The sequence below is a fragment of the Daucus carota genome, chromosome 2 (genome assembly GCF_001625215.2).
Source record: "Daucus carota subsp. sativus chromosome 2, DH1 v3.0, whole genome shotgun sequence".
Classification (NCBI taxonomy): domain Eukaryota; kingdom Viridiplantae; phylum Streptophyta; class Magnoliopsida; order Apiales; family Apiaceae; genus Daucus; species Daucus carota.
Window position 1 is genome coordinate 46,581,640 of NC_030382.2, and position 143,079 is coordinate 46,724,718.

The following is a 143,079-nucleotide window of genomic DNA, read 5'->3' on the forward strand; positions in this document are numbered from 1 at the left end:
ACTCATTTCATTACATTTCATTTTTTTTTCCTCCAACCAAATACAATATAAGTGCGAAATATTTAGAATTTTAATACTATTAAAAATAAAAAAAGTAGGCAGATGATTGTGTTCAATGATTTAAAAAAGAAGCAGATGTCCAAAGTAATGGGTCTAGAAGTTCTAGTCCACTTATTTTCCAACTTGTTGAGCGTACCTTAAAACGAAGATAAAAAAATGAAAACCACATACTCGCCATTCACAGTGGAACAATCGTTACAAGAAGAAGAGGACACGTAACAAATTAATTCAACCATTCTGTATAACAGTCTAACACTGAAATGCGTGTTTATTCTAATACTAACTAATTTAGCACCACAAATTGAAATTAGTAATTCGTAACACTGCCACCGCGATGATTTTTAGTATAATAATCGATGATTTGCACTCGAACATGATCCAAGCTCTTAACATTTTGGAGTTACAATTACCAGTGATTGCCATTATGACTCCGATCAGGGCTCACATGTGCATGGCATGGAACTCTAATTCCGACTGATTTATTGTGGAACGAAGAATAAGCATTCGGCATCAGAGTCTGATGTGTGCATCGTCTAGAACTCACTGGTGGAAACCTGGAGGTGCCAACATGCATATTTGAAGGAGATCTAGGCGAGGTGGAGTCGGTGGTCGAAGGAGAAGGAGATGTAGGTTTATGAAGCGATAAGAATGCTCTGATCTTCATAGACGAAGACTCGGCGTGATCATATTCTTCCATTAGGTTAGAAAGATCTTCATCGCAGGTCACGGAAACTAATGCATCCAAGTCTTCCATTGGCAATTGACACCTTAAACTCACGGATGTTCCGCACATTTCTCCCATCTTCACTAGTAAATCTGCATCCATATCATGTATATTTAGCTAGCTATATACTCAAAAAACCATTACAAATTTACGAGTTAGCCTAATAAATAAAAACTGCAATCCAAATTATTTTTAAATTCGAAACATATATACTTTTGATTCCCTTTAAAAAAATGATTATCGTGTTTTTAGGATAAAAATTTTTAGACATCAAGTAAAGTCGTAAAACACGTAACGAGAAAACATCTACTTCGAATGGAGTGAGGCGGGGTACTGACCTGAGAAAGAGATGGAATGATCGACGGAGAGGACGCGAGTATGACCGCCGTTGTAACGGAGGACGCCGTCAGGATAACGGGGGAGGATTTTGCCGCCGTAGCTACATAGGAATTTAACTGACGGAGTGGCCATCTGTGCTTTCTAATATGTATGACTGAAGATGTACAGAGAGAGTTAAGAAGCTTTTGAAGTAGGAGATGGTGATATGTTGCGTGGCTTGACTCTACAACTCTTTTCGGCCTAACATTATTCTATTATTTATAGATTTTTCTTCTGCACTTTTTGATTTTTTCTTTAAACTTTTTTAAGAATCAAAAATATCTTGGGGAACGTACATTTACTGAAAACCTTTTTTCCAATGAATTTGGTGAGTCATTTCATATTAAACATTTAATTATGAGTTATTTAATCAAAAATTGGTGAGATGCAATTTATATGGCATGTTTTCTCAGTAGTTATTATAAAAAACATGCTAATTCTACAACCAAATTTAAAGAATTTTACGTAATTTTTTTTTTTTGTCATAACTTAATCTAAATTTTTTAATTGTATTGAATAACAAATAAACATTTAAATATTTAAATTATACTAATTTCTTGATTCGTCCAGAAGTGCATTCACACGAATCGACTAGAACAGAAAAGTGAGTTTTGGGCTGGGCCCCGAGTGGGTTCTGGGTGGCGGAGGGTAGATACTACAAAACGAGGCTACGTTACTTAGCCTGGTGGAGATTCCCATTCGTGTAGGCCCAACATATAGATTTTTATGTAGTCGACCTTATATGTTTCTACGACCACTCGACCATGCTCATGCTATTGCTATTGTATCTGGCGTCAAAATTTATTTGTGATACCCAAAATCATTTATCATGTACAAAATTTATTAAAATTGAAATTAAAATCGGAAAAATAAAAATAGAACAATTTTAATTTTAGTTCAGTTCTGTTTGTATATAATAAAATTGAATCGAATAGATATTTAATAATAATTGAATATATGTTTTACATAAACAGTTGATGGAAGGAGGGAATATTCAATAAAAAATGGAATTCTAACCTTAAACTGTTAAACATTATATAATTTAAAAAAATACTAACAAAGCAGAAAGAGCTTAAACACCGACTGGATAGTATGGACAGTGAAAGATTGCTAAAATAATTGACTACTACTACTACTCCGATTCCGATGCCGGGCCTCAATTATCATGTAATGGAAGGGTGACGAAAAATCAACATTTGTGGGCCCTTAAAACCTCTATTCAGCAAGAGGCCCCAAGGAAATGGCCCGAACGTGGTAGTCTTCTCTCTCTCTTTTTTCTAGTGTAAAAGATAATTTCAATTTATATGAAATACACAACTAAATGAAAATGACCACATTTTCGTATCAATGAAGAACAAGGGTAACGATGAGATCCTATTAATTGATATTGTGCTTATTTGTGTCACTGTAAACCAAAACTTACATGGACTTGAGCCCAATTCAAATCATGGGCAATTGCTTGAAACTAGGTTCTGATATCCATTAACTCTGCCTGTTAATTATATCAAACGTTTTATTTAGCGGGGGAAAAAAACAAAAAAAAACAGTGCAGATGTTTTCACATGATAGCCATGCAATCAATTGTTGTTTCAGCTTTTTGATTTGTTCAATCGTTTTTATTTACTTTTAACACACAAGTTCAATTTTAATCACATATTTTTATAGATAAAGAAAAATCAACTATGTGTTTAAAACACTTAGAAATGTGTGGAAAAAGTTTCGTCAAACAAAAAACACATGTATATTAAACCAAAACTTAAATCTAAACCAAAGAAAAGATTGTTTTACATAATTTTTAAATTTAAGAAAGCAACTGAAATATTAAAAACAATGCCAGCACAGCGGGTAAACATACTAGTTTCAGTATGGAGGGTTGCATTTCAAAAAGCGTCACACATATCCGGTACCAAGCAATCTATCAAGCATATTCTAGTATAGAGGATCATAATACCAAGCACCACCAGGATCCACAGACTGCACCTCATACTGGCTCATGTTGCCCTTTTCAATCATCTTTTCCGACGAGCAGGTGACCTGGATCTTGATCTCTTTCTTCTGCAATAAGAAGAGTACAACAGTTACTAGCCCAAAATTTTCCAAAAGTCTAGAAATATACCCTCAGATGGTGTCACCGGCCCCGATTATTAGAGTCATGGATGTGTCAAAAACATCAAAGCAAGCTAATCTAACAAGACACACTGAAAAATACCTGGCTGTCTCAAGAGAAGAGTAGGGAGAATGCCTGTGCTGAGAATGCTTGCTATGTGGAGACCGCGAAACTTGTCTAGAAACGAAAACATCGCATGCTAAACCAGTAAGTTAAAGATATTTGAAAGGCCTCTGCCCAGCCTTTTGTAGTCAGAATTATAAGAATCAGCCTGTCTTAGACTCTGAGTAAACTACTCTGCTTTTGATCAGATAATATCACATCTATATTGTTAAATTTAAATACCACAATTCAAGAAAATTCCAAGCCGTTCCTGTTATATCTCCATTCTCCCCTAACAAACCACATAACTAATGCCTGAGTTATAAGCAAAATCAGAAAATCTTCTTCAATTCAAAGAAGATAAAGAACCAGTTGCGTTAAAAGTTGATAGGAAAGCCATCCATATATGTGCTCAACAGTACACATTGAATTCATAAGAAGCATGTGTATGGGCCTATGGATCCACATGGCTTGGCCACTTGAAAAAAAATGCAAGCATAAATAATTATTAGTAGCAACTTGATCAACACAAAGTGCTTAATCTTTATAATCTTTATTTACTAGCATCCCTTACTTTTAACAGAATTACAGTGATAATAATGCCAAAAAATGTTATCTCTGACAAGGACATGTATGTTTTAGTTCATCTGCTTGCTAATGTGATGATGTGACATGTATCAGTCACGGGCCTACAATTATCTAGTCCACATGACAGAAGAAGTGTTGGGACACTAATATGCTCTTACAGAGTACAGTAGACAACAAACTAAAAAACAATGGAAAAAACTATGCGTAAAACTGAGTTTTCTATGCATTTGAGTATTACTTATAACTTAATTAACACATGAACAAGCAAGAAAGTAGCCTCATCTAGAGCTGCTCAATCCAATACAAATAATCACGAAAACAGAATGAATGAGGTGAGAAAAAATTGATTAGTATCCATAATATTGGTGATCCATCAATAGGCATCTGCCTGGCACCTGAATCTGATCAGAACATACTGGTAACTGATTTAACATTACAGATGCAAGTCTACTAGTAGAACCAACCTTTTGCAGTGAGGGCTAGTTGACTTCAAGACAAATGGTAGGACATTAATTAGGACTAAGTAAACCACCAAAAATATATTAGAAAAGTCAGATTCCAACTCTTTATATTTAATATGAAATTTCAGCTCAAAAGTGGTTCAGGAAACCAAAGACAAATCACATCAGCAAAGTATATAGAAGCTACTTTATCTTGGCTTTCCCGCTGGAACTCATAACAATATAGGCCTTCAGGCCTTGATCATACTTCCCAATTACATAATGGCCCTGTTTGGAAGTTAGAGGTTTGGGGCAAAATTAGAGGTTTGAGGTGATTTAGAGGTTTGACCACTAAAATAAGCTAATATGAGCGTTTGGTAGGTAGCGGATTGAAATAGAGGTTTGGATCCAAAAAGCTAATTTTGAAAAAGCTACTTTGAGGAGCTTTTTGGATTAGTGGTTTGGGTTTGTGTCACAAAAAACTAATCAATTAGCTATTTACCAAACAGTTTTACGAGAAACAGCTAATTCAATCCGCTAGTCAAAACATCTAATCTAATCAGCTAGTCAAAATATCTGATTCAATCCGCTAACAGCTAACCGCTAATTCCCAAACAGGGCCAATATATTCATTTAGTATGTTTTAGTTGTAGTAATTACATATGTGATAGCAGACAAATTCTAACACTCTAGCAGACTGTATAATTAATAAAATTATCTCTTTAAAAACTAAAATCCTTTAATCGTATAGTTAACAAATTCAAACTCGAATATTGACATTAGTTGCTTTCTTATTGTTTAGTCAGTGGGACTGAAATGTTTTGGAAAATAGCCCTTCTCTTAAACGAAGACTGAAAGCTAATTATGAAAGGCTGTGTAGAAGGTTGTACCTTCGTCGAGATCTGACAGGCGATGGGGAAGATTTTTGTTTTCTTGAATGCGACTTCCTGTAGCACAAAATTATATATTAGAAGATACGTGACGTATAACAGGTGAGATGCAGTGGAATATATAGCACGACAAACCTTCTAGAGTCCGGTTTAGACTCGTCATCACTAGAATCCTTGGTATGACTATCCATTGCATGATTCTTTCTATCTCTATCCCTACTACCAACTGAAGAAGAACGACGTCTCTTGTGTCTGCTTGAGTTCTTATCTCTTGATCTTTCTCCCTTCTCATCTTTGGTTCCATCTTTCATCCTTTCATAACCTTCTTTAGTTCTTCTGTCTTTTTCTGTCTCCTTTGTTTCCTTCTTATCACGATGACTGGATCTTCTCTTGCTGTCGGTATCCACCGACTTTTCTGCATACTTACGATCATGAACCTTCAATTTATCTTTAAAACCATCGCGATCATCTATTCTTTCCTTCTTTACCTTCCTCTCCTCCTGCCTCCTATCACTGTCATATCCCCCTACATACCCTCTATCATCCCTAATCTCCTTAACAATATCCTTCCCAAAAGACCTCCCTTTCCTACCATATTTGTCATTTTTAACTGGTTTGTTTTTGGCTTCCTCAACCTTAGTATCATCTGATGTTCCCTTGGCACCAACACTCTCAACTAACGGCTCTGTTTTCCTTTCAGCCTTCTCAATATTATCCTTTAACATGGAAATGTCAGTTTTATAAACAACCTCTGCACCATTTTTTAGGTCATGACTATCAGCAGAAATGTTTGTCTTCGAAGAATTTTTGGATCCCACAGAGACATGCATAGATTCTTTGCCTGACCCATGATTGCTAGGTTCATCATCAGGCTTGAAGTTATCTGAGTTCCCATTAGGGTACACTCTGCCAGAATGACTTTTAAAGACAGAGTTGTTTTCCTGGGTGTCCTTAGTGTTTGCTACTGAGAGGTCATTCCCATCCCCAGATACATTGTCTGAACGAATTTTGATGGCTGAAGGCCGATGTATGGTGTCTCTCCTAGAATTTGGCACATGGATATTCTCTACGTCATCATCCTCATCATCTTCAGATGCATAACTACCAAGTCCTAGCAAATCTCCAGGAACACTCGACGTTGACTTTCTAGTATCATCCAAATCATTTTCACTGGGCTTTGCTGTAATTAGAACCTTTGTAGAAGCCTTTGAAATTGGAACTTCTGGGGCAGATGTTGATGCATTGTAGTTGACTAATTGCACAGCAGCGACAAACAATTGTAGAGAGGTAAATGGGTTAAAGTTATCTATTTTATTCAGATCTTATGGAAAGAACTTGGCTAGAACTATAATATTTGTTTAACATAAAGAACTACCTTTCCGTGGAATTGAACTACCTTCTTCACTGAGAACCTTAGTTGCAATTTCATCAAAAAGTTCATCAGTTACCTGAAATAAATCATCTTGAAAAACACACTCAACAAGATAAGAATTGACAGATGGACACTTGCCCTATTTGATCAGATTTACAACCTTTAACAGAACTTCAGTCAGAACACGTTTTATTTCATGATTTATTGCTGAAGTCCTAGCAATTTCTGCATCATCCTGCAATAATTCACGAACACATCTAATCAAAGAAAGTTAATTGGGAAACAAATGAAAGAAAAGAAGAGGAACAAGTGGTAGTACTACCAAATTGATAGAGTAAATTAACAATCGCGTAAAAACTAATTTTAACAGCGTAGAAGTTAGACCCTTGAATGAAAGAAGAAACCTAAGGTTGGCTAATTCTGTTAGAGTCAGTCACACTGCCATATATTCGCATTAATATTTTAGAAATATAAAGTTGAACACATCTGTGCATACATATTGTGTTTTGGTCAGCATATAAGCCTTATCCAATCGATTTCTCTCTGATTAACTGAGCCAAAAACGATTTTTTTGTTAAATTCACGTGGCTAAGTCAACAAAAGTCTATCCCTGGGTGAATTAAGCTCATGTTAATCTCAGACTTTACGGCTTCAATACAGATCTAAAAGAGGTTGACAATAAGTTCTATAAACGGAACAAATTCAAAAATTAGATGGAAAAGAGACCTCTTCATCATCATCATCATCATCTTCTGCTGACCTAGACGAATCGATAGTTTTGCTCTCTGAATTTCCTTTCAAAAATGATTTATTGATCACTTCCTCTTGCACTGATTTAGCGTCCACGGAAAACTCTGGAGCAGAAGTTGGAATTACAGCTTTATTTTTTATTAGTTCTTCTCTTAGCCAGTTAGGTACCGAGGGCTGAAATATCACAAAACAGTTAATATTGGATACCACAAGTAGCGAGGGTGCTGAAGAACATACAGTTACCTTTTTGGGACGATCAGAAACACCGGAAGCCCCAAAGCGATTACCAGGAAAAGCTGCTGAACCAGAAAAGGGAACACTGACTGAGGGGCCCACTGGCTGGAGGTTTTGTCCAGTAATTCTTCCAAACAGTGGTCCAGAGTGTCCTGGAACAGGTGAAGATATAGCCAAAGAAGGATCCAACTACAATATGTTTAACAAAAATCATATTTAGTATAGTCAAAAATGATCTAAGGCTGCAGAAAAAAGCGATAAATGATAACCAAACCTGTGGGCCTGGTGCGTGCAGCGGAGGATAAGCTACACCAGGGGCAGCAGTGGCTTTCAAAGAATGGATAGATCCCATAGCTGGACTGTCTGTGCCTCCTACGTATACCCCAGAATTTTGAGAACAAGCGGATTGCACAAGATCACGGTCACGAATAAACCCGGGGGCAAAATCTAACGGTTGATCACTAGGATCACTTGCGCGATCATCTGACTGGTGGCTGAATGCATAATGAGTCTGCCCCATAGAAATTGTTCTGTGAACTGCAGTAGGTTGAGCTTGCTGCTGCGCATTTGAGTTGAAGGACCAAGGTGACTGGTTGGATTGCTTATTCTGCTCTGCAAACTCTTCTTTACCTGCCATGCCACATAGTAAAAGTCAAACATCTAAACATCAGAAGGGCTAAAGATTCTGGCGTAGAGTTCCTATCCTAAGTCAATGTGCACAAAGACCGACTTCCTGTACAATTGACAACTAGAGCTAAATGAGCAAATTTCGATTGTTCGAGACCTGTTAATCTAATTTGTGTTACAAAGATAGCAATTTTTGTTATATATCTCGACAATATACTGCCCTAGAGGACACCCCATTTAGTGAAAGCCAATGGATTTAACTGGAAAAACAGCAGCTTTTTTCTTTTGACTTTCTTGACTTGAAAGAAACCATATACCTCCTCTCCTATGTTTTCTTTGCTTATTCCTCTCTCAGAAACCCTATTGACATCATTCACTCTTGTACACCACCCTCATAAGTCATTTTGGAGAGTTAATATTATCCTTAATCAATCCTCAATTCCTCGTAGTGGTGTTTGTTTTCTCCTAATAAACTATGCATACTTTTTAATGCTTGCTTAAGAGTTGAGAGCATGACAATACTATTGTTCTATCAGGAAAGCTATAGATAATCAATCTGCAGCAGAATCACCAAATAGAGAATCACCTGTTCTTCAGTATTTTTGCAATCCAGACTATTCTATTAAGAAATCTTAAAATGATTGACAATAAATCTGAACTAAGCCTGCTTAGGAAAGCAATAAAGTTAGGAAAATTTTAATATAACTCATTACTGAAGCCATTGGAGAAAAAAACATTAGTGGCAATTACATATTCTATTCATGCATTCCTCGTGCAAAAGCTTTGCACTCTAAATCAGTATGCCAATAAAATCATTACCTGCGACAGAAGAATAACTAGAAGGTACCTCCTGCTGGTGAACTGATGAATTTGAAGGAGAACTTTCTTGATAAAGAAAAGCAGCAGTTGATTCACCAACTAAGCTTCCATTTCTACCATTGAAAGGCATATGGCCGTCTAGAACATATCCGGAGCTGAAGGACGCCTCTGATGACTGGTAAGGCGGTGCAGTAGAAGGTTGATTTTGCTGACAGCTTGAAGCAGGAACTGGAAAATGCTGTCCATCTGAATTCTGTGGTTTAGCCATTGAATACTGATTTTCTTCTAAACTGCCAACCGGTATATATTGAGCCTCGGGAAATTGATTATTTGAAGAGGACTGGGCAGCTGCCCATTCTCTTGCCTTGGCAGCCCAATCTTCGCCATTATTGTGTACTAGAGTTTCAGCATCATTTGCAGATATAGAAGAATTGTTATATACTAGAATATAGAAAGAACAGGCTTATAAAAACTTCTGGATATGCTCTTCGACAGAACAATAGGCATCACGAATGGTCAGGCATGGCAGATTGCAAGAGCAGTTACAAGTTACAACTCAAAACCCTTCATTGTTTAAAGTGTTATACTTATATACCAAAACAAGAGGTGTAAAGCATCCTCATATTGTAACCTCCCCACTAACAGGTTCAGCTATTGAAGTATTCTGGGGCTTGCCAATTCACTTCTCATGCTTAGCTAGAAAGACTGCTATTCTCCATACTGCCTCGTCGCCTACGTTACCCCGACTCTTCATATTGCCTCGAGTACCCGTGCCGGACACTAGACACTCCGTCATGGGTATGGACACTCCGACACTTATTTTAGGCAAAAAACATGTAAAATTTTCAAAATATTGCCGAGTCCGACACTTGGACACATATCTACTTGGACACTTTCAACTGAGTCCGGGTACCATAGCTCGCCACTTTTGAGCATTACAATTACTTTTTCAAACACACAAATTTGTGCAATAAAATATATAGCAAGAGAAGGGATGGTACAACAATATACTAAACATATAATCATAACTCAGAAGTAAAATGGTAATATTAGGCTATCAACTCTGTTCTGAAAGTCGGTGATTAATCGTGATTAATCACCGATTAATCTCTGTTCCGTAGCTCACCGAACTAATTAAATCTCCGATTAATCATTAGTCTGTGACTTCACCGATTAAGTCCGATTTCCGCTTTTTACAACACTGGCTATCAACAACATCATGGGGATGGAGCAGTGTTGATACAATTGACTAGTTGATAACTACGACTTAGAAATTATATAAAGGTGATTTTTAAAATCATACCAAGGACTGAAAATCAGATACAAAATTTATAGCAAAAGGCATTGCCATAGGAGGGTGTGTCTATCTGTGTATGTGTGTATTTAAAATGACGAGAACATAGCAAGTTAGCAACACGCAATAAGACGGAATCAAACAACTTGATCTTGCTAACGCTGAAGATAACATATGACATAGGGGAAAACAGCAACAGCAAGTAGGCCTAAAATATATCCCAACAGAAAAAGAAAAGCACATATCTACTTCAAACAAGTAAGATAGGGAATTAAAGGGGGGAAAATTGTACGATGGCGTGATTTGAAGAATGAGGCAATCTATAAAGCATATATATATACAGACCTGGGTATTGCACACCTTGATTTTGATTCCAACCTGTGTTATGCCATTCCTGAAAGCAAACACATAAATAGTCCATTATGTTCCCCGAAGAAGAGGATATCCACGACTACTAAGACATTACGGCACAGTCCAAACAAAAAAAAACCTCCTCCTAACACCTAATGAAAGCTTTGAAATCATATACAACTTGACGAAGTTTTACGTATTACTACACAATAAGCAAGTTCCGAAACAGAGTACAATTCAAGCCTAATGTATAAGTTTTCCCAGTAAATTAGAAAGACACAATTACGAAAATGCAAAATCAATTGTAAGAAACGTAGTAATAATAGTGACCTGATTGAGACGAGGGGGAGGGTAATAGTGGTGTTGCGCAGGATAAGGTGGCGGAGGGTGAGAGGGCGGGGGTGGGGCCCACTGTTGATTTGGCGACGGAGAGTGGGAGAGGTATTGGAATTGGCCGGAATACCATGATTGTTGTTCCGGCGGGGGCGGTGGTGGCGGTGGTCTCATGCAGCCTTGCTGGTATTCCATCTTCTACCAAGTGTGTGTGACTGTGTGTATTAATATTATAGGGTTTTGTTACTTTGTAGAAGGGTAGTAATTTAGATGGATTTTACAAATAAAACTCACAAAAGATCACAGGTTAGCAGGGAAGAGTGTTAATGGCAAGTAGGGGTGAGCATTCGGTTCGGGTATCCATATACCGAATAGATATATCCGAAATATTTTGGTTCGGATATCGAACCGATAAAATATAATTCGGTATATGGAATGTTTTTAGATAATTTCGGAATTTCGGTTTTTTAAAACGGACTTTTGGATTTATCCGAATTAATCAAAAAATCCAAAATTTTGTAAAAAATATCTTTTATACTATTCTCATCTACTAATTTATATAGTTATGTTGTAACTTATCCTTTAGGTTTTTTTAAAACATAATAAACAATTTCAAATTTCAAACATTATCTATATGTATGTTTATCATTTGGTTGTCTCTAATAAGCTATGATTTATCAATTTATTTCTCTAAGATAAATTATGATTTGCATTTTGTTTTATTTAAATAAATGGTGCCTTATGTTCCTGTAGTTTGAATAGCTAATATGGTCTAGAAAGAATATTATAATTTTATTTTAAGAATTTCATTTTCTTTTTAATTTTGTTATACACATGCAGTTTGTGTTATATGCACAATTAAGGTTGTGTTATATGATACTTTTTGTTGTTTGGTTTTTTGGAAAGTTCGGAATCCGATCCGGATTAATATTAATGGTTCGGTTTCCATCCGAAATTAATTCGGTTCGGTATTTGGAAATGAAATTTCACATTTTTGGAAATTTGAATATCCAAAATAATTCCGGTTCGGTAACCAAATTTCCGAATACTCACCCTAATGGCAAGGGGGCTGCATTAATTTGAAGATTTATATAATTTTCTTGAATGTTTTTTACTTTACTCAAAAATAAATATAAATATGCTTTCAACGTTTAACAATGAAAAGGATTTTAAAATTTTTGAAATTTTTCTTTAAAATTGTTTTTTAGAAATTTCTTTAACCTGCGTGATTTCAAGTTTCAACGACATTTTTTTTTGTCAGGAAGTTTCAACGACTTTGATGTCACATGATTGTCCCCTAGTTTACTACTCCCTTCGTCCCATTTTATGTGAGTAGATGTAGTTGAAAAATGAGTAAAATCATGAGACTTATCAATATTTAATAATAGATTTGAGATAGTGGAGAAAAGTAGTGGGTGTAATAGTGTTTATTTAATAAAAACAGAATATAAAATATAGGGGTAGGAGATGTAATAGTGAAAAGTAGTGTTCAAAAATCGTAAGTATTATAGATTTATTTTTTTTGGGACGTCTCAAAAAAATGAGGTCACATAAAATGGGACAGAGGAAGTAATAGTTTGACACATAATTTTTGTATTTAAAATATAAGTATATAGAATATTTAATAGAAATCCAAAATTGTAAAATGAACCGAGGAATTAGCCTCAGGACCACACTATTTCACTCTAAGCCCAAAATCATTGACGAATGACAATGGACAGCCCACTAAAGCCCATAATCTCAAATACCCACAACACCATCTCTATATCAAACCCCCCAAACCCTAATTTTCATTTCTCACACTTGCACACTAGCCTAGCCGCCGCGTATCTCACATCAAGCGCATTCATCTTCACCATGACAACTCGCTTGAAGAAGAATCGCAAGAAGAGAGGCCACGTCAGCGCCGGCCACGGGCGTATCGGAAAGCACCGCAAGCATCCCGGAGGTCGCGGAAACGCCGGAGGAATGCACCACCACCGCATCCTATTCGACAAGTACCATCCGGGGTATTTTGGTAAAGTGGGTATGAGGTATTTTCACAAGCTCCGTAATAAGTTCTATTGTCCTATTGTTAATGTTGATAAGTTGTGGTCTATGGTTCCTCAAGAAGTGAAAGATAAGGCAGTTAATTCCCAAAATGCCCCTGTGTTAGATGTTACGCAACACGGGTATTTTAAGGTTCTTGGTAAGGGGAGTATGACTGGGCCGATGCCGATTGTTGTCAAAGCCAAGCTGATTTCGAAGACTGCGGAGAAGAAGATTAAGGAGGCTGGTGGGGCCGTGCTTCTTACTGCTTAGGTTTTTGATTATGTTTTTTTGTTTAAGAATGTTGAGTACTTTTGATATGGATGTTATTGAACCTGCTTTGATTGTCGGTTTTATAAAGTAATGGAGCTTTTATGTTATGTTGTTGTTTTGCTTCGTTTCATTTTTGGTTGGCTTGCATGACTAGTGAATGTGTGTGTTATTTTGAATGTCTATTGAAGCGGTATTTGCTTGCCATGGGTAGTGTAATTTTCCCCAATTGAGATAAGATTATATAATTATTTCAGATAAGATTATATAATTATTTCCTATTATGCCATATTGTGTGTAATGAAAGAGGATGATGTTTGCAGTAAGTTATTTAGTTTTATCTAGGCATTGTATCTTGCAAGTAACTTGTGGTTGTGCTGGGAAAAGGGAGAGAGAAGGGGAATACATGTTCATCGTGTGTTGTGTGCAATGTTATGGTTATCATGCTGTGTGTGCGTGAGGTTTTAAATGACTTAAGAGTTAACCAAGGGAAAGACACAATTATCATGTTTAGAATCCTAGAATAACACAAGTGACCAGGATAGATATACTTAAATCTTCCCGCCAAATTACCCCACTCCCTGGTGGGGAATTGGGGATAAATCATAAAATTGGCTGCTCTAGTGTGTGCCCGTCCATCGGAACATGCTAAGCGGTAAATACTAAGCATTTAGCTCATTTTGATTGGTGTAGTTTTTGTATATGTTTACTAGAAAAACCGATCAAAAAATTCCTGATCTATGTGCCAGTGACTTGGTCTTGCCACTTTGTTGGCTGCTGGAATTGTTCACCGGGTATGTCTTGTTTACACCTTAGAGGCTAGTGGACCTCTCAGTAGGATTCGAACTGTAATCCCTTTGCTTTATGGATTGCTTTTCCATCCCCCTCCTGTCATGCTAAATGCCTGCAGAGAGCAGTTGACACCAGGGGTAATGCTTGTGTATGCTCTAAACATAGCTATGAACAATGTGCTGTAAATATATCCATTTACTGAGCTAAACCATCCAAATTCAAAACCATGAATACTTTTTTTTGTTGAATAAAAATAGGCATGTTTTTGTAATTCAGTCCTGTTTGAATGCATGTTCACACACCCTGCAAATGTTAAAATGTTGCACTTCTTAGTAGTCATCTAGACCCAAGCAATGACCATAAGCGATACCAATACATGCTTGAGAGGCACAGACAAGCACATATGATTCGAGGAAGCAGATTAAGGACGAGTTGATTAAATGACTGATGAGGCAAGTCACTAGCAATGGCTTTAATCTGTTTCTAGTTTCTATGTTGACACATCTTCGTTTTGCAAAACAGAGATCAAGGTTCGCTATTGAAACCAATAAAGATATTCAACTCGAAACGGAAACTGATATAGGATGTTAATACACTGACCATCAATATCCCTGTATCGGAGTTGTTGCGCACACAACACTTAGTACGCAGGGGTGGATCTAGACACAAAATCTTAGAGGGGCACTAAGCAAATTTTCGGAAAACACCTATATATTTTCAAATGGGGGGGCATTTCTATAATTTTGTAAAATTTAGAATGGTGAAAAAATGTAAAAAAACACCTATATATTTTCAAATTGGGGGGGGGGGGGCACTTCTATAATTTTGTAAAATTTAGAATGGTGAAAAAATGTAAAAAAAAAATTTTAGAGGGAGCACGTGTCCCCCATGCCTCTTCCTAGATCCGCCCCTATTAGTACGATATTTCTGTGTCTCCTCCGCACTTCCTTTCTCTACCCTCGACAATACCTTACGTTGAAGGTATTCTAGACTCTAGAGCAACAAACTACACGTGAATTTTCGTTTAGCATCCTCTGGATTTAGATTTCAACAAGCTTCCACTCAAACTCAAAGCACAGCTGAGAGTTAATACTTATCAGTAGTCATTTTGCACTCCATGCTGAAGAACGGAAACGGTTGTAAGCTTTGAGTTTTGAAAATTTTTGACACTCAGTTCTGTGATCGTGTTTCTACAGTAGCATACAAAAAGTAGGTATTTTTCAAATATTTGGTTGCTCGCGTGCCATTCTTGCATTCGACAAGATTTGAACGTCCAACCTCTTATGAGGGAATATGCTGCCAAACCAAGTGGTTATTGGTCAAAACATTTTATTTTTTTAAAAAAAATTTGTTTAGGATATTTTAACAATCTACTCAGAAGAAGCAGAATATCTATAATGCCAGTGATTCATAGAATCATAGTATAGATGGATAAAACAATGCTCACTTATTCTTCCACCTTTGAGATGCATACATGCATGTGTTCATTGCTATGTGCATATAATTGAAGGGTGTCGTTGAAAATGAGCCACACAGACACAGGCTTCATCTATAAATAAAACACGAATCATTTGTCTCATTGCCTGACATAAACGAAGGAGACAGTAAAAGTGATAAAACTAGTATATAATGCTAGTACTATATAGTAGTATGTCAAGCACAAATGAAATGAAGCTCTGAAATGGCATGTGATGTCCCCTTCAATAATTGGCCTCAAATTCAGGACGACCCTGTAAAAGTTTATTCCGTTGTACCAACCTCTCACACATCACTCTTACTACAACAAGCCAAATTTCTAAACAAGACTCTGAGTAGAGTAGCTACTTGCTGTGGCTTTGATCCCCATGCACCTCTTTTTTTATTGCTAGGCAATCCTTTCAGTAGATTTGGTGCAATTAGCATCTCATTGTTTATTTGCTTTTCAAACTGTGCAGAATGAACATTCTCACATGCCAGGAGCATATGCAGTGTATGCCTAGAACCTTCATAGTTGAGCTCAGAGTTCTTTAAAATTATATAAAAAAAATTGTTAGTAATTATCGCGATGAATGTTTGTTTTTTCGTATTTGAGGGGGCTAAGGCCGCTTCCAGACGGAGTCTGTCCGATCCCTACATGTTGCGCGATAAATTCGGGTCGAGTCATGAGTAGGTCCAGCTGGTTTAGAGCGCCAGTGTAGTGGATGGTGCTGGTGATAGAGATGACAATTTTAGAATAAAGCTGCCTTCTTCCTTTAAAGGGAAAAAATCTAACAATCATGCCTTTATTTGTTGAAAAATGGTTTAGATTAAGGCTACAGAGGCTTCCCTTGTTGATATATAATGGCTTAATCATGGCTTGCATTCTTCTTTTCTATCCGTGCAGCAAATGGGCAATTTGATAATCTAACTGGGGCCAACACAATAATAATTATCTGCACTCTTGTTCGTAGTGTTAGGCTATTAGCTGTGGATTTGACTCATTTTATTCCTCGTCCCTCACTACTTAGCTACTCATCACCATCTGCACCTTTATTCCAGAGAAGCCTTTTACGTACCCAGAATTGCAGATAAGATTGTTCCCACTTTAGCGCCTATTACTAGCTATAATCAATCGTGTTACTATTTCAGAATTCTTGTTTGCAGTACAGTTTTATGATATGTTGCATTGCTTTAATGGAAACAAGAAATAAATTAAGCTGGCTGAGATCAAGCCCTCCTCTCAGGACTCGTCCTAAAGACTATGTTACTCGGACTCGGCCAGAAGTGTCTGGATACGTGATAGTTGAAAAGTGTATATGTTTTTGACTGAAAATAAGTGTCCGCGTCCAAGTATAAAGTGTCGGCACGGGTACGTCAAGACAAAATAAAGAGTTCGAGTAACATAACCTGAAGAAGGCGCTCTCGAGCTTGTCCTGAAAGGACTCGTCCTCCATGGATGTGAGAAACTGAGATCCATGCATGTTCTAGCAAAACTAAGTGCACTCACACAGAGAAGTAAAAAGGGGAGGCTTAAACAAAAAGGATATCATTTATTCAGTTGATTGACAAACACTGCTGATCTACATATAAAACTCAGTACTGAAATACACAAGACTTAACTAAAAGGATGCATTTTACAAACTAAGAAGACAGGGTACAAATCATACAATTCTAATGTTGTCAGAAATCTAAAATCACCAGACAAAGTAGTGGCACCTCTAGATCAGATAATTCCCAAGCAACAAATAATGTCAAGCTCAATCAGGCCTTTTCAGCACGACGAATAAATACTGATTCTAAGTCCGGTGGAGTAGCAAAATACTCTCTGACACCGCCATAATAACATATAGGTTTAGCCTTTCGCTTCCTTGGAGCAGGCGGACACCGAAATATACTGGAGGTTCTTGATTCCTCGTATGTTGGTGTTGTGTTTCTCGAATTTTCGTCATCTTCCTCAGTCTGCTGCTTGGTAAATATGGGTTTCAACGAAGCACGTAACGTGATTCCGGCTAACAGAATTCGTTTCTTGGCTTCGGACTCAACGATCATGCCTTCAGTCTTCTTGGAAAAACCCATTTATATAAATGTGAGGATAAATGTAAGTCTGATACAAGTAGGTAGCTAGGTAGAATGAGAGAATTTAGTAATGAACATTGTATAAGTAGTGAAATTATGGGGGGTTTAGAAGTAAAGAAGTGGAAGAGAATCTAAAGGAAATTGAAAACTTTGAAGAGAAAGTGAAGGGTGGGGGAAAAGGAAGTTCTTTAATTATAGGGAACGTTTGTCCTTTTTATCTTTTCTTTAAGAAGCTTTGGAGGTGAGTGGAAATGAGTAAAAAAGAAGGCTTTGAGGTTTGAGCTCAACAAGAAACACTGTTATAAATAGATTAGATTCATGTATATGATTGTTTTTCTGAGGCGTTCAAACAATCTTTGATTTATTTGAAAAATCTCCGATTAACTTTTTTTATTGATGTGTTGATTACATTCTGATTTGACTAAATATTTCCAATTTATTAAAAAAAATTCTAATAAATTCTCGATAAATTCTGAATTGGTAGATCAACCAATTAATTCTGAATCAGTAGATTAGACGATTAATTTTGATTTCCGATTTCTATGACCATAGTCTTCGACACAAAAATAAGTTAATCTCATCTCTATAAATCTTATGCAAACTTGAAATGAGAATATATTATATATGTATCCAATGTAACGAGAACATCATACAAAATATAAAAATTTCGAAAATGGAAAGGGAGAGGGAAAGTGAGAAAGAAGGCGAGGAGTACGTGAGGCAAACAAAGGGTAGAAGAGGAGGGATGAAATTGGGCTTGAAAGTTGGAAGACAGCAGGTAAAGGAATTTTTGGATTTGACTTTATTTTTGGCGCTCCTTATTCCTCTGCTTTTAGCCGGGAATAGAATATATTCTTATTCTTTTATTATGTACATTTGATAAAAAAAATATTAGCCTGTAGGTCATTTTCTGACTTTACATCATCAAATATATTTATGTTTTGTCCCGTCACTTGTAACAAATTTCTTATCCAAGTTAATACTTTATGCATCCTAAATTAGGTGAAAAAAAGATCTAGGGAGTATATTTTTAGAGATTTTAATAAGTTTAATGTTGTTTCGCTAAACATATACAAATATCTCTTGATTTTGGGAAATGGTTAATTGAATAAATTTGAATATTCATGTACTCGTTCACTAATATCATCCTCCAAATTTAGATGATCGAGTACCTGACTTTGTTCTCTCAGGCTCTGCTGAATTTCAGATTATCCTCCTCTTGAAGCTGAATTTCAGATTGTCCTCCTATTGAAGCTCCGTCAGCATCTTATTTGGATTAACTAAGCAGATATCTGTTTAAAATTAGTATACCTCAGACCTCAGTACAAAAACATATTATACGAGGGTTACTCCAACAATCACCATATCAAAATACTCCCTCTGTCCCCGTGTTTACGTTCACTGTTTGCATGCATTTTGAGGCTCCTATAAAGTATATTTATAGATTTTTTTTTTTGAATAAAAGTTTAAGTATCAAATTTTTATTCAGAGAAAAAAAATTAAAAAAATATATTATGAAACTATACTTTAAATGAGTGTGGAAAAACGTGCCGAAAAGTAACGTAAAAAAATGAGGGGGACAGAGGAAGTAATACTTTATTCTGGTTAAACATTGTGTTTCCATGAAAACAGGTGTTTAAATCCATAGGCAGGACATATTTCATTAGAACAAGAATTTTTTTGATTACCCAGGGAAGTACCACAATTTACAAATTCCATCTACATATAGCAAAAGAAGTCTGCGGAATAAGAAAGCATCCATATTCAGATGGACCTATGTAGGAATGTCTGATGCTTTAAGGAAATGTTTATACCCCCAGCGCCCAGCGGGGAGGGGGAGGGGCGTAAATGGAAGTAAAATAGACAGGTTTGTTGGTATAGCTAAGAACTTCCAACAGCTGAAGAGATCTTTACATAGAGAAATATTCAAAGCACTACTGCTTACATCCTTGAATAGCCTCTGTTGTCTTCGTATTGCTCCATGAACTCGTCATTAAATTTCTTAAAACTGGACATGATTGCAGGCATGTCCTCTTCAGCAGGCAAGATGGTTGTCCTCAAATGGAACACCCTGTAATTTGCCGTAACACATATAGCATTAGGGACTGCCAAAATATATTTATACTTACAACTGCACGCCAACAGATTTAAGTATTACTGGGGTACTTAAACATTAATTCATTTTTAAAGAAAATGTAATGAATATTAAAACGCAATTAAGAGAGTGGAGCAGTTTCTTGAGCATATTAGTTCATGAAGTCTAGATATTGTTTTGGGAGGGAGAGGTTTTTCCTTTAAAAAGATGTTTAAATATGCCAGGACTTTGTTTACCCGTCCTTTTGTCCAAACCCTGAACCTGGGACTGTGGAGATGCCTGTGGCCTCTAACAGCCTGAGGCAGTAGAAAACATCAGGAACTTTTCCAGCTTTTTTTGCAGCCTCAATTGCTTTTGGAGGTAAACGTACTTGTGGGAAGGAATACATGGCACCTAAAACATTTCCACCAAAAATGATTTACTCCTTTGCTCTTTGCTAAAACGAGTAAGCTTATTATACGGAAAAAAAAAAAGCATAGAACATACCTTCAGTAAAATTGCAAACCACATTTCTGCAGCTGTTGAATCCATCTGTCATTATTTGTGCTCTCTTCCTCAGTGACCCAAGGATACCTTTGCTGCATCATACACAAAAGAAACAGTTGTTGAGAATGCAACAAAGACTGATTTCTGGACATCAGAGTCCATTACCATATATCAATATAGATGACACATGCGAAATACAAAACATGAGAAATCTGAAACAATGCAATCATAAACTTGCAAATGTCAAAGACTATTAGTATTTTTTTATTGTTCTCCACCAGTGTAAATTAAGAATAGGCTCTTTTGACACCCCTTTATTGACATGTAAAGAAGCAGTTGACATCAGACACATACCTCTCTCTAGCAAACCTATCGTATGAGATGTCTCCAGGTTTGGGAGGATTGACCATCACACCCATCTGTAGATAGCAGAATCTTTTATTGTAATAATCTTGATTTGCTAAACAATAATAACTCGGGATTAACTTACGAATATCTGTCCAGGGACATTTGGACTTAGCGAAATCGATGCGACCTTGTATATTTCATCAACAGTCTGCAATTAAAGTATTACATCCGTGAAAAATTGTAGCATGACAATGTAGTTATTTACAACCATCAATGATATGGGTATTAAGAAAAGTAAAAAATTATATAATGATTATGGAGAGGAAAAGGATTGTGCATATACAAATAAAAAAACTGCAGGAATTTATCAGACAAATCAAGCAATGCACCTGTGGAGGAATGTTAGTCATCTCAAGGTAGCCTCCTCGCTGTCCACATTCTCCCCAATAGCCTTTGGACACTGTATGAAAGGAGACAAGCTGGACCTCTTTACTTATTGGTGGGCCCATGTCCATCAAAACCTTCAGAATTACATTAAAGAGGATAAGAATTTGCTGATATGACAGACCATATAAGGTTGTTTATCTAACACAATCAGAATAGCACCTTTCTTGCACTAATAAAGGGACGTTCATCTTGGTAAACATTTTGCTGATAAACTTCATCTCCAAGCAGGACCAGTTTCTCTTGGTTGCAGAACTTCAGTATTTCTTTCAAATTGGCTACACTAAGGCACTGTCCAGTAGGATTTCCGGGATTTATAATCACCATAGCTCGTACCTTATTACGTTTAATAAATAGAAGACGTTAAGGAGATGAAGATACATCTGCTAAAATTTTCACACTAAATGCAATATGATTAATCATATTAGGTAAACCAAAACCATGTAATCAGCCCAACGAAAGTAAGCCAATTCGGATCACATACCCCAAACCAGGCATACAAAATTAAATCAACGGCACGGTCATATATTTTCATTTTCATATTAGGGCCTGACTATATGTCAATACAAGCTCCCCCCGTCTTTGTCACCCGAAGCAATTCGGAAGTTAGGAGTGCTTACTGTTATTCCTCTAGCACGAGATTCTGCAACTGACTCGCGAAGGTTTTGTATATCAAGACCCCAGTTAGCTGTCTCCTCCAAGTAGTATGGAACAAGAGAACCACCAAATAAAGTAATGGCAGCTGAATAAAGAGGATATTGTGGAACAGGAACTAATATCTGAAGATAAAAAAAAGTAGATTAACAAGGCGGCATGAAGAACTTAAAAAAAAAATCTATGAGATTAAAAAGAAATCTATGAGCATGATAGACCAGCACGAGCAAGAAAATTCATCAAGCGGGAACAAGAGAAAATAAGAATGGGTCGCTATTCCATGAAACTTTCATGATGAAAGCACTGTTTACAATTTCTTTATTGAAAAAAAAATAATCCTGAGACAGGGAAATTTGTGTATGCGGTCCTTGCAAAGAATTATTACCCCGTCCCCTTGACCTCGGATTATCGTTTGCAAGATCTGCATCACTCCTTTGCTAGCACCATCAGTGAGATATATAAGCTCTGGATCACTGTCATTTATGCATATAAAGGAGAAAACTAAATTATATAACAATTACTGTTAACAGGCATAGTTATTCAAATGGTACAGAGAGATTGTGACCTTGGATATCCATCACGCTTCTCGATGAACTCTGCCACTTCTTTTCTTATTCCAGGAAGACCCCGTGAGTCGCTGTACGCACCTATATACATGTACAGATTTAAGCTTTTTAAAGTTCAAGTGCTGGTTCATTGTTTAGTATAACACAAGAGAATACGGATATAACACTAGTACTTGTACTCGGCACAGAAGCAAGCCCGAATGTCAATTTCAAACATAATTAGAGTCTGACCATGCAGACCAGTAATACATCAGCCATTAAAGAGATTCATGAATCAGATTCTAATTTGTAGAGTATGAACTAATTACAGCATTAAGAAAAAAAGTATATAGTTGAATGAGAATACCTAGACCACCCGAGGTGAGTCCTAGATAATATTTGGCTCTTGCAATGGCATCGGCAGGAAATATAAGTCCTACATTAGGATCATCGAGTAGAAATGGTGCTTGACAAAGAGCAACAACCTGCAATTAGAATTTATTAGCTCATTATAGTATACAGTAAAATCTGAAGTAAATATTACAACTTGACTTGCAAACTATTTTGTACATATAATGAAATCAACACAGTCAAACCTGGCGGGGAAAAGTTAGAGGCTTCTGTCCTAAAGCATGTGGATTCCCCACATTCGTGAAGATAATCTGCAGAATCAGTATTGGGGTTGTAAGAATTATGTTTCATGTGAGATATGGATGCTGCAAGTAAAATGCAGCCACATCCAACCAATGAAGAACCTATTAACCATTACATAACCTGCCATACATCCTTATTAGACAAATTTAATATATTATCTTGGGGTAGATTAGAATCATCAATCGGAAATATGTAAAACTGAAAAGTCAACTACTTGTCAGATTTCACATTTGAAATGTCATGAAGCAACTCATATGTTTATAAATAACAACTGGAATTTTCCAACTCATACAAGTGCTTCTTACTACATGTGATGAGTGAGCACATAAGTGCAGAAGAATAACAGTGTACAAATGGAAATAATTTCAAATTTGCTTGCAATTGAAGGAAGTTTCACATAGCTAATGCCTTAATTCTTGTATATTGTAAAAAACTCCTATCTGTTGTTAGAAGGGTGCAAACTATAACTGAGGATAAGCCAGCCTATAGGGGCAACCATTGCGGCACATACATGATACATGAGAGATAATGTAAGTTGAGCAGAAATTCAGCACTTCTGAAATTAGGCACAAGCACAACAATAATAGGCACAAGCACTATATATCATCTGTAATTTTGGTGGTCTAACATAAATAGCCTCACACATGCCAGTTGCATTTGTCTTAAAAAAAACATACCTTCTTTCCTTCCTTCTGAAGCTCTGACGCTCGAAGATACAGCTCACCTCTAACAGCATACTGAGCCTTCTTCACATTTTCATTAATGGACTCATAATCCAGAGCTGCCATGATGGAATATATAGATTCCTATGAAGCCAACCTGAGAGGACGAAGTAAATCAGCACATACTGCCTGCACTAAATTCATTTCTTGACAGACGCACAAATTGATCCACAGCTCTATCAGTATACACTCAATTGCCATAACTAAAATCCAAATTGCCTATACAAAATATTAAAAATAGTTTAGAAAGTTGATAGGCTGATTCATAGTTAATTAAACTAATTATGTAACAGTTTGAACAATAACAGCCTTCTTCCATAAAAGTAACAAAGCATCAGTCTTGTAATTGTGGTTCCCTCCTTTTCCAGAATACTTACCGAGCATTCTTCACCGCAAACAGGACCACGCAGTAACACATACAAGACAAAACAGGAATCACGTGGTTCAGTCTAGCAACACCAGAATATTGCTAATTTCAATCGTAGGGTTTAGGAAATATAGTATCACGGGAGCTTAATCTTGCTTCAATGCTAGTCGTGTTACTTAGACTTAGAAACTGTTAATTTTCATTCATCATCCGTCATGACTGTTAGGTGACAGTTTAGTCACTTTAGCATAGTTTGTTAATTCTCCTTGTACAAATAGGAGCTTGTAATTCAGTTAGTATTCTGTGAAAATTAATACAAAAATTCTGTTTTATCTCTCTATATTCTCTTTCTCATCTCTCAAATAATTCTATCCCTTCTTCCTCATTTAGCCTCCCCGTTTATATTCTTCCATTGACAACACATTGCAGAGATCTTATGTCCTCCAACATATAGATATAGGAAGAAGCAAGGCCTCAAGTGGGAAATATAATTTAAATCACGTGATGTCGAGGGTTCGAGCCATATTTAATTATAAAAAAAACCAATTATAGTACACAAGCAAGCAGCAAAGCAATAGAACAACAGAACATAGACCTAAACCATTTCTATTACAAATTAAATCCAATGATATACATTCTTAAACAAAATAAGGCTGTGCTTGGCGCCATATCCAAGCTTTAACTTGGTACTAAACCCTAAGCTACAAGCCTCTCGTTGGAAGCATTGTGCACTGACACTCTGACAGTTTTAAGAGGACTAATGCAACAGTCCCTAATAATCAACATTTAACACAGTGCTCAAAATCAATAATCAAACAAACATTAATAGTAAATTACTCCCTTCGTCCCATTTTATGTGACCCTTATTCCTTTTTGGGACGTCCCAAAAAGAATGAACCTACAATACTTACTATTTTTGAACACTACTTTTCACTATTACACCCACTGCTTTCTTTCACTATCTCTTTTCTATAATAATATAAACACTATTACACCCACTATCTTCCTCCACTATCTCAAATCTATTATTAAATATTGGTAGATCCCACCACTTTACCCACTTTTCAACTAAACTTACTACATTTTTCTTAATCTCCGTGAAAGTCAAACCAGCTCACTCTTTTTGGGACGGAGGAGTAGTAGATAAGCACGATCATATAAAAAAGGGTATATAAGGACCCATGAAACAGACCTTAATTATCGTATCTCCTACACGAAAACTCAATCAGATTGTGTTAATAAAATAAAAACCGCAGCTTTACAAAGTGGGTTGTTGTTAAAACATAAAAGATGATATAATATTGAGAATTTAAGTAATCATCGTTACCTTATGATGGTTAGGTACAGTGATGGAGCAAAGATTATGTCGGCAAGATTTTGTGTCAGTAACACGGATGAAATGTGTAAGTAATAGTCTGTGGGTGTGACTGTGGCATATCAAAACAGACGACTTTGGTAGAGAGCTTATGTGTCGATGTGGGAAGTGGTTTTCGAGTCCAAAGGGTGACACCACAGCCACTGAAGATGTGGTAATGTTTGAACGGATGCCGCCTCTGTCAGAAATTTGACTTAATTACCAAAAAAAACTAAATAACTATCATGTTTTTATATTTGTTGCAAGATAATACAAGTAACTTTAAAAAACTTTGTTTTAAAAATCCAATCTCACTAGTTCATAACCATGGTTAAGTTAAAATTAAGATGAGTGTCATATATATTATCAAGTTATTAATTAGTTTTATTAATATTTTTACTATCTCATTAAGGGTTAAAATTCTAATTCACAATCTACACAAACACAGAGCGTACTAAAATTTATGTTCGAAAGCCACGATGTTAGTGTGATTTTTTGTCACTGATGTTAGATTCGGATTTGATTATTAACACTACATTATTCTTTTTAGCATTATTAAAATACTGTGGTAGTTTGCAATATTTTGGTGATCTGATAACGAGAGTTTGACATGCATTGTAATACTTCTAAAAAAATTAGTTTCATAAATTATTCTATTATTTTTTCTAAATAAAAATTTATCACTTGAATTTTTATACACAAAAAGAAAATGTAAATATAGCTGACTTTTTATGTATGTATAATAAATTATGTAAAATTTTAAAATTAAATTAAAAAAAATTGATGTGTTGTGCTGTATGCGGCATTCATGTTAGCTATGAAATAACCATGGTTAGAGATTCATTAAAATTGGGTTATGTCAAATTGATTTTGTATACTTAATTGCATTATTCATTAACAAAAACAGTTTTGTGGTTAAAATGAAAAAATCACATAAGTTTAATAGTTTTTTTGGTAATTAAGTCTTGAAATTTTACACTCCTATGTCCCTTTTTACTTCTCACATTTGATTTTGTACCGCTTAAAGAAATTTGTTAATATTTTATCAATTGATAAAACAAAAAAACATGCCATTTGAAAAGAATTTTTAATCTATTTTAAGATGTAATTTTCAGTTTTTTAAAATAATGAAAAGATGACTTGGAATCTTTGGTCAAAAATTAGTCAGTTTGATCAATAAAAATAGAAATATGACAACTAAAAAGGGACGGAGTATTTTAGAGATCGTCTCAAATTTTGTTCCAAAATTTTATGTCTATCGTCTATATTATTATTATTATTTTAATTAGAATTAATTGAATATTATCAATTAAGATTTGAAAAAAAATAATTGGGAAGTCAGGTTATTATTGTCGGCTGCATTCATAAATTTCATATCTTTTTTGTTTTTAATCATTTCCTCCCCATTTTCTAAATTTTTTTATTTGAAAATATCTCAATTCTCAAAAAGACCGGTTATTATTGTGTGCTATATTCATAAGTTTTTATTTATTTATTTTTGCTTTTAATCATTTTCTTCCATTCTCTAGATTTTCTATTTTAAAATATCTTAACGGTTAAGAAAGCGGGTTATTTTTGTTTGTTGCATTCATTATTTTTATATTATTATTTTCTTAATGTTTAATCATTTCCTTCGATTCTCAAAATAAAATTATCCTAAAATATCTCAACTCTCAAAGAGACCATTTTTATTGTCTGATGTATTTATAAATTTTTATATTACTATTTTCTTTTGTTTTAATCATTTCTTTTCCTCTAAAATTTTTATTTTAAAACATCTCTACTTTCAAAGAGACTAGCTATTATTATCTGCTGCATTCATAAATTCTTCTATTATTATTTTCTTCAACTTTTAATTGATATTATCTGCTACATTCAAAAAAAAATATTTTTATTTTTATTTTATTGTTAATCATTTCCTTCTGGCTCAAAAATTTGGATTAACTTTTTTGTTTGTATCGACCATCGAGCGTGTGAACAAGTTCATTTTCGGCGCTGACCAGTCCAAGTCCAGGATTCACACATACAAGTTAAAATTAGTTTTCTATTCACACTTAACGCTTATCTAGAATTAACTTTTGTTCATGAATTCTCGATTGCCCACGTTATATACACAATATATCCCCGTATCTGTGGATGGAAAATATATTAGAGCTGTTGCTGTTCTGATGATGAAGCCTAATTATATTTATTCAAAGTCTTGCAAAAGCGTCAAACTTCTACTTCTTTAAATACCTGTATTGTATTAGACTAATCAAAAACTAAACAACACGCCAAGGAAGCTTGCTGCTGGTGAACTTGAGCAAGAGAATGGCCTCTTTTAATAAGCTCAATATTATAGCACTTCTCCTAATCTTCTTATTATCAGCTTGTCGTGCTCCATGCAGTTCTGCTTCCTCACTTCATCAACGTACCTTTTTTTTCCCTTAATTATGTCTTTTGCAATGTATACAACACACAGAATAAGCACACACTAAAGCTCGTTACGGGGTGTCTCTATTTTGATTACGCTATTTAGATATACTTTCTATGAACACCTAAAAATTTTGAGAATTTGGGAGGATCGGTCATCTGATAATATGTTTAACAGGTGAGAAGCACAATCCGAGGTGGTTTTCGAATTGCAGACATGGATACAGAAAGATGGGTCATATGAACTGTGAAAATGCAGGTGGTATAACAAACACGGGAAGGGTTGCTTGGTCTGAAAGTCTCAGAAAGGCATTACCACCACCGCCAGCGCCTACCCAGAGAATGGCATCACCTTATGGAGGCGGTCCACCGCCCACAAGAAGATGAATCCAGTGACCAACTATGTTCTTACACATAAGTATACATCAAGATATGCCAACACAACCCAAAAGTACATGGACATAGATATAAATTTTATCATTTTTGTACCATATGACTTTTGGGTTTGTATCATCATGTATCGAATAAAAAAGAAAGCAGATGTCTCAAGTTTTCATTTCGGTCGCAAGGTTCCTAGAGAGTTATTTCTATCACATTCGATAGTGAGAACCTGACAAGACCAGGCATCCATGGCCTGTCATGTTTTGGTAAGGGTAATCAAACCTAACTAAATACATCATTATGCATAACTTCGAAGTAGGGTCTGAAAAGATATATAAGCTTTAAACAATATGGCATGTTCTTGAGAAGGGTTAAAACACACTGAGGTAAGAGTTTCAAAGTTGGTGCTGTAGTATCTGTATATTATTTTCTATTCAGCCGGTAAATGCAGTTTTACAAATCATATGTATATTATTCCACCTATTCAGCCTGTAAAAGCAGTATTACACAACAAAACTGTTTTCTAGGTGACTTTGTATAAAAATAAAAGAACTTCATCTTTGATAGTCGTCCAACTGGAAAAATCCAAAAAGTTAAGCTAACCTTTTTCCCTTCATCTGACTTTGTGAGACATCTTAATGTAATTCAGTAGCCTATCAAGGGCCTTGCCACTGTCAATAGCCTCTCTAGCTCTATCAAGTGCTGCCGATATATCTTCTGCTCCCTTACATCCAAGCAAGTGATCTACGATTCCAGCGTTTAGGATGATTCGATCATATGCTGGACCTTTTTCACCGCGAAGAGCTGCTAAGCCTAATTCTATATTTCTTGAGACCTGAAAATGTAGTACAAGAAAGAGGCATAATTAGTAAGAAAGAACAGATAGACTGTTAACTTCTAAAACCTTATGGCCGAGGACTGGGGAGAATGCTTACAGTATGGGACACATTTGGAAAGAAACACATGGCCTTAAATATAATGGTTTCAAGTATTTAACTCAATACTGCTTCAGAACTAGGAAGCTTAACAGCTCTATGCACAAAGTTCATATCTAGAGGCCCAGGTTTGTGTCATATTAATCCAAAATTAAAACCATAATATGATAACAAAGCAGATGTACATAAACGCCATCTGTAGTTAATAGAATCATACTTCTAATGTTTCTAACTAACTAAAGATGCGAACATAAAAACCTACCAACATTACAAAAACAATTATCACAGTAGATCTAGAAAAAATATTACCGATTTATCTGTCCTTGGAGTTTCGGTGGGATCAAAGCCATACTCCTCTGCGTTCACCACAAACTTAAAATTTTCAAGCGACACACCTGCATCATATCAAATAGCTTCAATTTTTAAACTTATAGGGGCTTGCCTAATGCCTAGTCAAGTGATGCTTCATGTGGAATTGAGACCTGAAGCTAGATTACAGATCTAAATCACTTCAGCTACCACATAGAGAAAAAATAAAATTAAAGACTGAAAATTTTTTGCACCGTCAACTTCATAAGGCATTGGCATGTCCACTGAGCGAAATCCGGCACAGTAATTAACTGGTAGTCCTTTTGATGCATTCATTGAGCGGGCTTTTGTTGTCATTGAGAGTGCACCTTCCTCACCCTAGATATATAGATACAATATAATTGATAACCTCTTCTTATTCTTCAAAGAAACAAAACATAAATACTAATAACTAATGGTTTTTCTTTCTTTAACTTTTTTAGTAATGCCTTTTAGGTTTGTAAGCAGAGATAATAACAAAAATGAGTTCCATACAGCTCAAAAACAACACAGAAAGAAACAACTCAGTCCACATATAACCATTTGTATACCTTTACCACCAAACCAGAATGAACGCCTCTTCGTTTCATAAGCATCAAAAGGGGTTCTTCATAACCTTCATGATAGAACCCAGCAACAATCGATTCCTTTCCCCGAGCCTAGATAAAAAGAAGGCGCAGACATATATTCAGAAGGAAGTCATTTAGAAAAGGTATAAGTGTCAGAATATTGCACCTGGGTGATTGAGAAATTCGAAACCCAGAATGTTGCAACCTACTACTAATCAGTGTTATACACATGAACATTATCACATATTTAGATGTAAGGAAATGCACAGATGTTAGTACATACTGTCGAGGTATCCCTTTTTGATATGCTCTATGCATTGTAACTAAAAAAATGGCAGATGCTAAATTTATGTAAATGTGAGGTGTCTCAGATTTAAACTTAATAACCATATTAGCCTGTGAGATTCCTATAATGAATAATAATAAGCTTACCCTCACAATCTGTTGAACCTTCTCAGTTGTTGCTAGTGGTGGACGTTTCTTTATATGTTCCCGGAGCCCAATAACTGAATATCTATTAATTTATAAAGACAGGTTCCAACTCAGTCCACTACAGACCTATATGTGAGTATATGATAACAGAGTCTAAGATAAAAGTCAAGAGAGAAGATATGAGTTGATTTCATACAGTGATGGACAAGCTTCTCGCTGACTCACATAAGCAAAACCGACCCCCTTATCCTGTACAAATGTATCACCAAATTAAATGGTCTGAGCAATCAAATGATGACACGTCAAGAAGACATAAAAAACACAATCACCTCAAGAAGCCTCTTAGCCTGCAAAGGAGATAAATTCGTGTCTGCTCCCATGAACTTCAGCATTTGTTCTTCAGTTATGCCACCCTGCAAACAAGAATTATTTAGGTGCGCACAGATCGAATTGGCACACATTCCGAAGATTTTATCATCCTTAACAGTTTTCATCCTCTTTTTGAATTCAAATTATATTCTTATATTCCAAAGCTTCTAAGTGCAGAAAATGCAACTTGATACACTTAATGGTGCCAAAGAACAATAAAGCACTGTGATGCATATGTTACTTAGCAGATAGAGAAACGGCATAACCGTGAAACATATTTATTAAGCTACTGCCTTTTACTCAGTAAATAACTTTGGGGATGCTCAAATATCTAGCACTATACTCCAAGTGCAGCAGCAGCCACCAAAAGGAACCACTACACAAATATAATACCTTTGGTGGCATCCAATCCACACCATGAAGCAAAGATGCTTCATCATAACAGGATCTAACAGCAGCAACAAAAAGTGTGCTCCTGAAGAAACGGGTATTTCCATCATATGGTTCACCGTAATGAGTCAATGACTTAACATCTGCAATTGGCACTGGACCTGATGGTTGGCACATAAACAGATTCAGGACAACAATAAAAAATAGCCAAAAATGACTTCAAAATTAGTTAGCCAATGAAGCATTACCAAGTTCATTATCGAACGCAAGGCAGTATGCTTTCAGCTCACGATCAGTCTCCCTGTTCATACGTTGACCTATCAAGAAGGCTGAAAGTAGAGACTCTGTAACAATTGCTGATTTGTTCTCACTGTTCAGTGGAAGAACATCACGCAGAACACCTTGAACTTCCTCATACCCAAGATGCCCCCCAGCTAAAACTTCCCTAAGAGCGCCAACCAATCTCATGTCAGATGTACCATTACCTACATATTGTGGACCAATTGAGTTACCAGTTCCCATTATCGAGCCTTCGGGATCAGCAACAAATATTATATCAGGAGATAAGACTCGAACCAAGTGTGGCCAGTACGCATTTATTGCACGCCTTTCCCCTTCACTCCACTGTGTTGGTTCCGGAAAAGCATTAGCACGGATTGTCATTGCCGCAAAAAAGGCACCTAGTTGCGCTTTTGACACTTTCTCATCATCCTTTAGTTCTCCTTTGGCTGACAATCAACAGAAACCTATGTAAACAGATACCTTCCTTCAGAGGCTATAGCCATATTATATCTCACTATACAGCATCATAACATATCCAGGCTCGACTGTTAATTGTTAAGTAAATTATGCAAATTATGTATCACACTATACAGGTTTATAATTGATCTTCCTATAATTCTCTGTTGGACTCTGAATATCATATCAGTGCCAGGAGCATACTCATAACTCAATTAATCCCAATATGACTCATATATAAAGTTATAAGGTTAAATTATATAATTGTTGATAAATGTGAGCAACAATGAATTCAAAAGTATACAATTACGAACAAGACCTAAAACGCAAAACTGCCATCCAACTGACAAGACAATGGGAAAACAAATTCAACAAAACGCCAGCAAGCCTTATAAGAACTAGCCAGATATCGAACATGTATCATAGCATCCAAGTCAAAATGATCAAAGCATACATATATCCATACATGAATTCAACGCAGCCAAGCACACAAAAGGACAGAAAGAAACTTAAAAATATAACTACCACAGCATAAACTGAAGACAGTAGGCTTAATACCTGATCTTAGAATGGTATCAAAAACCTTGAAAGCCTGTTCTTCATTAAGAGGTTTGGTCTGAGTGGGGCCAGTACAGACCCTGGTCTGAGCTTCCAACACAGTCTGATTGGGCTTAGAATAATGACAACTCCGGTAAGAAGACGAGACAGTTGGGTTTCGAATATCAGGTTCTTTAAACCTCGATTCCTTCACTTCTTTAGAATCTAACACAGCTTTTACACTCACTCGACCCCTTCTGGGGCAAATCACAGCTTGGACATCTCTAACCGGGAATTGAGCTAACCTTTGAGAACATGTGTGATTAATGTTGGTGTGTGTATAGTTGGTGGGTGTGGAGAGAGATGATGAAGTGGGTTTGAACAGAGCTTTCATGGCGGTCGTAATCTTGAGTTGTCCCTTGGAATCAAGAAATGGCGAGACTGACTACAATTCCCTCATTTGGAGTGTGGGCTGGTACTCGCGGTTAGTGTTCGGATTTTGGTAGTGTATTTGGGCCTGATCTGGGTTGGGGCCCGCTTCCCGACACGAGCATATATAGCGGGGGATTCATCGGATACATTCTCCTTTCTTTTCCTTTCTTTTTACATTACTCTGACACGTATTTTAAGACACATATAAAGCATAATTTTAAAATTTTTTTATAAAAATTTAGATAGTAAATATTTATTCACAAAAAAAAAATTCAAAATAATTTATCAAATTATATTTTATGAGAGCATTAGAATGTATGTCGCGAGCCCCCGCTCCCTAATATAAACAATTGAGAGCTACGAAGGAAGTGTATATCTACGTTTTCCGAATGAGCACCGTCGGGATTATAACGTTTTTATTAATATATTTAGAAGTTTTTAGTTGTTGGACTAGGGCTCATGCGGTGTTTAAAACATTTCGTTCAAAGGTTAAAAATCACTAGACATGTTAAAAAATGTTATAATCTCGATAACTGGACATTCATCTTACGCTCAAAATTGTGCAGGTTTTATAAAACAACGGGAACCCATATAATTATTTGAGAGATATAGGATGACCAAATTATTAATATAGTTATATAAAATTATTTGTTATGTATTTGTTATGATATGATTTATTATATGTAACATAGTCATAACATGCTAATTTAAATTATGCATACAAATAAAATGCAATACATATATTAAAGGTTTATGAAATGACTCATTTCATTTATATGTTTGTATGTATAACAAATTTATTTTAAGATATCGAAGAAAATTAATAACAAACAAGAAAAACGCGATAATTTCTGTATCTTGTCCTGAAATTGAATAAGTTATGTGCAGAAAAAGTTGGATACAAAACTCAAAAAAATGACGCAAATTTAATTATTTTGAGTGTTGAGGGACAACTTTAAGGTTTATAAGCAATGGAATGCAACAATGTCACATGATATTATCCTCTTTTTCAAAAAACAAATATTATTCATGATATTTAAAAATATTTATTATTATATTTTCTAATTGTAAAATTTATGAAATACAACGTTAAGAAGCTAATAGTATCTTCAAACATATAGTACCCAAACATGTAGTACCATTGAATGAAAATTATTAATATATTAAATAGAAATGTAAACATCGTATATAGATAAGTTTTCGATATTGCGGGATTTGAATGTCACTCACTATATTGAAGTGAAATATTCGAGGAATTGATTTAGGCAACACATCACCCGCTAATGACGATTATAATGATTTACATTAAACTTGAATGCTTTTATATTTGACTTTAACAAGAGAGTGATGACAATAAATCACTTTTTCGATCAATGACCAACTCAGTCTTCAGGTTGTAGTGAGTTACCCGAATCCTGTTATTTTAATATGATAATTGATAATATGACATTTGCTGCATATTTGTAGTCTTTTAACAAATATAATCATAAGGACTTGACTAAAATTATATATAAGCGGAATGTATGGTTGGAGCGTGAGATTTTGATAAGATTATCAATATTTTTTATTTTTACAACTCATTATTTAGGTAATAGTATTACTGGGTTGGAGTAGAGCATGCATTCAAATTTATAATATAATATAATTATGACAAAAAAACAATTTAAATATATAATTCTTTAATATTTTTTATAAGTTATAAAGAAAAATATAAATTATCATCTTTGGGAATAAAAATTATTAGAGCATCTCCAACGGCGTTGGCTATAATCGTTGGCTAAATTGGACCTGTAAGACTTTATGTAAAATTTGCTGAACTTGTAACACATTTTGCTTCAATGGTATTGGCTATCTTGGTTGGCTATAATTTAAAAGTAGTATGTTATTAATATTTCAAATTGTTAAAATAGAATATATCAGTTCAATATGGTAATAAATGATGTGCAATCTTGCTACAGATTTTCTTACAGACCTGTAGAGATTCGACAAATTTAGCCATCCATAGGAGGTTGGCTAAAATTATAGACAACAGGTGGGCGTGGTTGGAGTGTACTTTTTTGACGATGTTGGCTATAATTTTTAATTATGGTATGCCAATTCACATTTTAGCTAAAGGTACTCTATGGTTGGAGATGCTCTTAGCGTGGGCGCATTCAAGCAAATGTTGATTAAAATACAGAAGAAGTGACCTGCTTCTGAGTTTGAATTGCACATCTGCCGCAGCCAACCCTTGATTTTCTATTTGCAGGTTGCTGAAGGCAGTCTATAATAAGAATTGAGAAATACAATTAGCTCATATCAAAGCGATTCCAATGAATTGAATTATAACACAGGGAATGCAAGGCCCCTGGAATCTCTCGATTTTGATTCTACGTCGCTGTTGAATAAACATATCAATCAGATCAGCAGATCTAATCGAATTACAACGACTCTGATCTGATCGCGCTAATTTGAAACCCTAGGAAGAATATTTGTTATATTATACTATGGCTGGCGCGGCCTCGGCGCTGTTTTTTCTCGATATCAAAGGCCGTGTTCTGGTCTGGCGCGACTACCGAGGCGATGTAACCGCTGCTCAAGCTGAGAAATGCTTCACCAAACTCATCGATAAAGAGGTTTATTTCCAGAAATATCTTCAGTGTCTTTCATTTTCTGCTTTCGGTATCATTCGATTTCGCAATTTTAGTTACTGCTGTATCGGCAGTATATTTACTTGTTTGATCTACCTGCTTATCAGCAAACGAAGCCACATATTTATGTTGTGTATCTCTAAGTTCCTACTTTCTGTATCATTTAATCTGCAATTTTGGGGAATTTTTGCTACTTCGCTGATATGTTTGCTTGTTCGTAAATGTAGCGCGAACAACAGAATTGTACGATTTATAAGTTGCTTGATTTGGTTAAGATCAGTTTATGCTGTGGCAGCTATTTAGTCAATTGGTGTTGTTATGAATTGGTTTTGTCTTGATCCATTTGTGTTGCGAGTGCATATGGATTGAAATGAACTGTGAATAATTGGTTGTGTTGTTTTGATTTACTGTAGGGAGATGCAGATACGCAGAATCCGGTTGTGTATGATAATGGCGTCACATATATGTTTATACAACACAATAATTTGTATTTAATGACCGCATCCAGGCAGAATTGTAATGCTGCCAGTCTCCTCTTATTTCTGCATCGCGTAGTTGACGTAAGTTTCAGCGACTATGCAGATTTATATATTTTTGCATGTCCATTCAGTATTATCATTGTAGATAATTAGTCCAGTTTTAAATTTATTTTTGGTGACAGGTCTTTAAGCATTACTTCGAGGAGCTAGAAGAGGAATCACTTAGAGATAATTTTGTAGTAGTGGTATGCTAAACTTCTATTCCGTGTAAAGTACCACTTTTGTGACCTTAACAGAAAGTAAAATGATGCGCGAATGTTATTGTGCTGATCCAAATTTTGCTATACACAGTATGAGTTACTTGATGAAATGATGGATTTTGGTTATCCCCAATATACTGAAGCAAAGATTCTTAGTGAGTTTATCAAAACCGATGCTTATAAAATGGAAGTTTCGCAGAGGCCTCCCATGGCTGTGACAAACGCAGTGTCTTGGCGAAGTGAAGGAATTCGTTACAAGAAAAATGAAGTAGGGAATTTTAAATTTATATACTTTTATATCGACTATTGGAAGCTATTCAAGAGAGCAGATCATAAATATTCTTTTTATGCCCAGGTGTTTTTAGATGTTGTTGAGAGTGTTAATATACTCGTGAACAGCAATGGGCAGATAATTAGGTCTGAAGTAATTGGTGCATTAAAGATGCGGACGTATTTGAGGTAGATTCTTCGCCAATTTCAAATATTTTTGCGACATACTATCCTACTGAGTTTTGTTATATCACTTATAATCTTTAGTTAAAGTGAATGTTAATTGTGCCCAGCGAATGGTTTTGATAATTTTATAACTAAAAATGAAGACACTGTTGGTGAGAATATAACTCATGATCTAAAACATTCATCCTTTTTTCCCTTCTAAATACCGCAAACATGAATTGTGATTATTTATATCGTACCGGAATATATGCATGTTTGGTTGTCAACTTGTCACTAGAAAGGTCTGTTAGCAGAAGAGTTTAGCCTGTGTCTTTCTTTACATGTTATGAAACTGATATGTTATTTCGAAGATGATTGGCATCAAATCATTTTCACTCTGCTACGAAATGATTTTTTGGTTGTAGGGGCAAATTGGTTCCCAAATATTATGTTCCTATGTTTTTGCTTTTTTAATATATGTACCGTCTAGAACATAAATGATCCGCCTGTCTGTTGTAGTGGTATGCCTGAGTGCAAACTTGGGCTAAATGATAGAGTTTTGCTGGAAGCACAAGGACGGGCAACTAAGGGAAAGGCCATTGACTTGGACGACATCAAATTCCATCAGTATGTTATCTACCTTCTACATTACATTTAGTACTATGTTTTTGAAGGGCATTTTTACTAATATTGTGTGTACTATGAATTTTCCTTTCTTCTGTCAATAATCATCTTTTTCATTATATATTTTTGTGTATTTCATTTTCCTGTTATCTGGCTGAATTCACTGTTATAATAGGTGTGTGCGTCTTACTCGATTTGAAAACGACCGGACAATATCCTTCATACCTCCTGATGGAACTTTTGATCTCATGACATACAGACTCAGCACCCAGGTAACTTTTGCACATAGTGTTCTTTTCATTGTCTTTTCCAATTTATCTTTACATAGAAGCATGTTTGCCATGACGAGTGTTATTATTTGATTTTAGGTAAAGCCTCTCATATGGGTGGAAGCTCAAGTGGAAAGGCATTCTAGGAGTCGTATGGAAATCATGGTCAAAGCGAGGAGCCAGTTCAAAGAACGAAGGTTTAGTCACTAGTCTGGCATATATCTATATCTTAAAGTTCTATTTTAAGGCCTACTGTATGAGCTAGTTTGTTATTCCAGCACTGCAACAAATGTCGAAATCGAGTTGCCTGTTCCCTCTGATGCCATAAATCCAAATCTGCGGACATCAATGGGATCTGCTTCGTATGCACCTGAAAATGATGCAGTGCTTTGGAAAATCAAATCATTTCCGGGTGGAAAGGTAAATTTGTACTCCAATGTTCTTTTGTAATAATGTAAATACATTACCTGGCGGCTGGCGCTATTGATATTAAAGTCTATATTTTCATAATATTTATTTCTTGTGCGAAAAATATTGATTGGTTTTGTTCTGTCTACAATAATGTGTAGGAGTATATGTTGAGAGCGGAGTTTAATCTTCCCAGTATTACAGATGAAGAAGCAGCTCCTGATAGAAAGGCTCCAATACGAGTGAAATTTGAGATACCATATTTTACTGTTTCAGGAATACAGGTGCGCCCTTATGCATATGTACTTTAATTTATGGATCTAGAAACACTTTCATGTCGTGGATGGTGGTTCTTCTCTGTGAATCGCAACAGAACGTTGTTTGTTTTCTGTACTAATTTTGGGTATATATATATATATATATATATTTCAAGAATCAGTCAAATAGAGACATCATCCTTCTACTACTGTGTGTATGTTATTGTCAAGGTCTTGTTATGCAAAATATTATATATATGGCCTGCTTGCTGTCAAAACATATTGACAAAGGGATATTTTCCTTCAAACCAATAATGTCATTTCCTCGAGATAAGGTAGATATCCACATTTTTAATCCTCTACTAGACTACTACTACATTTAAAAAGCTGATGATTATCTGAGTCTAATATGTTTAATCTAAAAATTGCAACTAATTTATCTTTATAAATGAATATACACGATAAACAATCAACAGCATAACTCTGTATCCCGCATTGGCTGGTCATAAAAAAGTAACTACACTTGTACATACAAGCTTCGAAATGGAAAATGCTTAGATTTGGTAGCATAAATAAGTGATGCCTCAATGTTTCTATTATTCCATTGCTTTAGAGTCGCATAAGGTGTGGTGCTGTTCTTCTCTACTTAATTGCGACGTTGCATGGATTTAGATGGTCTCTGATCATTGCATATGCTTCACATGATCGTGGTATTGGGTATTCTGTACTTTTGTTAGTTTCTTAGACAATACACATAATGTAATCAGCAAGAACTATTTTATTACTGCTTTGGAGTTTAGGGTAGAAGTGTTTTTGTTAATGTTTACATAGCATGTCCACCTTATAGCAGTTTTCTATTGAGAGTATTCGAAAGATTGCCCAAGATTGTCTATATAAGTTGGTACTTCTTTCTTATGCACTTTACTGCTTTAGTATCTGATCATTTGGGGCGTGGGGAACAATGTTATTTATGTATTTAAGGCTTCTGAGTTGCGTATTATTCTTTATAGCATGTTCAATAATGAAAGGTATCATTGATAGTCTGTTGACACCTCTTTCGTGGTTTTTCTGTGTTGTACATGCTTAACCATAATGTGGAATATCTTATGTTTGATGATTATAAATTAGTTATCGGGGTTTTGTAGGTCCGATATCTGAAGATCATTGAGAAGAGTGGGTATCAGGCTCTACCTTGGGTGAGATACATAACTATGGCCGGTGAATATGAATTAAGACTCATGTAAAAGCCACTTGTCCAGCATTGTTTCAAGTCCTGCAGTATGACCGCGGTATCGCTAGTGTTCAGCACAGGCTTTTAATCATCAGGAAGCGAGAGGAGTTACTTGTCATAACCAGAATTGGTGATTTTTCAGTAAAAAGTTTACTCACGGGCAGCACATGTTATGTGTATTGTTGTCTTTAATAGACTACAGGTTTTACTTTCTTGTATAATCAATCAAAATTTGATCTTGCACATTCTTTATAAAAGAAATCCATTTTTGTTGTTTCTTGTCTACTTACTGTTTAGAACATTTTGTCCAAGGGCAAAGGTCATGTATTTTGAATCAAATGTCTCTGGCTTGGCTTGTAATTCGTGTTTTGGAACAAGTCGACTACATACCTGTATTTGGATGATGGATCGATAGTTATATGATATAGTATTGAACTGGTTTAAGGAATCGGCAATCCAATGCGTAGCTACACTTGAACGGAAAGATGCATTAAAAGATAAATGTTTAAGATGCAAGAAAATAATAGTTGCTTATTTATTTGGAATAAAAATAATTATTAGTCTTTTTTGATGGGTGACTTTCGACTTGAATATAACAATTACCATATACAGTTCAGCGTTAGCGTTAGTATTTGTCACTTTGGATATTGGAATATGTAGGACATTTTGCTTCCAACGACAACAGGAATGTTCTAACCGTGTGCTTGTGCTTGATGTTATGTTATCCAAAATAAAGAAAGCAAAGTTCCAACTGTCCACTAACTCGTACAGGATACGAAATCCATATATATCATCACATCAAGCAAACCAGGCTACAAACTCACTTGCACATCCTAAGAATTACAACAAGAGGATTCTAACATTCAATACTGAAGGTCTAAAATCAAATGAAATTTGAACAAATTCTAACGTTCTAATATATTGTAGCACAAGGCAGAAGAAACCCACTCCATGAAATTTAGATACAATCTCTGTTTACTAAGCTACAGCCTAAGATCTGGTGCCCCAAAATAAAACAGTTTCACAGGGGCTGCCAAGAAATAATCAACTAAAGAAAATGAACATATCTACATTAGAGTTGGAAGGGCCTAACAAAATGAACATGTTTCCACCAAATGTAGGTAAGTTTCCTCCCCTTCTCTTTTCTGTCGGGGTACTAATGCTGTGCATGGTTTGGTAATGTCGGAGTTCTTCTAAATGCATGTTTTCTGCAACGTTCAAAGATGCTATCATATATAACATCAAACTGAACTCCTGCTCTCTCTCGATTCACAATAAACAGAATGTGATCACCTTCAACTATCTTGTAGTACCTGCAAAAAAACTTCGTCACTAAAACATCTACAAAATGTGAATCTTCATAAAGATGCGTCTCACTTAAATACAAGCAAACATAACTTATATGGAAAAGCATGAATTTGACTTGCAAATGGCCTCTCCTTTTTCTAATAGAATATTCACTCTACATATTGCACATATCAAAATTTTTGCGACATTCTACCTTGTCGATATGATTCATTCAGTAAAATTGTAGAAGTACCATTAGAAAACTCAAAAGATAATGATCACTTTATAGTTCCAGCTAAGTTGCCTAACATCTTATACACCAAAAATCTCAGATTCATGGAGAAAACAACCAGTGCCTCCAAGATTCATGGAGAAAACAACTGTAGAAGTTTGAACTGCTCAGACATCTGTCCATATTTACAGATGATCGTTTGAGGGTGAATGATAAGTTGCTGCTATCAGATTTCATAATGCAGCACTTATATTTTTCAACAAATGGTTGGTCATGAATATACATGATATATTTAAAAACGAATATTTATAGAGACCAATAATTGGAAAAGATTGTCCGAGCCAAAGCTGAAATGCTTAGAACTATTTAAAACCCAAGGAAGAACATCCTGATTGAATATCTAACACAAATTATTAACACATGTATTACCTCACATTGAAATTGCAATATAAAACAGATTGAAAGTAGTGGAACAAACCAGATGCCTGGCTGTAAGGGCTGGCACTCAGAATCATTTATAACAAGGCTACTTGGGTGTTCAACAGGATAACGTGGGTGTGTCATCGATATAGTGTTGAGTGCTCCATCATTTTCCCACCAATCTTCATCCCTAACAATGTAATTGTAATTTAGCACAAAGCATGACAAAAGGATGTTGTTCAAATATGTTCTGAATGTGTATCCAGCAGTTATGCGGAACTGGGAGATGTCAAAGGGATCTAAAAGATAATTTAAATATATAATTTTCAAATCCCTTCAATTTTACTCCTTTATTAAAAGATGAGTCTATAGACAGATGAAATTACTAGTACTTAATTCTACAAGATTCAAATATTGCTCACCTGTACCCTTTAAATGGCGGAGATACGTCAGGAGGATGCCGCCACTGACTCATCTGCAGCACTCTGATGAAAAGCAAAGGGTGAATTCCAAGTATGCCAGATGGAATTGTTACACCCATAACTTTCGTAGTACGCTTGGTAGCATAGCTGAAGTAGTAAGTATCAGGAAATGTAGATAAATGTATATTCATTCTCAAAGATCCCTGGAGTGTCAAATCGGGAAGAATCCAATCTCCAGAAGCAAAGGGACCAGAATTCCCTAGGAGGCAATCAACAAGACCTCGGATACCAATTTTCTTCCATGAAATGTTGTAGTGATCAAACCCAAAATTATAGTACGACTTTAACCATGGAATGTCAATCCAATCATAAATTATTACTCCTACTCGACACCCCTGTAGCAAAGATAGAGGTTTCAAGGACCTCCCATCTTCCGGTCTGTAAGAAGTTCCATAAATAAGAGACATTATTTAATTGGTGATCACAAGAAATAAACACATTGCAATACTCAAAAGATATGCATGCACCTATGAAGCAAATACAGATAAATTGCAAATTTGAGCACAGATTGAACTGTAGTTCAAGGTTTTAATTGAAGTAAATGAACATTTGACATTAGAAATTATAAAATCCATGCAGTATCACATTGATATAAAATCCCGGTCTTGAACATGATATTCTAACTCACAATCTGTACATTCACATGCAAATTAATGGAAATAATGCTTTGCTTAATTAAATACAACTTACTGCATTCCATCTAGGTAACTTCTTGTAGTTCCATTAAAAGCACCGGATAATGATGTTATGCTTAATACCCAGTTCTCAGAAGTGCTCTCATGCCCCTTGAATGCCTGAAATTAAGCAAGTTTGATTTTATTATACAACGGAATTAATTACTTGTTAACAAATGATATGATATCATAGAAATTGGATTACCTTGTCGGCAAGCATCTGCTGTAGAACACGAACAACCTGCGCCCCAGCTGAGTGCCCAACAAAATGAATTGGGTGATCTTCATCCCACTCAGGATAGTGCCCTGCATTCCAGTTGCATCGTCCCAAATCCAAGTAAATAATCAATCCCTTTAATAAAAATTTAGCTCCCCTGTATCCAAAATACCAAGTAAACAGCTAAAAAGTTAACCTTTTCCATAAACTCGACCAAACTGCGAGTGTCCACAAGCTTTGCTATGCTCCTCCCCATAATCAACTTGTCCGCCTTTCAAATAATAGAACAATTCACGTGCCCTGAAACCTCAATCCCCTTTCATAATTTCAAAGACCAAACAAAACAAACATGTACACTACAAAACTTGTATAAACTGAACCACAAATATATACACAGACTCACCTATCATATATACTTGTTAATGAACCAAGATCTGGCACCAAAACTCTCTCATCCTTCTTCTCTGCCCCAGCAAAATATGATAACCCACCCAATTTCTGTAATGTAAAAAAACATGACAAACATCAAAAATTAAAAAAACCCAGAAATTAACTTTCGAAAAGGTATACATTTCACAACATTTCCAGGAAAAATATATAAAAAAATCAGAAAAATCTCCACATACTCCTTTACCAAATCCAAAGATTCCATGAACCAACACAATGGGAGGCAAATCAACAGCAGAGGTCAAAATCTTGGAATCATCAATTGTAACTTCTCTAACATTAGAATAAGGTTTATAAATCCATTCATTCAAGGCCTGAGAAAAATCACCGGCCAAAGCTGTGCTAATTATATAAAATCCATATAACATATGCACCAAAGAACTCACAAACACCTCTGACAATTGCAGTGCTGCTATAGACAATCTAATCATATCTACAAGCCCCAAGAAACCAAAAATCTGGGGTCTTTGTATGTATCAATGTATGTATATATCACACAACAGAGCCTTCTTCTGTTTGTTGTATTTCCTGAAGAAGGATGTTCTGAAGCTTAGAAAGAATCTTGAAAAAGCAAGAAATAATCAAAACCCTTATGAAATCCCACGTTTTAGAGGAGATGAGATGATGCAAAAGAGACCCTTTTGCTCAAAATTTGATCTTTTGTTTTGGGGAAATTGTTTCCCACCAATTTCTCGTGGCTCACCTCACAAGTGACACAAAACCATCGGAAATGAACACATTATTTTATGGGATGATGGTTTGTATATAAGACTAACAAGACACACAACAAACCTGGATTAAAAATTACTAGTAATAACTTTGTTGTAGCTGGAGAAACAACCTTACAAAAGAATTAATAATTAATAATAATAATAATAATTCGTCAAAAAAATAAAAAAAATAATAATAATAAAAAATTCTGGAGAAACCCGCTCCACAAAGTTTAAATTGTGCAAGGCTCCACATAGTTCGGACTACTATACTCTCAAAAAAAAAAGTATTGCAATTTTATATTTTAATTTTGATAAGAAGTAATTTTTTTAAAGTGTTTACACATCTTATCTCAAGTGTTTACACGTTTAATATTGCACTGAGATAATAAATGTGGGAACAGTAGAAATTATAGCCTTCTCGAAATAATATTATATTTTCAAAAAAAAGTTAATATTTTTTCTAAAATTGACCTTTGCACAATTTTATGATTATCATATTATAAATTTGAAATTTCAATCATTAAAGTCAAAAAACAAATAAAATTCGGCCATTGGTTTATAATTTGTTTCATAAATATGCAAAGCCAAAATGGTGTTGGTAATTTGTAGAGAGTACATGTACAACTGTCGTGTGTGCTGGATAAGAGTCGTAGGTCTTCCATTTCTTATCCGGTTCAACGCTATGTGGTCCCACATTTATCCGCTTTGTTCTTTGCTGCGACGTATCCCCGAGTCCCCCTCTCATCTGTGACTGCACGGTAACTTATTTGTCGTCCAATTTAATTTTTTTTTTGTTGTATAATTATTTTCTTTATTTTAATAAGAAAGTAAAATAAATTTGATAAAATCTACGTATATTATTGTAAATATTAGAAATTATAATCTTATACTTAGTTGTGATAACATCCAAAAATAATGTATAAATAATATTTTTACATTTTAAACTTATATTCAAAAATATATGTAGCCAACTTAAATGATCGATTTGAAATCATTTTAAGTTTGATGACTAACTTATATATCGAACCCACTCATGATTCACTTAATTATTAATAAAAAAAATTACTCCCTTTGTCCCACCCATTTCCTTACACTTTTCTTTTTGGGTGTCCCACCTAGTTCTTTACATTTCAAAACTTACCAAAAATAGTCAATGGGTCCCACCATTTCTCCACTTTTCTTCCTTTTCACACTACTTTTACCCCACTATCTTTTTTTTTATACATTAAAAATCAATAGGTCCCACCACTTCACCCACTTTTCTTTCTCTTTTTCATTACTTTATACATATTTCTTAACTTCCGTGCCCAATCCATTCGATAAGAAATAGGAGGAACGGAGGGAGTAAGAAGTCAGGAAAAAGGCACGGGAGCTAAATTGTGAAGGGGAGTGAACATGATTTCCCTTTTTCTTGTCACAAATTGAACATGATTGATTTATGTTGAAGCTGTTCATTTTTATCAAATGTAAATTTGAAAATTTTCCCATAGATAAAAAACAGAGAGACGGTGGCAGTTAGCAGCTGCTAAGTTGGATCCACCCATGTTTCTCTGGCACCTCCCACGCCGACCTCTAAATGATTGTTAATGCCTCCCAATGATTCCCTCTCAATGATTCATGAGCATTTATGGTCTACTCGAGTTTTAGCCGGTCTCGATTTTTTCCTTTTTTCCTTCGGTCAAAAATTTTGTAAATATATATATATTTTTGATGCCAGCTATATAAACAATTTTATTTTCATGGAAGTAAGAAGACTGTTCCTGCATTTCACATCTAAGATATCAAAACAAATCATAGCTAAATATATATATAGAATGTCAATTTTAATTTATAACCGTCTAAATAACATTGTTGAAACTTCGTAACTGATAAATATTAATTTTAATATATAATTGTCCAAAGAATATTTTCGAAACAAATCATCACTTTAATTCTCTGTAATTTAGACAATTATACATATATAAAATTTTTTAAAAAATTTTAAACCGAAAAAAAAAATGTACACATGAATCAAAAAGATGAAATGGGCTGCTAAAAAAACTCAAATTGGGCCTATAGACGAGAAGCCCCGTATCTGTTAGTTACCCAGAAACCAAATATTAAAAAATAATATTTTAAAAAAATTTAAACCGAAAAAAAAATGTACACATGAATCAAAAAGATGAAATGGGCTGCTCAAAAAATTCAAATTGGGCCTATAGACGAGAAGCCCAGTATCTGTTAGACCAGGAAGAATCAATCTAGGGTTGTTCTGATTCCACCATTTTCACAAATCTGTGCAGGGGTTTTAGAAAAACAGGGCAAAATGGCGTCGTTTATGCATAAATTTGGGAGATCAAAGAGTGTAGTAAAGAGATCAAAGAAACATCTAGAAGAAGCCCTTTACAAACGTTTGTTTAAGGATGGCAGCTCTGAGATTAGTGTCCGACAGCAGCTCAATCTGTTTCTCAAGAGTAAGAAAAAGGTTTATAAGTGGGAGGTTGATGATACGCTCAAGATCCTTCGTTCTCGTAATCGATTTTATCCTGCTCTCAAGGTCTCTCTAATCACTTGCTACTCTTTTAATTCTGTTTTTGTATGTGTGTGTAAGATTATGTGTGTTAGTGATTTTAAAGATTGGTTCTTTTTTCATTTCTTGAGATTCTTGTTTCGTTTTTTTTGTTAAAGCAAATGTACGTGGTTAGACATTTGAATTTAATTGTTCGGCTAGCTGGGTTTAGATAAAGTTGCGATTTTGAACATCTTATGCAGCTAGGAGCCAGTCAAGGGTATCTGGGATTTTTGTTTTCTTTTTAATGTGTCGGAGTAGCTCCGACGTAGCTACATTTGTGCCACAGAGCTCCCACTTCGGTGATACTTCAAAAAATAATATGATCACGTAAAAACATCAATTCACTTTTTTGCTGCTTATTTTTTTTATTGCTACAGTTCATCTCTGCTAATTTTGCTATGAAGGAATTCATTCTTGTAGTTGTTTGTCGTTGCAGGTTGTGGAATTTTAGTGTTTTTTTATAGGGGATCCTGTTAGTTTTGAGGATTTTAGTGCATGTAATGATGTTCATTTGGGTTTCTTAGTACTCCTTACACCTGCTAGCATATAATTTAGTTGCTTGTTTTCAGGCTAATGAGTATTTACACCTAATCATTTTCTGTTAGGAGGTTAAATGTAATACATGTAGCTTCTTGCTGTAATCAGCATTTATTTGCATTAAGTATTATTTAATTTCTTAGTGTTTGCATTATAACGTCCTTGTCTAGTACTAGAGTGAAGTTGGAGATATAATCTTGTTAATTAGTGGTATGTTACTTATGTTTTCACAATTCACGTCTTTATCTCTGCAGTTTTATGTTATATCTGATATCTTGCTGTATGCTAATCTGGTATTGATTCCATTGCATGCTTCACATTAAAATTTGTTTATCTGCAGCTTTCAGAATCCATGGCTGAAAGGGGTATAAATAAGACTGTCAGTGATCAAGCCATACATTTGGATCTTGTTGCTAAAGCCAAAGGAATCTCTGCTGCAGAAGCGTATTTTGTTGGTCTTCCCGAAACATCCAAGAACCATCTTACTTATGGTGCTCTTCTGAATTGCTACTGCAAGGAATCAATGACTGAAAAAGCAGAAGCTTTGATGGATAAAATGAAAGAACTTAATTTAGGCTTAACTGCAATGCCTTATAACAGCCTGATGACACTGTATACTAAAACCGGCCAACCAGAGAGGATCCCAGCTATTATCCAGGAAATGAAGTCTGGTGACATCGTGCCGGATTCTTACACTTATAATGTTTGGATGAGAGCACTTGCTGCTGTCAATGACATTTCCGGAGTCGAGAGAGTTATCAATGATATGAAGAGGGATGGCCGAGTTGTTGCAGATTGGACTACTTACAGCAATTTAGCATCAATTTATGTCGATGCAGGCCAGAATGTAAAGGCCGAGAATGCCCTTAAGGAATTAGAGAAGAGAAATGCCTGCAAAGATCTGCCAGCTTTTCAGTTTCTTATAACATTGTACGGTCGAACTGGGAATTTACTTGAAGTTTATCGTGTATGGCGTTCTTTGAGACTTGCTTTTCCGAAAACAGCCAACATTAGCTATCTGAATATGATCCAGGTGCTAGTTAAGTTAAAAGATCTTCAAGGTGCGGAAAAATGTTTCAGTGACTGGCAATCTAATTGCTCAACATATGATATTAGGATAGCCAATGCCCTCATAGGTGCTTATCTGAATGAAGGCCTGTTGAATAAGGCCATAGAGCTCAAGGCACAGTCCAAAAAGAAAGGAGCTAAACCTAATGCTAAAACGTGGGAGATTTTTCTTAATTACTATTTGAAAGAAGAGGATTTTAAATCAGCAGTTGACTGTGTTGAAAAAGCAATTTCAACTGGCAGGGGGGATGGAAGTAAATGGATCCCACAGACAGAGATAACACAGCGCCTCTTGGGGCATTTTGAGCAGAATAAAGATGTTGAGAGTGCAGAAAGGTTTGTGGAGAGTTTAAAGAAGTCTGTGGATGAGGTAGGAGCTGATGTATTTGAATCATTGATAAGAACATATGTAGCTGCTGGGAGAACAAATCCCATAATGCGTCGCCGCATAAAGATGGACAATGTAGACTTGAGTGTCGAAGGTATAAAGTTGCTGGATGCAGTTTGTTCCGAGTGAGTCTATTTAATAAAATTTTATTCTGGAGAGGGTAATGCAGATAAATTTTATTTTCCTACAGTAGACCGTCTTGTCTTGAGGTTTCCCCTTTCCTTATAAATTGTTATTGGGAGGGCAATGTTGAAGCTGAATGAACATCTCCATTTGAAGATTCAAAGTTAACAAAATGTCAAAAACTAATGTCAATAAGTTGACCTCTTATAGCAACTGCAAATAACCACTTTGCAGTTGTTTTGGCTTTGCTTGGCTTACTTTTACTTGATTGGTATTGTTTCTGCTTCTGTAACACACTTAAATACAGTGTCAAAGAATTACAGAAGTTTGGCCTGAGTTCATTGATATTGTAGTCTGAACTCTGAACTATTTAGCAAATAACAATGTTAGTGTAATGTATCATGGCTGAAGCAAGAGTTGGATTATCTGGATTCTAACCAGACTTGTTAGCATGAAGCACCATATTTCTCATTTTGGTCCTATATATGTTCTACTGACTAGTTTTAATGTTTCACAATATCAATAGTCTCTTTATACAACAGGCCCACTGAACTGTTTTAGCATGTATGTTTTTCTCCTTCTATTTGAGTAGTGTGATGACTTGACAATTCTGTGGTGCATAAAAAGGAGAAGCAACGAACATTCAGTTTTAGGTTTCAAACTTAGTGAGGTTGTTTCAATAGAAGAGAGTAAAATCAATGTATGAGGAGGGAAATAAACAAGGTATTAGGCAGCTGATAGAGGACTAGTATTCTTCCATGTCTTCTACTCATATTCATCCTCTTCCTCACCCATTCATTATATGATGCTGACTAATCGACAGACGTGTGTGATAATTTGTTTTATGAGATAGCCTAGTGTTAAGAGCTTATTCTCTTTCATTTCATTTCAGGTCTTCAGTTTGGTTTAGTTAAGAGCAGTTACCAACTTATAAGCTTATTTTTAATTATTCAGAAAAAATAAATTTATGACCTGCGGATTCTGATGCGTGGTACCACTCCTGAAGTAACTCTCACTCAGCAACCATCCTTTTGTTGGTGTAGTCATTAAACCGAGCACCAGTCTGCAGGGATGCATGCCTGCATCACACAACAACCAGCTGGCTGGGAAAGCTTCCCAAGTCAAACCAAAACTAATAAATTCTCACGATTGCAAATTGCAATCTGGACTCGGTAATATTTGGCCAACAAATTCGTATATAATTTAATTGTTTATATGTAACTAGTCACAAAGTCACGGCTCATATATCAAGCTGCCCTTTACCATATTTCTGTCTACATCACACATACTCATGCACTTTGGTTGGCATTATATTAAAAAAACCACGTACTCTAATACAAATACATAACGTAGGAAGAAAGATCTAAAAGGGGTTAATAGGCAAAAAGATCACTGAACTCATAGCCAACTTGCAATTTGGTCACTGAACTCAAAAAGTTTGCAAATGGATCACAAAACTAGATTTAACTTGCAGTCAACTCACTGAACTAATAAAAGTTTGCATTTAGGTCACAACGCCGTTAAATATGAGTTGACTTTAACGGAATCCGTTAAAAAAATAAAAAAAAAATCGGTTTTTTAAAAAATTATTAAAACTTAAAAAAATCTGAAAATTTTGAAAAAACTTTAAAAAATATGAAAAAATGTAAAAACTTAAAAAAAAACCAAAAATTTTGAAAAAATTTAAAAAATCTCGAAACTCAAAAAATATACCTAATATTTGAAATTTAAAAAATTTCAGAATTTTTTCTAAATTTCCATTTTTTTTGAAGTTTTAAAATTTCAAAAAATTTAGAATTTTTTGAAGTTCTTAGATTTTTTCCATATTTTTATAAACTTACATATTTTTTTAAAATTTTCAGATTTTTTTTAAGTTTTCAAAATTTTTCAAAAAAAATGAAATTTCATATTTGTTTTTAAAGTTTTTTTTTATTATTTTTTATATTTTTTAACGGATTCCGTTAAAGTCAACTCATACTTAACGGCGCTATGACCTAAATGCAACTTTTTATTAGTTCAGTGAGTTGACTGCAAATTAAATCTAGTTCTGTGATCCATTTGCAAACTTTTTGAGTTCAGTAACCCAATTGCAAGTTGGCCATGAGTTCAGTGATATTTTTGCCTATTAACCCGATCTAAAAGCCATAGCTTCTTTTGTTTATAGGGTCTGGGCGATTCAAATGTGAGATATCTCGATAAATAATCCTTTTTGTCGTGACAGGTAAAAACAAGTCATTTTTGTAGGTAACCCAAGATTTCATATTGTATTATCTTCAAGTAGAAGCTACGCTACGCTCCTACCAATCTCGCATCTTCTTATTCTTTCTATATTTATCTTCTCGATATGCTTCTGCGAATCTACCAACTTAATTTTCTGCATTCTTAACTATTATGTTTAAGAACAAACAAAGTTGATTAGAGAGGATGTTTAAGAACAGAAACAAAGTGACAAGGGATTGGTTAAAGAGGTTGTTCCAAAGAACAAACAAAATTTTCATCACATACTCATATTATGTTTATAAAAAAATAATCACCAGGAAAATATTTGAATTCATTAATATCAACATTATTCTGATTCATATCACAAAAATGGAAATTTCATCACCGTTACATTAAAATCGATGAAATGTGACTCATGTCAATTAAATTTAAGAATCATGAAATATACATTTCTTGTTGATTTCACAATATTTTACTCTTCAAACTTTTTGCATTTTTTGTTGTTTATTTAAATTTGTTAACGAAGGAAAATGAAAACAGACCAACCATTGCATCTTTGTATATATAAGTTGTTGGCGTAGATATTGGAGAAATTTTAAATAATGTTTATCAAAAGAGTTCTCACTTTACACAGACATGAATACCATTAATTTTAACATTGATGCTCGTTTACTTAGATAGAATTATTATGATTCTTTTCGTGGCATAGTTAGAAGTTCAGATAAAAAATATATTTTTCATAAATTTTTTTTATTTCGGATTTAAAAGAGCATTTTCAATAATGTAAAAATTAGAAGAAAATAAATAGAGAAAACAGAGGATATAGACAGTGATACGTGTGAAAAATACATTTTCATATATTTTATTTAGATTTAGAGTGCCTTTGGTATCCTTCGCTCTTTAATAAATTTTCTTATATTCAAAAATATTTAAATATCTTGAATATTAATATTAGCCGCAAAAATAAATTAAAGCAATGACACTCAAACGCATCAAACCGGAGTAGCTCACAAACCGGATAGTATATTCACTAGTATTTCACATTTCAAAATGTACATAATAATATCGATGAGTTCGTATAATTAACAGATTACATGTTAGATCGAAATGAATAACTCAGCCTCTAGGAACAAACAAGCTCCCCTTGAAAAGACAGATACCAAAATTATAAGAACCATTCCAAGACCACCCCTTAATCAGGGACATCTCGAATTTCTTCCAGGCCCTCCGTAATAAAAATAATGACCCCACACCCGATTAATCCCTCCTCGTATATCATAACAATTCGGATGATCAGCCAAAACCTTAAGATTCTGCGGCGGAATCAGGCTATTATCCCAATCCACCACCTGTAAATTTCGAAAATACGAAGCTCTGCCGAAGCCTTCTCCAGCGAAATGGCCACTCCCCATCTGTGTGGGCGTGTGATAACCAGAGCTTCTAGTATTCACAACTTCACCTCCGTATTGTACCATGCTTGCATGATTCCTCAGGTGTGTAAATAAACGTGCTGGCCAGTACCCTACCAGGATTCCGGAACCGAACTCCAGCCACCAGTTCCCGTGCTTCGGGTCCTGCACGAATTCGTCACGTTTCATGTGAACCACATTTTGTTGCATTTTTCGACAAATATTTTGCCGAAATGTAATAATCGATAAGATTTGTGTTTGTGAATGTTCACATTTATTACTGTGTGCACCGTGCGTGTCTTGATGAGAAATTGTCTGAAACAGTGGGTGAAAAAACGAAAATGATAAACACTGTAGTAAATACTACTGTGTATAGTGATGTACTATATGGGAATAAGACAGTATTGTGAGGTTACTGATCTATCAATTCATCGCCCAACCAACCTAATAATTTAACTGAGAAAACGGTCCAGAAGAGTAGCTAGTAGCCTTATTCCGCAAGCTATTTTAGAAGTTATTGCCAACACTTTTGTAAGGCAACTAGGTAAAATCTCTGTCAACAATTATGCCCTAGCGTGTACTCCCTCCGTCTCAATTTACATGTCATTTATGGTTTTTTAAAATTCAAATTCACCGATCGTTAACTAGTCAAAAGTCAAAAAAGACATGTATTATGGGACGGAGGGAGTTAAACAATAAAAGTAACTTATATTTTACCTTCCATATCATGATGCTAATATCAAACTGGCCACCGCGGTAAGATGATCTGGGAGAAATTGCCGCTCCTATTGCTATTCTGTTGCTGGTCTGGACAAACCCCGAACACAGCAAATTGTAGCACCCTGTTGCTTGATATGCATCCGTCTGCACGCGATGGATATCAGATTATCAACGAGTTGCCTCGGATCATTGACAGAAGCCAACATTCACATACATGTTACTGTAAATGCATTGGAGTGACTGACTATGTAAAATCAACTTACAGTCCAGTAAGTGAAGAATCGAGGATAACTGTCCCCATAAAGTTCTGGGCTAACCTGTGAAATATCAATCAATTAATGAAATTAGCTTATATGGCTACATTACAAATTCTTTAACTGAAAGGTAGTTGAGATGTAATTGCTGCTTTTAATGCCTTATTAAATCCACTGTTTTCCATTTCTTTCAACTAATTAACTCATTGATTGCAGGATTCTATACCAGCAAACACATTCATTCAAATTTTACTTCACACAATCTTTCTTGAAAATCACAAGATTTGCAGTAACTATTCAATTCTGAAAAAATTACAGAGACATATTAGTGTATGAAGCTATGAACTTGCCTGCCAACCAGCTTCAATGGTGTTGAGATCATTTCCAAATGAACCGGAAATGACCCACATCTGAGATAAGCTGAATTCATAGCGGCTAGCCACTCGAGGCGACCACACATTTATGCTGGCCTTTGCTCCATAATATTGTTGTCCAGTAACGTATCCAACTGCATGCTGTAGCCATAAATTTGAAAATTAATTCTATCATCATCATGTCGAAACAGAATTGTAAATTGACTAATGTGATGCTGTTCATGGATTTGATCATCAGGTTTATATATACCAAAAATCAAAATTAATGAAATTTTTTGAGTAGTTGAAAGAATTCTGGTTTTCAATAGTAATCAGAGAAAACATGGATAGAGATGTATGGCTGCATTTATTTTTCGAAGACTTTTGTCGAGGTAATAAAAGTACATGATGAAAACACACCGCGAAAATCTGAAAAATCTGAATTCATTGATTTCATGGTGCTCTAAAGAACAATCATAATCATACCAATTCGTATGTTCGTTCTGCAGTATGGATTAATTAGATTATACTAACCTCATGGCCACTGCTGGAAGTGTCTCTTCTGATAGGCCTTTGAAATTTTCGCCCGAATCTTCGAACAGAACTAGCTCTGAGAACATCTTGTTCAGTTGTTCTTCTGATTGGAACTGTTCCTTCTGGACATGATTCTCCAGAAAAGCTCCACAGCTGATAATTTTCCGACGCCGTGTCTGCTGAACCATTACGCACCCTTTCTGGAGGATCCTATTAAGCCAATAATATGGTCTGAGTTTGTAAAATTAGTAAAAAAAGAAAAAAGAAAAAAAAGACAGTGTTATTTCAGATGAACTGGTAAGAATTTCATGAATGTACCAATGGTTTTTGTCCTTTCAAATGAGGATGATCAAAAGCTGGTTGCTGATGAGTTGGCACACATTCTATCGAATCTCCATCTGGGCTCTGCAACAAATTCAAGATTAACATAACAAAACGAAAAAAAAACAAACTTTTACAGTGCTAAAGATAAGAAAAATGCCTGAATTGTCTTGACAGAAGGCTTGTTGATCTTCTTGAGATGAGCTTTGATGAGCTTCAACCTCTGCACTTCTTTCCCTGTTCTCAATGTCTGATTTCCTTGCTGAATATTTTCGGGTTTCGAAGAAAAAACAGGAGGAACAGAAGAACTAACACAAAGAAACAAGACAAGAAATGAAATGACTGGGGAGATCTTGCAATAGCTAGAAGAAGACACCATGTATGAAGAAGAAGTATGTACAGTTTCTTCTTCTTCTTCTTGCAAACAAATTGTTTTTGTTTCTGTGCATTGGTCTTGTCTTGTTCTGTGATCAGAATAGCTCAAAAAATTGTCTTTTTTAGGCCATGGAAGAAGCAGCACACCTCCCAGCATTTCCACACAACATAGAATAACCATTCTTGGAAACTTACTTCAATGCTTCACCATTTCCAACCCCTAAAACCCAAAAACCCTATTCTACCCCTTGTTGTAAATGTTCTGACAATAAGTATACTGCTCTCAGGGAAGAGCTGTTATGTAATTTTCTTGAGTTCAAGCCATGTGGATGTGGAACAAGTTTAAATACTCCTCAAACACAACAGTATCATCAATAAAAAACAAATATAATTAGTATTATTAATTTTCTACCAGAATAATATACTAATAAATCAGCTACTTTGGCAGTGCAATTATATATATTTTTGAAGAATGAGAAATTGGAGAAAGGAGAAAGAGAGGGTTGTGGGTATGTGGGGTTGTGTTTCCAGTCTTCAATACAAAGACTGGAACTTTGAGCTTTTTTATGTTAATTTTTATAGATAGGGGCAGTGCAAATTTGTATTTTATATAATAAAAGTGATTTATGTTATTCTTTACTTTGGGTCTGAAGACAGATAGGAATTAAACTTGATTCTATTTTCTTTTTAAAGCTATTTGCTTTGAGCATTTTTCTTTCTCACTTCCCTAGACTTGCTTTGTGTCAGCTGCTCCTTTTTATTTTCTTTTCATAATTATGTTCTATAATGATATGTAATTCACCAACAAATTAATATCATATTACATGGGTAAAGAAAACATATATACTTAACTTGCCTTTGAAATCCGGCTTTACTAAGCAACATTAGATACCAATCTGTTTAATCTCGAAATGTTAGGTTTGTAATTTGGAGCCCGTTTGGCCGAGTCTGTTTGGATAATTTTGATTTATTGATGACTTATGAATTATTAAAAAATATAGACCTTGTTTGGGATTACCTGTTAGCGGATTGAATTAGATGTTTTGACTAACGGATTGAAATAGATGTTTTGACTAACGGATTGAATTAGTTGTTTCTCATAAAACTGTTTGGTAAATAGCTGATTGATTAGTTTTTTCTGACACAAACCAAAATCTCTCACCTAAAAAACTCCTCAAAATAGCTTTTTCAAAATTAGCTTTTTGTGTCCAAACCTCTGTGTCAATCCGCTAACTACCAAACACTTATATTAACGGATTATTGTGGTCAAACCTCTGAAACACCCCAAACCTCTAATTTTGCCCCAAACTTCTAACTTCCAAACAAGGCCATAATGATAAAAATAAAAATATTTATGGGTAACTTATGACTTAGGAGTAATTTTTATAAAAAAAAATGTTCAAAAACATTAATTCACCGGAAAATGTATCTCAAACTAACTTCTGGCTCTAAATCAGTTTCCGACTTTAAGCCGGTTTCTGACTTATTACACGAATAGAAAAGTTTCAGTTTAAAGCCAGAAATGATTTAAAAGTATGAACTTTAAACCGAGGCAAATAGGCTCTTGGTTTAGCTAGCTTCATTTCATTTTTGTGACATTAGCTTCATTTCATTTCTGTGACATTGATATCTCAAAAACATAACTGTAATTGATGGGTTTAATTATGTGTGTCGAATGAATTAATATTTAATATTAATATAAATAGGAAGGTGGTGGAGCAGTGATGCGGGTAAGAATTAGTAGCACAATTAAAGAGTATCTTAGTGGGCGTTGAGCAATGATGTGGTACCATGCGCACCTGACCTGACCTGGATATGTTCATCTACATTCTGGCATGTGCATGCGCGTTTTCAGCTGCTTATATTTCGCTTCCCTTTTCTTTATACTTTACCCACTTTCACTCTCCTCAGCTATATATATGCATCAACTATAAATATTAAGACTTGATCTTCATATTCTTTAAATCTTTCGAATTCAGTTATGCAACTCTACCTGCAGGTACCAGTAACCTTAAGTTTAGCTGTAAATATGTGAGTCGCCCCCCCGACCTACTTTTATTTAATCGGACAGAACTAGTAAGGAGCAACGCATAAAAATAACTAAATAAATAAATGCTCCTTGGAAATTATAGAGTATATATTACTTCAAGTCTCAACTAATTTTGCATATAAAAATTTTCAAATTTGATATTTTAAAATCTGGTTTTGCCACGACTAAATGCATGAAAATATACGTGGTGCTTGGCAAACAATTATAAGCCAACTTGTGAATTTATAAGTTAGAAGCACTTATTTACGTTTGTGTAAAAAGTTAATAAGCACTTAAAAGAAGTTAGGATTACTAGCTTTTGTATCAGGACTTGTGCTTATTTCTCAAACAGTTTTATCACTTATAAGTCTTAACTTATTTCTGACTTTTACTTCATTTTTTTATTTTAAGCAAAAAACACTTATTTAAGTTCAACAGCCCCACAGTCTATGCACGATGCCATAGGAACCCAAGTCTTTGGGTTATCGATTTGCAGGGTCTGGTGTCGGTTCCAGAGGGTTTATATAATAAGGTTTTTATTAATACATTAATATTAATGGTTAAGTTGGACCATTTTGTTAAATCTCAGTAGTAGACCAGGGGTATATATCAAAGCTGTTAAAGCTTTCACATGGGCGAGTAAGATGGCTAATAACGACATTAATAATTAGCTTGCCGCTTATATTTATCTTATCAACACATACAAACTATTACATCAATACTTTGTATTAGTAAATGTTTTTACAAAGTAAAAGCTGGGAGGAAGGACTGAAAAACTAAAATATGTAAAACATGTATCCTCACGTTCATTCGTAAAAAAACGAAATGGATCTCTTTATGCTTTAGTTAGCTAGGTTGTTGCGTTGATAAAATGATAGATGAAGTACCACATTTTTCACTTGCTCCTAATTCAAAGGTATGCGAATAATGTGATGTTGGTCGTATTAATACGAAACTCAGGTACCAGTTTGGCGTGAATTAAATAAGTGTTTATTGAAAAATTATTTATAATTGAGAAGTCATTTTATTTTTATGTGTTTTGATAATTTTTTTGATATTTACAACTTATTCGATATTAAAATTATTAATATAATATTAAATTATATAGATTATTTTTTGAAGTGGTCATCTATGTAGAAATAAATTTCAAAAATAAAATAAGTCATAACAAAGCCTAGGATTTTACACTTCTTTGCTTTTAAATTGAGAATTGACTTATAAATTCATTACACATACAAAACGAATAAAATATTTCTGACTTATAAGCCTTGACTTGTTGAACCCAGTCAAACAGTCCGTCAGCACTACAGTTTTACACTTTTCTCAAGGAGTTAGAAGTTCATTATATATTAAAATAATTAGGTTGCATCTTCATTTATTGATTATAATGGTTGATTAAAATAATATAAATTATAATAATTAATAATAATATTTAATTATATTTCAATAACAATAATTTAGAGTAATTTACACTTTACATTCTAAAATTTCAAGTGTTTTTTCGATTTGGTCTCAAACAATATTTCCTTTCAAACATGCCTGCATGTTAAACAGCACTTCGACATATACCGCTTTGACTATCTTACGTCAAGATGATCGTCAAAATTGAGTTTACATTTTGCACCTCATAAATTTAAGCGCTTTTTCATAAGTATTTTTTAAACTCTACTGGTCTTACGATAAGCTATGCGAAATCATCAATCCTAGCGGAGTTAAACAAGATTTATTATAAATTAAAAATATTATACAATTTAATTTAGAGGAGTTCGTACCCAAATGGCCAAATCCATTATAGTGAAAAATGATGGATAAGTTGACCAAACCTGGTTGAACACTCACTAAACTTAGATTTGACTAAATTAATCTTTTTTATCTCAAAAGTGGAATATTTGATGAGACACTTCGATTAATCGCAAAATCATCATTCCTGATCTTTTGCTTTGGAGAGTTGAAACTGAGCCTACAAAGAAAGAACAAAAGTGAGCTTTTTTGGGCTCAATGTAAATATGTAACCTTGCAAAAGATTGTAATCAATAACCCCTACTTTGGTTGCTTTGAATTCAAACGCGATGTGTTTCGTTCTAATTTAATATCAAGTCCTTAAGTCCATCATTGATACGATAGGCAGTGGTAATGATATCACTTAATTCTTGTTCAAACTTCAACTCCACTAAGCTTATACTCCCTCCGTTTCAAATTAGATGTCCACTTTTAAAAAATAACACAGTTTAAGAAAAGTGGATATTCACAAATTAATTATCAAAATATGTGAAGTGAGATTGATCTAGGAAATATAAATAAGGGATATGTGGAGTAGAATTGACTTTGGAAATATGATTTTGCATTGAAAATTGAAGTGGACAAGTAATTTGAGACAAAAAAATTTCTTAAAAATGGACATGTAAATTGAAACGGAATGAGTATTATAGAAACTCCGAAACAAAAAAGGGGAGCCGATTGATGATGCCACAAAAATGAAGTTGAATTGCTTTATTTATGCCAGTACGCTTATTAATTTTGATGAATCACTGTAGACCAATGTCTTGCATCATAATCCCTCCTTCTACATGTCCTTATTTAAAAAAAATTATCCCCAAATATATGTCTTATTTCTCTTTTCAAAGCAATTTTTGAAAAAATTTTCTAAAGAATAATTTTTGAATACAAGTTTTCATATTTGATTACCACCCATATATGAATAAATCAATTTAATTCAGTGCATTTATTAGCTGTAGACTAGAAAATCAAATACTCAACTAATTTTTTTTTAAGATGCGTGATTTTTTTAAAAGGGACATGTAAATTATGAGTTTTGCAATGTATTAATGCAATATTTTACTTATACAAAATAAGTGGTCTCCACGATTTCCAAAAAAATAGTCTTCATAAAACTTTACTCTATATTTGCGGGATAAATTGTCATATCTGCTTTTTAATTGATACGGTAATATATAAACAGCTTGCTTCATTTTTTCGGCAACCAAGCAAATAAAGCACAAAAATTGCTAATTACGACAAAAACGAATGGTCCAAAATATGTAAGTGGAAATGTGGAATCACAAGCAATCCAAAATTAGAGTTCGATATTCTCATCTAGATTTCATATTCCTTAGAAAGGCATTAATATTATCTCCAAGCATCTGAAAATGTGGAATAAGAGAGAATAATTGAAGAAATTGTAAGGTGGCAGATGAAGAATCCTCCCACTCGCATGAAAAGGAGAGAATCGAATCATGAAAGAGAATCAAACAACTGCAGTTAGTACTGGTTTGATGGACGGTGTTTCCTCCACCATCCATGATCCAACCTTGGCATAATGACTACTACTTCCGATTATTCCTTTCACAAACGGGCGTGTATGCAGGCCGATCCTGTGGCCCAAGCTGTTCCTAAAATTTATTTTTATGACACATTTTTGTGTCATTCAAAATATTTAAAAAAATATGAATTTTTTAAAAAATGTTATAGGTGAATATGAATTTTAAAAAATATATAAGCAAAAAACTTTTTTGGACATATATTTTTAATTTTAATTTTAAAATAGTACTAAACATGTTGTTAAATATTTTGATAGAATACTTGTGTTAGAATATCTTTTTTTGTGGACATACTTTTTTTTTTTTAACATAACTGGCCATGCGCGTACATAAAAAGAACAACGAATTAAGGCCTAATGCAAAAATAAAGTTGTAATTTTGGATGCTATTTTGTTTAATTCTCTATAACGTTATGTACGTTTAAATTACAATTTGTACTTAGAAAAGTGAATGCATCATCATGTATGCAGCATTTTTGATAAATTGTGGATGCTGAAAGAGGGTGAAATAAAAGAGGACAGGAAAGGCATACGGCCGTGGAATGGTTATGATTGTGTCCAAGAGGCATGACTCTTATTTTCTTCCTCAGGAAAACACTTTAAAAATTATTCAACTGGGAGGTGTTAGTGATCATGCACCCACCATGCCTAGAGTGGAGAATTCCCAACCCCAACAATGAACAGCGGGTTTGGAGTTTAAGATGCAAGTGAAAATCAATTTATGATATATAGGTTTATCATTTATTTATAGAAAAAAAGTATTTAAAATTCATCTAATACGTCTCAAATTTATAATATATTTATATTTAACAAAAAATTCAATTATATGGATGTAAATATCTTGTATAAATAAATAAATATACAAATTTTCAACTAATTTAGTGATTTGGATAATTGTTTTTAACAAATAATGATCGACCAATCTCTATCATAAAATTATATCAAAAAAAAGTATATCATTATAAAATTAATATTCAACAACTTTTTTTTGATGGAAATTCAACAACTTAAATATACTTAAATTTATTCTACTACAATATTGTTATAATATTGTGAGACAATCCTCATATTGGTATGGTCAAATTGTTGAAAAAATCTATTAAATATGATTACAGGCGCACTAATAAAAAAGTGTTGTATAAACTCCAAACCCTTATTTATATATGAAAAATATGAAAATTTTAGAATTGTTAAACATGAGAGACCCTGCAAGTCTGCAACTGATTAACCGTTTAATACTCAGGTCCACCATGATATAAAGGAATCCATAGTCGAAAATTCAGAAAATGTAGCTGGGCAGGGCAATGTGCATGTGTTGGAAAAGAATCTCTTAGTGAATGGGTGACAATCTTTTTATCTTGCTTTCCTACATCATAGTGATGCATATAATCATGATTATGTTGTACACTCAGACTACATACTCGCAAGTTTTCGCTTCATTTTCCTACTTGGGGTGAAGTCCATACACGAGTATTATATATGCATCCTAGAATCCATTGATTGCATGCACCATTGCACATTTGCACCTACCCACTTGTTGAAAAACAAATATCAACACATTTGAGAGACGCAGACACAAAGTATTAATGCTCATAAACCGCGTCAACCGAACGTAAAAGACTCGGAAAATATAAAAAGTTTAACATCAGGGCGAAAAATGGCTGTATGATGAATAAGTGGAATTGGTGGGAAGTGGCCGCCACTGCACTAAGACAACAGTATGATGGGTGCGGCCCAGACCCAGTATTCAATTTTTTCTTCGACATGTCTTTCGTATTTAATTTTGTTTATTAGGACACGATACGTGATACATCTTGGTGGAGCTGCCATCATTTATTGCATAGCTTTCAAAACTCTCAACTCATGACGCATTAGTGCATAATGCTGATCACTTCATGTTTATTTTCACAGGGTCGATGGTGCTCATAATACATGCAGACTGCTGTTTTCTTTTGCAATATTAATAGACCACCTAAAAAAAGAAAACACGGGTTAATGCTCATTAAACAATAAGTTTTTTTTTGTTTTGTTTTTGCGAATGACGAGTACAATAAGTTGACAACTATTTTCTGTAATATAAACGCAACCTCTTGTAATGTTACAGTAGTAGCTGACTCTTCTTACAACCTTTTAACCGTTTAAAGAATAAACTATGTTCCCAGAAACTTGTTTGGTAGACAATCTCTAGTTCCTTGCCTTCGAACAATATTTGGATCTTGAAACCAGAGGTTTGCTTACATCTGGGGTCTTGTCTGGACAACATAGATCTTTCCATCTCTCACCACTCCTTCGATGTCTTGAGGAGATCCATAGAGCTCTTCAATTGCACTTCCGGCACGAGCAATGCTAGACAGTATGGATTTCTGGAAGTCACTGTCGATTATTAGTGGGTCGGATGAGTAATCAACAACTACTCTGTCTTCTTCATCCATAGGCACGCTAAGGAAAGGGATTTGTATTAGCTCTTGTGTATCAATTAAATAAAATAGCAACAGGATAAGTCGATGTTGATGCAAAACTATTGCTGCAAGCAGAAATAGTACTAGCTTTGTATATGCAAAAAGCCATACAACTCAAAGTGAACTTAAGACTAAACCAATAAGCATTAGCTTCAATACTGTCGTACTAATTGGAGTTGTGGACTTCGAATGAACCAACATTAGCTTTAACAGTGTAGTGGAATCAAATTTGTGAACTTAGAATAGACCAATAAACCTTTGCTTCAACACTGTTGTTTAAATCAAAGTTTGTACAGAGAATAAGATGTCCGTGTAGGTACAACCAGAAAAGGAATTTATGAAAACAAGAACCAGGACTTCAAGAACATTGAAAAAAAAGACATAATGATCTACAAGAATGAGAAGGTTTTGTTACTGGAATCTTAATGTAGGGTTAGACTTCAAAGGACATTAGTCAAAAAGGCTGGCTAATTATATTGCATGCAACTAAGTCGAGTTCTTGAAATTGTACCTATCATAAAGGCCAGCACCAGCATAGCCTTCTAGATCTTCACCATTGGAATCAGATCGAAAGATAATGGAACGTTTAATAAAGAGGCCAATAGGTTTGCTTGGATAACCCAATACCTGAAAATATGAAATTTTAAAATCCCTTACTGTGGCATTTTGCCAGCATCCATAGGAGATTCAGAGTGAACAACATATATATAAGAGATAACAGGAAAGCGTAGATTTACTTTGGGAGAGTTGAGATCATCTTTCTTGCACACAAAGCTCAAAGCCCGACCTGGATAGGCTCCAACAAGAGATTCTCCTAGCCCTTTAACCACCTTGTGAGAGTTGAAAGCAGAGGTTAGCATCCAGTTTTGCCTTTTGCGGATCACTACATGAAGTTAACAAAACAACTAGATTTCCTTGATCCAACTTTTAGAAGTTACATGTATAATTGTCTAAAAACCTTTTCAAGGCCAGGTTGTTTACAATTTATATTGGCTGCCAGGTGGGGATTGGACAGTTGTCATATGATTAATTTTAACATATCATTTCTAGAGTAGGAACTACTTCAGATAACTTTGTCCTACCATTGCACATTGGTGGATTGCTACAATGCCGCTTGTTACATGAATATGTACCTCTTAAGATTAATGCGCATAAATTAGCAGCATACTACTATGAATATATTTCAGTAGAACCTAAGAGTGGCTCAAATTAACATCCAAAATGAGTAAATCCAAAGTTACCTCTGTGTATATCTCTGACGAATCCCCTGAAGATGGATTAGTAGTGTGGATCACGAATGCATAATCGGCATTTATTATTTCCTGAACAAGGACAGCCATACAAAGAATGCTGTGATCTAGCTTTACTTTTTTTGTGCTGAAGTATGCTCTCTCATTCCACTTTGAAGCCCAAACCTGGTTATATAGACAAGTCGTATCCTGGTAATTTTAGAACTAGTTCCTTAAATAAAGTGATACCTGGTATATTTGGAATGGATGATAAGAGAAACTGAAGAGGTATTAACATGCACAAAATACACAGTGTGCTAATAAACTATTAAAAACAATTAGATATATGTAGAACCTAAATTGCAGTTGAGGTTGGTGTTAGTCCACCAGTCATTTCTTTTTTAGACAAGTAACCTTAGAAGTAGCCAGTGAGAAATCAAAATATGAATATGGAGCACGGATTGGTGAAAGCCTCATAAGCTGTCCATTTTTTGATTGGCAGAGATTTTCCTTGTGATATCAGCATATGTGATACATAAAAACATTTTTGGTGAAATGAGGAATATGATTGTGCAGCGAAGACAGATATCCACTGCTTGACTAGGGCAAAACTGAATTATCAAATCAGTATTCATGTGGTACTTCCAAAGGCTTGAAAGTTTTACCTTCTTGATAGCCATCCATGCTTGATCCCACCGCTGCTCACCCTCATCACCAGGCCAAGGCATGCCAGAATTTCGCATCTTTGTTTCCAATTCTTGTACCTGCAAAATTCTTGTCATGAGGTTTAAACAAACAAACAAACTGGCAAGTGGCAACACCACAACCGTTTTTTGTTTTGGCTATGTAACACCAAGACCGTTTTGTCATCAAGGGCATCATAAGTCATTCTATCCTCACGTAGAATCCCTTCTGTATCATCTCAATAATGGTCATGCTAATATATTTTATTTTGTTCTCTGCTCCTCATTTCCCAACAAACAGTTTTCATTTGGTTAGGTTGTTATGCCTGTCTATTGACCCATTTAAGAGTAGTTATAAAAGGATTCAAACAAACAGCTCTCTAATAGTCTTAACGGCCAGCAGTGAGCAAATTCCGTAACATCAAACTTTTATAGAGAAAGAACTTTGGTCTGTGAGGAGGAATATACAAGTCATTTTAGGGATGCAAGGTTGAAGATGTTTTCTTGCCTAAAAAATCTATATGGCTAGCAGTCTAAACAGCTTGCTTTAACACTTGCAGATCCAAGTGCTACTAGCTAGCGATAAGGCAACAAGAAACAAACACAGCACTTGCAAAGAGCTATATGTACTAGTACCAAAGACTTAACCGATTCCCTTCATCAGATGAATATTTTAAGGTACTTTCTGCATAAACAAAGTAAAAAGAAGGCTAATATATGAATATCTTCAATCCCCTTTTCATCTTATGGAAGCTTACCAATTGTGGCGGTGCTGCAAGTGCCAAAACTGTCCGACGAATCTCCTGGAGAACATTGAACTCCCCTTCTTCCAACTTATTTTGCAGGATATGCACCTTTTCTGCTACTCCCTGTAGATTATACACTTCAACGGTTAATACAAAATACCAGCTTGAAATAACAAAATAATGTATGTAAACACTAGCTACTTCAAAAAATTTATTAAAAAAGAGATCTGGCTAAAATAACAGCAAAGACAAACGCGCTGAAGCAAAATATGGGCAAATCATACATGTGTTACTTGAGAGCAAATAAGAGTTGTACTTGGAAAACAAAAACATGCCTAACATATAAGTGCGTAATGAATTTTATTATTGAATCCATGAAGATGCACAATTTAGCTGAGGAACCTTGTTTAAATCATCCGAAAGAACTTTCTCGAACACACCAAAAGGTAGGGCAACTGAAGTTGGAATACCGACCCAAGATGGCACTTTTCCTTTTAGATATCCAATATTACGTGATTTGGCTCCAACCTTCAAAAAATAGAAGAAAGGAACTCATGTTAAAGCATAATAAAGTGTATACCAACTCTCCTACAACCTTAAGCTGTAAGGAGGGGGTGCTGCATTGCCTAATATTGGCCATGTTTGGAAGTTAGAGGTTTGGGACATATTAGAGGTTTGACCATGTGAATTAACCTAATATTATTGTTTGGTGGTTAGTGGATTGAAATAGCTTTTTAAACTCAAAAAGCTAATTTTCAAAAAGTTACTAGGAGGAGCTTTTTGGATTAGAGGATTGACATGTGTCTAGTTAAAATACAAAAAGCTAATCAAACAGCTACTTACCACACAGTTCACACTAAACAACTAATTCAATCAGCTTAACAGCTATTTCAACCCGCTAACAGCTAACCGCTAATTGCCAAGCAGGGCCACTGTATATCTAACATTCCCCTTTGCTCAAAAGGCAATTTTTGGGACTGAAGAGCGGATCACTAGAAACTCATCTTTGGGACACTATAAACCCTAGTCAGCTATAATACCATGTTAAGTATACAATCCTTCTAGAATCTAATGTGTTAGTAAAAGATCTTAATTAAATAAAATTTGAATTTTTAATGAAATATTTGTTCAATATTCAACAATACTAAATGCATTCCATGACTCGGTGATAAACAGTGCACTTGAAAAGTTCATAACACAGACAAGCAAAGGCTTACCAATTCATTTGTGAAATCCTCAGATGATATGGCATGTCTTCCACCAAAATTTTTTTGGGTCAGTGTTATAGACCCTCCAGGACTACCTTTGTCAAGGTTGCTCGAACCTGTTACATCGATATCCTTTGCCTCGCTAACAAACAGTATGCAAAAAAGCAAAATCCTTACTTTCGTAAATCACAACTGATTTGGGGAAATAATTTCTCATCTTTGCACGAGGCAAAAAATCGTGTCAAACAACAAAAAACTGTCAAATCATCAGTTTTGTAATCAGATCGAATTCAGATATCAAAAGGTATTACAGAAGATCGGTCAAATTCAGATATCAGAAGGTATCACAGAAGATCGGTTTATATGTTACCTATAAACTATATCGGCAGATGTAGGTATTAGATGCAATAAGTTTCCTTCTTTTGCTTGAAGGTCAGAGAAAATATTGGGATCATAGCATGTGGCAAAGCAAACCTGCCAATGTTGCAAAGCTGGTTACATATCTCCTCTTAAGGTCATGCAATCTAAATATCACCACAAAGAAAATATAGTGTACCTTGCTGTTTCTTGCTCTAACAGATACATGAGACAGGACATCTGGCATGTCAGGTGTCAGCACAGCAACAGTACCGCCAGGAATCTCCTCCTCTCCTTTTACAGATCTTGCCACCAGTATGGTTGGCTGTTCGTAAGTTTTATTTTGAACTGCAAGCAACTCATCCACTACAACTACAACCCCTACTGCTTCAACCGGACTTATAACCTGCCAACTATAAAGCAGCCAATTCAGAGTCAAAGGGTTTATCATTTCATGTATTTGCCTGTACCCATATGAAGAATTGCTAAAACGCCAAATTTACAGCAAAAATTCAAGCATAAATACCTTCCCAGATTAGCAATTTTGCGAAGACTGGGATCAAGTCGATTAAGAAGTACAGATAATGAAGCAGCAGATCCAGCACGGATGATTTCTTCAGTAAATATGTCCACCTGCATAAATTTACAGCACAGTTATGCAATCCACAAAAATTAATTAAGCAGCTCTTAACAGATATTACATACAGCGCACTCATCCACTCCTAGCCTAGACCCAAGGTATTCAGCGGATGGTTGTAATTGGCGATGATACAACTCAGCCTTGCTTGTAAGAGCAAGCCGTGTTCTATCAAGGACTGATTTTGCATATAATGCCCAGTGATCGTCACCAGCGCTCAACATGCTTATTGCTTGATTCCATCCCTGCAAAAGAATGCAACATACAGTAGAACCTCAATAAATCAATAATGAATATCGAGAACTGGGACTTGGAAGTCCTGTGTATACATTAATGAATATTCAATAAATTTCAAACAATATGAGTATTTAATATTAGTCATCCAATCAAAAATGTTCATATACATTAATAAGTATTTTGTTATTGATTTTGACTAATATCTGTAAGCCATTAAATTAAAAGTTAAGAAAGACATATTCTCAACAATAGAATTAAGAAAGACAAAGTAGAATAGATATATAGGTTAAAATGAAATCTATAGACTCTAAGATTCAAGATATGCAATCATATAAGTAGTCTTACGTACAATCTTATTAGTAACATCAACTACACTGCACTTGATCCACATGTATCTGGAGAGTAAATAAAAAATGAATGTAACTACAATTTCCATGCGATTTTATAATCGTTACGTTTTACATGCATTTTGTAAATTAAACACAGATAAATTATTTATCTAAATGAATATATTTTTTTTCGGTACACAGTGACTTATCGAGATTCTATTGTAGTTTTGCTACAAATATGGATTCTTTCTAATCATAAACTTTTCTAACCAAATTTTTGTAGTGACTAAATTGAGAATTGAGATCCACATTTGATGATACAAGAAATACAAGAGAGCAATATAATATTCTGAGTGTTAAACATAACTTTATCAGTTGACAAGGACATGCCAAAAGGTTATTACTGAATCCAAAATAGGGATCTATCCAGGCTACACATGTCTACTCTGCGACAACCCGAGTCAAATCCCGAGTCTTTTTTTTTTCGAAAATCGGGTCTAGTCCCGAATTCCGAACCGAAATAAGCCGAAATATATTGTGCCAAATGCAACAACTTGGGTAATCCACAAGCCCACCACATGCTCCCAAAAGATTTGTTGGTGCAATTGGTCTTAAATTTCTAACGTCCTCGTCAGGCCAAAACGGATACCCCATAGGCTCTGTGACCCGGGTCAAATCCCGAGTCTTTTTCGAAAATCGGGTCTAGTCCCGAATTCCGAGTCCAAAAATAAGCCGATATATACTGGCCCAAATGCAACAACTTGGGTAATCAACAAGCCCACCCCAGGCCCCTAAAAGATCATATTTGTTGGTGCAATTGGTAGTAATACTTAGCTTATAAATTGAACTAAGTCTCCACACTCCTCGATGTGGAACTCGGGTGTTACATTCTCTGTCAAAACAATGAGGTACAAGGGGAAAGTAGATAATACTTAATTTTATATTTTTGTACATAGTGTCAAACAGAAGCACCATTGATTAATGTTGAATGTTGATTTTTCATGAAGAACAAGAAAATCAGAGTTGGCCTTTTTTATATATAAAGGGTAACAAGTTACAACAATAATGCTAACCTTTCCAAGGCTGAAGATATAATTCTAATTTCAAACTTTATCAAGAAATTACTTTAATCAATTTGCCTAAAAAGAAAGTACAAGGAATCTAACTTAAGCAAGAATACTACTTACCTTTAAGGAGTAGATGAGATTTTCATTATCATCCGATGAAAGTGCAAGGTTTTCAAGAAGCAGCGTAATGAAGTGCATGACTTTCTGCGGACAAAATACATTGAATATTCTTATACTGACTATATTAATATTGAAGTTTCAAAAATTTGGCAAAACTGTAATAAACAGGGATAGAACAAGAATTAATGTAAGATGATTATATGAGAATATAATAATAATATAAGAAAATTGTAATTACTGGGGTGGGCTGGAAGAGTGTAGAGATTATAGAATACTAGGCAACAATTACCTCTGGTTTAGCACTATTTAGTTCCTCATAACCCCTTTCAATGGCTGTCCTTACAGTAGAATCAAGGGCAATGTCCAGAAATAGAAGATCTTTAAGCCTATCATTTGGGTTAGAGATCAGTGGTCTAAGCTCCTCCCTAACCTCCAGTAATCCCTAAATAACAAATTTGCATCTCTAGTCAATACATTTGGGAAATAAAAAAGCAAGAACACAGAAAAACAGAAGCATTGATGAAAATTTTAAATACCTCTAGAAGGGCTTCTACATTTTTATCCTCCACATGAGCCAGGATGAACTGAAACAGTTCCTGTATGATAGCATAGAAATCATATAAAAAGAACTAGCTTTAAGTTGAGAAAAGGAAGCAGAGAACCCTTACTGGAATACCAGATGGCAACCCTGATACAGGATTGATTTGCACCCCGACCATGAACCCTTGTCCCTGAAAATGATTCATGTAATTTATTCATGTAATCTACTCCAGAAAAGTGTGCATAACAATACAGACAGTAATAACACATTACCTCAGATGTGTATCCCATACAATTGGAAATTGCAGACTCAAGATCAGCTCCTGAATGTACTGCCTACACATTGAACATTGGTTGTACCATAGTTACATAGGACTGGGTTCGATTCGAAACGGGGAACGAAATCGGGTACGTGGAACATTAGTTTTAGTGAATCTGGTACGATGGAACGTATAGGTACGATGGAACGTATGGGTACGATTGGTCCTTTTAAAAAGAATTCTATAATCATATATATAAATTCCATTATAATATACAATTTTAGTTGATAATTTATACATTTATAATTTTTTATAAAGAAAAAGATATTGAATAACAAATAAAAGTACACATTTATTGATAAAATAAATTACTTATCATATGACATAGACATGGATCTATTGTTCAAAACAAGAATGAAGTGTGTTCTTGCGGGTCGTCACTTCCGGCGATCTGGGTCGCGACCCTGAACGTTTCCGTTCACGTTTCCGACCGTATCGGGTACGAACGATCTAGATCACGGTACGTGGCAGCGTACCCGTTTCCTTGTATCTATGGGTTGTACAATAAGATAGCTATCAAATGTTAAATATTTGAGGGGCTTCTCTTTGGTAGCATCAGTTAAGTTTGGATAACGGGGAATGACAGGGTTTCTTATTTTGATTGGAACACCATTTATGTAATTTTGCATTGTTTTGCATAAGAAAAATACACGGGGTATATGAATACTCTACACAGATAGCACTTCAAATATAAGTTCTTACTTGAATTAAGGTCATTATTCATTAACAAAGTTTAACTGGAGGGCAAAAGCAATATACAAAGAACTAAATCACAAATTAATGGAAGAAAACCTTTAATGTTTTCATGTAGCTTCCCAGGTCATGCAAAAGACCATCTTTCTGATCTCTCCTAAAATTCGGTTCAGATCGGATGGCTCGGTCATAACTTAAAAGTCGTTCTTTCGTTATCCCATTTTCATTTAGGGTTCTCCAATAAATACTGACGTCAAAGTCGCCTTTTATATAATCAAGTAATGCCTGTCAAAAAAAAAAAATTAAGAAAATCTAAGAAAGTAAACCATATATTCTACTTATGATGCAACTTATTACCTGGCAGATCACAACATCATCAGGACTAGTATTATTATGCAACTTTTGATGCCATTGCTCCATCATTCCTCCCTTGCAATCATTTTTGCTCTGTAGTTCAAATTGCTCTTTAACTGTATTATCCCTTTAAGACATGAAAGAGAAGAGTGTGACAGAACAGAATCACTTAATATTAGAATACAAACCTGAATAACAAGTATTTCATCCCTTATTCTCTGTCCTACATCTCCTTCACCTCCACGGCCAACAGTTGACATAATCATACGCAAGAGTTCACGGTACTCAGGGTGATTTTTGTAGACATTCTGGAGCAAGCCTGTAAGCCTATCTTGAGCCTTGCTTATTTCTCTGCACCATCAAAGATATGCATTGTAACTTTAGAATGACCATAATATTTACATTGCTATTAAAGTTTTAATAAAGGGTGATGAATTTAGAAGCTCAAGACTTTGTTAAACAACCTATTACGATAAATTTGAAACCAGACATTTCCAGTTATACTGTCCAGGTAGGAAACTTGTGTAAAAATTATTACAAGTCGAATCAGGTCTCAATATATACATAGAGAAGCCCGAGGGGAATGTAATATGCAAATACGATAAAGAGGTATACCGTGGCTTTACATTGTAGTTTTTGTTCCATATTAACTGCCTCGTTGCCATGAACCTCATCCACACAAGAATTGCAGCAAGACCTAATTCACCGGCATCTTTGGCCTCCTCAATTAGATCTGCAGATATATTGAAACTGGAGAATACAATTAGCTACAATCAATAATTTTTTTACAAAAGTTGCGTTCTTTAGATAGATACTTGATTACATATAAGCTACGCAGGTATCTTTTGACCTCTCTGCTGAGTGATTAGTATGTACATGGAGGATTATAATAAAATGCTCAGGTTGATGAGGGCTTGATTAAACAAACTCTTGCAATACAATGAGAAGTAGTAAAAAGTAAAGCATTAAGATAGAAGGTTTTCAAAAGCTTCCAAGATTATGTAGTGGCCCAATTATTATTGTATAAGCTTAAGAATATAATGTCAGACCAGAAGGGTTAGATAAATGAGGAATTTTATGACACGAGGCACCTCTAAGAAGTTGAGGGTTTCCTCAGAACTGAAAAGTAAAGAACCTTTCCAAAGTTAACTAAATGAAACAAGCTGAGTTCACAAATATACAATTATTATGTGTTATTGTTAGGAATCAATAATTTTTGATGATAACATAAACATTTTTGTAACATGTCTTACTTAGAATCTTTATCAAATTTCAGTTGTAATTGTTACATTTCTTGTCTTTGGGAATTATCAACGGATGGGTAGAATAGGATGGCTAATTGTAAATATCCAATGCCATGTAATTTTATCTAAGTGAAGGATATTCAACTGATGAGATGTAACTGTTCAACTGATAAAGACTGGATGATGTTTCAACTGATGAAAATCAAGCATTCAACTGAAGACAAAGTGCTCAACGGATAATGCTGAGGAATTAAACTGATGAGACTGGAACAGCATTCAACTGATGGAGTTTGTAATTCATTCAACTGATGAGCCAGACATTCAACTGATAAAGTCAATAGCAGTTGAAAGCAACCAGAACCTTCAACTGATGAAGCAAAGAGCAGTTGAAAGTGACTAGAGCTTAAGTCTGACAAATCACATGGATCGAATTACACTAAAATAGACATGGAAGCCTAATTAGGAAAATAAAGAAGAAGCAGAAACATACTTATCTCATGCAGTGCAATTTGGATCAAATCAAGATGATGGTCAAAGATGAAGACATCTCAGAAAGCATGCATAAGACAAAGTTGTGCAGCATTGTTTTTAGATTAGAGTGCATTTTGTAATCTAGCTAAAAGCTTTGTAAAACTTGGAGTATATAACCAAGTTAGTAGCATCAGTTGAATTTGTTCAAATTACTTGAGAGAAAAATCTGAGAGTTAGAACTTGTTTTGAGTGATGAACCAGCAGCTGTGCGAATTGTAAAACAATCCACAGATTCTTCTATATAAAATCTCACGGGTGGATCATTCAATCCACCCGTATTTTTAATACTTGGTGTTTTTCTGTTTATTGTGTTCTTAGTGTATTGTTCTTGAATCTTTTAAATTTGTAAAAGATTGTATTCAACCCCCCCTTCTACAATCTTTCTCATAGTTGGTGTAAAATAACAATTGGTATCAGAGCGAGGTTCCCAACAAACAGGGAAAAAGATCAACACTGCTAGAGAAAGATGGGAAAGAAGGATGCTGGAGTGAAGATTCCTGTTCTTGACAAAGACAACTATTTTCACTGGAAAGTGAGAATGCATCTGCATCTGTTGTCCATTGATGAAAGCTATGTGAACTGTATTGAAAAAGGACCTCATGTCCCCATGAAGGTCTGCACAAGTATGGGAGCTGATGGTGAAGACATGGTAGGTAAGATGATTCCAAAACCTATCCATGAATATTCTCAAGAAGATACTGAAGAAGTGCACAAGGACAAGAAAACCATGAATCTTCTGTTCAATGGTTTGGATCAAGAAATGATTGATAGTGTTATTAGCTGCACAAGTGCCAAAGAAGTTTGGGACACCATCAGGACCATCTGTGAAGGGAATGAGCAAGTGAGAGAGAACAAGATGCAGCTTCTGATTCAACAATATGAGTCATTCCATTTCAAGGCTCGTGAAAGTTTGAGTGATACATTTAACAGATTTCAAAAACTGTTAAATGGTCTAAAGCTCTTTGGAAGAGTGTATCAAGTTAAGGATTCAAACTTGAAATTCTTAAGAGCTCTTCCTAAAGAATGGAAGCCCATGACAGTCTCTCTCAGAAATACACAAGAGTTTAAAGACTATACTCTAGAGAGACTGTATGGAACCTTAAAAACTTATGAGCTTGAAATGGAGCAAGATGAAGAAATTGAGAAAAGCCAAAAGAAAGGGCATTCATCTGTGGCTCTAGTTGCATCTCTGGAGGATACTGTCAAGGACAAGGGAAAGTCTCAAGTTGAAGAAACTGAGAAGTTGGTCAAAGAGGAGAGCTCAGAGTCAAGCAAAGGAAGAAGAAAGGAGAAAGAAGTAGCTGATTCTGGTGAAGAAAGTGATGGAATTGATGAACATCTAGCCTTCCTGTCAAGAAGATTCTCCAAACTGAAATTCAAAAAGAATTTTAATTCTGCAAAATCTTTTAAAGGCAATCCCAAGTCTGATAGAAGCATGGTAGACAGATCAAAATTCAAGTGCTTCAACTGTGGGAATGCAGGTCACTTTGCAAATGAGTGCAGAAAGCCTAAAGTTGAGAAAAAGTCAAGTGAAAACATTGACTACAAAAAGAAATATTATGAACTTCTCAAACAAAAGGAAAGAGCATTCATCACAAAGGATGATTGGGCAGCTGGAGATGATTCTGATGAAGAGGAGGAGTTTGTCAATCTAGCTCTAATGGCCAACTCCACAGATCAAGAAGAAAACACTGGAAGCAGTAGTCAGGTATTCACTACAAACTTAGTTGAGTTAACTAAAGATGAATGCAATGTTACTATTAATGAAATGTCTACAGAATTATATCATTTGCATGTTTCTTTAAAATCTCTTACTAAGGAAAATAGTAGAATTAAGGAAGCTAACACCTTTCTAAGTGATAGAAACAATGCCTTAGAAGCTCAATTTATTGAGTTTGAGAAGCTGAAAATTGAGTGTCAGACAGCCAAGGATGATCTCTTGGTTGTTCTGAAAAGAGAAGAGATCATAAGAAAGCAGCTTGATAAGGAACAAGAGATTATTGCCAAATGGAAATCTGGTAGGGATGTTTCCACCAATATCATCAACATGCAAGGTAGAGAGACCTTTGTAGAGAATGAGTGGAAGAGGAATAAGAAAGTGCTTGAGATATCTGGGAACAGTTCAGGTGATGAGAATACTGATGATGATCATCAGTTGAAGAACAAAGTCTCAACTGATGAGAGTCATCAGTTGAACAAAAACTCATCAGTTGACAAGAGTGTTCTCAAGAAGCTTAACAAGAAATATGGTCCGGTTAAAAAGAATTTTGTTAAAGGTGAGAATAGTTCTTCTGAGACCAGTGATAGTGTTAATAACACTCTTCATTCCAGTAACAAGAACAAGAAGAAGTTGGATACTAGTGAGCATAAATCTGAGGAGACTAAAAAGAAGAAAGGAAATAGAAATGGCAAAATAGGAGTTAACAAGCACACCAATTACACTCCCAATGCTAGTGCTCTTAGGAAAACCTGCAGTAAGTGTGGTAGTGTAAATCATTTATCTGCTAATTGTAAAACTGTGGTTGCTCCTAATTTATCCTTGCCTATTCCTATGACATCTGTTCCTCACATGAATTTATCTGCTATGAATATGATGCCTGGTTTATTGCCTCACAATCCTTATTCTCAGCCTAACATGCCATATATGTTCAATCCTTATTTCAATGCCTTTAACATGCCTCAATTTCATTCAAACTTGCATGGAATGAACAATTTATGCATGTCTCAAAGGCCTGTGTTTGAAAACAGAGTTGATGTTCCAATTTCTCAACCAAAACCAAAGATTGAACCAATTCAATCCAAGGAAAAGGTTGAGAAAGTGGAAAAGGCTGCTAAGACTAACAAATCTGGACCCAAAGCAATTTGGGTACCAAAATCAACTTGATCTGTTTGTAAAATGTGTGCAGGGAAACCACAAGAAGAATTTGTGGTACTTGGATAGTGGATGCTCCAGGCACATGACTGGTGATTCCTCCCTGCTCACAAAGTTTGTGGAGAAAGCTGGCCCTAGCATTACCTTTGGAGATGACAGCAAAGGATATACTATGGGATATGGCTTGATTGCAAAAGAGAATGTCATCATTGATGAAGTTGCATTGGTGTCTGGTCTTAAGCACAACTTGCTTAGCATCAGTCAGCTCTGTGACAAAGGTTACAAAGTCAATTTCACTCCTGCAGCCTGTGTTGTCACCAAAGGAGATGACAACAATGTGGTTCTGATTGGACAAAGAAAAGGAAATGTGTATGTAGCTGACTTCAATTCTGTCAAGTCTGAATCTATCACTTGCCTTCTCAGCAAAGCAAGCTCAGATGACAGTTGGCTATGGCATAAGAGATTGTCTCATCTAAATTTCAAAACCTTGAATGAGTTAGTAAAGAAGGACTTGGTAAGAGGTCTACCAAAGCTGGAATTCTCAAAAGATGGACTTTGTGGAGCCTGTCAGCTAGGAAAGCAAAAGAGAAGCTCTTTCAAAAGCAAGACTCTTTCATCAATTGTGAAGCCCCTTCAGCTCTTGCATATGGATTTATTTGGACCAGTCAACATAATGTCCATTTCAAAGAAGAAATATTGCTTAGTGATTGTTGATGATTTTTCAAAATTTACTTGGACTTTCTTTCTACATTCTAAGGATGAAGCTGGGAAAATCATCATCAATCATATCAAGACATTAAACAACAATCCAGATGTCAAAGTTGGAAGGATAAGAAGTGACAATGGAACAGAATTCAAGAACTCTGTGATGAAAGAATTTTGTGAAGAAGAGGGAATTATTCATGAGTTCTCTGCACCAAGAACTCCACAACAAAATGGTGTTGTTGAAAGGAAGAATAGAACTCTTATTGAGGCTGCAAGAACCATGATTAATGAAGCTCAACTTCCAACCTATTTTTGGGCTGAAGCTGTGAACACTGCTTGTTTCACTCAAAACATCTCACTAATTACCAAACCTCATAATCTAACTCCCTTTCAACTCTTCAAAGGAAAGAAGCCAACAATTAGCTTTCTTCATGTATTTGGATGCAAGTGTTATGTTCTAAGAAATCAAGGTGAAGATCTTGGAAAATTTGAGGCCAAGGCAGATGAAGCTATTTTTGTTGGATACTCTGATGGAAAATCATTTAGAGTATATAATCTGAGAACCAACATTGTTATGGAATCAATCCATGTAGTTTTTGATGATAAGAAGATTCAAGGATTCTCAGATGAAGGATTTCATGATAATCTCAGATTTGAGAATGAAGGTGAAGGTGATCTGTATGACAGTGATGATGATGATGACATTATTCAAAATGTTGGAATTAATCCTGGAATTAATATTCCAACTGATGACTCTCTGGTGCAAGAAACAACTGCTATTGGAAACTCAACTGAAGCATCAGTTGAAACTACATTGGAAGGATCAGTTGAAACATCTCAAGGATCATCAGTTGAAAGAATGTCTCAAAGTTTCAATCAGTCTAGAAATAATGAGATGTCAAATTTAGGGGGAGCTTTCCAACATGGAAACCTGAACTTCAATAATGAAGCCACATCATCAAGACAATCACTTCCACCACAAAGAAAGTGGACAAGGGATCATCCTTTTGAGCTAATTATTGGAGATGCAAATGCATCTGTACAAACAAGAAGAGCAACTCAAGATGAGTGTTTGTATAGTGCATTCCTTTCACAGGATGAATCTAAAGTCATAGAAGATGCTCTCAAAGATGCTGATTGGGTTCTTGCTATGCAAGAAGAATTAAATCAATTTGAGAGAAACAATGTATGGAAGCTGGTACCCAAACCTAAAAACAGAACTATTGTAGGAACAAGGTGGGTATTCAGAAACAAGGTGGATGAGAATGGAGTTGTCACCAGAAACAAGGCAAGGCTTGTTGCTAAAGGATACTCTCAATCTGAAGGAATTGATTTTGATGAGACCTTTGCACCAGTTGCAAGACTGGAAGCAATAAGAATCTTCCTGGCCTATGCTGCTCATGCAAACTTTAAAGTTTATCAAATGGATGTCAAGAGTGCTTTTCTAAATGGTGAACTGGAAGAGGAGGTATATGTCAGTCAGCCTCCTGGTTTTGAAGATCCAGAATTTCCAGAGTATGTTTACTTTTTATTAAAAGCACTCTATGGACTAAAGCAAGCACCAAGGGCATGGTATGACACTCTGCCTCAATTCTTGTTAGATAATCATTTTTCCAGAGGAACTGTGGATAAAACACTATTTTACAGAAATGTAAATGGTGCCTTTATTCTGGTTCAAATTTATGTAGATGATATAATCTTTGGTTCTACAGATGAGAAACTTTGCAAGAAGTTTGCTAATCTAATGAAAAGTCAGTATGAAATGAGCATGATGGGAGAGCTCACCTACTTTCTTGGTTTACAAGTTAAACAAGTAAAGGAAGGTATATTCATAAATCAAACTAAGTACATTTATGATCTACTTAAAAAGTTTGATTTATTGGATTGCAAAGAAGCTAAGACTCCCATGCCAACAGCCACCAAATTAGAGTTAAGTCCTAATGAGAAATCTGTGGACATCTCTAATTATAGAGGCATGGTTGGTTCTCTTTTATATTTGACAGCTAGTAGACCAGATATTATGTTTTCTACATGCCTCTGTGCTAGATTTCAATCTGATCCTAAAGAATCACATCTTATTGCTATAAAAAGAATATTCAGATATCTTAAGGGAACACCAAATCTTGGTATTTGGTACCCTAAAGACTCTGGATTTGATCTAATTGGATATTCAGATGCTGATTTTGCAGGATGCAAAATTGATAGAAAAAGTACAACAGGCACCTGTCAATTTCTTGGTGACAGATTGATTTCTTGGTTTAGCAAAAAGCAAAATTCTGTATCAACCTCTACAGCTGAGGCTGAGTACATTGCAGCTGGAAGCTGTTGTGCACAATTATTGTGGATGAGAAATCAATTACTTGATTATGGATTAAATCTCTCAAAAATCCCAATATTTTGTGACAACACCAGTGCTATTGCTATAACTGAAAATCCAGTACAACACTCAAGAACCAAGCACATTGACATCAAATACCACTTCATAAGAGAACATGTGATGGCTGGTACTGTTGAAATGCATTTTGTTCCAAGTGAAGAACAGATTGCAGATATTTTCACAAAGCCTCTTGATGAATCCACATTCACAAGGTTGGTAAGTAAATTAGGTATGTTAAATTTCTCCTAATTTAGAGTGAATTTTTCTGTAATTTGGCAGCCAGAATTTGATTAATTTTGATTTATCAAAATTGAATTAGTTATAATTCTGGATGAAGTTTATAATATTTCAACTGATGAACTAGTGAAATTGTTTCAACTGATGCTTGAAACAATATCCTCTTGCGTTGTTTTTCATTCAACTGATGACACCAGTTGAAGACGCCTTCAACTGATCCTCATCAGTTGAATAGGAAGTTTAAAGAGGCGCTTATTTCATCCGTTGAAAGTATTATCAGATCTGAGCCGTTGAAATTTCTTTTGTCTCTCACCTACTTTATACACACGATCGTGTGTGTAATTTTTGTAGAGATAAATAAGAGTAATTTCTTCTCAACGGTAATTTCTCAGCCAATCACAGCAATTTTCTGAGAAAGTATTTAAGTGTTTTAATTTATTTTCATTTCTTTTCATCTCACTCTTTCGAATTCTTCAAGTTCTCTTCTCTCTCTGTGCAAAAGCAAACTCTAATTTTTCCTCAAGCTTTCTCTGTAACTACAATGGCACCAATGAAGAAGTATACTGCACCAAGTGGGTTTATTTATGAGAAGAACAACTTCGCGTCATTTGTGGATATCAAGGCTGTGGAGGAGAAGGAGTATCACAGGATGATGGAGTTCATCAAGTCAAGCCAGCTCTCTTATGCTATGCTTGAAGCTCCTACCATCTACCATGAAATAGTGGAGGAGATGTGGACCTCTGCAGAGTTTAATAGTGAGCATGAAACTCTAACTTTCTCTGTCAATAATGAAATTCATTCTGTCAATGCTGATGTTATGAAAGCATGCTTTAAGATTCCTGAAGATATTGTTTTATCTTTGCCTAGTGATAATCAGTTGGTTAATTTACTTTATGCCATGAATTATGTTTTGCCAACTGATGCCTTAGGTAAAATAGAAAGAAGGGGTCTTAGGAGAGAATGGAGTTATTTATGTGATGCTTTTATCAAGGCATTTTCTGGTAAGATTAGTAATTTCAATGCTCTCACTTCCCAGATTTTACAAATGCTTTACATGTACCTGACTAATGAATATTTCAACTTTGGTGGTTTGATGATCCAAGAAATTGGGGAGAAACTAGGTGATAAAATTGGTAGACCTAGGAATATTTATTATGTCAGATTTCTCATGATGCTAGCTAATCATCTCAACAAAAAGCTAGTTATTACTAACAAGGAAGCCAAGCTTCCCAGTTTTGTGCAGGAAAAGAGAGTCTTTAAAGACCTCTTTAGGATGAATTTATATCCCTCCTTGGAGGTGGTGTACCTGCCAACAATGGAGGCTGGAAAGCACAAAGAGGTACATGGCTTTCCTACTACTCTTTCTCAACCCTCACCTTCTTTGCTTTCTGCCATCAGGGCTGTTGAAGAGGCCCATCAACAGTCCACACAAGTGGCAAAACCTTCTAAAAACAAGTCTTCTAAACCAACCTCAGATGCCTCCCAAAAGACATCTGTTGTAAAATCCAAGAAACACAAACCTGAGGGGAGTGTGATTGGAGGTTGTGAGGGGGAGGGAAAGGGTGAACATAAAAGAAGCCCTAAGAATAAGGATGGAGAGATGTGTGTTAACCAGCTAAGCCACTCTGCAGTCTCCCAAAAGACTGTAGATGTTAATATGGAATTAAACTCATCCCTAGCAGCATCCTCCCAAAAGGATGTTGCTATTGAAAATAGTCCTCAACCAGGGACACAGTTAAAAAGGGGGAGGGACACCACTTCTTCACCAATAAAAGCTTATGGGAGAAAGAAGCTAAGAAGTGAAAAACTGAAGCACTCTACACACACACAGGCATCCATTCTGGATTTTATGCCTTTAACTTCTCAAAGTCAGATTGATGTGACTCCAATAAATGTGGAGTCACAGCCCCCTTCTTCATCTCAACCAATCACCCATATTTATGATCTTACCATCTCTACTACTCAAACACAATCCCCAACCTCCTCTGTGGATGTGGAATTAATTCACACCACACTTGTAAATTCTCCATCTTTGGATTTCATGGAGAAGCCCCCATCTGAGATTGATCATCATCATTTTGATGATTTGTTGGATCTTTCTCTTCCATTTCCTTCTTCTGTGACAGTGTGTTCTGTGGATTTTCCTTTAAAATCAATCACCACAGACTCAACTGTCACAGCCTCTAAACCTATTTCTTCATTTTCTTCAACTGATCTTCCTCATCAGTTGACAAGTGTTTGTCCTTCAACTGATCTGCTTAACAGCTCTCATCAGTTGAATGCCTCTTCTACTCATGTTTCAACTGATGTCTCTCATCAGTTGACAACTGCTGTTACTTCAATTAATTTACCTCTTTCTACAGCAGTTGATCACATGGTAGCACAAACACTTCTAGGATTGAGTGGAGTGAGCTATGGAGTGGAGAGGCAGCCTAGTGAGCTGGCAAAAGGAGAGGGTGTGGAGAGTCTGGCATTTTCTTCTAGCCAGGAAAAAGGAGAGGATAAGAGTGACCCTTTAGTAAGGGTAAGTGAGGGAGAGGTGAGTGGTGTGGTGAGCCAAGGGGAGCCGTTGATGCAAGAACAGAGAGAAATTGAGAGAAATGCAGGTGTCAATGAAGGGTTTAGTGAACAAGAGTTTCAAGCTGAATACAGATCCATATTGGATGGTGTTTCACTAGACCCTGAGACTTTTACTCATGGGATGTCCTCCATTCAAGACTTTGCCATATTGGACAATCAAGCAGCTGAGAGGCACCTCAATCTGATTCACACTACATCTTCAATGCTTAGAGCAAAGGAGGCATTTACAGCTCTGCCTGCCAATGCTGGAGATGATTTTCATTATGATGATAGTGATGAAGACCTCAATAATGCTCTTGAGGAATCCCTTGTTGAACAACCTACAACTTCTCTACCTTCATGGCTCTCCATGCAGTCTGCCAATGCAACTGTTGTTAGCATGGAGCTGGAAAGGCAAGCCTCCACCATTCTTCAATCACAACCTGGAAGCTCATCCTCTTCTCCAGTCATCTCTGCCACCATTGCCAGTCAAGCACTAGACAATCTCAAGCTTCACAAGTTTCAATCTCTCCATTTTCAGCATGAGATAGAGCATCTCAATTCTCTTATTGCCTCTGTTAAGACTGATCTGACCAAGCAAATTGATGAAAAGCTTCCAGCTCAGGTCAAATCAGCTCTTTCTGCATCTGAGCAAAAACAACTACAATTGGAGAAGCAAGTGGAAGCTCTGGAAGGAAATGTCTACACCTTAAACTCTAGAATGGATGAGATGTTGCAGCATCAAAGAATTCAGACTGGACTGCTTCAACATCTTCTTCTTGCCTCTGGTGTTTCACTTCCCAGTTCATCCCCTACACTTGCTGCTAACAAAAAGGGGGAGAAAGAATTACCAACTCCTGCAGAATTGATCAGTCAAATTCCTCCCCCTTTCCACACTGAAAGGGAAAAGCAGAAGATTGCAAGGATGAAAGAATTGGACTCCATTGCAAAGAGAGTGGCTCAACTGGGCAAGAAATCATCTACATCTTCTACAGCCACCACAGCTCAAATCTCTTTTCCAACCACAACCACAATTCTCAGGGTAATTACACCTGAGATTGTTATTCCCTCCAAGACAGAAAAGGGTGAGCCATCATTTCTGAATGAGTTCAAGCCAATTCTGTTTCCAAACAATTGTGGTTACTTAAGGCCTGAAAAAGACTCAAGCTCAATCTACTTTCCACTAGCCAGGCCTGACAAAAATGAATACAAGCTTTTGGGCCAAGAAATCAAAAGTTATAAAGATTGTGCAGATGTGGCCTTAAAGGCTCATTTTGCCATCATCTACAGAGAAGGCCAGAAGCTGTTTATTGGAACTGGCCATCCTCATTACTCATTTGCAAAAGCTGAAGAGGTGGCCAGAGAATGTGAAAAAGAGGAGTTTGAATCCCAACTCTCTTTGAACCAAATAGAGGTGGATGAAAGGTATGCTATTGAGCTGGAAGAGGAGTTGGCAGCTGAGCTTTTAAATGAGAAAGGATTGCCTCTTGAATCTTCTCCAAAGAAAAAGAGAGTCAAATCTAAAACTAAGATGCCTGAGGCAGCCAAGAGAAGAGAAGAAGTGCCAGAAAAGCCTATCTCAAAGCCTTCTTCTCCAATCAAGGATACCACAGTAGTACATCCAGATGTCAACTTCCATGATGAGCCAATAATGCCAAAGGAGGAGCCAATTGACTTGGAAGATATTCCAATTCCAGCTTTTCTTGTCCAAGAATCTTCCAAGCCAAAGAAGAAAGTCAAGTCTGTGGCTAAGAGGATAGCTAACCCTCCTAAACCTCCAAAAGAACCTGAGAACCCTGATGACTATCTCATCATTGCTAACATTGAAGAAATTTCTGAGTTGGATCTGGAGCTGGATGATCTTCAAGAAGTAAGAGGAATAGAAGCAACTTCAAAGTTACCTGAAAGATTGGTATTCTCTTACAAAAACAAGGGTGATGTCATCTGGCCTCTTCACAGAGTTCTGAATTCTGAGGGATTCAGTTCTCTAACAAAAATATATGGATCTATGAAGAGGACTGGAGGATTTACACCACCTGCAAAGCAAATGGTACTAAAGAGAATCCTTGAGATCAGGAAGGAATGGAACTCAGATGCTAGTCTACAAAGAAGGCTGAAAATTCCCTACACTGGAAAGAAAATTCATCATGAACCTACTCCAGTCATGGAATTTAGGGACAATCAAGGTGTTAGGAGATTTTTCAGACCTAAAGATCAACTCAAGGTTGCTAGCTTGAATACTCTGAAGACTCTCCAATCCAAGCTCAACAGACAAGACAGTGATGAAGAATGGTTCTACAGGATCTTTCAGAAACAGATCAATATTCTTGAAGAAAAACTTAAGTCCAGAAGAAGAAGATCTTCTAGGAACAAGTAACTGCTCAGTCTAGAGGAGCATAATCATCTGTAATCTTTTCTAACTCTAGTATTTAAATTCTGCATTTTATTTTATTAATGTTTTGTTATCATCAAGTGTAGAATTTATGTCTGCATCTTCTCCAGTCATAAATTGGGGGAGATTGTTAGGAATCAATAATTTTTGATGATAACATAAACATTTTTGTAACATGTCTTACTTAGAATCTTTATCAAATTTCAGTTGTAATTGTTACATTTCTTGTCTTTGGGAATTATCAACGGATGGGTAGAATAGGATGGCTAATTGTAAATATCCAATGCCATGTAATTTTATCTAAGTGAAGGATATTCAACTGATGAGATGTAACTGTTCAACTGATAAAGACTGGATGATGTTTCAACTGATGAAAATCAAGCATTCAACTGAAGACAAAGTGCTCAACGGATAATGCTGAGGAATTAAACTGATGAGACTGGAACAGCATTCAACTGATGGAGTTTGTAATTCATTCAACTGATGAGCCAGGCATTCAACTGATAAAGTCAATAGCAGTTGAAAGCAACCAGAACCTTCAACTGATGAAGCAAAGAGCAGTTGAAAGTGACTAGAGCTTAAGTCTGACAAATCACATGGATCGAATTACACTAAAATAGACATGGAAGCCTAATTAGGAAAATAAAGAAGAAGCAGAAACATACTTATCTCATGCAGTGCAATCTGGATAAAATCAAGATGATGGTCAAAGATGAAGACATCTCAGAAAGCATGCATAAGACAAAGTTGTGCAGCATTGTTTTTAGATTAGAGTGCATTTTGTAATCTAGCTAAAAGCTTTGTAAAACTTGGAGTATATAACCAAGTTAGTAGCATCAGTTGAACTTGTTCAAATTACTTGAGAGAAAAATCTGAGAGTTAGAACTTGTTTTGAGTGATGAACCAGCAGCTGTGCGAATTGTAAAACAATCCACAGATTTTTCTATATAAAATCTCACGGGTGGATCATTCAATCCACCCGTATTTTTAATACTTGGTGTTTTTCTGTTTATTGTGTTCTTAGTGTATTGTTCTTGAATCTTTTAAATTTGTAAAAGATTGTATTCAACCCCCCCTTCTACAATCTTTCTCATAGTTGGTGTAAAATAACAATTGAAATCCTCGTCAATTGGGAAAGCATGGAAATCAAGTTCGTGAGAGCCTGAGAGGTGTACTGTTATATTTCACATCCCCCTACCATGATACTGTGCCATCGGTGTGATGAGTTATCTACAAATCTGTCATGTAACCATATACATAGACATGACCGTGCTCAAAGATACAGTTAATGGTACATTCTAGACTGATCAAAAACTAGAAAGTGGAGACCAACAACTTCATTCTATGTAAGCAGATAAATCGGAATTCTTACATGAATTTGAATTTACAAAGGTCACGTGTACGTTACATATTTTACAGTTATATAGTCATGCGTACATAGCCTTAAACACACTAAAAACTTCTGAGAACAATACAGAAATACTCACTGCGATACATAAGAATGTGGTGAAGTGTTCACATTCCAGGCAAACATTAAACAGCTAGTTTAATCTAGATACACCTGAGTAAGGACTATAGCAAAATCATAGAATTGCTATAGATCTATTCGAGTTTGTTTACTGTGTCCGAGTTTTTAGTTACCACCAGCATAAATATACTATTTCAGATTTAGAAGGATTAAAGTTACAATGTCACACATTAGATGGTTAATAAAACACATTTTCCAAAAATCTTTGCATAAGAGATGAGTGAACCAATGTAAACTGAATAATTATGCTGCAGAACAAAACATGCATATCTGATGCATAGATGGGAAGCAAAGAAAAGCAGCACGTGAAACTTAGCAGCAGAAAAAAATAAATGGAAGGCCGCTACAAGAACTAATTCTACCTAAACAAGAGAAATATTAACATATGGGAATTTAAATGCACATATGAAATTAGCAAATAAATCAACTAACATATTTTTAGAAGAGCTCACCGATGCATAAACGATTTCTGTGCCTCACTTTCCATCTCTGCTATCTTATCCAACAAGAATTTTGCCGTTCCCTTGCCATCACTAGCATCCTTAAATATTTTTTTCAGTTTTTTTGTTGAATTAGAACAAAAAATGTTAAAATAGGAGAATAATCATTGCTTCTAAATCAAAATGAAATCATTTAAGTTAAAACAGACGATATAAACAATTTTGACAGAAAAGACAAAGGGAATGCAACCTTCTGGATCTGCTTGTGGACACTACTCAAGTCAATATAGAAGTCTGAACCGTTATTCTTTATCCAGTTCTCACCTGACAAAAGAACAAATGGCATTCCTGCAAAATTTTCCTCTGTTTCTATCTGTATAGATTGGATCTGAAAAGAGGGAAGTTATTGTATTTGTTTGTATAAACTACATAAAAGGCTTGATAGATCAGATTCATAGTGGTATGAGCTATGGCTTGGAATTTTTTTATTATTTTTGGTATACCTTGTAAGCTTTATCATTAGAAGAATCACTTGAAAATTGTGTTTCAACAGCATTATCCAACAATATTGAACCGCTCGGCAACATGGTTGAAGGAGGTGCCTATAGAATATACATAATTTTGTATCAGTTGCTTAGGGAAGGGCCAACTAATATTGTTTATAATATGGATGTCATGGATATTACCAGCCACTCTCCGGGGTTTTCTGATAAAGCCCAATGAAGGGTAAGAGGATCTTCGAAGTCTGTAGCTATATCTATTACTGTCTTTCCAGAAGGCTTTGTTACAAGTACCTTCAAGTAAAAGATGAGTCTCGAAATTATTTTGAAACTTGACATATGGGGAGGACATGAATAAAATACTGAAATCTTACTAAAAGCTCCTTATCAGCAAGCTTGTACACATTTTTCCTCAGAACAGTACCACCACTTTGTTCTTCCTTTGCCTTGGCATATAGGGCCATTTCTGATAAACTTGGTGGTCTGGCTAAGATGGTTTCCATTGCAGGCACCGGAGTAAACTTGTTAAGAAGCTGCATTAAATCCCTCTTCTTGCGTTTGATTCTTTCAGCAGTAAACATTTTCTTTTTTTCTGGTTGCTTTGAAACCTTAGTTTCTATCTTGCCCTTGGTGATCTTGTTTCGTATATTGTCAACAGAGTTTCCCTTCTCTAGCTCACTCAGTATTTCTTTCCTAGCCTCCTCAAATTCTTTCTGTTCATATAACATTACACTAATTAAAATTCAGTGCAAAGAACCTCAATCAAGAGCATTTAGTATGAATAAACATGATACACAAAGTAAAGAAATTAATAGTATGCAAGCATGTAAAGAATCAAAGTGTACAAGCTGCTGATCTGGAAAATATATCTTTTCGCATCCCCAGCTTGTATAAACTCATGTTTGCACAAGATCATTGAGAACTTGGTTTATTTTTCAGAGAGAAGACCTACATTTCACACTATATTTGTTGTTAGCCATGCTCGAACATCCTGTTTAGAACTCCCTCCGTCCCCCTCAATTGTTTACATTGGAGGGGGACACGGAGACCAAGACAATGTATGAAAAATGAGTAAAGTTAGATGAAAAGTGGGTAAAGTGGTGGGACCTACCAATATTTAATAATAGATTTGAGATAGTGGAGGAAAGTAGTGGGTGTAATAGTAGTTTTTATTGTTAAATATGGGATAGTGGGGGAAGATAGTGGGTGTAATGATGAGAAAAACTTACTATCTATAGTAACGTAAAGAAATGAGAGGGACATCCCAAAATAGTAACTGTAAAGAAATGAGAGGGACAGAGGGAGTATTATTTAATTAATTAATATACAATAAATTGGGCTATCAAATATTAGCATACTGGCCTAGTTGGGAAAGCATTACAAATTCCAGTTAGATAAAGTTTGTTTCAGATTATTCAGTGTAACTATAAGAAAGACAAAGCTTCGCAGCCAGAATACAGATGTTGGCAGAAGATAAAGATCTTTGTGATAGAAAGACCTCGTCTCAAATTTATTAAGAAACCTGACTTGTGGCAGAGGAAAACTGAAGACAAAAACAAATCAAGACTAAAAAATGGAAGTAAACACATGTAAGCTTTACATTTAAAAAACTCTTTCTATCATGTCTATGATAGTCATATTAAATTTCGAATCCATTATAAAATTATCACCTTGCCTCCGAATAACAAATGCAGATAGTGTAAAATTTAGGCAGACACAGGCATACTTTTTGGTAAAAGATAGCTACTAAAGAGATATGACAGGAAAGGAATAGGAATTTTTCTTGCCTTCTCTTGCTCGGGAGTATATATTTGTTTACCATTCCTCTCCCATCTCAAATATGCTTGAATTTGCACAAGTTCTTCAGAAATTGAAACATTGGGACTCGGCAATTTGATATGGAAGTTGTTTCCTTTATGTTTGAACCTAGGAACAACAGAGTAGAGGATAAAGTCTGCTGTGTGGATCCTAAAAAAGTTCATAAAGCATACAAATAACCTTACCACTTATTTCGGGATTCATCAAAAATAAGGAATTCTATAGCCTGTATTACTGGATCATCAATCTCTAGTCTCAAAAAGGATGTGGAGCCAGACTACAGAAAACCAATGAATACACAATTGTAAGAGAAAAGGCCCTGGTTGTAACAAAACCCTCAAGTAATGCCCAAAATAACAGAGTTGGGAGAAACGGCCCCAAATACCATTTAGTAACGCCGGATAATCTGGCGTTTTGATTTTTAAAAGAAAACGCTAGATCGTGTTGCGTTTAGATCTGAAAAACCCTGCAAAACGCTAGATGATATGACGTTTTAGGAGTAAAACATTACATGAAATAACGTTTAGGGATTCAAAACGCTAGATCGTGTATCGTTAGGAAGAAAAAGAGGATAAACGCCAGACGATCCAGCGTTTTGGATTGTAAAATGATCAGTCGCGGCCATCGTCTCCGGCACTGGTATTTAGGGCCATTTTCTTGTAAATTATGATGGTCGGAGCCAACACCCCAATTGTAATCATAGTAGTTATAGGCAAAATAGAAAGTTTTTGAAATTTGCAAAGTTTACATTGCATTTACAAATTAGTCATGGCAAAGGAACTAAATAACTAATGAAAAGGATTGAGTATGCATAGCTTATTAACATGTAACATGTACTTTTATGAAAGGAGTTCTGAGTGCTTGATTATTGTATACTTCTGTTCCGTCCGGATGACGAGAAGGAAGCACCCACTGTCTGATATAATGACCATTGAAAGGTAAGATTAGAAAGATAATACAAGAAATAATTTGAAAGGATAGATGATGTTATATAAAATTAACTTGCCCATTATTATCTCGTACACCTCCCCAGTGAAAAACTAGATTATCACTACTATTTGTGACCTGAAGTTCTATCTGTGGCAAGCAACCTGGACTGGGGGCCCTAACATTAACCTGAACAATTGTATCGTATTTCTACTATTAGCTTCACATTTACGGGAAACATAACAAGATTTTGCTAAATATGTTCATCTGAACCATAATTACCTGTAATTCAGTATTTCCTTCAAGATTAAATTTTCCGGCAAGCTGTCAATTGGCACAAACACACATACAAAAGATCGTGTGATTAAAAAAAAAATTTATTATCCCAACGCATATAAACACAGACAAATACAGACTTCTCTCAAATGTTTAATACAGGCTGCTATCAAACAATCATTCAAAACTTGCATCCATTTTAACTGAGACTACATATAATTACAAATCCTTGGACACAAAAATCAGGAAGCAAAACAGTCATTAAGTTACGAATAACGCAAAGTGTACCTCAAAAGGAGAATCAGTGGCCAACACAGCCTGAGTAACAACAGCATTTCGATAATTCGAACTCATCATCGACCTTTTCCTCCGAACAGTCAAGCTAAACTTAGTAAATAGAGGCGGCTTTCGTAAATCAGAAGCAATTCGAGGGGGAAACAATATATAATTTCCAGAAACACAAGGAGAGATATTAATTATAGCTAGATTGTGAAATAAACTGTGGTGAAGCAAGTTTGATCCAACAGAATTGCTCATTATCTTCCCCAATCAAAGCTCGACTTGTCTCTGTATAACAGAATCATTCAAATTAAACACACAATATGTATATGCAGTATGTAAACAAGTCGAAATTGTAATTAGGAAAAATTAATGACGTGATTAGATAAATGAATAAGCAGCAAATTAATAGTACCCGTTTCAGTTTGTGTTGAAAGAGCCAAGAGGGGAGTGAAGAGTGAGCAGAGACTGAGAAATCGGAAAATGCACTACGTGCGGAGGGGAATTAACCATGACCATGGGACACGTGTCAATAATCTGTACCATCTCGCGGCATCGGGCATCGAGAGGAAAGATTGCTCACGTGTATGAATATAAATATCTGTGCCTATTTTTTGCAAGGGTTTGTCTGGCAGGTATTATGGACCTATGCTAAACATTAAAATTCAAGAGGTTTTGATTGATGTGGGTGTTGTAAATAAAATGTGTCCATCGTCATTAGTGAGAGTAAACTAATCAAAATCCTCTAAGTTCATGAAATTTAGTGCTTAGTATATGTTCATAAACACACAGTAGAAAACTGTTATGCCAAAAGAAACGCACTGTATGGAATTAGGAGTTTTAATTAAATTGTAGTAAAATTGTAAATTGAACGACGAATAGGTACCGACTGACCTAATAAATTTACACATGGGATTAAATTTTATGCTCGAATTTGATTTCACATTATAGGTGTAAAACTCCAATTTCTTAAAATTTATTATTCAAAGTGATTGTCAAAGATAACTGAAAGTATACATATGAACATGAACATTCGTTTAACTAACATTTTTCACATTTTTCTAGTGTACATAATTTTTGTAAAAGAAAAATAACTTTAAATATGAAATAAATATATTATCTAAATATGTAACACAAATTTCTATTTTATAATTATATAGCCTGATTATTTAAATTAAATTATATGTTTCACTATATTCATAATAATAAAATAAATTTATTTAGAGGAAAGAGAAGAATCAATGTCATAAAATTTGAGTTAGCACCATAATATTGTTGGATCACTTTTGAGTTAGCAGTATAATATTGTTAGATCACCTCCAACCGTCCCAATTGTTACGAATTGCAGATCTCGATGTCTACATGACGGTAAAACAATGCCGTAGCAAAATTCTTATTCTATCCGTTTCTTTAACTGTTCATTAATGATTTGAAATATTTTGAATAGTCAAATTTATTAAAAATTAAAGATAATATTTTTATAATTTTATAAAACTTAAAATATATTAAAATAGATTATATATACATTATAGTGATATAATTTTTAATATTTTTTAAAATTATATATATAGCGTGTGTGTAATTTATTCAATTTTGATCAATTTGAAGTTAAAATTAGACAACTAAATAAAATAGAATATTTTCTAAAACAGAAATCACTTTGTGGGAGTTTCTTCTGGCACATAATCATACATATCCTTGTTTGGTCTTCCAAATATACTGATCCCCTGCTCATTTTCTAAACCTCGTTCATATCATCGTGTTTCATATTTTGTAAAATTCGAGTAGTGCACCTTACACCCTATAACAAATGTTAGCTAATAAAATCATATGTTAGCTAATTATATTAGCAACTCTTTGTTTTTAGTGCATGATAAATGGGCTTGTCCCTGCATGTCACCCCAATTTAAAGGCTAAATTAAACAATTAGTTATTAGGAAGTTTAGAATTTGATATTGAATTATGAATTCTGCCAATTTTATATTTTTGAAAGTTGTTACGAAAGCGACAATCATATAGTTGAATGGTCAGTCATAATTTTTCTATATCTGCTTCTAAATCGTTAAGAACGTGAAAGAAAGTGACAGAAATGACGTATTTAATTCAACGTCCAATCATAATTTCTGCTGGTTTTACGCTTCTTTTGAAAGTTGTTAGAAAAAAGACAGAATTAACGCATATGGCGACAGTCAGTCATAATATCCGCCTATTTTACGTTTCTAAATCATCAAAAACGTGATAAAAATAACACATATATTTGAAGAAAATGACAAATAACTTATGTATTTTAACATCAAATCATAATTTTCTGTATTGTTAAATCGTCAAGAAAGTGGGAGAGAGATCACATGATGTTTTTAGGATGTTGCTAGTAACACACTGGAGTTTCAAGGATGTGAAATTCTTAACAGCTCACGAAACGTGCTAGTTTAAAATATCATTTGATCATATCTAACAAACGGATCAAGTAAAATCGGAAAAGCAACTTACTGATAACGCCATACTGTTTGTGCTTATTCAACTCACCACAAAATGTGAGACCAAATCACAAGTTAATGTGGCTGTTTGACAACGACTTTTAAGTCGGCTTCTGAGCTTATAAGTTAAAAACACATATTTAGCGTGTGTTTGGGAATACGGCTTCTGAGCTTAAAAGCTCATAAGCCTGTTTTCTCTTCTTTTTGGTCCGTTTGGCAAAAGTTTTTAAGTGCTCATTCCAACCAAAAACAGTTCAGGAAAAAAAGCTTCATTTCCTAGCTTTTCTTCAAACCCAGCTTCTAACTTCTTTCTAGACCAACACAGCAATCTTTCTCGCTGGCTGCATTATATTCTGTGTCGTGCTAGATTTGCATGACCAGTAAGTTTCTTATTTTTTGTTCTTACTAAATTATTTCATGTATTAATAATAAAAGGTATCTTTTCACTTGTATTAAATAAATATAAGTATTAAATAAATGATGCACCTTTTATTTGTATTATCTGTAGTTATTATTTTTTTCTTTTAATGCAGAGTTTAATATTTTGTACTTGTAAAATATTTCATGTATTAATAAAAGGTCTTATATTATAATAATTTATTTTTTAAAAGAAAAAAATTATTATATTATGAAATTATACCAACTTATAAGTTAAGTTATCCAAACACTTAAAAAACTTATAAGTCACGTTATCCAAACACTATTAATAGCTTATAATTCCATACCAACTTCTCACTTCTAATTTACTTATTTATTTTAAGCAATAAGTCATTTCTTTTAAGCCCAGCCAAACGGCCCCTTAATTTGTATCGTTTGTGTAAAAAGTCAAGAAGTACTTATAAAAAGCTAGGAATGCTAGCTTTTGTTTGAGGGCTTCTACTTATTTCCCAAACACTTTAATCACTTATAAGTCTTAATTTGCCTCTAACGTCTACTCCACTTTTTTATTTTAAGCAAGAAGCATTTATTTTAAACTCTCCAAACAGTCTCAATACGTTCTTTAATAAACAACGGATTTTCTATGGTGTGCCCATGGGCACACACTAAGCACCAAAATTTATGAATTTGGATGGTTTCTATTGATTTATCTTCTTTAATAATAGTGGACCCCCCTGCAGTTGCAACAACCACACCAATCAAAACCTTCCAATATTCTAAATGTTACTCCCTCCGTTTCTTTTTTCTTTTCTTGTTTGTGATGTCGGTACTATTCATAACATGAGATAAATTACTAATTTACATCTAATCTATAAAACTAAATATAGTCATGAGTGATCTTGTTAGATTCGTATTCACAAGTACTTTAATACGATGAAGTTTTTATATTTAATGCTACTACGAAATGAAAGATATTAACAATCAAAAGTGCGTGTTGGCAAACGTGAAAAATACAAACAGGAAAAGTATTTAGAGACGGAGGGAGTAGTGCTTAGCATGTGCCCATGGGCACACACTAGACAAACCCATAAACAAATACTTAACGTACTAGCGTGCAGCTCTGTCTAAATCATGCTTGGAATGACCGTACAGTGTGTTTATAATATCACTTGAATGATTAGAAGTCAGCTTATTGCAGCTATTGTAAACAAATTGATACCAGATGACATCAGTTTTATTAGTGGTTCACAACTTCCCTCAAACTCCTTTTCATAAGCTCGCAGTTTATGCCATTTAGTATTTCATTAAAGTGCGCTTGAAAGTTTGTGAGAATCAATAGGGGGCATTTCTGAGACTCGGCTGCTAGGATTCTTTGAAGTCAATAGGAAACTAAGTTATACATGAATTTTTATTTTTTTTAAATGTCAGTGTTCCTATTATTATAGTCCACTTTTTTAATGACAAGGGATATATGTACAAATTTTTAATAACGGTCTTTCTAATGTGTGCCCAAGGACACACAATAAGCACCAACTCTCATGAAAATGGTTTCTTTTGATTGGTAGATTTTGGTGTGAATGCAGGGGGGCCATCAACATTTATTATCCATCCTCCAATCAAAATCTAGTATTTTCATGTGAGTTAGTGACTATTGTGTGCCCATGGGCACACCATAGAAAATTCGTTTTAATAATTTAGAGGTTTAAAGTCATTTGGTGTTGTCAGAGAATATTTTATTAGTTACCCATGTGCCTCCGAAAAGAAAAACTAATGCATTGATCCTTCAAATTTAAAAATTTATAATAAGATTATCTATTTTTTCAGTGATAAAATATTTTCGTCACTTCAAAATATTCATGATACTTGTGACATATAAATTAATACTCCCTCCGTCCCTATTTATCTGTCCACTTTGGAAGTAAAAATTTGTCCCTATTTATCTGTCTATTTATACTTTCAAAACTAATTTAATGATGGTTTTTCAAATATATCTTCATAATTTCAATTTTCGAGGCTTGACTTATTTAAAACTTGGTTGAATTCATGTTTTCAAGACATAAAGTAGGGGTATTCCACCATTTTCAAGATATTAATTAGAGGTATTTAATGAAAAAGTTTATACAATCAAATATTCCTTGGTATGCGTTTTTTTTCCAAAATGGACAGATAAAAAGGGACGGAGGGAGTATGTGATGAGAGGCGGACCTGCGTTTACAGGAATGAGGGCATGGCCCCCAATCAATTATGGGCCCAATTGTTATGTTCGATGAAATTGAGTACCAAATGTGCTGTAGTCTAGCATAATGGGGTAGTATTTGCAGGAAAAAACAAGTTCCAACTCATTAAAATGCAGTTCTAACAGCTTAGTTCAGGTTCAACAGCTGTTAGGTTCAAATAACATGTGTTATACAATATATTTGGACTGATTTCGATCATATAAAAATTTATTAACTTATTTAACTGAGTTGTTGTGCCCCTAGTAAATTTTGATTCTGGGTCCGCCACTGTATGTGATATGTTTTTTGCTAAATTTAAAGAGTATTTATGTTTCTGATTGTTTATGTTTTCTTTCGTTTTTCTAACAGATACAACAGTATGTGATCAGATTCACTAATTCTAAAAACAGGACAGGACTGTTTTTGTTAGTTATGTTGTACGTATGCATTGTCAACTTCTTATATCTCTGTTTCTGATTGTCGTCTTGTACAGATACACCGTACGCCGTTACATATCCTGATTTCAACGAAAATGTTATCTTTATGCATTGAAGTTGTTTTTGATAAGTTAATTATGATAGACGAAATCATCTTTTTTTGAAGTCCGTTTGGTTATTTAAGATTGTAAATTAATGTAATGAACTGAGAGTTTAAAATATTTATATATTTATGTAAATAATTTTGACCTATTAATAACTTATACTTCTATTATGTCCGGATGATGAGAAGGAACCGCCGACTGTACGATATAGTGACAATTGAAAGGTAAGATTAGAAAGATATTACAAGAAATAATTTGAAAGGATAGATGATGTTAGATTAGAATTAACTTGCTCATTATTATCTAGTACTCCTCCCCGTGAAAAACTTGATTATCACTACTATTTGTGACCTGAAGTTCTCTCTGTGGCAAGCAACCTGGACTGGAGGCCCTAACATTAACCTGAACAATTGTATCGTATTTCTACTACTAGCTTCACATTTAAGGAAAACATAACAAGATTTTGCTAACTATGTTCATCTGAACCATAGGTACTTGTAATTCAGTATTTCCTTCAAGATTAAATTTTCCGGCAAGCTGTCAATTGGCACAAACACACATACAAAATATAGTGTGATCAAGAAATTTCCAAATTATCGCAACACATATAAACACTGGCACGTACAGACTTTTCTCAAATGTTTAATACGGGTGCTATCAAACAATCATTCGAAACTTGAATCCATTACAACTGAAACCACATATAATTAAAATACTTGGACACGAAAATCAGGAAGCAAAACAGTCTAAGTTACGAACAACGTGAAGTGTACCTCAAAAGGAGAATCAGTGGCCAACACAGCCCAAGTGACAACAGCATTTCGACAATTCGAACTCATTATCGACCTTTTCCTCCGAGCATCCAAGCTAAACTTGGTAAATAAAGGCGGCTTTCTTAAATTAGAAGCAATTCGAGGGGAAAACAATATATAATTTCCAGAAACACTAGGCGAGGTATTAATTATAGTTAGATTGTGAATTAAACTGTGGTGAAGCAAGTTTGATACAACAGAATTGCTCATTATCTTCCCCAATCAAAGCTCCACTTGTCTCTGTATAACAGATTCAGTATTCAAATTAAACACACAAGATGTATATGCAGTATGTAAACAAGTCGGAATTGTAATTAGGAAAAATTAATGACGTCATTAGATAAATGAATTAGCAGCAAATTAGTAGCACCTGTTTCAGTTTGTGTTGAAAGAGGAGAGAGGAGAGTGAAGAGTGAGGCACTGAGAAATCGGGAAATGCACTACGTGAGGAGTGGAGGGAAATTAACCATGACCATGGGACACGTGTCAATTATCTGCACGATCTTGCGGGCATCGAGAGGAGAGATTGCTGACGTGTATGAATATACTCCCTCCGTTTTGAAGTTTTGAAATATAGGTCATTTGACTTTTTTGCACACACTTCTGAGTATTTTGACTGCTTAGTTAAAATTATTATTTTTAATTTTTTTTTCTGATTTATAATACAAATCATATATTTTTATTTAAAAAAAAAAATTTAAAAATAATAATTTTAACTATATAATCAAAGTACTTAGAGATGTGTGCCAAAAAGTCAAACGATCTGTATTTCAAAACTGAGAGTGTAAATATCTGTGCTCCGGTTTCTTGCATATGCCAGCAGAAACGTAGTGTATGGAATTAGGAGTAGTATTAGTTAAAAGGATTTTCTAGGGCACAACTAGACCTAATTATTTAATTATTATTAATAAAATTGAAAATTTATTTCAAAAAACAAACAAATAAATAAATAAAATTGAAAATTGAACGACAAATAGGTACCGACTGACCCAATAAATTCACACATGGTATTTTAATTTTATATTCGAATTTAATTTCACGTTATAGGTGCAAAAGTCCAATTTCTTAAAGTTTATAATTTAGAGTGACTGTCATTTTCTAAACTAGGGGTGAGTATGGTAGGGGTAAAGTCGGGGTTTCCGAGATCTCCAGAACCATCCCAATTTTCGGATATTCAAAATATTGAGACCCAAAATTGTACCATTATTATAAATATCTGTATTGTATTGTTTAAAATTTTCGGGACAAGATGGGACGGAATTTCAGTATTGACATTAAAAAAAAGTAAATATCAGAAAAGTAAATAAATCTAAACAATAAAATTCCAAGTCATACTTGGTAAATAAAGAAGCAGAATTTCAATTTCACAAAAATGACTAAAATCACAAATATTGTGCTATTACATCATATTTGTGAAATTTGATATCTATACTATACAATTAAAGCCGAAACATTAAAAGTTTGGTCGGTCGGTACTTGGGTCAAAATGCGGGCCTATCTATATAACCAATTATTCTTTTTAATTTGGGTCAAAGTACAAGCCTATCTATATAACCAATTAATAATTTGGCAGGTCGGTACTTGGGTCAAAATACGGGTCTATCTATATAACCAATTTTTCTTTTTAATTTGGGCCAAAGTACGGGCCTATCTATATAACCAATTAACCCTTTTAATTGAAATATATTACCTTTTTTATATTTCTGACTAAAAAACTCAATCTTCTAAAATAACATTGAGAAACATGGTAATTGCTTTTTTAACTAAAATATATTATCTTTTTATAAAAATTTTAACAAAAAAATTAATTTTTTACAATTAATACGGACAAGGGCGGCATATTTATACGTAAAGATGTGTGCCAAAAGTCTAAACGTCAAATAATAAAAAATAGAGGGAGTATTATTATATTGGTCGGGCGGTCGGGCGGTCGGTCCGAAGTACGGGTCTATCTATATATATAACCAATTATTCTTTTTAACTAAAATAAATTATCTTTTATATATTTTTTAGATAAAGAAACTCAATTTTCTAAAATAATATCGAGCAACATAGTAATTCCCTTTTTTAATCAAAACGCGTTATCTTTTTTAGATTTTCTAACTAAAAAAACCGAGCTTTTACAATTAACACGGGCGCCATATATATAAAAATATAATATCATTAAATATAATTATTAATAAATAACATGTGATATTATTCAACCAAAATACATTAATAACATTATTTTTAAATACTCTAATGATCTCACGTTAAAAGAAATATTACAAATCTGTCATATACTATATATTATTACACTATTAAAGCCGAAAATAAAAAGTTCACTTGGTTGGTCAATAAATTGAGTTTGGTGAATTGGTTGGTATTCGACTCACGGAGCTTTTGAATTTATAACACGTTATAGTATATTTTTTATTATCTATTAAACCAAAAGGTTTAATATAATATGTTTTATACCATATTATTAATAATTAATAACGAATTATCAAAAGGTTGATTGGTTAGTTTATATCTGAGTTTATAGGCCTCCTTAAATTATAACATGTAAAAGAAAATATTTTAACATTCTCATTAAAATATATATGTTCGACCTAATTTTTAATTAGCCATTTGGCGGACTTTTAACTATGAAGAAGTAGGGGTGAGCAAAACCGAACCGGAACCGAAAAACCGAACCGAACCGTGTAAATTCGGTTCGGTTCGGTCCTAATTTTCTGAAAATTTGGTCCATTTGGTCCGGACCGAATGAACCGAAATAAAGTTCGGTCCGGTCCGTAAAAAAATATTTCGGTCCGAACTAAATAGACCGAACAGTCCAATTAAAATATATAAAATTTTATTTTTAATTTATATTATATATATCTTATATGTTATAATTATAATATCTAATTTGTAAATTTAATTATATCTTTAATGAATTAGGGTGATTAATTAATATGAAAATTTTAAAATAAATCATGAATTTTAGTTTTATTTATAATATAATTTTTTATTTTTAAAATAAATTCGGTCCTTTTGGTCCGGACCGGACCGAACCGAATTATTTAGGTTCGGTCCGGTTCGGTCCTCGGTCTATTCGGTTCGGTCCGGTTTTGGACCGAACCGACCGAATGCTCACCCCTATGAAGAAGTTATCCAATTGTTAAATAAATCATTTATTAAACCACATTATTCTATCATAATATTATTTTTACAATAAAATTAGGTAAATTTAAAATATATACATGTTGTGAGAGGAATTGATACAACACCCCCAGAACCGTATAGCACAATTATAGGGATATCTGTTACAACTACGAAATTCACGGCTAGCTCTTAGGGGCTGCCGTTGACATAAACTAACAAAACAAATGAGAAACAAGTGTGTTTAAGGGCTGAGCTTGCAAAGAACCAAACAACGAGGCCGGAATTATGGAATTCCGTCCTGCAATTGCCCGGAAATATCTATCACAAAGGTTACACGTGCCTCTCTTTAGAGTGTAGAACTCGTGAATATGATTCTCGTCCCTTTGCAAGGTGCCTACATACCCTATATTTATAGGGATCAAGCCCATGTAGTTCTCGATTTAGGACTCTGAAGAGATAAGCTCTTATCCCCTCTAGTTTAGGATAAAACAGCCTTCTTTCAGTAGTTATCCAGCGGTATCCCACTCCAAGTAGGTCACTTGAAGCCTTCATCTTCAACATATATCCGAATATTCTTGAATTATCTTCCCCATTGATTGTAATTATCTCCATAATGCACGTATTTATCCCTTAATTCGTAGATAAATAATAGCTGATACACTCCCAATATGTCTCCAATTCGCCCTCCTAGAAACAAGGAAGAAGAGTCCTGCTTGGAGTCTGCCTGCCATTCTGCCCAGGCGGCGGAAGCCCTGCCAGCGGCATCCCCTAACTACAGCCCCGTAACTGCAAGCCAGGATGCACTTAGCGGTAACCCCTAGCAGCGGTAACCCCTAAAGCGCCTTCAGGTGCAACCCCATTCTGATGGCAGCCTTCACTATGTTTCCAGTGTAAGTCCATACACCTTCTTGTACACCTTCAATGATCCACCCAGCCATGGTGAAGCCCATTATTCATAACCAAATGATTCCAATAAGCCTAGGTGAAGCCCAAATAATACGATGAGCTGTAAAATAGGCCCAGGGAGATTTTATGGCACAACAACTACCCCCCGGTTCCTTGAAGTATTAAATACGAGAGGAACCTAAGAACGGTAACCCTCAATCATCCAGCTGCAAGCCCTTAAATTATGTCAGAAATTAATCGTAAATTATTTCTAAGCTTACGTGGGCGTAGCCCGATGTAAGAAACAAGAAATAATTCAGACGTAATTCCCACACATAATTATAAAACCAATTATATTAATTCAGTACAACCGCCACAAGCCTTGAATATTTATTTCCAAGATAATGAAAACTATTTTCCACAAATATATCCGAGCTTCCATAATTTTTATTCCACCTTTCTAGCTTCCCGCGTATGCCATGTCAGTTTATGATAAGGCTGATCCCAATTATTTAGGGGTTTAATTTGAATTCAAATTAATTTAAAACCCAACTGAACTCCTAATAATGCGGCTAGTTGTAGAGTTCCAGCTAAACTCTCCCTCTTCACCTGCCTAGCCTCTCCTCGGGAAGCCGTGCATCATCAAGGCTATCTTCACGCCTTTCCAATCCAATCGTGCCACCTGGCGCGTGTGTCTCCCACTTACCACTACTATAAATTCATGCCTCCGAAGCCTTGTTTCACTTTTTACTTTTAACTCTCACGTCTTCACTCTCCCACTTCTCACACTCGAAGCATCCCAGGCGCAGAGCTACTTCGTTTTTCCGGCGTTCTCTTCGGCTTTTCTTCTACTTCCGACCAAAGGTATGTTCCTTGACCTCCGGCTTTCCTTTTCATTACATTCATCCATGTTTGTGGCTAAATGCTTGTGTGATCCATGCCTATTTATCTCTTCTCTGCTTTTCAATTGCTCACCTTGGTATGCGTGCACACACCCACATTTGCCTTGCTTGATGTTATTATGCCCGATTGAACTGCTAATTTGCCCTGCATGCCAGTTATAGTTAAACATGTACACTCGTTTTCTGAATGCACACACACCACACGCTTTGATTTGGCCCTGATTATGGTATGTGTATCCCGTGACCTGACTGCCACTCTCGGCGTTGCTGTGACACCTTGTCGATTCGTAGCCCCAATTACGATTTTAGGCCATAAACCCTAGGTTCCCAATCAGCCTCCAGAAGAAACCCCTCTTTTGCGATCGAAACCCCTCTGTGTGTCTTTATCTGCCTTGGATGCTTTATTGTGTGATTTGCTGCGTTGTACTTGCTTAGATTGTAGCCTAGGGTAATTATTGGATGTTGACTGTTGCGGTTGGGGTTAGGGTTAAGATCAGGCTTCCCGCTCTGGGTCCCTTGTCAGGCTTCCCGGAGAAGACGAACCGTCCTCCGTGGCTTGCGCTGCTTCCTATGAGGGATGTAGCTTCCATACACCTTGTTGGGCTCCAACTGAAGCCTTTTCACTCCCCCTTCACACTCGTAGGGCTCCACCCAGGCAGCCCAGCCTTCCGCAAACCCTTCCTCCTTCTCCCTTTCTGTTTTTCTTTCTCTCAACCTCCCCTCATCTTGCTGTGTCCTTTCGTTAACCCGTCCTTTCCTATTGTAGATGTCTCAAGGATCCATGTCCTCACACTCTTCTCAGTCTGCCACCAGCAAGGCTCCCGTTGTTGCGGTTGACACGGGATCCTCCTTTAGCCAGGACCTTCAACCTGCCCGGCCCAGCTTAGGGGTTAGCTCCAGGACCCGCTCCAGGCGCAATTTGGTGGTGAAGGAGCTCAACTGGACCACCTCTGAGTCCAGTAAGGCGGATGGGACCTCGGGCCTCCCGCTGGACCCCGCTGCTGAAGCCCTCGAGGGGAGCCCCGAGGAGGCTGAACGGGAGGCTGAGGCTTCCGTGGAGGTGATCGAGCCTCCAGCTGTAGTCCTGGCCTGCGAGCATATGGACTCTATCATGACTCCCGTTCGGCTGCAGTCCCTATTGGAGTCCTGCAATCCTGGCTGCACCTTGGGGATCCCGAAGCCAGGAGAGAGGTGTCACCGCTTTGACACCCTCAAGCCAGGCACTGGCTACCCCAAAGCCGTGCTTTCCGCCCAGTTCTTCAGGCTGGGTTTGTCTCTCCCCCTCCATCCTTTCATCCTGGAGGTCTTGGACTTCTATGAGGTCTCCCCCATGCAGCTCACCCCCAACTCCTACCGCATGGCGGTCTGCCTCTACATCCTCTATGACATCCACCATGGGGTGAGGATGTCTGCTTTGGAGTTGGGCTGGTTCTTCCAGCTGAAACTTACTGGCAGGACCCCAGGGTTCTTCTACCTCACTGCCTGGAACACCCACCACAAGAAGGGCATCAAGGGCAACCGCCAGTCGATGTCGGACTGGCAGAAGCTCTTCCTTTACTGCTATGACTGCCCAGTCTACAGGAAGGACTTCAATCTCTCCCCCAGTAAGCCAGCTTTTCCTTAATCCATTGTCCAGTTTAGTCCTTTAGGGTTCCCGTTTAGTTTCCTTATGCTTGTATTTGTTGTAGACATGCCAGTGCAGACTCCTCTGGCGGGAGAGTCCCTTGAGAGGGCCAAGCATGTGTTGGGGCTATCCACCGGGCTAGGTGATGGCTCCAGCCTGCTTACTCCAGAAAATCTGGAGAGGCTCGGTTTTCCCACTACGGTGGTAAATGCATCCCCCGTTGACGAGGGGGGTGCAGATGTGGAGGCGACGGGAAGCCCAAGTTTCCTCTTAGCTTGCATCTTACATGATATTTGCTTTATAAATTCCCTTCCTGCATGATTTATGATTTTTGTGCTATCTGCTATGCTTGTATCTCCCCATATTTCCGCATATGTTTGAATATTATCTAATTGTTTCTCCTTGTTTCTTTCCACAGCTATGGCGGCCAACATCCCCCGGTTCGTTAAGCGCTCCACCAAGTATGAGGACCTCTTTGGAGAGGCCTCCGGTTCACAGACTCCCCTTTCCGCCAAGCCACTCTCCCAGCTTCCCGCTCCTTCCCTTGACCAGAAGAAGGCTTCTTCTGGGAGCCGCAAGAGGGAAATCTCCAGAGCTGGGGAGGCAGGGTCTTCAGCTGAAGGCCGTTCCAAGAAGCCCAAGGTGGCCTTGGCGCGTAGCTCTCCGGCCCCCTCCTCTTCTCAGAAGACTCAGCTCTTCCACCGGATGCTCTCCGATCAGATCCCTGAGGCCACCATCCGGGAGTGGGATAGACTCTCCATTGCTGAGGCCACCCGAGACAAAATGGTGGCCAATGCCAAGAGCCTGTTCCTCGACCTAAAGATGGGGGAGCACGTCGCCGATACCGCCCGGGTGAACGAGACTATGAGGGCGGACCTGAAGCAGGTCAGGGCTGATCTGGCTTCCGCTGTCAAAGAGAGGGACGCCTTCCGGAAGGCCAACCTCAAGTTCAAAGAGGCGGAGGGCGAAGCTCGGCGGCTGAAGGAAAAGGAGGACCTGGTGAAGAGGGGGCTAGAGGAGGAGGTTGATGGCCTGCGTAGGCAGGTCAAGGAGCTGGAGTTGCAGGTGAAGGGTCTTCAGGATGCGGCCGCCGCTACCAAAGCGGGCAGGAAAGACCGGGAGGCTACCATCTTCGAGGCTGGGGTAGCAGCAGGCATCAAGGACTGCGTTAAGTCGGCCTACAGGTTCTTTCCTGAGAATGACTGGGCGAGGCTGGGACCCGATGCTGCGGTTGCCCTGGAGGAGGCGAAGGCCGAGGATGAGGCCGGCATAGATAAGGCCCTGGCTGCTTCTCAGGGTCTTTCTGGCGACGGCGGCGACAAAGGGGTAACGGCTGAAGACGAGCCAAAGCCCGCAGAGCCGGTTTCTGCGGGTCTTGTGGTGACGCCCCCGGAAGGGGTTCCGGTCGTTGCCCCTGCGGTAGCCTCGCAGGATCCCCCCGCTGTTGATGAGAAGGACTCCTCCTCCCCTGCTGCTCTTTGACCTCCTCTCCCCCTGTTTTAATCAACCTTCTTAATTACGAATATTTTTGCTTGGCGCTTGTCGTCATGAATTGTTATTTTGATGAGGGTGCGGACTCCTCCGAAAGTCTCGCAAGATATTTTGATGCTACAAGGGCCTCCCTCTGTTGGTGTAGGGAGGAATTTCCCTTGTAGTTTATTTCGTATGTAATTGCTTTTACATCTTCATTCCTTGCCTTATATGCCTTTCTTGTATTTCCTTGAGTATTATTGTGTTGGTCGCCTAACTTTCCCATGCAGGTAGAAAGAATGAATGTAGGGGATACCCTTGTACTGAGAGTGTACACATTGTCCACCTTCTGGGGGTTGCGACCCTTGGGGCCTTGTTCTTCAAGGTTGTTTCCTTCTTTGCGAATGTATGTTAATGTATGTATTGATTCACCAATAGCGTACACAAAAGCACTTGATTTTTCCTTGTAATACTCCGTTCAAGCATAGTTGAATCCGATCCCACATGTGTGAGAATCCAGGAACACCCTTGGGCTTAAGCTCCAAAATGACCCCTAGGTGTAAGCCTTTAAAGTAGTCTCCAAGTGTAGGTTTCGAGGTAGTCTTATAACGTAGGCCTTGTAATAATTCCTCCAAATAAGTTCTGAAGTAATTCCACCAAGTTAGCCTTGTAATAACGTCACCAAGCGAGCCTTATGAGCCTGGATAGGCTTTAAACTTGAAGGCCGCGGTAAGCCTTCGGCCTCGAAAGCCTCGATGGGCTTTAAACCTTGAAGGGCTACCGCAATCCTAACGCCATGAAAGCTTGAACAGCTTTCGCCTTGAAAGCCTTGATAGGCTTGAAACCTTGAAAGCTTGAAAAGCTTTAGCCTTGAAAGCCTTGATAGGCTTGAAACCTTGAAAGCTTGAAAAGCTTTAGCCTTGAAAGCCTTGATAGGCTTGTAACCTTGAAAGCTTGAAAAGCTTTAGCCTTGAAAGCCTTGATAGGCTTGAAACCTTGAAAGCTTGAAAAGCTTTAGCCTTGAAAGCCTTGATAGGCTTGAAACCTTGAAAGCTTGAAAAGCTTTAGCCTTGAAAGCCTTGATAGGCTTGAAACCTTGAAAGCTTGAAAAGCTTTAGCCTTGAAAGCCTTGATAGGCTTGAAACCTTGAAAGCTTGAAAAGCTTTAGCCTTGAAAGCCTTGATAGGCTTGAAACCTTGAAAGCTTGAAAAGCTTTAGCCTTGAAAGCCTTGATAGGCTTGAAACCTTGAAAGCTTGAAAAGCTTTAGCCTTGAAAGCCTTGATAGGCTTGAAACCTTGAAAGCTTGAAAAGCTTTAGCCTTGAAAGCCTTGATAGGCTTGAAACCTTGAAAGCTTGAAAAGCTTTAGCCTTGAAAGCCTTGATAGGCTTGAAACCTTGAAAGCTTGAAAAGCTTTAGCCTTGAAAGCCTTGATAGGCTTGAAACCTTGAAAGCTTGAAAAGCTTTAGCCTTGAAAGCCTTGATAGGCTTGAAACCTTGAAAGCTTGAAAAGCTTTAGCCTTGAAAGCCTTGATAGGCTTGAAACCTTGAAAGCTTGAAAAGCTTTAGCCTTGAAAGCCTTGATAGGCTTGAAACCTTGAAAGCTTGAAAAGCTTTAGCCTTGAAAGCCTTGATAGGCTTGAAACCTTGAAAGCTTGAAAAGCTTTAGCCTTGAAAGCCTTGATAGGCTTGAAACCTTGAAAGCTTGAAAAGCTTTAGCCTTGAAAGCCTTGATAGGCTTGAAACCTTGAAAGCTTGAAAAGCTTTAGCCTTGAAAGCCTTGATAGGCTTGAAACCTTGAAAGCTTTCCTTCCCACCGGTGTAGCCAAGTTATCAAGTTGTGTTTACGAGTTTTAGTGTATTTAGCATTTTCGATTTCCAAATTTACTATAACTTTAAGCCGAATGAATAATGTTAATGATACGCCTACTACCCCCCGAGTTCTTTAGCATAATTTTGATTATGGTGGAGAACTAGATGCAATTGAAGCCCTAAATAATTTTTAAAGCATACATGAAGTATTCAATGAACAATCATGGTAAGCAAGCATACACAACATTTTCATAACGGAAAGCTGCGAAATTTTATTGAATCACATGGTAAAAATTGACATAGCATAATATTGGGGGGTGTAACGACACTACCCCCCGAGCATCCTAGCAAATAAAGCAAATAGTAGCCTGATAATTTTCCTAAAAGCATAGCGATTACAACTAATAAATCGCCTTTATTTCCTGACCCTTAAGCCGAAGCCTACAGAAATACTACCCGGGTGAAGCTACTGGTAATACCTCTTTAAGTGTTGGGCATTCCATGCCCGTGGTATGAGTCTTCCATCCATGTCTGTGAGGTGATAGGTACCTTCCCAAAGCACTGTTTTGATGATATATGGGCCTTCCCACTTTGCACCGAAGGCCCCATGAGCGGGAACCCTCATGTTAGGCATCATTTTTCTGAGAACTAGGTCTCCCGTTTTGAGGGGTCTAGCCCTTACTTTCTTATCAAAATATTTACGGGTCCTCTGTTGATATGCAGCAAGTTTCAACTGAGCCGTATCTCGTACTTCTTCAATCAGATCTAAGTAGAGCCTGTGGTTGACTTCATTATTCTCAGGGTCGTAGTTATCCCTTCGAAAAGATCCTGCTCCAACTTCTACGGGAACCATGGCTTCACACCCGTATGTTAGGGTGAACGGGGTTTCGCCGGTGGTAGACCTTGGAGTGGTGTTGTAAGACCACAACACCATGGGAAGTTCCTCCGGCCAGCATCCCTTTTTCTCTTCTAGTTTGGCTTTCAAGGTGTGCTTAATAATTTTGTTTACGGCTTCCGTTTGACCGTTGCTCTGAGGGTGGCACACCGCGGAGAAGCCTTTCTTTATGCCAAGGTTTTCACAGAAATTCATCATTTCATTGCTGTCAAACTGTTTCCCATTGTCTGATATGAGCTTGTAGGGAACCCCGTATCGACAAACGATCGCGCGACAAACGAAGTCTACCAACTTCCTTGCAGTGATGGAAGCTAGGGGTTCAGCTTCAGCCCATTTAGTAAAGTAATCTACAGCCACGACTGCATATTTCACCCCTCCTTTCCCTTTTGGTAATTCACCAATCAGATCTATCCCCCAAACGGCAAACGGCCAGGGGCTTGTCAGGGTCTTCAGGGGTACCGCGGGGCTCTTGTTTGTATTAGAGAACCTTTGGCAACTGTCACAGGCCCTGGCGAAGGCATGAGCATCCTTGTGGAGGGTAGGCCAGTAGTAGCCTTGACGGAGGATTTTGTGGGCGAGGGAGGTACCCCCCGAGTGATTCCCACAGATTCCTTCATGCACCTCGCGCATAATGTATTCACATCTTATCCCAGCGACGCACCTGAGGAGGGGCCGGTTGAATCCCCTTTTGTAAAGGAGTCCATCATAAATTACATACTGGGCAGCCTTGTACCTCAATTTCCTGGCCTCATCCTTATCTGTAGGCAGGGTTCCGTTGGCTATGTATTCGTGGATTGGGGTTGTCCAGAGGTTAGTCTTATCAGCTTCAACATCCATGACTTCAATTTTGGGGATGCTAGGCTGATACTGGATTTCGAGGGGGATCACCCCGAGCATGTGTGCATCCCTCTGAGAGCCTAATTTGGCTAAGGCATCGGCATCTGCATTTTCAGACCTTGGTATTTGCTCTAGCTCGATTTCTCTGAATTTCCCAATTAGTTCCTGGGCATACCGCATATAGAGATCAGTGCGGGGACCCCTAGCCTGGAAGCCTCCTCGGATGTGCCAGACTACCAGCATAGAATCACTGTAAACATTCATGTTTTCCACTCTCATTTCCAAGGCCAGCTTCAGGCCAGCTATTAGGGCTTCATACTCCGCGTCGTTGTTAGTGGCATTGAAGTCGAAATGAATGGAGCTTTGCAGCTTATGGCCTTCCGGACTGACTAAGACAATGCCAGCCCCGGCCCCATTTCCATTTACAGCCCCGTCGACGTACAGGTTCCACCAAGGGGAACAATTCTCAGGTATGGCTACTGAAGACTGGGGTTCAGGTATGCATTCCGTCCCTTCGACCTCAAAAGTAGGTGGAAACTCTAAGATGAAGTCAGCTAGCGCTTGCCCCTTTATTGCGGTTCTAGGCTTGTACTCTATGTCAAATTGGCCCAACTCGACTGCCCATTTCATGATTCTTCCCGAGGCTTCCGGCTTGTGCAAGACCTGTCTGAGAGGGAAGGATGTTCGTACTTCAATCTTGTGAGCCTGAAAGTAAGGCCTTAATTTGCGGGAAGCCAAAATTAGTGCATAGGCTAACTTCTCCATGTTTGAATAGCGGGTTTCAGCATCAAGTAATCTCTTGCTCACATAGTATACTGGCTGTTGGGCTTGCTCTTCCTCCTTGATCAGGACAGCGCTAATTGAAAACTCGGAAACCCCTAGGTAAAGGATCAAGGCTTCACCCTCCGTTGGCTTGGCCAACAGTGGCGGGCTTCCAAGTTGCTCCTTCAGCTTCAGGAAAGCAGCCTCACACTCTGTCGTCCATTCAAATTTTTGCCCCTTTTTTATGGCTGCAAAAAATTCTCTACATTTGTCCGAGGATTTTGAGATGAACCGGTTTAGGGCGGCGACCCGGCCTGTAAGGCATTGCACCTCCTTTACGTTCCTAGGCGACCTCATTTCAATTAAGGCCTTGATCTTCGCAGGGTTAGCTTCAATTCCCCTGTGATTGACAATGAAGCCCAAGAACTTGCCGGATTCAACCCCGAATACGCATTTTTGGGGATTCAACTTCATCCTGTAGTCCCTCAGTACGTCGAACATCTCCGATAAGTGCGTAACATGATCGTAAGCTTCCTTTGATTTTACTAACATGTCATCTACATACACTTCCATAGTCTTTCCAATCTGATCTTTAAACATCTTATTGACCAGCCTCTGATATGTAGCCCCGGCATTTAGTAACCCAAACGGCATGCCTATATAGCAATAAAGCCCCCTGTCGGTGATGAAGGAAGTGTGTTCCTGATCTGGCTCGAACATGGGGATCTGATTGTAGCCCGAGTAGGCGTCCATGAAGCTTAACAGTGCATGCCCCGCAGTGGAATCCACCAATTGGTCAATTCGAGGGAGCGGGAAGCTGTCCTTAGGGCAAGCCTTGTTCAGATCAGTAAAGTCTATGCAAGTCCTCCATTTTCCGTTAGGTTTTTTCACCAACACTGGGTTTGCTAGCCATGTAGGGTAAAAAGCTTCTTTCACTAGGCCTGCCTTCAATAGTCGGTCTACCTCTTCTTGAAGAGCGGTAGCCCTTTCCCCGCTAATTGGTCTTCTCTTCTGTCTGACTCCCTTCCTGTCCGGGTCAATATTGAGGTGGTGGCACATGACTTCTGGGTGAATCCCGATCATATCCGAATGGTTCCAAGCGAAGACGTCCAGATTATTCTTTAAGAATGCGGTCAGGGTTTCCCTTAGGTCCGGTCCCAGCTGTTCCCCAATTTTTAGTTCTTTAGTGGGGTCGGACTCATCCACCAAGATGGACAGGGTATCCCCAGCTGCTCCAGTCTTCACCTGGGTTTCCGGCATCCTTGGGTCGAGGTCGATCTCAACGGTAACCTCTTTGTTGCCACCCTCTTGGGGTTGCGTACCCAGGATTTCATGAACGGGAAGCCGTGTTCGGTTTCCGAGTTGATAGGTTACCATAGCACTATTGAAGTCACAAGGTGCCTCGCACTCATTTTCTTGCTTTTTATTCTGGGGCTGTTTTTGACCATCTCCTTCGAAGTCACTGTCAGTAACATCTTCCACAATCCCTTCAACCAGGGTTTCAGCTGTACCAATTTTCTTTGCTGGGAGTTCATCCGTGGGTGCAAGCCCTTCATGCACGGCATGCGAGGCTTCTAGATAAGGATCTTCCCCCGGATGTTGTACGATGATCACCATGTTGCAGGTTGCTTTCACAAACTTTATTAAAACTCTTCCCTGAGCCTTGGTTTCAGGTTTCTCTTCAATATCCACCTGCTTGTAACAGCTCTCCGGGATATCTTCATCCATTTGTTGGGCTTCTTTACAGGCTTTTACTGCGGACCTCAAAGCCTTGCTATAACATTCCCGGGAGTCAGCCTGACATCCTCGTACACACCCTACCCCATTGGGGGTTGGGAACTTCATGGATAGGTGGTATATTGAGGTTACAATTCGCATGTCCCTTAAAATGGGTCTGCCCAGGATCCCGTTATAGGAGATGTCTTCGTTCACTACCATGAACTCTGCAACCTGAGTGACAGCTCGGGGTTCCACTCCAAGGGTGATTGGGAGTCTTACCCTTCCAATAATCTGGACAGCATTCCCCGTGAAACCATACAACTCATTATAGCAAGCCATCATATCCTTATCCGCCATTTTCATTCTTTGATACGCATTGTAGGCCAAGATATTGACAGAGCTTCCGTTATCGACGAGAAGCCTGTGCACATTGACATTTCCGATCACGGCTGTTACCACCAGGGCATCGCTATGAGGATGGTGTACCGCGCGCGCATCCCCCTCAGTGAAGGTAATGTCCATAGTCTCCCCTTTGAACATTTTGGGAGGCCTTTCAGACAGATGGCACACATTGGTTAAGGGCGGCCCTCGGGCTTCCCGTACATATCTCTTCATAGCACTGCGTCCCTGGCCTCCCACGAAGGGCCCTCCGATGATCATTCGTACACTACCAGCACGGGTGTTACGGTTGGCTTCCTGGTTATTTGTCCTTTCAGCTTTCTTTTCCTTATATTTCTTAGCCTCTTGGGCTACAAACTCCGTCAGGTATCCTGTTCTGATAAGATCCTCTATGTGGTCTTTAAGATGAATACATTCCGCCGTGTCATGTCCGTTCAAATCGTGGAAAGCACAATATTTTCCCTGGTCTTTCTTTCCAGGGGGTCCACTTCGAAAGGGCTTCCGGAAGAGTCTCGCCTTGTCTCCGACCTCAAAAATGTGATCTATAGAAGCCGTTAGGGGCGTGTATTCGTGGTACCTTGCTTCTCTTGCCTTTCTCATTGTCAACCTCGACTTGTCGAAACCCTGCGTGTTGGTTGTGTTCACGGTAATGGGTGAGGTCTTGCCGTCTCGGCTCGAGGGTTTTTCACCAGTGGGCCTTACGTAGGGACTCCTCTTGTAGGTGTTCCTCCTATCTGGGCTGTAAGACCTATCCCTCTTGTTTTTCCAGCTGCTACGGCTTTCAGACTTTGACTCCTTCTTCAACTTAGCCAGGGATTCCTCGATCACTTTGTGGGGTTCAGCTCTAGCAAAGAAGTCAGCTAGGGTTTCAGGCTCCCGCCCTTGCAACTCCTTCCAAAAGTCTGTTCCAGGCCTTACCCCCGCTATCAAGAAATTCTTCAGGGTTTCCTTTGAAGTTGGCCTAACCCGGGGTACCTCTGCGTTGAAGCGCTTGAAATATTCTCTCAATGTCTCATGTTCCTTTTGCTTAATATTGGCCAGAGTGTTTGCAGGCGGGGCGTAAGTGACAGAAGCCCTGAATTGTCCCACAAACTGTTCGCACATTTTTCTCCAAGAGCTGATGGAATCAGCGGGAAGCCTCTTGAACCAGTGATGAGCGTCATCCCTGAGGGTTGCAGCCAACAAGCGGCATTTTGTGAGGTCCGGAATCTGGTAGACCTCCATCTCAGTATCGAACCGGCTAAGATACTCCACGGGATCCGTGGTTCCGTTAAATCGCAGGTCGCCCACCCCCCTGTAGATACGAGGTAGGGGTGACTCCCTAACCTTCTTAGTAAAGGGTGACTTTACGGTAAGCTCGGCTTTCGACTTCTTATCGGCCTTCACCTTCTTTAGGGCTTCCAGCAGTTCTTCCATCTTGCATTTATCATCCCCACCATCAAGCGCAACCTCATAGTCATCATCCAGGGGCTGATCTTTCTTTTTGCTCACTTCATTATCATTGTGCGACCCTGAGCTTTCCTCATCGTCATGAATGGAGATAACCTTTGACGGCCTTTGGTTTTTATCCCTTGACCGAGCTTCAGACACGGGCTTCTCCTGTCGCTGACTGGGAGGAGCCCTATGTTGCGAGCCTTCAGGTACATCCCCGTTAGGGGCCTTGTTGCCAAGCCTGTGCCGCAAGTCTTGCTCGGTCAGTTTCCTCCCAAGGCGGTCGAACACACTAGCAGCCTGTGAGTGCTCTCTATCATCCATCTCGGGGTTAGCTTCTTTCTCAGGGTTGCCACCTTCTTTCCTGCCGCCTTCTGCACCGAAATCTAGCTTGGTGGGAGTCACCTTGCTAGCCCTTTTCGACCTTGCTGACTTCCTTTTCAAGGAGGCAATCCTCCTACTCATCCTTTTCATTTTTGCCTTCATCTCCTCGCGGGTTAATTCTCCGCTTGGAACATCACTTTCATCCTGCGTAGCGCCCTCCGGCGTCTTGGGGTTTTCAGTGTTTTCGGGAATTTCTGACATCTCTCCTCTCTAAGATCAGTAATCCCCTCCTTCTAGCGCCAAAAAGTGTTGTGAGAGGAATTGATACAACACCCCCAGAACCGTATAGCACAATTATAGGGATATCTGTTACAACTACGAAATTCACGGCTAGCTCTTAGGGGCTGCCGTTGACATAAACTAACAAAACAAATGAGAAACAAGTGTGTTTAAGGGCTGAGCTTGCAAAGAACCAAACAACGAGGCCGGAATTATGGAATTCCGTCCTGCAATTGCCCGGAAATATCTATCACAAAGGTTACACGTGCCTCTCTTTAGAGTGTAGAACTCGTGAATATGATTCTCGTCCCTTTGCAAGGTGCCTACATACCCTATATTTATAGGGATCAAGCCCATGTAGTTCTCGATTTAGGACTCTGAAGAGATAAGCTCTTATCCCCTCTAGTTTAGGATAAAACAGCCTTCTTTCAGTAGTTATCCAGCGGTATCCCACTCCAAGTAGGTCACTTGAAGCCTTCATCTTCAACATATATCCGAATATTCTTGAATTATCTTCCCCATTGATTGTAATTATCTCCATAATGCACGTATTTATCCCTTAATTCGTAGATAAATAATAGCTGATACACTCCCAATATGTCTCCAATTCGCCCTCCTAGAAACAAGGAAGAAGAGTCCTGCTTGGAGTCTGCCTGCCATTCTGCCCAGGCGGCGGAAGCCCTGCCAGCGGCATCCCCTAACTACAGCCCCGTAACTGCAAGCCAGGATGCACTTAGCGGTAACCCCTAGCAGCGGTAACCCCTAAAGCGCCTTCAGGTGCAACCCCATTCTGATGGCAGCCTTCACTATGTTTCCAGTGTAAGTCCATACACCTTCTTGTACACCTTCAATGATCCACCCAGCCATGGTGAAGCCCATTATTCATAACCAAATGATTCCAATAAGCCTAGGTGAAGCCCAAATAATACGATGAGCTGTAAAATAGGCCCAGGGAGATTTTATGGCACAACAATACAATAAAATAACAAATATGTTAACCGCCCGTGCATTGCACGGGTTATAAGCTAGTTAGTTATTAAACACAAAATTAAAAAGAAAACAATATGTATATCAAACTATGTCATAATATATGATATATATTATTATATTATATATGATATATATTATTAATATTATATTATATATATCTCATATATTTTTTATATATCAATCAAAATTTCAGTTATTCGGTTTGGTACAGTTCGGTACAGTTCAATATAGTTCGCTACAATTCTCGGTACAGTTCTTATGTATAAATCAGAACCATCCCATATTTTAAAATTCGGTACAGTTCAATACAGATATAATCAAAAGTCAACGGGATTCCAATTTTTCGGAATTTTCGATTCGATTATTTGGTACGGTACGGGAATCTCCAAGACCCGTGCTCAGCCTTATTCTAAACCTCGTTCATATCATCGTGTTTCATGTTTTATAAAATTCGAGTAGTGCACGTCACAAACTGTAACAAATTTAGCTAATAAAATCATATTTTAGCTAATTATAATAGCAACTCCTTGTTTTTAGTGCATGGTAAATCGTTTTGTCCTTGCATGTCATCCCAATTTAGAGGCTAAATTAAACAATTAGTTATTGGAAAGTTCGGAATTTGATATTGAATCATGAATTCTGCCTATTTTATATTTTTGAAAGTTGTTACGAAAGCGACAAGCATATGGGTTCGATGGCCGGTCATGATTTTTGTCAATTTTATGCTTCTAAATTGTTAAGAACGTGAAAAAAATAATGGATAGATTTCAAGAAACTGACAGAAATGACGCATGTAATTCAACGTCAAATCATGATTTCTGTTCATTTTATGCTTTTAAAGTTGCTAAAAAAACGACCGACACATGTAATTCAACGTCAAATCATGACTTCTCCTATTTTTTGCTTTTAAAAGTTGTTAGAAAAAACGACAGACTTAACATATATGCCGACAGTCAGTCATAACATCCGCCTACGCTTCTAAATCAAGAACATGATAAAAATAACACATATATTTGAAGAAAGTAACAAAATGACTTATGTATTTTAACATCAAATCATAATTTTCTGTATTATTAAATCGTTAAGAAAGTGTTTCAAAGCAAGTGACTAATCTGGATGCAGTGGTTGGGAACGGAATCTTTGCAAAGGACGTTCTGCACCATGCTATGTTGGGTTCCATGCACACAATCATCCCCAAGCTATTCGTCCCTAGGTCCTCCTCCATCCTCGAAGATATCAACGGCGCCTTTTTGACAGTCGAACAAGTCCTTGCCTTAATGGGGTTTGTTCCAGGAGCTGCCTCATCCTCTCAATCTCCAGTCGATAATGGCACTGCTTAGTTCGTGCCATAGTTCTTCTTCCTTTTCTATTATCAAGCTTTGTAGTAGGGTTGTTTTCAGTTTATTGTCCTCAGGTTTCTTTCTCTTTTGACAGCTGCGTCTGTTCAAGTTTTTCCATTAGTCGGTAGGCCCTTTTGTAAGAAACTCATGGGCATTGTTATTTATCGAATTATCCCTGCTTTTCAAAAAAAAAAAAATCGTTAAGAAAGTGTGAGAAAAGTGGGAGAGAGATCACATGATCATATCTCACAAACGGATCAAAGTAAAATCGGAGAAGCAACTTACTGGCCTACTATTTATGCTCATTTAACTCACCACAGATTGTGAGACCAAGAGCTCGTTTGGCTGAGTTTATGGTTTATGACTTAACGTGATTTATGACTTAACGTTACTTATCTCATAAGCTGGGTATTTAAAATATCTGTTTAGATAATTTTGACTTATCAACGGCCTATAAATTATTAAAAATATAATAATTAAAATAAAAGTGTTTTATGAGTAACTTATAATTGATGGGTAATTTTTATCAAAAAAAATTTTAAAAAATTAGGTCACCGAAAAAAGTACTTTAATCTAACTTCTGACTTTAAGTCAGCTTTTGACTTATTTCTGACTTTAAACCGGCTTTTGATTTATTACAGAAACAAACATTTTTCAGTTTAAAGTTGAAACAATTTCAAGGAGGAGCTTAAAGCTGAGCCAAAGAGGCTCAAAATCAAAAGTTAATATGTTCCCGAATAAACAAATACTACTAACGTACTCGCGTGCAGCTCTGTCTAAAATCTAAATCATGCTTAGAATACTATCACTTGAGTGATCAGAAGTCAGCTCAGTACAGCTATTATTGTAAACAAATTGATCCTAGATGACAGCAGTTTTATCAGTGGTTCATAACTTCCTTCAAACTCCTTTTCATAAGCTCGCAGTTTATGCCATTTCGTAGTTCATTAAAGTGTTTATTTCTGAGACTCGGCTGCTAGGAATCTTTGAAGTTAATAGGAAACCAAGTTATACATGAATTTTTATATCGTTTAAATGTCAGTGTCCAGATTATTATAGTCCACTTTTTTAATGACAAGGGATATATGTATAAATTTTTAATAATTTAGAGGTTTAAAGTCATTTGGTGATGTGATAGAAATATTTTATTAGTTACCCATGTGCCTCCAAGAAGAAAAACTAATGCATTAATCCTTCAAATTTACAAATTTATGAAAAGATTATCTATGTTTTATGTGATAAGATTATTTCCGTCACTCCAGAATATTCGTGATATTGGTGACATATAAATTAATATGTGATATGTTTTTTTGCTAAATTTAAAGAGTATCTATTTTTCTGACCGTTTCTGTTTTCGTTTTCCTAACAGATACAACAGTATGCGATCGGATTCACTAATTCTAAAAACTGGACAGTTTTTGTTTGTTATGTTGTACATATGCATTGTCAACTTCTTATATCTCTGTTTCTATCTCTGTTTCTGATTGTCGTCTTGTACAGATACGCCGTACGCAATTACATATCCTGGTTTTGAGGAAAATGTTATCTTTATGTATTGAAGTTGGTTCTGATAAGCTAATTATGAATAGACGAAATCATCTTCTTTTGAAGTCCTTTTGATTATTTAAGATTGTAAATTAATGTAATGAACTGAGAGTTTAATATATTTATATATTTATGTGAATAATTTGGACCTATTAATAACTTATACTTCTATTACGTCCGGATGATGAGAAGGAAGCACCGACTGTCTGATATAGTGACAATTGAAAGGTAAGATTAGAAAGATAATACAAGAAATAATTTGAAAGGATAGATGATGTTATATTAGAATTAACTTGCTCATTATCTAGTACACCTCCCCAGTGAAAAACTAGGATTATCACTACTATTTGTGACCTGAAATTCTCTCTGTGGCAAGCAACCTGGACTGGAGGCCCTAACATTAACCTGAACAATTGTATCGTATTTCTACTACCAGCTTCAAATTTAGGTAAAACATAACAAGATTTTGCTAAATATGTTCATCCGAACCATAATTACCTGTAATTCAGTATTTCCTTCAAGATTAAATTTTTCGGCAAGCTGTCAATTGGCACAAACACACATACAGACCTCCAAATGTATAATACAGGCTGCTATCAAACAATCATTCAAAACTTGAATCCATTACAACTGAAACCACATATAATTAAAATCCTTGGACACGAAAATCAGGAAGCAAAACAGTCTAAGTTACGAATAACGTGAAGTGTACCTTAAAAGGAGAATCAGTGGCCAACACAGCCCGAGTGAAAACAGCATTTCGATAATTCGAACTCATTATCGACCTTTTCCTCCGAGCATTCAAGCCAAACTTGGTAAATAAAGGCGGCTTTCGTAAATTAGAAGCAATTCGAGGGGAAAACAATTATATAATTTCCAGAAACACAAGGCGAGGTATAATTATAGTTAGATTGTGAATTAATTCGAAGTTGTATTAAGAGTAAATCCAACAATGTCCTAGTAATTGACTTATAAATATAATAAAAAATAGTGTCCTAATGATTTAAGACATCATTTTAATATACCAACTCCAACAATATGCCTGATTATTGTGCCTTATTATTAAAATAATAATATATTTGAATTATTGTTGGAGGGAAATGAAAAGGAGAGAGAAGAGAGATATGTTGGAATTACAGAAAACTATTTTTTTATTGGTAGAAATGATTTAGAGCAAGTCCAACAATGTCCTAGTTAGAGCCCCAAATATAATATAAAATATGGTGTCCTAGTGATTTAGGACATGGTTATGTAAGTTCAACTCCAACAATGTGGCTTATTTTCAATATATGTTTAATATTTTATTATTAAAGTCTTCCTTTCATCATTAAAACACAATATAAAGTAGAGAGAGAAAGAGGGTGGATATAAAATTTTATATTAAAATATTGGATAGGGCAAGGAGAGAGGTGCCCTATTAATAGGGCTTGAAGAGATTGTCCTAGTGATATAAGGCATCACTAGGACACTCTTGGATCAACATTTTTCATCAAGTGCCTTAAATTATAACTTAAGACAAGTTATAGGGCTTCTCTTGGACTTACTCTTAAGGCATGCATACTTGTGCCTCAAAAATAAGGCATTTGAGATGTCCTAGTGTTTTAAGGCACCACTAGAACATTGTTGGAGCACTCATTTACTTCAAATGCCTTAAATTTTGATTTATGACATCAATTTGGGGCATTCTTGGATTTGCTCTAACACTTTGAGTGCTAGTAAACCGGTTAGCCAGCCCGTTAGTTAAATTACTCCTAGTAAAATATATTAATAAATTTTAATATTATCAAAACTAAAAATTACAGTAGATTAAAAGTTATTTCTGGTGACATATTTTTTACAATTTATCAATTGGTAAAATATTAATAAATTTTAGTTAAAGTTTGATCAGTTTGACCGGTATAAAATCAAATGTGACAATTTAAAAAAAAAAAAGAGAAAGTATTACGATGCCTGCTCATTTTCAAAACCCAGTTCATCATATAATCGTATTTCATATTTCGGTTTTTCTATGGTGTGCCCATGGGCACACACTAAGCACCAAAATTGATAAAGTTGGATGGTTTCTATTGGCTTACCTTCTTTAATAATGATGGACCCCCTGCAGTTGCAACAACCACACCAATCAAATCTCTCCAATTTTATAAATGTTAGTGCTTAGCATGTGCCCATGGGCACACACTAGACAAACCCTTCGTATTTTTGCCTCATTCTTGCCTGCCGCCCTCTTCTCCCTGCCGCATGCACACCATTAATTATCAATTTAATATAGTCACGAGAACATGATTGTATAATTATAATCATTAATATTTTGTAAAGATACAGTAATGTTTTCTAAATTAAACAAATCATTATAACTAACAAAATTCGATTAGTGCACATTACAGGTTCAACAACAACCCGTAACAAATTTTAGCTAATAAAATTATATTTTAGCTAATTATATTAACTCCTCTTTGTTTTTAGTGGATAATAAATCGGTTTACCCTTACATGTCACCCCAATTTAACGGCTAAGTTAAACAATCAGTTATTGGTAAGTTGAGAATTTGATATTGAATCATGAGTTCTGCCTATATTACACTCTTGAAAGTTGTTACGAAAGCGACAAATATAGTTCGACAGTCAGTCACGTGTTTTGTCTATTTTATGATTTAAATCGTTAAGAACGTGACAGAAATAACACATACATTTCAAGAAAGTGACAAAAAATGACGCATGTAATTCAACATCAAATCATAATTTCTGCTTATTTTATGCTTTTAAAAGTTGTTAAAAAACGACAGACTTAGCAGATATGTCGACAGTCGGTCATAATATCCGCCTATTTTACGCTTCCAAATCATCAAAAACACGACAAAATAACGCATATATTTGTAGAAAGTGACAAAAACGACTTATGTATTTTAACGTCAAATCATAATATCTATATCGTTCATTAATCGTTAAGAGAGCGTGAGAAAAGAGGGAGAGATACCACAGGCTGCTTTTAGGATATTGCCAGTAATGCGAGAGTTTCAAGGATGTGAAAATCTTAATAGCTGGTGAAACGTGCTAGTCTAAGGTATCATATTTAGGAACTAAGAAATGGATCAAGTAAAATCGGAGTAGCAACTTACTGATAACGCCCTTCTATACTATATGTGCTTATTCAACTCACCACAAAATGTGAACCAAATCATAAGTTAATATGTTCCCCAATGAACAAAGGGTTTGGCTAAATCATGCTTGGAATGACGATACAGCGTGTTTATAATATCACATCAATGATCAGAAGTCAGCTCACTGCAGCTATTGTAAACAAATTGATCCCAGATGACATCAGTTTTATTAGTGGTTCACAACTTCAAACTCCTACTACTAGTGTTAATTCTTAATTAATTGAATAAGGTGGGAATGCCACTGACATGCGAGTACTAGCCATCAAGTTATTTGTTGATTTTCCATCTTTTTAAAGAAAATTTTATGAAAATTTTAGCAGCTTAAAATTATCAGAACTTAATTGAAAGAAAGCACATCATAATTTTGTAACTTACAAAGTATAATATGTGAATTTTTAGTAGATATTTTCTGTGCTTTCTACGTGTGCTCCAAAGTTGAGGCAAACTTACTTACCTAATTATACATGAACTTTTTTTTTTTTTAAATGTCAGTGTTCAGATTATTATAGTCTACTTTTTTAACGACAAAAGGAAATATGTACAAATTTTCAATAATTTAGAGGTTTAAAGTCATTTGGTATTGTCGTCACAGTGTGGAAATATTTTATTAATTACCCATATGCCTCCAAGGAGAAAAACTAATGCATTAATCCTTTAAATTTACAAATTTATAATAAGATTATCTATTTCTTATGTGATAAGATTATTTCCGTCATTTCTGAATATTGGTGATACTCGTGACACATAAATTAGTATGTGATATGCTTTTTTGCTGAATTTAAAGAGTTTTTATGTTTCCGACTATTTTTGTTTTCGTTTTCGTAACCAATACAATAGTATGCGATCAGATTCACTAATTCTAAAAACAGGAAACAGTTTTCGTTTGTTATTTTATTCGTATCCATTGTCAACTTCTTATATCTCTTTCTGATTGTCTTCTTTACAAATACACTTTTACATATCCCTGATTCTTAGAAAAATATTATCTTTGTGTAATGAAGTATGTGGTTACAAAGTGTAATTTACTCTTATATGTATAATTTTTTACTAATTTAGAGGTCTAAAGTCATTTGGTGTTGTTACAGACTCACAGTATAGAAATACTTTATCAATTACCCATGCGCCTCCAGGAGAAAAACTAATGCACTGGTCCTTCAATCTTACATTAAAATTTTTTTTATTTTTTGTGATAAGATTATTTCAGTCATTTCAGGATAGTGATGATATTTATGACATATAAAGTAATATGCGATTTATTTTTGCTGAATTTAAAGTGCCTCTATGCTCAATAATACTCGTAACACATTGAATAGATCTTAGAGTGGTATTCTCACAGGATTTTTTTTTTTTTTTTTTGATTGGATTTAAAGTGTTTCTATAATTGTGACATATGATGTTTTTATCGAATTTAAGGTATCTTTCTATTTGTGATTGTTATCATGTATAATTTTTGCTTCCGTTTTCATAACAGATATAGTAGTATGTGATCAGATTCATTAAATTTAAAAATCGGAAATGATTTTCATCTATTCAGTCGTATATTTGTTTCTGATTATCGTCTTGTATAAATACACCGTTACGTATCCCTAATCACGTAAAAAGGTTATTTTTGTAAATTAAAGTTGATTTTGGTAAGCTAGTTATGAATCGACAAAACTATCTTCTCTTACTATAATGGAACATGGAAGAATTGATATCTTTGTGTACTAAACTATACTGTAAGTTGGTATATTTTGCGGATTGGTGTTGTCTGTTACTTATAAATTACAATATATTTGCAATGTGAATTGGAGGATCGTGAGCTAATTTTTGGCTTCTGTAACTAAGAAAATAGTACTCCATAGAGCTGCCCAGTCTCATGGCACTCATGGCATGATGGCAACACCTCTTAAACTAATACATTGCTTCTTAAAATAAGATTCCAAAACCTCAATACAAGTATTGACATTGTGCATAGTTTGCGCAGAATATACCAGGTGTCTAGGTGCATATTCTTGACTTTGTTTAAGATGATTAAATTATTAGATTCTATTTTAAGATGCAGAGTAAATGACATACATATCCCTGTTGATTATTCCCCCCTTTAAGTCTTATTGGGGGCTTTCTGGTCATTGGACGCCTTCCAGCCCCGGAAGAGTTGGTTGTGTTCATGATACTAATCAGCTACTAGTGATATTCAAAGCAACCAAGGAATCTTATTGTTGATACTCCCTCCGTCCCTAAATACTTTTTCTGTTTGTACTTTTCACGTTTGCCAACACACACTTTTGATCGTTAATATCTTTCATTTCGTAGTAGCATTAAATATAAAAACTTCACCGTATTAAAGTACTCGTGAATACGAATCTAACAAGATCACTCATGACTATATTTAGTTTTATAGATTAGATGTAAATTAGTAATTTGTCTCATGTTATGAACAGTACCGACATTACAAATAGGAAAAGAAAAAAGATACGGAGGGAGTAGTTGATACCGCTTGATTGAAAAACATGGGACTGCCTTATAATATTGCTCCGTACTATATTGCCACTTTCAAGATGTTGCCCGCGAGTTAGTACAAAAATTACACGTCAGTCCCCAACGTTCCAAAATTACTAGACCAGAAAAAACGGAAGAACAAAATTACAAATATCAATAACGCTTGTGGCGGTACTTTAAAAGTCCGAACTCATCATACCATGAAAAACGGAAAAACAAAATTACGAATATAAATAAAAATTTTGGCCGTGTTTATAAAGTCCAGCTTCAAATTATTAAATTAGGATCTATTATAAAAAAAAATGTAAGTCAACTATTACTTATAAGTCAAAATGTGAAAAACTCTAAGTTCTTATAATTTTCGGTGACTTTTTTATTTTTGTTATTTGACTTTAGAAAAATATATAAGTTAATTTATAATATTATTATATTATTACATCAATAATATATACGCCTAATACGTTATAACATGAAAAGATTATAAACACATAAATTAAAAATTGCTTATAAACAATAACAAACACTTCTTATGTAGGGCTGTAAATCGATACGGACTATCCGGTGTCTCGGCTCATATCCGGCTCGAAAATATGATACATGTCTCATATTCGTTTTGAAAACGATCCAAATCTGGCGGAAAAATTAAGCCCGTATAATATATGATCCCGGATACGAGCACACCTATACCCGCTCGAATTCGGGCTCATATAACTTTTCATAATATGATCCTACCCGAATAACCGAATATGATCCGCGGTTCATATTCGATTCAAACTCATATACATATTATATTTTAACACCATCATATTTGCAAGTAAATAGTTATCATTTTATAAAATTTTAATATCTTATTTAAGTTTATATCTTCATAAAATATGATTTATTTAATGTGATCATACTTATTATCTTCATATATATTTAATAAATGATATATATCAATATATAACTATAAGTTTTAATTTAAAATTATTATACTTTATAATATTATGTTTACTTAGACTAATGATAGTTATTTGAACAAATGAAATAATAATGATACTTAGTGTTAGTGGATCATATCCGGCTCATATTCGATGGATCATAAACTACCCGGTTAAAAAATAGAAAATACGATACTGGATCATATCCGGTTCACATCCGAATCTCAAATACCCGGGATCGGTTTAGATCCGAATAAAACGATCCCGGACCCAAATCTGGACAAGCTAAAAATAATATGATCCGGTACTTGAGCAGAGGGGTACCCGGGATCACCCGGATCATTTTACAGCCCTACTTATGTGATCATTGAACGAAGAGGAAAATGAAAATCAAAAATTACAATGCGGTGAACGTGGATCGAACACGTGACCTTCAGATCTTCAGTCTGACGCTCTCCCAACTGAGCTATCCCCGCATATAGTAAGATGTCGACTTCTTAATACATGAATGTAAATCATATATATTGTTCTGCTGATTTTTTTGGTTAGATAACTCTAACATATAATTTACTTTTACATGAAGACTAGCTTATAACCCGTGCAATGCACGGGCGGTTATAATATTTTTTATTTTTCGGCCCAAGTACCGATCGACCAAACCTCAATGTTTCAGCTTTAATAATTTAATAGATAATAAAAAAAATATTATAACATATTATAAATTTAAATACCAACCGGCTCACCAAACTCGAGAGACCGATCGACCGACCAACTGAACTTTTCTTGTTTCGGAGAATTTAAAAATAATGTTAATGTATTTTGGTTGAAAAATATCATCGGTTATTTATTAGTAATATATATAATAACATTATATTTTTATATATATGTTGCCCGTGTTAATTAGAAGATAGGTTTTTTTAGTTAGAAAATCTAAAAAAGATAATATGTTATAATTAAATTACTATATTGTTCGATGTTATTCTAGAAGATTGAGATTTTTTAGTTAGAAAATATAAAAAGATGATATATTTTAGTTAACCCATATTTCAGCCCACTTTAATAGTATAGTAAGTATAGAAGTATAGATGGGTTTTTTAGTTAAAAATTTGAAAAAGATAACGTGTTTTAGTTAAAAAAGATAATTGCTATGTTGTCCAATGTTATTTTAAAATTTTTAAATTTTTTAGTTAAAAATTATATAACAGATAATAGTTTTAGTTAAAAAGTATAATTGATTATATAAAAAGCCCATAATTCGGGCCAAGTACCGGCGGACAAAACTTTTAGTAATTGATTATATAAAAAGCCCATAAAGCCCAAGTACCGACCGACCAAACTTTTAATCTTTCGGCTTTAATAGTATAGTATAGATGTCACCAAGTTTTATATGGTTTTTTTTTTCCTTTGGGGTGCTGGGGAGGGTTTTGTCAATTTTTAACACAACTTGCTCATTTTCTTTGTGACGCGCCATTTATTTTGTAAATATAATTGCAGCAGCAACAATAATAAATAATAAAATCCCCTATGTTATAAAACTCATGAAAATAATGTGTGTATATATATATATATATATATATATATATACTTTGTGTGTTTTTTGGTATATAAATATTTGCTATTTATTATATATAATTATAAATATATAATATACATATCATTAAAAAATAATATCAAATTTCGGCAAAAAAATAATATTTAATTAATTCCAATTAATCTGTGGATGAGAGTCAGAGTCAAATCGAGAATATGAGACAATATAAGATAAACTCTTATGAAAAATGCTTGGTGCACCTACAAAATTTTGTGCATAGTAACGTTTGGTGGGTTTTAAATTTTAATTGAAATGATCTCTGTATTTACGTCAACAATCCCAATTTAAACTCAATATTTTATACATCTGTTTAATGAAATCTCAAGAGTAAATCATTTCTTACCTACCCTCACTCGACATCTCATTCCATCCCTCATTCTCATTCCCGACTTCTATTTTCACTCAGCATCCAACCACCCAATATTAATCATCTAGTCTTCATCTTTAAGCAAGAATCTTATACATTAATGATCCTTAACAAAGTCAAGAATATGTACCTGTATATTCTGGGTAAACTAATTCCAAAGTCAATACTGAATTAAGATTCTTGAACATCACTGAGTAACTTTTTACTCCCTCAGTCCCATTTTAGTTGTCACATTTCTATTTTTGTTGGTCAAATTAACTAAATTTTGGCCAGAAATTATAAATCACTCACTTATTATTTTAAAAAACTGAAAATTACATCTTAAAGTAGATTAAAAGTTATTTCCGCTAACATATTTTTTTATTTTGTCAATTGATAAAATATTAATAAATTTCAGTCAAACTTTAGTCAATTTGACCGGCACAAAACCAAATGTGACAACTAAAATGGTACGGAGAGAGTAAAATTTAGAAGTAAATGTCTTACATTTAAGATATAAACAGTCACTTCCTGACAGATTTCTTGAAATTCAAACCCTATGTTCTTTCCTGCATGTGAGGTAACAAGCTACCATAAGACTTGGCAGCTATTTGCAGTTTATAACTTCTCCAGTTGTTCTTTTCTTAATTTCAAAGGCCAAGAATCAGCTAACGAGCCTCCAATTCACAGTGTAAATGTTCTTTACAGTTTTGTCCTCACTTCGCCGACTTATGTCAGCTTCTTCCAAATTTTAGTATAAATCAGGAACGCCGGTGTTTGATATTATCATCATCTTTTACTCCAGCATTTGAGATATTTTTCTCTCTGAAATTGAGATGGAGAATTCTCAAACAGAAAGCAACAGAGAAAACAATGGAGGGTTTTCTAGTCCAGTGGATTCGGAGCACAAGGCCACTAAACTGAGAATACAATCAGTGGCAGCACCTCACATGAGAGCCTTTCACTTATCCTGGATATCTTTCTTCGCTTGTTTTGTATCCACCTTCGCTGCTCCACCTCTTATTCCTCTGATTCGCGACAACCTCGACTTGACCTCAACCGACATAGGGAACGCGGGGGTGGCTGCAGTGTCTGGAGCTGTGTTTGCGAGGATTGTGATGGGGACATTATGCGACTTGTTTGGGCCTCGTGTCGCCTCTGCAGCGCTTATGCTCCTTACAACACCAGCAGTTTACTGCAGTGCACTAGCCAATTCTCCAGCCTCGTTTCTCCTTGTGCGCTTTTTCACTGGCTTCTCGCTTTCCACTTTCGTGTCAACTCAATACTGGATGAGCTCCATGTTCTCTGCTCCTGTTGTTGGCACCGCGAATGGCGTGGCTGCAGGCTGGGGAAACCTTGGGGGCGGTGCCACTCAGCTCATCATGCCATATGTGTTCACCCTTATTCATCATATTGGTGCAACAAAATTCACAGCATGGAGAATTGCTTTTTTCGTTCCAGCTGTGTTCCAGACCTTGTCCGCGTATTCAGTGTTTTTCTTAGGCCAAGACTTGCCTGATGGGGACTTCGCAAAACTTCAGAAATCTGGAGATAAGCACAAAGATAAATTCTCCCAGGTGTTCTACCAGGCAATCACAAATTACAGAGGGTGGATCTTAGCCCTGACTTATGGCTACTGTTTCGGGGTTGAGCTAACTGTGGACAACATCATTGCACAATATTTTTATGACAGGTTCCATGTGAATCTTCACACCGCAGGAATTATTGCAGCAAGCTTCGGGTTAGCAAACTTATTTTCAAGACCATTAGGAGGCTATGTTTCAGATGTTATGGCAACCAGATACGGAATGAGAGGTAGGCTATGGACACTCTTTCTGGTACAAATCTTAGGAGGCTGCTTATGCGTTCTCTTGGGGAGATTAGGATCTTTAAGTACATCTGTTACCGTGATGCTTGTGTTCTCTGTATTTGTTCAAGCTTCATGTGGTCTCACATATGGAGTGGTTCCATTTGTTTCAAGAAGGTACTTTCTTCCAAACCGCCTAATTTGTTCTCTTCATTTTTATCTAGCTCAAAATCTCAAAACAAGACTAGTACTAATTCACACAAACGAAATTTCACTAAAATTTTACTAATAAAGTGTACATGTTATATCTTTCATCAGGTCACTGGGAGTGATATCAGGGCTGATCGGAGGAGGTGGAAATGTAGGCGCGGTTCTGACACAAGTAGTCTTCTTCAGAGGATCGCGATTCAAAACCGAGACAGGCATAACTCTGATGGGAGTTACCATAATCTGTTGCACTCTCCCTATGATGTTCATATACTTTCCACAATGGGGAGGTCTGTTCTGGGGTCCATCATCCAAAGGCATAACAGAAGAGAACTACTACATGTCTGAATGGTCTAAAGAGGAACAAGAGCAAGGCTTCCACAAAGCAAGCCTGAAATTCGCAAATAATAGCAAAGGTGAAAGAGGTAAAAGAGTGGCTTCTGCTCCCACACCTCTAGAAGGAACTCCAGAATCATATGGGCATGTTTAGTTTGTGAAATTATAGTTAAATAAAATGTCGTGTTATAATATGACCTCTTGAAGCTTTCTTGTTTTGTGAATATTCTAGTGAAGAAGTTTAGTTGGGAAACTTTGAGTAGAAGATGCGAGAGGAACGTGATCCTTTGTTCCATCTGTTAGCCATGACGTTTTCATTTGTCGGTTTGTATGCAGTTATGCACTATCTTTTGCAACCGCTTTCTGTGATTTTTTGTTATGTTGCCGCTTTGTCTCATTATCTTGGACAGGCGAAAGTCCCTGTATTTCTAATGAAGTTTAAGAAAAATCCAATTATTATGATACAAAAGATTTTATTAATAAATAAAACTTATTACAAATTAAAAAATTTAAACTTCATAATAAATGTAAATCACTAAAAAAAATCTAAAAGAGACTTCAAGCTTCTAACTTCAAAATTCCAAAAGAAGCACGCACTTCGGGGTTGGGGATCCTCGGCCCCGATCCCCGGACAATTAACTCATAATATACTACTCCCTTCGTCCCTTTTTACATGTTCATTTTGGAAAAAAAATTTGTCCCAAATTACTTGTCCACTTCTCTTTTCAAAGCAACTTTTTGTATGTTTTTTCAAAAAATAACAACTTCCAATGTTTGACTAGCATATATATATACACAACTATATCCAATTCATTACATTTATTAGAGATATGTATGAAAACAAGATATCCAACTAACATTTTCTTAAGATGCGTTATTTTTTCAAAAGGGACAAGTAAAAGGGGACGGAGGGAGTAATAAAATTATATTATCTCGGATTTTTAAAATTAGATCATATTAAAATTGATTTATAATATAAATAAATGACAATTTTATAATTATAAAAAGAGTAAACTTCATATTTTTGGCCAAAGTTTGCATCGATTTTCAAAAAGTTCGACCAAATTTCCAAATTCTCAAAAAGATGGCCAAACTTTGGCTCCGATTTTTAAAAGTGTGGCTCCCGTTAAATGTCACTAACGGAAGCCTAACGGACGGGAGCCACATTTTTGAAAACCGGACCAAAGTTTGGCCACTTTTCTGAGAATTTGGAACTTATTTTTACCCTTCCGTCCGTTCCAAATTCTCAGAAAAGTGGCCAAACTTTGGCCCGCTTTTCAAAAATGTGGCTCCCATTAGGCTTCCGTTAGTGACATTTAACAGGAGTCACATTTCTAAAAGGCGGAGTCAAAATTTGGCCACGTTTCTAGGAATTTGGAACTCTGACCAACTTTTTGAGAATCAGTGTAAACTTTGGCCACAACTTTGAAGTTTACTCTTATAAAAATTATTACATTACATTATAATTATAATCAATCAATAAAAATAATTAAAGATCATTATTTAATTTTAATAATATTATAAAAGTTATCTATTTTCAATAATTTATTTAGTATAATATAAGTAAATATATATATATATATATATATATATAGAGTGAGGTTCCGGAGAAAACTCTCTTATCAAGAAAACTGAGAAACCCTCTTAGATGCCGTTGATTAATAAAATAGAATATCTAATTAAATTTGAAATTAGGAGGGGCAATCTTGACCATAATCTTATTTGTATATATTGCATATCTTCTATTTTTGGGATCTTGCACAACTCAATATATCAAATTAATATCAATCATATTATATCCAAATCAGAAATCAGGACAATCTTAGACAGAATCTTGTTTAAATATTTGCATATCTCCTATTTTAGGTATCTTGCACAACTCAATATACCAATCAAAATTACAATTTAATCAAAATCGTAATTACTTTATATCTTCTATTTTTGGTATCTAATAATACTTTAATTACGATTCCAATAATTGTTCACTTAAATTTTTGGTAATTTAATCAAAATCGTAATTATTTTATATCTCCTATTTTTGGTATCTAATAATATACTTAGTTGAATATTGACATATTATAATATTATGAGATTCCAATAACCGTTCACTCAAATTTGTAGAATAATATATAGTAGAATCTTTAAATTAATATATTAATAAATTTATATTACTTTAGAAGATTCCCTCAAATATTTTTTTTTATAAGCAAAAGATTCGCTCAAGTATAATAGAATAATATATAGTAGAATTTTTAAAAATTTATCTACAAAGTTGAATTAAAAAATCTATTATTATATATACTTAATGAAGAGGATCTACTAATTCAATTTTTTATTATTTAAATATATATTCTAGTAATGAATTCAATTTTTTATTATTTCAATTTTATATTATAATATATATTCTAGTAACGAATTCAATTTTTTATTATTTTAAAAACATGGATTACAATTTTTTTTCAAAATAAAGATTCATTTAGATATTCGACTATAAATTCAATTTTATTCATTTTTCGTATGTGCTTATATTTTACTTATCTTATATAAGATTCATTTAAGTGTTTAAGTGCAAGATTCGATTCTTTATCATTAAATTTATATATATTTATAATACAAGATTCAAGTTTTTATTATTTAATAAATACAAAGCTTTCAATTTTTTAAAAATAAAAATTCCATTAAGCTTTTTTCAAACAAAGGTCTTCTTTTACATGTAAGTTTTTTTGTTTTACGTATTTGTGGGTTTAAAATTTTGTTTTTATCAAAATCTTTTAATATACTAATCACACATTAAACAAGCAAATCATTATACAGCGATATATATAATTAAGGAAATTAGTAAAGAAATTTTGAAATTCAAAATCATGAGATAGAGTGTAGAAAACGGAATGCATACATCATTAATGAGTATATATATGTATGAGATTCATTAAGATATTTTATTATTTTTAATAATAAATATTCGTGCCATGCAAGATTCTCTTAAAATTTGAGATTTTTTTGTATAAATTAATTATCGTATCATATTCTTTTGACTCTTTTAATATTTATAATTATTATCATGTTGAAGAATCTCAAACCAATTATAATATAAATAAATCCTAATACAAAACTTATAATAATATCTAAAAGAACACTTTAAGAAACCTCCTACGTCAAAAAATCATAAATAAAAAATAAATGCTATGATAATGTTATAGTGCAAGATTCATTTTGGTATTCTAGTGCAAGAAAACTGTAAGTAAATGTAAAACACTTAAGAGAATCTTGGAAAGAATCTTGAAGATTTATGAGATTCTTTAAAGTTTATTGTAAGTTATAAGATCACTTAAGAGAATCTCAAAGAGGTTTAAGATTTTCTGAGGTTCTTTTAAGTGTTTTACTAATTAAAATTATTACATTAGTACAACACTTAAAAGAATCTTGAAAAAAAAATTAGAGATTAGAGCTCTTAAGAAAATCCCAAAAATTCTTGAATAATTTTAAATTAGTAAAACACTTAAGAGAATCTTGGAAAGAATTTTAAAGATTTATGAGATTCTTTTAAGTTTATTTTAAGTTAAAAAATCACTTAAGAGAATATGAGAAAGGCTTAAGATTTTCTGAGGTTCTTTTTAAGTGTTTTACTAATTTAAATTATTACATTAGTACAACACTTAAGAGAATCTTGAAAAAAAATTGGAGATTAGAGCTCTTAAGAGAATCCCAAAAATTCTTAAATAATTTTAAATTAGTAAAACACTTAAGAGAATCTTGGAAAGAATTTTGAAGATTTGTGAGATTCTTTTAAGTTTATTTTAAGTTATAAGATCACTTAAGAGAATCCCAAGACTTAAGATTTTCTGAGGTTCTTTTAAGTGTTTTAGTACGTTGAATTATTACATTAGTACAACACTTAAGAGAATCTTGGAAATTTTCTGAGCTTGTTATTAACACACCACTCGTGCCAGGAAAGAATCCTATCTTGGAGAACAAGATTACAACTTTGATAAGATCATATTTTTCTCCTTTGGGTAATTTATGTTGAATGTGATCATATCTTATGATTTTATTTGATATACAGATGTCTAATAATTGTAAACAAAGTCGGGCCATTAGTAAGGAGATTGGAGAGTCGATTAACATTTCGAAAGACTCTAAGGAAAGGCAGAATGTTCTACGCGGTTCCTTCGAAGAGTGTGAATTTCCGAATTCCACAGAATTCAAGGTATTTTCTATTTATTCCACAGATGGCTGAACTAGTTACAGTTTCTTAATGATTACGCAAAATCAATCCATTAATGCATCTTTGGATTGTTTTAACGATTTTTATATTGTTTAGTGTTATAGAAATATTTATGAGGTAAGATTCCATATTCTATTCTAAATCAGATTCCTTTAATTCTTCTACAAGAAATTCATAAAGAATCTAGACTCCTATCAAAATCTCCAACGTCAATTGGTTGTACAAGTCGTTGCAGCGACTAAAAACAATGAAACAAATAGTACAGTGCAACAAATCATGAAAACGTTCATCCAAATGAACCAGAACTACAACAACATCATTGGTTCTCTTGTAGACAAAAACAAGTAGATATATCACTTTTTTCTTGAGCTTTTCTTATATCAAAACCACAAACTCTTCCGTATTCCTTATAAAAATCATAAACCGCTTGTAAATCATTCAATTTCTGATTCAAAACCGGTTTCTTTTCAACTACACATGTGGGAATGTTCTTGATAATTTCTTTTGCTTGTTGATAATTGGTTTCCCTGCTACTATCCAAACCTGTATAAAATCGAAAGAGAAAAGTGAAAAAAAACCTATTTATGCCGTTTTTGGAAATGATCATACTGTGTATTTCTTCTGATGATCTTCTATTCCTTCTGCAATTCTACAAATTATACTATCGACATTACTAACCTTGAGTGACGTCAAGTTGTTCATCTTCCATGGTTGTTATGTTTGTAACTGAAGCTATTATAAAACTTGTTCGTAAGGATGTAACGTGCTGTTCTTATTACGTATATATGTCTGTATATGTCTGATTGAAGATAGAAATTATTAACAAAAATAAAAAATCTATCTAAATATGGAATCAATCTCTGATTGATTATGTGAAATTCTGTATTCCTAAACTACCCCTTATTAACTAGATTTCATTGCTATTTTTATTAATTACTGATTAGATAATGATTATAAGATCAACGGTAGATAGACGGGTTCCTCAGTTTTCTTAATAAGCTTGGTTTTCTTAGGATCTTCCCCCTATATATATATATATATATATATATATATATATATATATATATAAAATTGGGGTCGGGGATCGGGGGAGACGCGAATCCCCGACTCCATCCTGATCCCCGAATTTTTTATAAAATTTTCACTGTTCCTGCTCGTCTCAAAAAATTTCCTGAATCTCCGACCCGAATGAGACGGGGATCAGATCGGGATTGAGCGGGGCGAGTGAATGCCCATCCGTACTTAAAGATACTAAAATAAGGTTACCAAACAGGTCATGATCTTTCGGCTTGCAATTTGAAAACACATAAATTTGTGATGGTTGATGTATCTTCACAGCTTAACAATATAGAGGTCGTTCATTTTCTAGATTTAGCAAGAATTTGTTCACATATTATTCTATCCATTGCTAAATCATGGAGTGCTTTAACTATCACAAGAGGAACTTGTTTGCAGCTAGTTTGCAAGTTTGCAGAATTGATGTTAGTTTTGCATCTAGAGAGCACACATAAATTGAGAGGTTTAAAGTCATTTGGTGTTGTCACTGTGGAAATATTTTATTAATTATCGATGTGCTTCCAAGGAGAAAAATTAATGCATTAAACCTTCAAACTTATACATTTTATAATAAAATTATTTATTTCTTATGTGATAAGAATATGTCCGTCACTCTAGAATATTCGTAGCATATTCGTGATGCTCGTGACACATAAATTAGTATGTGATATGTTTTTTTGCTGAATTTAAAGAGTTTCTGTGTTTCCGGCGGTTTTTGTTTTTGTTTTCGTAATAAATACAACATTATGTGATCAGATTCACTAAAAACAGGAATCAATATTCGTTTGTTATGTTGTACGTGTGCGTTGTCAACTTTTTATATCTCTGTTTCTGATTGTCGTCTTGTACAGATACGCTGTTACATATCCTGATTCTGAGAAAAATGTTATCTTTAAGTATTGAAGTCGGTTTTGATAAGCTAATTATGAGTAGACGAAACTATCTTCTTTTGAAGTCCTCTATTGTTAAGCTCTGAAGATATATCAACCATCACAAATTTATATGTGTTTTCAAATTGCAAACTGAAAGATCATGGCTTGTTTGGGTAACTTTTATTTTAGCACCTTAAGCAGGGATGGGTATTCACCTATCCCTCTTAGGATAGTTAAAGGCTTGTTTGTAGCTAGTTTGCACAACTGATGTTAGTTTTGCAGCTGGAGAGCACACGGGGAAGTGAGCAATTGTTTCCGGAGATACGTTTCTTGTTATGTCACGGTTTATCTGATTGTCCTAAACTCCTGGTTACCTGCCGTTAGAGTTATACTTTGTCCATCTCATTTATACGAGTTGTTTTGACCGGCACGATTTTAAAAAATAATAATTGTCTACCATTTCAATCATAAGTTAGGTGTTAGTAGAAGTTAAAAAAATTGTTGTATACCGGTTGTAATAATTTTAATTTTCAAACAATTATTTAAAATAAAAGGTTTATCTTTTTTATATTAAAAAAATAAATGTTCCATTTTCTAGGAGTGTTTTTTTATCATGTACCACCATGAACCACAGAAATGTTAGAATAAGCTATTCATAGTTGAATTTTATGAGATGAGCTAAATTTAACCGATCATGCCATTAAACTGTGAGGAGTATCAAGATTTAGATGTTTCTTGGTCATATTTTTTTTTAATAATCTAGCTTCTAAAATTAGGAGTGAGCAATTCGACCGAACTGAAACAAAAATGGGAAATTGAAAATGAAAATAGCAAAATATTAATAACTGTCTTGAAACCTTTTCGATGTGAGAACAAATAGATATCGAAACAAAAAATTTGATATTTTGATATCATTTAGTTCCCAACCAAAAGAACTAAACTTTGTTCTTTTTTTTTTTTAGCAAAAACTTTGTTCTTTTAATAATTTAAAACACTTTTGTATTTTATCTGAGTGTCGTAATTTTTGTTAATATGTTCTCGACTTATGCATTGTTTTGGTCTTCAATGGATTTTGTGGGGTTGTTCAATATATTTTACGGTTTTTGAAATCCCATCAAAATCTAAATATTTTTAAATATTGTGCTTAAATCTTAAAAACTTTCGTCAACAGTGCGATACCCTATCAAAAATCCGCACAAAATCAAAATGAGATACAATTCATTAAAATCTCAAAATTAAAAACAATCCATTAAAATCTAGTTGAATACACGTCCATAAGTCATTAGAGATGTCTTGTATAATGTACCTAAGTTAAAATTTAGAACATTTGATAGAATCCAAGATTGTTGAAGTGATCTTGTATCACTAGGACAATCTATTCAAGTCGGTGCCTCTTTTCTTGCCTCATCCTATGTATTATAATACACTGTTATGAATAATCTCTTTCCCTCTATATTTTATATTATCTTTTAATGACGAAAGAAAATTTTTAATAATAAAATATTATACATATAATGATAATAAGACATTATTGGAGATGAAGTTAATTAATTATATAATTACTGCTATGTAAGTTTTTATACTATATCCAAAACTTTAACCGGGACATGGAGTTGTTCTCTGGGCAATATCGTAGATGCAGATGCTATTGAGTGCTGATCTGAGGAGGAGATCACTGTCTTGTAGCTTATACATTCATAACCACTGGAATTTTTCTCTTTCCACCTCAAAATGAAGATTCTACTCAAGATACTCTTCTATTATTTTACCAAAACACGGGTTACACAGACACCACTATTTTTTTCCCAACCACAATCACGAAGATATGCGTTGCCACTTTCCAGTTGCCTCTGAATGTCGTTTACATATCATTAGTATCGTTACAATTATACCATCTAAATACATATGTAACACTGCAAAAAAGTGGCACGGTGCAATGTGATTTATACATTTAAAACAGGAACCAAAACCAATAGATTAATACCCCAATTTTTCTTAGAAATAGAGGTACAATAATACCACCACCAAAATTTGTAGTATCGAAGCTACCTTCATTTAGTTATTAGGAAAGGCCTTAAAAAGTTTAGTAAATGCGTACTCAACAATATAATTATGTGCAGTTACAAATATTGGAGGTCTTCAACCGCCCTATTAAAATGTCAAAATATAACATGGACCACATTATGTATTTTATCAGAAACTCAAATCTCGACCCTTGCTGTAATAATTAAGAAAAAAATGGGTGTGAGGAAGTAATAGCCAATGTTTATGATCCTGCATTCTACTAACCACGTGCTTAACTATCAAACCCTACTAAATATTAAATTTTTATATATTATGAAATTAATGCACCTATCAAACATTAATTTAAGGAACAACATTGTTTTTACTTTCAAAAAAAAAAGTAATAGCATTTTTTTCAAACAATTTATTGAACTATATAAAAAATAATCCTAAACATAAAATATCAAAATTTTATTTAAGCAATAGCTGTTTTTTCAAATTATTTATTTAACATTATAGAAAATAATCAAAAACATAACATATAAATTTGCTACTTAATGATATTGTCATTTTCCGAAGACATCCAACTCAAAAATAAGTTATTGTTGTTTAATTTTAAGTGGTTCAAGCACTTTTAAGTGGTTGAAGCGCATTTAATCTGATGTTTATAAACACAAAAGAATTAGAATTACAACAACTTTAGAAAAGTAAGCTCCCGTATTGTGGCGTGGCCCGTATTATCATTTGTGCGTGACTCATGACTTGTGTGACTCGGCGGTGAGAGTCAATAGAAAGTTGACACGTAGAATTGGATTAGTGGGAGATTAGATGGGTTTAAGCTAGTGGAGATACTGTACAACACCAAAAGTAAATTATTAATCGAGAAAAAGAAAAAGCAAATAATCGAAAGTGGAAGTAGTGTACAACACCTAACATTTATATACAGTCGTGAAAAAAGGGCAGTGATCAAAGGTGATGGACCAATCACTCAATCACTATAGGTGGAATACAAGCACATCGGAGTGCTAATCAGTAATCAGTTCCTTGTCGTTTTGACCTCAATGCCCTTCTTAGTTTCGACATTTTTACACAAATTCCCACTTTCTATTTAAATTTCTTTAAAATAATAATATAGAATGATGAATATATATTATTTTCGGATATTATTTTATTGAGATTGAAAAATACATTATTTACATTGCTTTAGGAAAAAACATTACTCAGAGTCTGTTTGGCGAGATTTGAGTCTCAGGGTTTCAAGTCATCTCCTACTTTAAACTAAAAAATATATATATATTTATGTAATAAATCAGAAGCCGGCTTAATGTTGAAAATAAATCAGAAATTGACTTAATTTTCGGAGTTGGTAGGATGAATTTTTTTGAAAAACTTCTCTCTTCCACTAAATTTGTCTAGTAAAAAATAATTTCATCACTCAAATAGCTAATCTATTAAACTTTCTTTTTATTAATGTATTTTTTTAAATCATAAATAACTTGTGATATAAAATAACTCTAGTAGACAATTTAAATTATGCATTTATCACCAAAAGTGACCGAGTTACAAGAGCAAGCCCAATGCAATTCCCTATTTTCAACCCCTAAAATATTATATATTAATGGATCCCTAAAATATTGGGGATCAAAAAGTTATTTTGCTCCAACGGTGTTCCCTATTTGATTCCTTATATTTTAAATCTATATATACAACTCAAGGAGAGAGAAAGATTGCACTAATAAATAACAGAAAAATAAGAGGAGATATGAGCTGGTGATGACATGGAGCATATAAGGGGTTGCTTTTTCATCCCTCAAATAAGGGGTTAAACTTTCTCTCACCTAAAATTAATAGGGGATAGGGAGTTGTGTTGGAGGAGTTCTTTTTGTTCTAAATCCTCAAATCATGTCCATGTACATCAAATATAGGTAAGGAATGGGTGCATTGGAGTTGCTCTAAGGGCTCCTAATCGGGGTTGAAATAAATGTAACTAGTGTCAAGGGTAATATGGTAATTTTGCGGTGCACAGTTAAAAGACATGAAATCTTTATTCAACTCTTACGAAACTTTAGTTGGTTAGATTTGAAAAAAGTAACAAGTGATTTACTGTTCTGGATAATGATGCAATGATTCAACATTTGAGTTCCTCCTCGTTTTGATCTGCTATTTAAAGGCACTAGGCTTCCTCCTAAGCATCTCCACTAGTTTTTCTAACCATTGAGAGATCCACATATAATTTTCTTGAACTCAAGTTTATTATTCTCTCAATGGCTTAAGAAAAACAGGGCAATTTGGAGTGATGAATGATTAGCTTCATTCCATGCTCCAAATTTAGACAGTTTGTTTATGCTTTAGCCATCTGCATGCTCTGCAGATCAGCATGGAGCTTTGCCATGCACTCAAGAAGAAGAAGATGATGAAGCTTCAGAGCTCAGACAGTTCTTCTGCCAGAGTATAAAGGATTTGGCTAATGTGTAGCAAACCGGCAAGTCACATAACGGCAATGGACTCTTTTCTTCGAGTTCTCTTAATGGCTATTGTTTCAATTTCTATCTGCATATGTTATGGTAATGTAGTGGCTACTGGCTACTAGTTCATTTGGTTTTGCATGAAAAAATGAATGAAGAATATGTACGAATAAATTCAGGTGTACTGAGGATCAAGAGTCCTGTTATATTATTTGTGCGCTTTTTAATTATATATATCTACAGATATGGGTGTTCTGTATGTGTTAGTAGAACCTGGAAGATTGATATGGGTGTTCTATATGTGTTAGTAGAACCTGGAAGATTGATATGGGTGTTCTATATGTGTTAGTAGAACCTGGAAGATTACGTATAGTCATCGAATAACAATCAGTTTGACGAGTTACAAAACAGAGACTAATCGGTGATTAATCACCGACTTTTAGAACATAAAGTTTAATCACCTACTTTTAGAAAAGAAAGTATAGCCAACATCATTGCACCCTACAAGTAACTTCATTGTAACATGCTACAACTTTACAATACATCTGGTATGCTTAATAATGTTACAATCATTTCTGGTGGAAAACCTCATATTGGATAATTTAATCTCAAAACATATTACAGGGGAATATTCCGGTTCTACTAATCTAGACATTATATAGTACATTTTTCATCTGTGTCAACCTAAACCTCCGCACCTTCCAAAAAGCTTGGCAATCTCTTGTTCTGAACTTGAATCTTTAGATTTTCCAAGACCCTTTCCCGATTTTCAAGAGAGAAGCATATAACAATTCATTCCACGTATCCGGTACCCCAGGTAAGCACCAGTGACTGCAGTCTTGTGAATGCACTGCAGCAATTTGTTCCTCTTGAGTCTTGTATTCCATTCTGTAAATCGAAGGATGTGCATCTTTTCTGTAGTCCGTGAGCTTACTAATGTTCAAGTATACCACTGGCGTTTTCATGTCTTGAATCACATACTCTAGAGCCCTCATCTTGGAAGGATATTTGATAAGGTGAACGTCTTCGTAAATTGGTTCAGTTTCTTGATGACACTGACCTCCTGTATTCCAGTAGCCTCCCCTGTAACCACGTCGAACATTTAGGAATATTGAACCAACAACTAACCATAACATATAATGGACAAGAAGAATAAGGCCAACTAATCTACATTTCCATAAATTAATATTTAGATATAATAGTATTTGATAGCTAATTTTGATTCTGCATAACTATTTATGCATACAGTATAAGTTATAACAAAGCTCGAGTAAAGAACTAAATCGAAGTAAAAAAGAACACAGGACAGAGGAATAGGATCCAAAAAAACTTAAGATAGATCTAGTAGTATCTACTATCTAAGAGCAAGTACTATACATAATTACATACTATACAAAAGAACTACGCCAATGCATAGCCACGATTGAAGGGAAAAGAAGATATTATTAAATGATTGGTTTTATAATTTATAACTGTAGATGGCTACAGCCATCCTTTTTACATCATCAATCAACTAAAAATTGCGTGCAAGTTGGCGCACTTTAAATGGAAGTTAAAAGGGTTGAATAAGATGCTGGTTAAATTTGGAATCAGTCGGTTGGTATTTGCAATTAGTATTGGAGTTAAACTCCATTTAGCCCCAAAAGGAGCAGTGACTATAGTCATCTTGCATTGAACTTCTAAGTTCTAAGGCACCTCTAATTGCAGTTTCATCCTAAACAGATAATGGAGATTCTATTGAATCAGATACATATAACTATAAATCAAGGAACATTCTATTAAAACTAATATCTAGGAACAATGTATCATGCAAATAGATTTATGACTACCAACAGTATCCAATTTTTGTGTGTACACATCTCCCTGCCCACACGTGTATTTATTTGTGAGAGCAACAAAAACATTCAGCAAGAATACTAGAGATGATAAAATACTTTTCGGACTTTCTTATAAATAAACTCATATCTAGAAGTAGTCCACTGTGCTGCAGATCAAATACAGAGGCTTCTTTCGTACCCTAGTCTAAGTGCTCTGTATATAACAGAGAAGGTGAACCCACGGGAAGTCGGATCTTACATGAAAATGTTCAAACTCGGAACAATTCTAATATCCAACTCCAAAAGCAATGTAAGTTTGACAAGCATCATTTTAAAGAACCCCAATTTCATATGGAATACAAATTTAATATTCAGTAATTAACTAAGATATATCAAGTGAAGTTTGTAAGTGACGTGTTGTGTAAAACAAACTTTTTTTAATTATTAGTAATAATTTTCAAGTCATAAGACATATAAACAGATAGAAAGGTAAATTATATATTAAGAATACAAGAATGAATAGAAGTGACCAGATGACAAGATAAAAGAAAACAGTAATGACCTGAAATGGGTTACTGAGTATCCCCTGAAGAAAACCTGAGTTCTCTCTTTATCAATGTTTTTATCAACCCATCTAGCCCAAGTGTTAAGTGCCCTCGTGTACGCATCAAGTACCTTGAGTCTTGTGTGCACAACATTACCTTCCTGGTAATAATTTTCTCTGTAATATCCACAATACAAATTTTATTCAACTATACTTGAAACTGTAAAGGTGCTGCAATGCAAGGATATAAAACTTTCCGATGATCACCAAGTCCTTTACTTATTGTACATTTTATATAATACTGTCTAGTCCATGCTTCCATTTCTTTTCTTTTTTCAAACTTCGATTCACAGGTGATGTGATATGCAATATGCGGCTTACAAATGAGAACAAGACTGAGCCATTGAGGAATGAACAGCAAATGAAGAAATAATATTTACCCTTTAGAGGTTTTCTCATGCGTCCACCAATGCCCTGTATTGAAGATCAAGTAGTCAGCATCACGATACATTGAGGTGGTCCGATCCATTAGGTCCAGTCTTAGTGTCTCCAAAGAAACATTCTTTTCTTTGAAATACGACTCTCTGACAAGAAATGGAGAACTTACAAAATCCACAGTGCAATCATAGTCCTACAAAGTACAAACAGAGACAAAAGTAAATTTATGAGACATGAGTTCAACTTGATTTGAATTAAGGTCAGATATTTCAGAGGCTTGCCTCAAATCTGAATGCATAAAATCCTTTCTTCTTAAATTCTTTTTTTCCAGAAATCTCGTAAACCCTTTTCTTGTTTTTCACACTATGTCGTAGTATGCAAACAAGTGATTCCCACATATTCCTATTTAAAGAGTCTCCAACAAAGACCAGTTTCTTCCCTCTGATTCTTTCTAAGAAGTCAGTTGCATTTAAGCTGCGTATATGAAAGCAGACAAAGCCAAGTTAGATTAGTTTCTCATCATCCAACTAAAAGTGCCAAGTTTTAAATGTAGCAAGAGATAATTGTAAGTAAAAATTAACTATTATGTAAATTAAGTTATTTATTAAAATTGCCGAGTATCATGCAAGAAAGAGATATTTATAAAGTGCCAGCTAATTAACAGGTCTAATAAAAAAGTAATAGGCTATGCACTACTATCTACAGCATTGTTCAAGGTGAGCTAAAAATTTGTTCACCTGCTCTACAATGTAGTTCACTATCCGTAATGCTTGTACATGTGAGCATCTACTAATTTTACAAGAGCAGCACAAAAGTTAAGGACTCCATCAAATTTCTCTTCACTGAGTTTCATTATAGATTCATAGAACGTTGAGTTCCTCTATATGCATATAATGTGAACTTCTATATCAGAGAAATGAGTACTACTTAATGTTTATACGGGAATTAATATGGTTGGGTGTAGGAAGTTTATATACCACCTTTAAATGACAGGCTATAAACAGGATCAACTATTATGCAGGTTCCCTAATCTGTCACTACAAATGTTGTGGATCATGATCATGTTACTCAATCCAATGATTATTTCTAGATGATGCATTGCTAAAAGCTAGACGCAGATCAACTTCTCATGTTAAGTGGCAAACTCCAAAAAATGTTTTTATGAGAACTTGATTAAGTAACATATTATCATTGGCTAAGGAAACATACTATTACTTACCATATTTACTGCTATCATCAAGCCTCACCAAGTCAAGTATAGTCAAATCACTTAAAGATTCAAGATTAGTAGTACCTTGGGATATCACAACCGTTTGGCTGCCATCTCCATTTCACAAACTCGCTATCTGGCCTCTTGTTAAGATAACAGTCAAAATCCCTATCAATATGAGGGCAAGAACCTGCAGGATAATACGGCTTTGTGTCATCTCTCACCCATCTTCCATCAAATATATCACATTTATCCAAAGATGTCTTCTTTACTTCCACACTCTGGGAACGGTTGGAAGAAATGGTAGCATTAACTTTCTCGGACGTAGTTACAGGATTCATCACCTCAGGACTAGAAAGTGATGCACCATTCTCTCCATTGTGTGTCAAATTACTAATCTCTCCAACACCACTTATCAAATTTGTCCCATTACTAGAACTCAAACCCTCTCCAGAACCAACAGATTCACCACCACTAACCGAACTACTTCCATTACCGGAACTCAAATCATCCCCTAAACCAACAGATTCACCAACTAAGCTCCCACTCACCTTCCCCTCAATACTTTTCTCAACAATCACATTCCCATCACCACCAAAAGTCTCATCTTTAACCAAATCAGAAGAATTCCCCACATGGGCACCCTCCAAATCACCTCCTTTTCCACTATCACTAACAAAAGTCCCATTCAAACCAACTTGAGAAACATTAGCCACAGGGGTCTTTAAAGAATCAGGCAACTTGGCCACAGTACCATTAGCATGAGTTACAGCAGTATCATTAACAATCTTGGAATAAGCAGAAGAAGATGAGAAGGGCCAAGAAAGAGTAACAGAAGAAGAATTAGAACCAAAAGTATTCAACCCTTGAAAAATTGGGTTAAAAAAAGGAGTCTTGAAAGAACTATTGAACACAAACACACTCAAAAAGATGAGTGACACAACAAGCCCTAAACCAAACCCAGAAACTACCTTTCTTTTAACTGATGCAAAATGGTCTGGAAATCCA

General features: G+C 35.6%; 13 protein-coding genes, 1 long non-coding RNA gene and 1 other non-coding gene across 21 annotated transcripts in view; 5 read left to right on the top strand and 10 right to left on the bottom strand.

The window, feature by feature from the left end:
* Positions 1-466: 466 nt before the first annotated feature.
* Positions 467-1,255, bottom strand: LOC108208080 (protein PAL OF QUIRKY). The gene is made up of 2 exons (XM_017378560.2): positions 1,123-1,255; positions 467-876 (listed from the first exon to the last, which is right to left on the bottom strand). The coding sequence occupies exons 1-2, from the start codon at positions 1,253-1,255 to the stop codon at positions 467-469; spliced, it is 543 nt and encodes a 180-aa protein (XP_017234049.1).
* Positions 1,256-2,902: 1,647 nt separating this feature from the next.
* LOC108209233 (uncharacterized) lies at positions 2,903-11,401 on the bottom strand. Of its 3 annotated transcripts, XM_017380037.2 has the most exons (12): positions 11,067-11,401; positions 10,731-10,779; positions 9,092-9,487; positions 7,920-8,275; positions 7,655-7,834; positions 7,388-7,585; positions 6,822-6,896; positions 6,665-6,737; positions 5,425-6,541; positions 5,290-5,346; positions 3,372-3,446; positions 2,903-3,217 (listed from the first exon to the last, which is right to left on the bottom strand). In XM_017380037.2, the coding sequence occupies exons 1-12, from the start codon at positions 11,262-11,264 to the stop codon at positions 3,172-3,174; spliced, it is 2,820 nt and encodes a 939-aa protein (XP_017235526.1). In that variant the 5' UTR covers positions 11,265-11,401; the 3' UTR covers positions 2,903-3,171. The 3 variants fall into 3 exon arrangements, with proteins under 3 accessions (XP_017235526.1, XP_017235525.1, XP_063943908.1); XM_017380036.2 differs by having other exon boundaries at positions 2,903-3,446; XM_064087838.1 differs by lacking the exon at positions 11,067-11,401 and having other exon boundaries at positions 2,903-3,446; positions 9,092-9,906; positions 10,731-10,755.
* Positions 11,402-12,767: 1,366 nt separating this feature from the next.
* LOC108206410 (large ribosomal subunit protein uL15x) lies at positions 12,768-13,477 on the top strand. The gene has a single exon (XM_017376709.2). It carries the CDS (start codon positions 12,777-12,779, stop codon positions 13,368-13,370), a length of 594 nt encoding a protein of 197 aa, XP_017232198.1. The 5' UTR covers positions 12,768-12,776; the 3' UTR covers positions 13,371-13,477.
* Positions 13,478-17,378: 3,901 nt separating this feature from the next.
* Positions 17,379-17,693, bottom strand: LOC135150546 (cyclin-dependent protein kinase inhibitor SMR6-like). The gene has a single exon (XM_064086911.1). It carries the CDS (start codon positions 17,691-17,693, stop codon positions 17,379-17,381), a length of 315 nt encoding a protein of 104 aa, XP_063942981.1.
* A 1,633-nt stretch (positions 17,694-19,326) lies between these two features.
* On the bottom strand, positions 19,327-25,624 carry LOC108210226 (glutamate--glyoxylate aminotransferase 2). 2 transcript variants are annotated; one of them, XM_017381524.2, is made up of 14 exons: positions 25,336-25,624; positions 23,597-23,738; positions 22,862-22,927; positions 22,633-22,750; positions 22,286-22,367; positions 22,106-22,193; positions 21,687-21,845; positions 21,229-21,402; positions 21,012-21,143; positions 20,765-20,830; positions 20,629-20,693; positions 20,275-20,366; positions 20,025-20,181; positions 19,327-19,764 (listed from the first exon to the last, which is right to left on the bottom strand). In XM_017381524.2, the coding sequence occupies exons 2-14, from the start codon at positions 23,705-23,707 to the stop codon at positions 19,635-19,637; spliced, it is 1,440 nt and encodes a 479-aa protein (XP_017237013.1). In that variant the 5' UTR covers positions 23,708-23,738; positions 25,336-25,624; the 3' UTR covers positions 19,327-19,634. The 2 variants fall into 2 exon arrangements, with proteins under 2 accessions (XP_017237013.1, XP_063943909.1); XM_064087839.1 differs by lacking the exon at positions 25,336-25,624 and adding an exon at positions 25,201-25,222.
* Positions 25,625-27,632: 2,008 nt separating this feature from the next.
* On the top strand, positions 27,633-27,998 carry LOC108209984 (uncharacterized). The gene is made up of 2 exons (XR_001804769.2): positions 27,633-27,772; positions 27,953-27,998. It is a non-coding gene; the product is annotated as an uncharacterized LOC108209984 (long non-coding RNA).
* Positions 27,999-28,542: 544 nt separating this feature from the next.
* LOC108209983 (uncharacterized) lies at positions 28,543-32,992 on the bottom strand. Its single transcript, XM_017381210.2, has 10 exons — positions 32,495-32,992; positions 31,447-31,926; positions 31,202-31,359; positions 30,769-30,852; positions 30,636-30,688; positions 30,440-30,521; positions 29,990-30,097; positions 29,654-29,777; positions 29,400-29,485; positions 28,543-28,990 (listed from the first exon to the last, which is right to left on the bottom strand). Exons 1-10 carry the CDS (start codon positions 32,865-32,867, stop codon positions 28,769-28,771), a joined length of 1,770 nt encoding a protein of 589 aa, XP_017236699.1. The 5' UTR covers positions 32,868-32,992; the 3' UTR covers positions 28,543-28,768.
* Positions 32,993-35,039: 2,047 nt separating this feature from the next.
* On the top strand, positions 35,040-39,783 carry LOC108210250 (AP-1 complex subunit mu-2). The gene is made up of 11 exons (XM_017381552.2): positions 35,040-35,520; positions 35,949-36,095; positions 36,197-36,259; positions 36,366-36,542; positions 36,630-36,733; positions 37,229-37,336; positions 37,509-37,605; positions 37,702-37,799; positions 37,881-38,022; positions 38,172-38,294; positions 39,413-39,783. The coding sequence occupies exons 1-11, from the start codon at positions 35,392-35,394 to the stop codon at positions 39,509-39,511; spliced, it is 1,287 nt and encodes a 428-aa protein (XP_017237041.1). The 5' UTR covers positions 35,040-35,391; the 3' UTR covers positions 39,512-39,783.
* Positions 39,784-40,250: 467 nt separating this feature from the next.
* On the bottom strand, positions 40,251-44,049 carry LOC108206240 (uncharacterized). Its single transcript, XM_017376472.2, has 8 exons — positions 43,437-44,049; positions 43,214-43,308; positions 43,007-43,110; positions 42,799-42,899; positions 42,610-42,713; positions 41,860-42,297; positions 41,496-41,627; positions 40,251-40,811 (listed from the first exon to the last, which is right to left on the bottom strand). Exons 1-8 carry the CDS (start codon positions 43,686-43,688, stop codon positions 40,655-40,657), a joined length of 1,383 nt encoding a protein of 460 aa, XP_017231961.1. The 5' UTR covers positions 43,689-44,049; the 3' UTR covers positions 40,251-40,654.
* A 2,173-nt stretch (positions 44,050-46,222) lies between these two features.
* Positions 46,223-48,962, top strand: LOC108205930 (large ribosomal subunit protein mL101 (rPPR4)). Its single transcript, XM_017376058.2, has 2 exons — positions 46,223-46,506; positions 47,399-48,962. Exons 1-2 carry the CDS (start codon positions 46,276-46,278, stop codon positions 48,641-48,643), a joined length of 1,476 nt encoding a protein of 491 aa, XP_017231547.1. The 5' UTR covers positions 46,223-46,275; the 3' UTR covers positions 48,644-48,962.
* A 2,885-nt stretch (positions 48,963-51,847) lies between these two features.
* LOC108206124 (protein neprosin) lies at positions 51,848-55,136 on the bottom strand. The gene is made up of 7 exons (XM_017376316.2): positions 54,609-55,136; positions 54,446-54,532; positions 54,128-54,337; positions 53,591-53,755; positions 53,250-53,303; positions 52,984-53,130; positions 51,848-52,431 (listed from the first exon to the last, which is right to left on the bottom strand). Exons 1-7 carry the CDS (start codon positions 55,002-55,004, stop codon positions 52,054-52,056), a joined length of 1,437 nt encoding a protein of 478 aa, XP_017231805.1. The 5' UTR covers positions 55,005-55,136; the 3' UTR covers positions 51,848-52,053.
* A 7,005-nt stretch (positions 55,137-62,141) lies between these two features.
* LOC108209418 (alpha-glucan water dikinase, chloroplastic) lies at positions 62,142-90,448 on the bottom strand. 4 transcript variants are annotated; one of them, XM_017380313.2, is made up of 33 exons: positions 90,248-90,445; positions 89,842-90,120; positions 89,560-89,601; positions 89,357-89,466; positions 89,188-89,266; positions 88,536-88,627; positions 88,320-88,458; positions 86,907-87,245; positions 86,719-86,826; positions 86,536-86,634; positions 86,283-86,420; positions 86,045-86,133; positions 71,763-71,897; positions 71,336-71,498; positions 71,151-71,240; positions 70,893-71,078; positions 70,054-70,116; positions 69,909-69,971; positions 69,777-69,836; positions 69,530-69,682; positions 69,241-69,324; positions 67,556-67,732; positions 67,377-67,483; positions 67,050-67,263; positions 66,864-66,967; positions 66,503-66,635; positions 65,688-65,813; positions 65,298-65,408; positions 64,522-64,620; positions 63,869-64,042; positions 63,365-63,457; positions 63,139-63,254; positions 62,142-62,607 (listed from the first exon to the last, which is right to left on the bottom strand). In XM_017380313.2, exons 2-33 carry the CDS (start codon positions 90,088-90,090, stop codon positions 62,403-62,405), a joined length of 4,140 nt encoding a protein of 1,379 aa, XP_017235802.1. In that variant the 5' UTR covers positions 90,091-90,120; positions 90,248-90,445; the 3' UTR covers positions 62,142-62,402. The 4 variants fall into 4 exon arrangements, with proteins under 4 accessions (XP_017235802.1, XP_063943910.1, XP_063943911.1 ...); XM_064087840.1 differs by having other exon boundaries at positions 89,188-89,262; positions 89,353-89,466; XM_064087841.1 differs by lacking the exons at positions 89,188-89,266; positions 89,357-89,466.
* Positions 90,449-123,556: 33,108 nt separating this feature from the next.
* On the bottom strand, positions 123,557-123,629 carry TRNAF-GAA (transfer RNA phenylalanine (anticodon GAA)). The gene has a single exon. It is a non-coding gene; the product is annotated as a tRNA-Phe (tRNA).
* A 2,080-nt stretch (positions 123,630-125,709) lies between these two features.
* Positions 125,710-127,796, top strand: LOC108208410 (high affinity nitrate transporter 2.5-like). Its single transcript, XM_017378943.2, has 2 exons — positions 125,710-127,074; positions 127,216-127,796. Exons 1-2 carry the CDS (start codon positions 125,927-125,929, stop codon positions 127,592-127,594), a joined length of 1,527 nt encoding a protein of 508 aa, XP_017234432.2. The 5' UTR covers positions 125,710-125,926; the 3' UTR covers positions 127,595-127,796.
* A 10,713-nt stretch (positions 127,797-138,509) lies between these two features.
* Positions 138,510-143,079, bottom strand: part of LOC108209560 (protein trichome birefringence-like 2) — a 4,885-nt gene continuing 315 nt past the window's right edge. Inside the window, exons 1-5 of the mRNA XM_017380524.2 lie at positions 142,156-143,079; positions 141,143-141,335; positions 140,864-141,054; positions 140,442-140,600; positions 138,510-139,145 (exon numbers count right to left, since the gene is read on the bottom strand). The exon at positions 142,156-143,079 is cut by the window's right edge and continues 315 nt beyond it. Coding sequence (XP_017236013.1) covers positions 138,803-139,145; positions 140,442-140,600; positions 140,864-141,054; positions 141,143-141,335; positions 142,156-143,079 — 1,810 coding nt within the window. The 3' untranslated portion in view covers positions 138,510-138,802. The remainder of the gene's footprint in view (positions 139,146-140,441; positions 140,601-140,863; positions 141,055-141,142; positions 141,336-142,155) is intronic.

Coding starts and splice junctions, on each gene's coding strand:
- LOC108208080 (XM_017378560.2), bottom strand. CDS start 1,255: ATGGCCACTCCGTCAGTTAAATTCCTATGTAGCTACGGCGGCAAAATC. Junction 877..1,122: donor TCATTCCATCTCTTTCTCAG/GTCAGTACCCCG, acceptor ATATGGATGCAG/ATTTACTAGTGAAGATGGGA.
- LOC108209233 (XM_017380036.2), bottom strand. CDS start 11,264: ATGGAATACCAGCAAGGCTGCATGAGACCACCGCCACCACCGCCCCCG. Junction 6,542..6,664: donor TAGTTCAATTCCACGGAAAG/GTAGTTCTTTAT, acceptor CTGTGCAATTAG/TCAACTACAATGCATCAACA. Junction 5,347..5,424: donor TCTAAACCGGACTCTAGAAG/GTTTGTCGTGCT, acceptor TTTGTGCTACAG/GAAGTCGCATTCAAGAAAAC.
- LOC108206410 (XM_017376709.2), top strand. CDS start 12,777: ATGACAATGGACAGCCCACTAAAGCCCATAATCTCAAATACCCACAAC.
- LOC135150546 (XM_064086911.1), bottom strand. CDS start 17,693: ATGGGTTTTTCCAAGAAGACTGAAGGCATGATCGTTGAGTCCGAAGCC.
- LOC108210226 (XM_017381524.2), bottom strand. CDS start 23,707: ATGGCAGCTCTGGATTATGAGTCCATTAATGAAAATGTGAAGAAGGCT. Junction 22,751..22,861: donor CTCTAACTTTTCCCCGCCAG/GTTTGACTGTGT, acceptor TTCTAATTGCAG/GTTGTTGCTCTTTGTCAAGC. Junction 20,182..20,274: donor GGTTTGCAATTTTACTGAAG/GTATGTTCTATG, acceptor GAAATGTTTTAG/GTGCCATGTATTCCTTCCCA.
- LOC108209983 (XM_017381210.2), bottom strand. CDS start 32,867: ATGAAAGCTCTGTTCAAACCCACTTCATCATCTCTCTCCACACCCACC. Junction 29,486..29,653: donor AATGCCTTATGAAGTTGACG/GTGCAAAAAATT, acceptor GATATGATGCAG/GTGTGTCGCTTGAAAATTTT. Junction 28,991..29,399: donor CTCCAAGGACAGATAAATCG/GTAATATTTTTT, acceptor CTACATTTTCAG/GTCTCAAGAAATATAGAATT.
- LOC108210250 (XM_017381552.2), top strand. CDS start 35,392: ATGGCTGGCGCGGCCTCGGCGCTGTTTTTTCTCGATATCAAAGGCCGT. Junction 36,734..37,228: donor AAGATGCGGACGTATTTGAG/GTAGATTCTTCG, acceptor TGTCTGTTGTAG/TGGTATGCCTGAGTGCAAAC. Junction 38,023..38,171: donor AATCATTTCCGGGTGGAAAG/GTAAATTTGTAC, acceptor AATAATGTGTAG/GAGTATATGTTGAGAGCGGA.
- LOC108206240 (XM_017376472.2), bottom strand. CDS start 43,688: ATGATTAGATTGTCTATAGCAGCACTGCAATTGTCAGAGGTGTTTGTG. Junction 42,298..42,609: donor AGTTACCTAGATGGAATGCA/GTAAGTTGTATT, acceptor AACTTCTTACAG/ACCGGAAGATGGGAGGTCCT. Junction 41,628..41,859: donor CCGCCATTTAAAGGGTACAG/GTGAGCAATATT, acceptor TTACATTGTTAG/GGATGAAGATTGGTGGGAAA.
- LOC108205930 (XM_017376058.2), top strand. CDS start 46,276: ATGGCGTCGTTTATGCATAAATTTGGGAGATCAAAGAGTGTAGTAAAG. Junction 46,507..47,398: donor GATTTTATCCTGCTCTCAAG/GTCTCTCTAATC, acceptor GTTTATCTGCAG/CTTTCAGAATCCATGGCTGA.
- LOC108206124 (XM_017376316.2), bottom strand. CDS start 55,004: ATGGTTATTCTATGTTGTGTGGAAATGCTGGGAGGTGTGCTGCTTCTT. Junction 54,338..54,445: donor TGAAAGGACAAAAACCATTG/GTACATTCATGA, acceptor TTGGCTTAATAG/GATCCTCCAGAAAGGGTGCG. Junction 53,131..53,249: donor GATTCTTCACTTACTGGACT/GTAAGTTGATTT, acceptor CATCGCGTGCAG/ACGGATGCATATCAAGCAAC.
- LOC108209418 (XM_017380313.2), bottom strand. CDS start 90,090: ATGAGCAATTCTGTTGGATCAAACTTGCTTCACCACAGTTTATTTCAC. Junction 69,972..70,053: donor GTATGGGATACACATCTGAG/GTAATGTGTTAT, acceptor AATCATTTTCAG/GGACAAGGGTTCATGGTCGG. Junction 65,409..65,687: donor TTTCGGATGATTTAAACAAG/GTTCCTCAGCTA, acceptor TATAATCTACAG/GGAGTAGCAGAAAAGGTGCA.
- LOC108208410 (XM_017378943.2), top strand. CDS start 125,927: ATGGAGAATTCTCAAACAGAAAGCAACAGAGAAAACAATGGAGGGTTT. Junction 127,075..127,215: donor GTTCCATTTGTTTCAAGAAG/GTACTTTCTTCC, acceptor ATCTTTCATCAG/GTCACTGGGAGTGATATCAG.